Source organism: Amphibalanus amphitrite, unplaced genomic scaffold (genome assembly GCF_019059575.1).
Source record: "Amphibalanus amphitrite isolate SeventyFive unplaced genomic scaffold, NRLGWU_Aamphi_draft 001303F_arrow, whole genome shotgun sequence".
Classification (NCBI taxonomy): Eukaryota; Metazoa; Arthropoda; class Thecostraca; order Balanomorpha; family Balanidae; genus Amphibalanus; species Amphibalanus amphitrite.
The window spans coordinates 3,347-147,525 of NW_024882796.1; the positions used below are offsets into that span (position 1 = coordinate 3,347).

Below are 144,179 nucleotides of genomic sequence, written 5' to 3' on the forward strand. Positions count from 1 at the left end.
GCAGTCCCTAGTCTCGCCGTCTCTTGGCGTAAGTTTATCCTCTCCGACCGCCCTGATATCAACGACGCGCAGGCCTCACAGCGTCCCATTTAGGCTTCGGGGCTTGAATAGACGGGAGTGCTTCATAACAAACTTGACATAATTAATCAGTGGAGACAGAAATCGCCGACTAGAAACAGACGCAGCGGCCAACTGGTCCACGCTGATAATAGGATTACTTCAGAGCAGTAGGCATTATGACGATGTCATCTCCAACAACAACTATACAGCTTAACTCCCCTGTCAACTCATCAGCACCCTACTCCCTAGTATGAGTACAATATTAAATATTTGTCGTGAACTATGGTTGAGCGTAAGCAAATTGCAAGTTTAAGCGTATTGCGTGTCAGTGTGGAGTCCCGATTTAATTGTATTTCCAAGCTAAGTAAATGCGCATCACAACCAGGGTTACGGCTTGTGCACAATACAAAATACGTTTATGTAATGAGCGAGTTTACTCGCAAACAGCTTGGTCGATGATGCGCAGTTATTTTGCTCGTGCATCTGCATGGGGCGACAGCCCATTTGCATCACCTCTTCAAATTCCTGGCAAAAATAGGTATATTTGAGCTTATGTACGTAATGAGTCAGCTGAAACGAAGAGTTGAGCTCCATTATAGCTGCGCAACGATTATTCTACATAGTCAATCGGATAAGGTTTGAAGGGTTGAACATCAATAAAAGACGATAACAAGGTCAACCTTACCCGGACCATAAGTACCCGATGGAAACGGGACTGAAATGCCTGAAAGTTCAAAGGGATAGCCGATTGAAAAAGCTGGCTATTCCAGGGTACCACCTGGAATAGTTGAACGCCAGGTCGGCGGCAGCGCCCCAGCAAGGGCATCCCCGAGTCAATTGGACGGTAAGAGTCTCCGTCACCGAGCCGGAGACGGTCGTGCCGGGCTGCGTGAGCTGACTTAGAGGCCACTCACACCACCAGGGAAATACCGGCGGCACCCCAACTATACCTGGGGTGACCACAAACTGCGGCTAAAATCATACCACCGAGGGCAAGTGAACTGCTGAAACGTAACTCAGATAGCATGCTTTGCGGTTAATGAGTCAGCGTGCTGAACTGCGACCTGGAGAACAAGTTGTCATTGCAGCAGACGCTGACATGGGTTGACAGAATCAGCCTGCATCCTTTAGCAGGCAATAAACCGGAGCTGACGAGAAGCATTGTTTAATTTTTACAATGGAAAATCGTTGCATGGCACTCGAGTCATTCACGGTTTAAATCCAGTCAGACATCCTGAAAAATGGAATGTCGTTTTTTTGCGTTTTTAGGCGGAAGAAATTTGTTCTGATTTGATGGCTTGTTGGATACCTTTATAGGAATTCGGTCATTGTAGACAATAACCTGGGAAATCGGTGAAAATACAACACAATAAATAGACAATTTTCATTTAAACGTAGTTGAAGTTAGGTACCACGTGCAGATATATTGGGCAGGTATGTAGTAAAATGTGGTACCATGCAATGCACGTGGTACCTTTACTAGGTACCACGTGCATTGCACAGCGCACAACAGCATTGCTTTCATTGGCATTAGGACCTCTATTTTTCATAAATGCTGAAATAAATCGATTTAGAACAATGACGAACGGCAGTGTGATCTATTGCCCGGCCTTTGACCTATTGACTCAAACACCACAATGAGACGTGGAAAATGTCGCATGCTGAAACACCTCTAATTCAATTGATTCCATCATACTTCGCAAAACCCTACCACGGGGATGATAGAGAACGTTCCGCTCTGCGCAGTGCACGTTGCATGTCAAACAGACCACCAAACTAAATCAAACTGTCTTCTCCGTGTGGAATAGCGTGACGCCGACTATAGACTGTATTGATTCCAATACCGTTCCGTGAATCGTCTGAAGCGGAAAGATCCGGTCACAGAGTGGCATGTCGGACACAAACATTCCAGAACATGTCAGTGGGGCAGTGGTGACATTTTTGGCAGTGGGCGAGCTCGATGCGCTTCAGAGTGCCGTATATTTATCTGCACATAAATATGTAAGTAAGTGAAGGAGCCATTCTCCGAATCGGATCAGGGGAAACACTTTAGGGGGATACAACCGCCCTGAAAACAAACATCAGGGGAAACAAAACATTGTGGGCTTTGATCCTCTTCATAAGAACAGCCAACAGCGGTCACATTGAACAGATTGGAAGTCATTCATGCACTTTGGCTGTAAGAGGGTCTAAGTTCTACAAAGCAAAACTTATACATGGCAAGGCGTGAGGCACCCTCGCCGTTTCTCTTCTGTCTTTATGCATTCCGAACACCCGCGGACCACAGAGCCCGGCACTGACGAAGAGCCAGGCTGATAACGCCGAGCACGAGCCTCCGCCGTCAGTGGCAGCGGTACAGCGCGCGCGTGTTTGGAATACCTACCTCCAGCCGCCGACCGGCAGGCCTTGGGACTGTCAAGAGTTATTACCCGTCTTCCTATTATCGTCGCTGCCAGGCTGCTCACGCATTAAGTTCAAAGTTCAAAGCCGCTGTGGGCCTGCGACGGCTTCAGTTCTCTAAGACAGCGTCCTGCGTGAGTGTGACGTCATCGACAAAGATGAACCAAGCTGCCCCCAATGAATAAAATGTGCAGACTATACGTCAAAAGGTGAAAGCCATCGACGCGTTATCGTGATATGTCAGGACGGTCCAGAATGAGCCCAGGCACAGGACGAAGCGCAGTAGCTTAGTCACCGATTAGGACTTACGCGGATTTTGCAGACGTCAGCATGCAAACTTGTCGAAGCTATCATAAACAGGCACAGTAAATAACTGTTGAACGCTGATTCATATTCCGAGGAGATTGCAATATCTTTCACATGGACACAACTATCTGAGCAAATCTGATGGGTTACAGGGAATTTCACGAAGTGTAGTTCTATACCAATACCTACGTTTCTTTATCATCGATCGGTGTTTGACTGACGCTGTGACTGCCTTTGCTCGGTTTGCAAACGGCAGTTGTCGTGTTTGGTGACAGATAAGGGCTGTTCACCACGCAATCCGGGTACATACAAACACGAAAAGGTCACGATAAGGGGCCCAGTCGAAGCGGAACAACAGCTGATTGCTATTGTTGCACCATCATGCTTGCCGGAACGGTGGCCTATCTCAATTCAGGGCAGGGGCGGATCCAGAAAATCTCCAAGGGAGGGGCCATTAGAAACCAGGAGGCCCCCCCCCCCATAATCCCACCTGTTGGAGGCCCCATCTTCCCACTTGTTGGGGCCCCCCCAAAAAAACTGCGTCTATTGAGCTTATCTAGCTGTTCAGGCAACATCTCAACATCTGTGCAGGCTTGGAGGCCCTCTGTGCAGGTTAGGAGGCCCTGTAAAAGTGGTCATCTCTGTGAGTATAAGAAACCTCCAAGTTATGAAAAGCTTTACCAATCTTCTAACAAAGAAGTCTTCTCAGCTAGTCTTCTAAGAAATAACTAAGTGGGTAGGTTAAAAAAAAACTCATCGGATTTCGGCCACTTTATTTTCAGGAGGCCCCCTTTTCAGCTTTTTAACTTTTTAACTTTTTATTTTATTTTTGAAAAAAATCGGCCAAGGGGGGGGGGCCATGGCCCCCATGGCCCCCCCCTTGTATCCGCGCCTGATTCAGGGTACCTTGAACAGCGTACGAACTGAATTTGGGAGGCATAATAGCTCCCCCTCATTATCAAGAGGCTGTCTTATTGACGTTTCGTGCGCTGGCATTACGTGCAAAGAAACCAGTCCTCACTGAAATCTGCTATCCCTATCGCTGATAACAGCTTCCAACATTCAGACTGAACTTCGGATCCAACATGGCAAGGAAACAGGCAAAATGTAGAATTAAGACAAGTGAAGCTGAAACTATATTAGCCGTTTTCACGACGGCCAGCTGGTACACATTTGGTGCACATCTGGTACAGATTAGGTGCAGATTTGGTCAAATCAGGTTCAGTGTGTCTCTTAGCAGCTAACAGCTAGGGTTGCACTAACTGCTTATATGCCTGCTTTGTCATATTATCAGAGAGCATCATCGATTAAAAATTCTGAAATAAATTCATAAAATGAAGATATTTGCTGTAAAAGAAATTAGGTGCAGATTTGGTCAAATCAGGTGCATTCGTCGGATAGCCCGTCGTGAAAACGGCTATTATCTTACATCCCGCTAAAAACGAGGACCAGAAAACGGCCACGCCGCAAAAAAAGCAAAGCGCTAGCCACCGAGAGCCGATGACCGGCAGAGAGAGAGAGGGTCGGGAGGGAGGACAGAGTGCCGAGCGGGCGTCACAAGGCCAGCGGGCCGGGAGATTACCCGTGACTGCAGAGCCCGAGCCGATCACAATCAGCGTCCCCCGGGCCCGGATTTACCTACTGCAGAGGCAGCTATGCGTGTATGATGGTATCGGAAAGACGGCGGCAGCGCAATGCGGCACAGCTGTATGTGCTGCCGTGGGACAGAGTGGGGGAGGGAGAGAGAAGAAGAAAAAGAAGAAGAGACGGATATATTGAAAGACAGGTAAAATAAAGGTACGGGAGAGCAACATTTTTATTATCTATCGTTATCGTTATCTATATTATTATTATCTATCTATCGCTGGCAGAACGATTGCGTAAGTAAAATGTCCGAAAAGTGACTCATTGAAATGAGAATGTATCTCTTTCTTCATCCTCCTTTTTTCGGAGTTCATTCATTTTGAGTGTGTCGTGTGATACATCTCTAGCTTCTACGCAGGCAACTAATATATGCATGTAGGTAGGTAAAGTAACATTGTCCACTGTTGTAAATGAGATAAAATAATAAACATAGCTTTATCAGCAATAAGCATTACAAAATGGCATTGTTTACAGTGAATAGTTACGTACAAAAATAGTAATAACTACTCTACGGTCGCCTTTCATGGAAAACATGAATGGTTTTCCGGAAACCCATCCGTACGTAGGATAAAAAGTACTGTCGCATAAATGTCATGTAAACGGCAGTCACCTCGTCTCTCAATGACAAAGTTCCTATGACAACCAGGTCGGCCAAGAGATGCAGCCAATTGAACGTATTCTCAGACGCCGGGCGGCGAGCAAAGAGTTTTTTTTTCAGCGCAATCACCATGGAACTGCTGAACAAGAATATCCGTTAGCCTATTTACCCGCAGTGTGACAATCGACAAATCCGGGCAGTAACAGAGCAGTGCTGAATGAGATAGCAGATTAGAAGCCAGGAGAGGAGATGAAAACGTTGAAAGAGAGAGAGAGAGGGAGAGAGAGAGAGAGAGAGAGAGAGAGAGAGAGAGAGAGGGAGAGAGAGAGAGAGAGAGAGAGAGAGAGAGAGAGAGAGAGAGAGAGAGAGAGAGAGAGAGAGAGAGAGAGAGAGAGAGAGAGAGAGAGAGAGAGAGAGAGAGAGAGAGAGAGAGAGAGAGAGAGAGAGAGAGAGAGAGAGAGAGAGAGAGAGAGAGAATCACAACGGAACCATTCAAAACCGTGCGAATATTTGAAATTACATGTCAGCATAAAAGCATTCATGATTCAATACGAAATGTGTTTTTTCATCACAATGCGCGTTCCCAGTTGGCCAGAGAAGGAAAGAAGCAGCAATGATCTGAGGACCTCGGTCGACCCGGAGTGCCCGTGTTGATGAGAGCACCATTAGTCTGCCCGCGTTTGCCCCCGGCGGGTCGGCCAGCCAGTCGTGTGTAAACGCGAGCCAACAGACGAAGAGTTGGAGGAGGTCCGGGAGAGCAGCCGGCAGCGACGGGAGGCCGCCCCCAGCCGCCCCCCAGAGAGGGCACGATGACTCCCGTTTGGTTTCCCGGCGTCGGAGTCGGCCGTCGCCGGGCGGGCCCGAAGGCCCACACCCCCCACCACTGGACGGCGGGAGTCTCCAGGGGGCAAAGTGGAGGGTAATGAGCGAGCCGACAGAGTGGCCCGAGAGGCCGCGGAACTACCACAAGACAGCGTGCCTGCAGACATCAGGACAATCACCCGAGCGGTGGCTAGGGCCGCCCGCGACGACACGGTCCGGGCCTGGCCCCCCGGCTGGTTCCGGTCGCTGATGGGGGGCCGATTCCCCCCACCGCACAGTGGGGATTTTTCCGATCTAGCACGTATTTATTCGTAGAGGGCAAACCATAGGTAGAATTGTAGCCAGATTGTGCACATATGTTGGCTGGTGTGTCCTGGTGAGAATTTTACCTGTAAATGTGCATAATCAACATAGTATAGGGGGTTCAATTGGACCCCCCGCTCAGCCGTTTGGCGCCTGATCAAGCTAGAGCTTCGCGGAAAAGTCAAGCGTGCTGCCTATGAAGAAATGAGGCCGAATATATCCAATTTCAAAGTCAAGGTCATAAGCTGACTTTCCAAGTCAGTTTAATGACCCAACTAAAGTTGGGAAATCGAGATCTCTCGAAACTTCGCAAGGTTAGGGTGTTACGGGGTATTTTGGGGTGCTGATCACGAATTTCATGTTCGTTTTGATCACAGGCGATGTCTTTATGCATTTAGGCCAGGTCGGGTCAGGTCAGGTTAGATCAACTAGTAGGCGTCCTGCCGGCCATCCATAGAAGTGTCACCTACTACTGATAGCTTCGTAGCATGGAACGAAGGCACCAGAACTACTTCGTAAATATTCACCAAAAACTACCCTAGAAACAAGTAAAACTCGAAAAAGTGAACCAAGGTCATCAAAAGGTCAATGACCTTGACTTGACCTTCACGTGACCTTGCCACCCACCCATATGCATGGCACCAACATCATTTCACATATTTGAACGTTTAAAACCACAAAAAGACTGGAAACCGCGGATAATGTGAGCTGGCATACGCCGAATCGCGATTCCGGCCAAACATGGTCTCGAGAAATATGCCACAGGTCAAAGGTCAGTTGGGTCAGAGTCATGAATTTCTTAGGTTAGATGTAATATTGATGATCTCGAGGGCACCGAAAGTTTCGGCGCGATCGGCCGCTTTTTGCGCGAGTAATTTGCGGAAAACCATGGGGTTTTATCCGACCCCTTCCCCCTCCCCCTCCCCACAAGTGCGATGGTTAATAAAGTTACGGTATGTATAATTTACGCTTGTCATCCCATTCCTAATGAATGTGTCTCAGAAAATATGCATCATATAAATCACGACGTAAAATTATTCGCCTATGTCCGGAGCATACCTATATCGTACTGTTTGCCCTAGCGCTCCTCGAGTGGGGTGTTAAGATACTCTAATGTGAATATTCCGTGTTCAGGCAAGTTTCGGCAGCCAAACTAGGCGTTGTCTTGTGCAGGAGAAAATGGCGAATTCGATAGGATATATTTCGGAGTGGAAATGTGTGGAGAACATTGTTGATTTCCTACATTTATTTAGAATACCATTCCTTCAATATGGTGTCTGTAAGGGTTTTTTGTAAAGGGCATTTTTGTGACCTTAGTAAGGTTGTGGCATACTTTCTGTTTGCCATTCCATTCCTAATAAAGGTGCCTTTCAGACGATATGCAACTTTAAGACCTCGCAAGATTAAAACCAACAGGACAGGACAATGAAATTGAGCTATACTTTCGGGCCTTGCTGAGCCCATTGAGTAATCACGCATGAGTGTGAACTTTGGGCGCATTTTTCCTAGTTTTGCTGTAGACATACAGATAAAACAATGCCATATATGAAAAATTCAGACATTTCTTAGCCCCACTGACACAAAAAAATAAACAAAAATCCAAAAAATATTTTTTGAATTAATAGGCGCTAGATCGGAAAAATCCCCACTGTGCACCGGTGGCGGGGCTGGACCGGGAGCGCGCGGTGGACGTCCACCAGCTGCGAGCCGGGCACTGGTCGGGCTCCAGGGCCTACCTGCACAGTGCACAGGATCGGGGCCGTTCCCTCTGTGGGATGTGAGGGCTGCCGCGACGAGGGCTGTGTGGCGGCCCGCTGCCCCCTGTGCAATGAGGAGCCTGACACGCCGGCACACGTGCTGCTGAGATGTCCGGCGCTGATGCGACTGAGACATTCAACCCTGGGTCACATCCATCCCAGGCTGGAGGAGTTCCGGGAGACCTCAGTGGTGGCGGCCCTGGCGGCCGCCGCCAGACGCTTCCAGAGCCGCCTGGCTATGCTCCCGTGAGGAGCAGAGGGAGAAACAACAACAACAACAACAGCCAACAGACGGGAACGACGGCGGCGACGGCGGCGACGGCGCGTGCGAAATCCGGCCAAGGACGCGGCGCCACGCGACCAAGCGAGTGGGAACGACGCGGCTGGCGCGGGACGGGCGCCACTAACGCCGCCGCTGCGCCACATACCCCACGCTCTGACGGATGGTGCGCGGCGGCGGAAGATACTACCTGCGTGGGACGGCAGACATCCCAACTGCAGGTACCGACTGTAGGACGGTAGAAGGCACATCGCACGCCGGTGATTCAGAGTCTAGGACACTGCCGTGTGGGTGGTTTGCAAGGCTGATCAGCCCTGATCCGGCGTCGTCTGGGTTCTGGAATGACAGATCAGCTTGTCCGTAAGACCTGTCCGTATAGCGAGCGGCCGTTTCTTAGGAGAAAGTACGCAGAGTGCGGATTTTGGATGGAGGCCGCTACGCTCCGCCGAGGCACGCGCCGCCGACAGATGCCGTTACATGCATGCCAGGCGCTGGCAGACGTTTCCGATGCTACATGCATGTCACACATTTCGGCACCGCACACAGCGCTCGCAAAAGGAGACGGAAACTCCACTTAACGGCGCCTATCGTCTGCACCAGCCCAGCAGTCGCGGTGCATCAGGACTTAGGAGCCTTCAAAAACTGTCAGCTTCAGAACGGGCATGCCCTTAGATCAGCGATTCTGGCCAATGGCCAGTGGCCCTTGCCATAACGATTAGTGACAGACATATAATTCATGAATATGAATGTGTGTATGTCAGTCATTTCAGACGTCGTAAATTGGATAACGAGACGGCGGTTAACGGTTATGTCTTCGGGTCACGATATCACAAAGGCGATCTTTATGAGGACGCCAAGGAGCACCCGTGGAATCACTGCTGGGCCATAACCCGTAAAGGTAATCTCACTTGACACTATCGACGCAGTCAAACAAAATATGATTCACTGCTGCAAATGCGCTGCATGTCGCGGACTGCGGAGGGCTTTAACCCTAGAACGCCTAGGGGGGGGGGTTGTATCAACCCCCCCTGAGGTTTTTTCGAAGTGCACGCTAAACGGCTTGTCGTAGCGGGCTGAAATTTTCAATACCCTCTGGGGCAACCTTTGCGCATCTTTTGCCGAAAAAAAATTGATCGGGTCATGTCAGGTCACGGAGTTATGACGTCATAAGAGGTACAGCCTCCGGCCGACAGTTACCAAACGTGTGCGCCAAATCCCTAGGTTTTCTGCCGGTGGTACCCACATTGTTTGATGGATCATGATGAAACTTCCCATGCATGTTGGGGCAAGCATTGGCTATCGTGTGGTGCAAGAAAATTGACCGGGTCAGGTCAGGTCACGGAGCTATGACGTCACAAGAGGAACAGCGTCTGGTACTATTTTTGAAAAGCGCCCGAACCACTATTTTGCTAATTCTTGTCAGCTCAATGGGAATATGCAGCAATATTAGCTTCTATAGGGAGCAAATGGACCTCCCAAATCCAAAAATACAATCAGATTTCAAAAATTTAAATTTTGATTTTTCGAATTTCTGCCGCCGACTGTGACCTTGCCGACTTCCGGCGCTCCCAACGCGCCATTTTTAGAGCTAGGGAAACGAAATACATACCAAACGATAGAGAATTGATCAAGGAACACGATAGTGAAGGTTTCAAGTCGATATCTTCCACCGTTTTGCCGCAATCGCCGCGGAAAGTTGAAAAAGTTTGATTTTTCGGAAAATTTGACCTTTGATCGGTCATAAGTAGGTCAAATGTTGACCTAGGACCAACAAATATACCACCAATCGCGAGATCTCGTTGAGAGCAATCCGTTGGTTTTTTCCGCTAAGCTCTACGACCTTCCGTTTCGAAACGCCGGGGGGGGTCGTAACAACCCCCCCCCCTGGTCGTTCGTGTTATGAGAAATGGCCTGGTCGTGCGAGGGTTAAGCATGGTTTAGTCAGGCCTCGAGTCTTGGGATCACTGAAGGTCGCTGAAGGTTAGGGAAACACGTAAAGCGAGATTGAGTTGGTGTCATTGAGCCGGCGTAAGTCGCAATAGCACAACTGGGAGTATCTGATCTTTCCAGACACGCCATGGCTAGGTCGTAATGACCACATTAACCATCAAGCCATCGTCTTATTGCCCAGAGCTCTCATCATACGAACACTCCACCCATCGACTAGCTCAGGTGCGTACTGCGTCCCCACACAGCTCCATCCGACCGACTCCTGCCTTTCGACCGGGACCGGGCCGACGGTGGCCACTCACTGGTCAGACCACTTTGAGACGGTCCGAACGATCCCAGTGGACGATCGATGAGCACCTCCGGCCGGAATCAACCCCCGGCCTCAGTCCCGTCCTCCAATCTCCAACTGCCTGTCTGTCCTCTCCCTGTACTCTCGTGCCCTATCCCATTGTCCTCCCGGCGCTCTTCCTTCTCCTCTCCCCAGTCTTCTCCGTCTGGCCTCTCCAACTCCTCCCCCGTCTGTCTTCTAGCCCTCTTCCGTGTGTCCTTTCCCTGTCCGCTCGCTCATCGGTCTCTGTTCCTCCCGAGTCAGACAATGTCCCACCAGGGAGTATCAGCGACTACACGAGTATTTGCCCATCCATCTACCAAACATTCCAAAACTCCCCAGCCGCCGTCACGAGCATTCCGCGGTCGCAGTGTCAAGGACAACTTCAGCAGTACAGCAATCACCAGCTAGCGGTCAACGGCAGTCGAGTCGGCTACAACTGGCTCACCGCGGAGCGGTGATAAGGGAGGAGAAGAAGCGGGACCAGGCGGAACGAGATACAATTAGCTTCGGTGGGTTCAACGGGTGGGTTCCATCGTTCAACGGGTGTAGTACCTAATTACCCGTTGGAAGGGTGAGGAACGCTTGGGGCAACTACTGGATACATAAACGTGCATAAATGGGAGCGAAATGGCAGACAACAAAGAGCGAGCTTTTCTTAGGAGGGCGGGAGGCCCTGGTGGGAAGTTTGGACAATGGGCTCATCGCACGCCGCCGGCATACAGAAGTATCAGCAGCGACCCCAGTGGCATGATTAGGGTGGGGAATCGTCTGGAGGTATCAGCGGCGACCCCAGCGGCACTGCTGGGCGCTCGGTTCCAACGCCGATCACGTCCGTGGCGAGACGTGTCCGAGGCCTTCTGCCACACTGAGACGACATGCATGGAACCACCGGCACCGACAGGCCGCTACCAGAGCACCATTGCTGGCGTCGTCGCCCCCGCAATCACCGCGATCGTCGCGTCGAACAACTCAGCTGGTACTCAGCTGCCGCTCTATTTCGCCACTCAGCTGTTTTGACGCTGATGGTATCAGGATCACCGCCCGGGCGGGTGAACACCTGGTGAAATCAACGACAGGTATCAACGAATTTTTGGTAGGCGCGAGGCCTGTATGTAGGCTTAAGTTTACCTACGTCTTGTTTCAGTAGCACACAATAACAAAACTTTGTCTCAAATGGCTTTTAACAAAGACGTTGGTGAATACAAGGTTACAACTTATCGAGCTAGTGCGTGCTTTGGACCCCCGCTTGGTGGGTGCTTCTGGCTCCGCGTGATCAAATAGACGCGTTTTGTGTAGATAAGTGGGCACTCATCACTTCTTTAGGGTGTGGCAAAAAGTGCCGTCGATTCAAAGCGCCACCGATGCCCCCAGCTATCAGGGCGACGGAACAAAAAACCACTGTACCGACCGGCGCTCCTCCCACCGTAGGCCCGCGACGCGTCCATCGGCACTAGAGCGGATCGGACGATAAGATAGATATCGACAGGCTGATTGCATCAAATCTGAGGCTGGCCACGCCGGGCGGCGGAGGGGTCGCACTCGCACAGGTTCCCCACACACTGGCTGTCGCAGCGAACAACGTGATAAGCATTAGCGGGAAGTCATTGAGGCAGGATGGAAGAAATTGGAGCGGGAATATCGAAAACGAGCGAGTCAATACGAGGTGACGACCACGGCCCAAAGCAGATCAGCCTCTACCGGGTGGAGGCTTGAGTGATGAAGATCCCGATAGATACCTGGAAGTAATATGGGATACGGGAAAGGCAGCCAGGCATGCGGTGCCGATCCAGCGCGATCCATTAGCAATCGCATTGATGTATGGGAGCTGAGCTTTGCGCCTTCCGCCTCAGTTGGAGTCAAAGTTGCGGGGGTGGCATCCAATAGGGCAGTGGTGGCAACGGATGGAAATAAGTGACACGTGAAGGGCAGCACCCACGCTCCTTCGGATAGAAACACGCCAAACAGTCGGCAATTCAGTACCCACCACACTTGGGTTCAAAACGGCCATCAGGGTGAACCATGACAAAATTAAAAGTAAGCACACTGTCGAGCGGCCACTTCCTTCGAACTTCCCCTTAACCACGAGAAACGACATAACTCCGACACCCACTAACTTCCTAACATTGATCGATTACCGTTGGTCCCTGCGCCGCGACACCGTATATGCCATGATGACGTAACGTCGCCGATATGACGTAACGCTGCCACATGACGTAACCCTCACGTGCCGGTGTGCCGGCGGCGCCGCCTTTGCGGCAGGTATGACCGACTGCAACCGTTACACCAAGCAAGACATGAGTCTGCTCCGCCGACCGGTTGGCGCGGCTGGCAGCAGCAGAGGGAGCAGATAGGATCGGTAGTTCCCAATGCTGCGGGCGACAGGGCTGGGAGCAGGTCTGACAGCGGGCAGCGGCGTAGCGCTCCGACCGCAACCTTTCCTGTCACACCCCTTCCCCTCCCTACCCGGGCAATCGCTGGGGAGGGATGCCGGGAGCAGGTATGACCGGCGACATACCTACCGTGACCGGCGACATACCTACCGGCCGCAGCCTTTCCTGTTGGACGCCCCCTCCCCACCCCCGCCCGGACAGTCAGTGGGAATGCGACCGGTCACCGGGCGTTCTCTCACCGACCCAAGCTGCAGAAATCAGTTGTGTTCGACAAATGATTGTCCCATGGGGTGAGCGACAGTGTGACAAATGGCTATGTCATCCAATACGTAACATCTATCCTGACAACGGCTGCCAGATAACGTGCAACTCTCATTCTAATCTATGGACAGCTACCATTTGATACTGGTGTTGTCGCTTCCGTGACATGATAAAACAACTGACTGCTAGCTTCTCTACAGGTCAGTTCGTTGTAGCTATAGGGCAATTTCGGTCAGTCTCCGTTCGGTACGATGAATCACGGAAACCACAGCGCTGACATTTATCATTAGACAGTCAAAAACTGTGGCCAACACGCGAGCTCATGCGGTGGTGGAACAGGCGAAACATCCCTAAAACAGAGAATGTGTCGTCTGAAATAAAATAAACTATCGAGGAAGAACGTCGTCCTCAGCATTCAACGTCACGCGCCAGTCTATCGAAAAAAAGCACAACCGACCGATAGCGATCAGCTAATATGCAACACCGATCAACGACTCAATTTACATTGTCAGTGCACCATGTGTTGTCTGTTCACTCGCATATCTATCAGACGCGATTGTTGTCCGTTGATTACTATAAGATCGCACTTCAGTCGTTCACAACATGGAATACCCCGCGTGTCAACCAGACGGTGCAAAGTCCCGGGTGGGAAAAACAACTCGTTCAATCTGGTATCAGCTGACACCTACGTCGTACACGTCATGCAGATGTTTCCCCGTTTCTTCTGATCTTAGCCCACGAGTGACTAAGGTCCATTGCTGCGCAGAACTCTAAACTCAGCGTGCAGCCACTGCGCACTGCGATGGAAATTCCGAAACTCCGTAAACCGGTAGTCGAAGCTAGTCGAAGGCCGACTTATCTCAGAGTATCGCTCGACGCTCCCAGTCTTACCTGCTGAGACCGAAACTGAACTAGCAACCTTAAAAAATGCATGCGGAAACGGAATGCCTGCCGTGATAAGAATGACCCTTGTCTAGCCAAGCAGCCTAGTTACATCATAGACCATCTTAGCCGAATCCATAAAAACCTACTTGTCTGACCTAGACACGACCTCCACCAAGCTTAAGCCCTGAAGTCCAGGCACCTGCCAGGTCGACTAACATTCAGCATCTCCAGTCCAGCCCCGACCCGGCCGCGGTGTGGAGTCCCCACCAGACATCGCTCGGTGCTCGGCAGCCACGCGCCTCTAAGCCTCCAGCCGGATGTGGTCGCCCCCGTGCACCGCCGCCGCGACTGTGTAGAGCCGCCAACAGGATTGGGGATCAGCGCGGAGCTCTGAGGGACCGGGAGCCGCCTGCCGGGTCGGCCGCGGGAGCCGGGAGTGATTGGGACTCGGGACTCGGGAGTCAGGGCCGGACGGGAACTCGGGAGACGAGAGGCGGGAGTGATCGGGGCTCGGGAGTCACGGCCGGTCGGGAACTCCAGAGAGACGGGAGTCAGTCGGGAACTCAGGGAGATGAGAGCTGGGGCCCGTCGGGAACTCAAAGGGACGAAATTCAGGATCGATCGGAAACTCAGACGGGAGTCAGAGTCGGACTGAAACTCGAGGAGATGGGGCTGTGCTGTCCGCGGTTGAGTGTCAGCATGAAGTCACACGGTATGGAAGTCAGGTCAGTCAGATCTGGTAGCGAGGTCACTAACCTGGTCAATAATTATTTTTGGTGCAAGGCATCGATTGCAGCTAAACGTAACTATCAGAAAAGTGAAAAGCTAAGTCGCAATTGCTAACATGTGGCTCTCTGTCTATCTCGGTTTTTCATTTCGAAGGGAGATGACGGCGTTGTTGAGCATTGCTGATCCGATTAGAACGATCCAGGGGAATCACCCAAGAAAGTCCTTATTTTTCCAAGACTACTGGAAACTGGTTTTAATTCCTCTAGGCGTCAGTAACGCCTGAAAGCATCACTTCGCAGATAAGCCTTTTCCCTTCTACGCTTCCCAAGAAATGCGTTCTAAAGTCACGATTCACAAACACCGACTCACCCACGCGCATGACTCAACAGCTCTCAGCCCTCCACAAATTACAGCTTTGCAAAGCCCCATCCTTCGTCCGGTGGTCAATCTCCCTGCAATGTGCGTCCATAGTCGACCGTTCGACCGCGCCCCAGCAGCCCCACTGCACTGACCGGCGCGGTGACCGAGAGCCATTTCGGGTCGACTGACCCGCCGTCCGAATCGGAAATCGCTGACACGGCCGCCGATAAAGTTCGACTGAGCGAGTTATGACGGCGATAAGAATGCGGTGGCCTAACTCAAAGGACTGACCTCCCGGATAATAACTCGAGGGCCGGCCGCCCCGAATGAGTGATTGCCGTTTCATTGGAGCCGTTTTGGAAAACGCTGACGGCGCATGGTGCGGCCTTTTGACGGTGGCGTGCGGTGGGGGATGGGGGAGGCGATGGGGGGGGGGACGGCGACGGTGACGGCGACGGTGACGACAGTGGTGCCCTTAGTGGTGACGATGGTGTGGTGGTCGGTGACGGTGGTGTTGCGCCCACAAGGTCTGACTCCACATCCATGCACGCCCGGTCCAGTGTCGTCCAGGAGAAAAGACGCCTCCCCACTAGTCTCACCGTCCCCAGTACACGGTACTGGTTGTTCCCGAGTTCCTGGAGCCCGATACTCCCCGCTGCGGCGACTGGGGAGAGCACCACACCACACCGCACCGTGACACGTCCCCCTCTTACCACGGAGATTGTAGCACGATGATAGGGACGGGGTCGGTAGCCTTTCGACACTTCTAATATGTGAAAACTGCAGATTTTTTCGCGAGGTACCAGCAATTATTTGCATGAATTACTATTATGTGAGCCAGAATTGGAATGAATGAAGATGGAATGGAACCTAGCCGACCATCAGCCGCGCGTAGTTAGACACACCGATCAATATCAAATATCAAATATGAACTAGACCGAGCAGCGTGGTAGCGACAGGTTTTTATCCTGTCACAAGTTATCAGCGCAAACTACCAGCGCTGTCGGCGAAGTTTGCCCTCAACCTCGTGCACCGCTGAAGCCCGGGCAAATGTCAGTAGATAAAGTGATAAAACTGTCATTCATCCCGCTCCAGTACACGCCAGGCTGCTGAAGACGCAGCAGAGCCAAGGCAAGGTGCGCGTCCCAACGTCAATTGTTTTTAGACGCCTGAAGTGAACGGTCGTAGCGTCGTAAGTACGATAGACGTTTCGCAATTCGACAAGGTAGTGATAAGTGGGTGGCAAACGGCGAGACACGGTGGAACCACGACCTGCCGCTGATAACACACGCGTGTTTCGCACCCACGGGGCCACCACCTCCCCCCCCCCCCCCCCTCCCCTACCGGCACAGACGTAGCCAGCCATCATCAGTCCCCGTCGTTCGACGATCAACAGATAGAGAGCTGGGACCGACGGGCGGTGTCGGATGACTCAGACAGGTGCAGTGGCGCTGCAAATCGCCGCTCGCCGCCCTATCTCGGCCAAAGTCCGCTCAATGTCGCCGCCCGATAGGAGGTGGCCCACGCGCCACGGCCCGGTACCGTGGCCGCCGCCCCGGCCTTGGGGCTATCGGGCCAATTTCTACCGCAGAGCGAAAGGTAGGCGGACAGCAGGGGTGGGTCACCGCGCTCAGTAATCGGTGTGGAGTTCCAAACGGGAGATTTAGCTCGGGAGTTTCTGCAGCTGCAGCTAATTGATCATGAGCCAAGTTCGTGCCGGTGAGCGCGATAGCGACTCTGCAGCATTCCTTGAACTCTAACCCGCCGGTGCTGGCCGTTTTCCTCCGTGACAATTATGGGACCGAGGCGGCGCGCTATCGGTCGGCGGACATAGCCGGGCGTCACGCGGCGTGAGGCCGCGGAGAGGGACCAGGGGGACGCAAACATTTCTACTGACCGTCTCTGGGCAAAGCACCGGCCAGCGACTGCAGTGTCCCCTTCCCCTGTCCACCCCTCCCCTCCCCGGGAAACTGGCCATGGAAACGTCCCTCCCCCTCCCACCCACCCACAGCTGCTGGAACCTACTTGAAGAGGGCTCGGACTCGCGGCGCGGTCCTGGAGCGTCCTTTAGCCCGGTCCGCCGTCGTGTCACCCACAGCTGGCTCGTCACGTCACGCACAGAGCACTAGTCACGCGGTGTCACACTGGCTCGGCTCGGCGGTCTGACGTGTCACTCCCACCACTCGCGGTCACAGACACACACTGAGGGCCTGTACCGGCGGACACCGGCGCGACGCGAGACTCGGCGGCGACGGCGGGCCTGGCTACCGCCGCCTGGTGGACGGATGGGGAACATTGAGTTCTGAGTCCCGCCGCTAGGATAGCAGCTGAGGGGAGAGTCAGGGAGGAGTTCCCAGGGGACTGAGGAGGTTAGGTTGTTTATAGAGATTGATTCAGAAAGCGTAAATGTGAATAGAACATTCACCCCTTCCCCAAATGTGAACAAAACAGGTTAAAAAAGCTTTAGACGTGAAGGTTTTAGTGGCACCCGGACGGCATTGGGTTACCGTGCTCTTTTTTTCCGTCGGCGCCCACCCGAACTCTCCGTTTCGCCAGTTAGCAGAGCATAGAAGTCTTGCTATCCCAGACTGAAATATAAATAACGCTTTGCAGATTTGGTACTCACGGAAGCCGACGTTTTGTAGCGTTTCGACCTCAGCAGAGACGCGCCGTGTAGCTCCGTTCCGATCGCCCGCCTGTGCGATGCATTGGCTGCTGACGGCTCCGGATCATTGGTGGCCACTGGAGTAGCCGTAAATCACGCCCAGAGGAAAAGGACTTTGTCACTGCAGTTCCAAGGACCGCGCAATTGGTGTTCCTTGGACTAGGTCGTGCTGCAGGAGAAAGGAAAGTGTTGGAAACACATCAGGAAACATGACAAATAAAAACGAAGGTAAACATTCAATCTAAAAGTTGGGCGAGCTAAACCATGCATAGAGCGGGAGAGGGTCGGGAGGGACAAGGTCGATAAAACGGAACATCAAGGTCGATGGCCACCAACAGGTTCAAATGTAAGAAAAGCAGGTCCTAATCCAGGGGGCCTGGGATCTAGGGATCATTCAGACAGGCTCAATTGTGTAGTTGTCGTATGTTGGCTTACTTCAGTGATAAAACAAACCTATACGTAATACTTTCCATGTCTCACTGAATCATCGCCAGCCCGGCTCTATATTCGCGTGCTCAAGCACTCCGCTGAACAGTAAAATCTCGTATGTCTCTCATCGCTCGTCATTTCCTCTCGCTGCCCTGCAGCTGTTGCTACCTGCTAGCACCACTAAACTCATACACCCGCCCAAGTTGTCTACTTGAGAATGACCCGTTATAAACAGGAAGAAAATCAACCGTTCTGCATCACGTGTTTCAGGAAACACGCCAGCTCAGCTGTGTAACCATAACATGCGAAACAGCCGACATGCGAACATGCGACCCTCATCATTTGGTCTCGCAATGCAAATGCTGGTGAGCGAACGTTGACATGAATTTTACGGAACCAAGATGGGTTGCTTTTACAGATGAGTTCAAAAGTTAGGGAGATTCGTTTAACAATAAAATAGCATCATTGAAGTTCAAGCATGATATTATTGCCTAATCGATCATGAAACTGTCTCACGCATTACGCGATCCCAGCTAGTATAGTACAGATAATCGGTAGCTATTTATCGGAAGATTAGCTCTTTCCAGTCGGCATTCAGGAATCATCGAATACCTCTTCGAAAAAGCCGCTGCACCACTACGCATCCAGCACCTAATCGTAGCTGAAAATCAAACTATTCCCGTAATATGTCCTTTCGACAAGCTTCTTTTCTCCTCATTTTCATTTCTTCATTGTTGCCACGAATACTTGATACTACAAAGTATGTCATCAGCCTAGTAACTAAATCAGCTTTGAACCCAATGTAACTGCATCATAGTTGTCAGTGTTACCACGCGAGAAAGGAAACTGTCCATTCTTCTAACACATCACATGTCATATATTTCAGCACAGAAAGCCCTGCTCTATCAAAGTATCCACATAGCACCACTGTTCCTTACCCCGCTGCTGCCGGCCGCTCGGTTAGTTCCGGCGCCGGCCGCCGGGCGGCGCTAGGTGTCACAGTGGTGCAGCCAGCGGGGGAAGGGGACCACGTCCCTGACGTGCTCCAGGCCGGTCAGCAGCAGCAGCAGCCGTTCCAGGCCCAGGCCGTAGCCGGCCGTGGGCGGGCCGCCGTAGCGCCTCAGCTGGACGTACCAGTCCAGCCGCTCCGACAGGCCCAGACGGGCGAGTCGGGAGGACAGGCGGTCGGCACAGTCCTCACGCAGACTGCCGCCGGCCAGCTCCCCGATCCGCGGCACCAGCAGGTCCACCGCGGCCACCTGAGGCAGGGAGGCGGGGCAACAGCGACGTCAGCGTCAGCGCCAATGTTAGCTTCGGCGTCGTGATCTTCAATGTCAATGTCACCTTCAGCTCCGTGAGCATCGTCAGCTTCAATGTCAACGATAGTGTCAGCATCAATGTGATGTTGTCAACGGTAATTTCACCGGCAACACTAACGTCACCTTAACCTAAAATTCAGCTTCGTCATTGTCAACCTTCAACGCCAACACTAAACTTGACAACGTACCAAGGTCTAACTTATATCGAAAGTGAGGTAAAACAACAGCCCAAACGAGCTCGCTGACAATGGCTGAATTCGGAAGGCTAGCTGTTTGTTTAGCGCCACGGAAGGTGACCTAACGGCACTTAGCAAAGACCCACAAACCAGTTACTGGAGGTGATCCAAGTCACTGAACGATGCACTAATTGGCACTGGGATAAAACCCCGACTCCCGGACGTTCGGAATACGAGTCAACAATCGGATATGCCAACCACCCGGAGCGGTGCAACTGGTGAGATCACCAGCTCCGCTCAGAGCTCGCCAGTTCTGTCTTCTACCCTGTCAGCGCGCGGCACTTCCCAAATACTCCGCCCGGACCGGTCGGCTGCGAGGGTTGGACGGATGAAGGTGGGGGGTGGGGACGGGCGGGGTGGGGTGGGGAGGTAGATCCGGGTGCAGGCGATCACCAGTCAGCGGCTAATCCGCGCTCTGCGAGCCACTGCAGACGGCCGGACGCCTCGGTCTCGGCCGCTCAGTAACAGCGCCCCGTCAACACCGGCCTCGGCAGGAGGATGATCTCAGGTAGACGAGCGACGGTCAGCGAGCGCTCAAAGCACAGTGGAGGTTAGATGGAGGATAGTTGTGTAACAACTTCCCGCAGCATGCTGCGTTTACTTTACCACCAGCATTATAGTTTTGCTTCGTTTTTTTTTCGGGATAGCACAACTTTTTGTGGGTCAACCACCAAAAGTACGGATGTTTCCGTGACATTTAAGCTCTACCATAACATGCACAGGAAATCGAACCGCTGCTGAACATGTTCAACATACTCCAATGCCCAATGACATTCACCGTCCACTCGTTTCACTATGTTACGGTTTCCCAAGAAAATGCTTGCGTGATGGGACGATGTACACGCCACCGTGTCATGACATGAGGACTGGATGCAGTTGCACAATGCATTTTACAAGGCAGCGAACGTATAATCCTAGGGATATTTAGTGGACAAAGTGGCCAGCGTCATGCAACGCATAAGGAGCTTGGCTGCCATTTTCCCGAGGCCATCAAAGTAAAAAGACTTGTTCACACTTCTGAAGTTCTGCTTACGTTCCCTGACAAGGCAATGAAATATGATGCTTGAACCTATTACACCTCGCTACACCACACATATCCAGAACAGGGTGTCTAGTTCAGTCACAATTTGGCAACCAACACAAGAAATACAGTTGCCTTGCGAACACTGAGTACTTCTGGACACGTGATCCCTCCCGTAACCAGCATATTCCAAAAATAGAGCCCACGGGGATCACTTTTCGGACAATATTCCTGCTACGCACATAAAAAGTAATGACGAGAATCATCCTCGGAGAAAATATCGTCAAACAACACACCATTCTTTCCCTTCTCCCGTCCCCCACCCGCTCTCTCCCTCTCCCCCTCTGTCTCACCGTGTTCTCTCCGCTGGGCCTCATGTAGAACGGTTTCAGCTCCGCCGGCCAGTCGGTCACGAACACTGGTGTGTTCCCCGTGTGCTCCAGCAGTGCCAGCTCGTGCTCCCGGCTCAGGTCACCGTCGGGTCGCGGCGCGGAGCTCAGGTCACCGCGCCTGCGCAGAAGTTCCACGGCCTCTGCGTGGGTGATCCGCGCGAAGGGAGTCGACTGGAGCCGCTTCAGGAACGTCTGACGGACGGCGGACGGTGGTCAACGGGGAAAATGGCAGAAGGAGGAGGAAGTAAAAAGTGAAAAGCGATAATGTGAACACATATATTGCACAAACCGGTTTCGATATTACTTCATCAGTGTGCAAATATATAAATAAAACACACAAAATAGAAAACGTGTGTTTTATTTATATATTTGCACACTGATGAAGTAATATAGAAACCGGTTTGTGCAATACCTATATGTGTTCACATTATCGCTTTTCACAAACGTCAAACTGTCATACCAAGAAGTAAAAAGGTTTGCGTGCATTGTGAATGATAATGTGCTGTAAATATACGAACGACGTGAAAATATTCATCAATGAAAAGAAACAGCTTTTGTCACTAAGTTATGTGGCGCAATAATATTGAGTACGGATGAGCAGAAAAACGCTTACATCGGCAGGTGTAAGAAATTGAAATCTGGTTTGATACGCAGCGGCGACAAGCATGGCCTCAAACGCAATGATAATTATTGATCAACGATAGCATTGCTAAAACTTAACCCTCGCATGTGTGTGTGTGGGGGGGGGGGGGGTCGGATGGACCCCTCCCCATGGTTTTTCGCGAATAACTTGCGCAAAAAGCGGCCGATCGCGACGAAACTTTCAGTACCCTCGAGTTAATCAATTTTACACCTACTCTGAAAATTTCATGACCCTGATCCAAATGACCTTTGACCTGTGACCTATTTCTCGAGACCATGTTTGGCCGGAATCGCGATTCGGCGTATGTCGGCTCGCATTAGCCGCGCGTTTGCAAGCTTTTCGTGGTTTCAAAGGCTCAAAAATGTGATTCGATGCTGCTCCCATGTATTAGGGTGGATTTCAAGGTCACCTGAAGGTCAGGTCATTGACCTTTGGTGACCTCGGTTCACTTTTTCGAGTTTTACATGTTTCTAAGCTAGTTTTTGGAGCTGAATTCGAATTTAGAAACCATTTGAACGTTTACAAAGCAGTTTTGGTGCCTTCGTAACATATTACGAAGCTGTCAGAGCCGGTTGACACCTACTACGTATACCCGTCACGACCCCTACTGGTTGACCTGACCTGACCTGACCCAAACTGGTCTAAATGCTTAAAGACATCATCTGTGATCAAAACTAACACGATATTCGTGATCAGCACCCCTAAAAAACCCATAGCAGCCACACTTTACGACTTTCTAACAGGTTCCGATTTTCCTGACTTTTGGGTCGTTGACCTGACCTGGAAGGTCAACCAATGACCTAGGACCTTAAAATTGGGTATCATCGACTTCGTCCCGTGACGGGAAACACGCTCGATTTTTTCCGCAAAGCTCTAGCTCGATCAGGGGCCAAACGGCAAGGGTGGGGGTCCAGCCGACCCCCCCCCCCACCCACCCACCCTACACGTTAGAAGCTGGCAAACGCCGCACACATGCGAGGGTTAACTAGGAAAATGACTATTCTCATAATTGATAAACAAGAACGACAGCCAGGTAAATAATACAAATAATGCACAGTGGTTTTTGTGCATTTCAAGTCACTGCCTTAGGTTCACATGAGGTCGAAAACGGATTGTGTAGCAAAGCAAAGTTTACCCATGTTTTCCTACCAAAACAAAATCGAAAACCACTGACAAACAACAACCAGGAAGACAATAGCTATCTATTTTACGTCACGTCTGAATTCACGGACGAAAAATATCCATTGTCCTAAGGGTATAATACACTGTTCCAGTTAATGATATTGACTTCCTAATCCTTACAAATGCCAGTAAACCCCAACTGTTTCACGATGATAGTATATTCATCGTATTATGTAGGGCTTCAATAAGGCCGAAAATAAAATTTAGAAACATGATTATTCCTTTCCGAACGAAGCAGCGGATTAAACGAGTGCACAATGGCTTCACAAAATGCAGTTTGCAACATAGCCTGGTGATTAGTTAATAAAGACAAAAAATTGTTTGCGGTAACCGCATTCAGCCATTTTTACACCGACATGATAAATAATAGTGCAGCAGTGCACTCGTCAGGGGCTGGATAGATCAAAGCAAGGAAAACTCAAGCCTCAGATACGTCAGCAAGCACAGAAAGTCAAATGATTGCTGCCAGTCAAAAACTCAAAAGAAGCAATTTTGAACAAAAATGTGGATAATGAATATGTCTAAATTAATCATATAAAACGGTTCCGCAGCCTTATCCTCGTGTTTTGACAAGAGTAGATCTGCTACCTTTCCTCGCTATGGCAATTTTTATCATTAAAATACACCTATCAGTCGACAGTCACCTCCTCACACAAATATTTTGAAAGCGTGACGAAATACAACCGTCTCGCCACAAATGATGGAAACTCCGCTTAACGTTCACTAACAAGCAACAAATCATATCATAAGAAAAGCCTTCAATAATTCGCTTCAGGCGAGAACGTAATTCAAACTCCCTAACCTGCCAGACATGTATGCTTGTATGCAATATCCATTGCGCATCAGAAAATGATCTGCCCCCTAAAGAAGGAAAGCATTCAGCATTGGAACATATTTCCGCCTTCAATGATTCCACGCACCCACACACTCTTCCCGCCACCAAAGCTCACCAGGTGTTCCCGCCAATCGCCTGGCCGCAGCAGCTCCAGCTCTGGGCCGCAGCTCGCCAGGAAGCTCTCGGTCACCTCCCGGGTGAGCTGCTCCAGGGGCCCCGTGAGCTCGAACAGCTCGGCGGCCGGCGCCAGCTCTGCCTCCAGCATGCGGAACTCGGCCAGGTGGCGGCGCGTGCGGGACCGCTCCGCGCGGAACGCCGGGCTCAGAGTGTATACGTGTGTCACGCCGCTGATGGGGTGGAAGGGGGAGGGGGTCAGACGGCGGGATAATGTCCTAATGAATGACAGCTCATGTGAGCCGTTCATCTACACCCGACATGTTAAATGAGAAATTAAACATAGCTAAAGCCAAGACGTTGATATAGCAGGAAATATAGAAAGCGCATCTGAGCAGGAAGGTCGCAAACGGATCTGAAAGTGGATAACAAGCTTGCCACAAAATCGCTTGAGCGAAGAAGTGATGTAGTAAGCATTCTCGCCTTAAAAAATCAACATTATGCCCAAATCAAGTCAGCTCTTACACCGAACATGAATTTTGTGCCCCTAACGAGACTGTTACTGACGCTCTGCGGTAACTGTTAAAAGCTCAGTTTAAGCGCGTCCTCACCAGGTGACGGCCTCGAGGTGCAGCTGTCCGGACACGGTCAGGTACACGTCCCGCCCGAAGAACGGCCTCTCCCTGTCGTCACTGTCGCTGCTGCCATCGCTGTCGGCACCGTCACCGGCCTCACTGCGCCCGGGAGATGTCTTACAGAGCAGAAGGTGACGGTCAGGTTGAGCAGGAGACATTTCCGTTCGAACTCGAAAGTCACCGTACAATCAGTCAAGCCAGCACGTTGAGATAAACACAATGTGATGTGGCCTAACACCGTGGCCACAACATAGGCTATCCATCTGTCACTAGCCTATCTATCAGCGCAATGCGAACATTACACACATCGTCACTGTCCCCCACTGCCTCCCCCTCGGTGACACATCCGCCCACCTCACCGTGACTGTGAACACGTGCCCAGCTCCCTCGCAGTCATTGGCTGTCAGCACGGGCGTGTCCACCTGCAGGTAACCCTGGCGCTCCATGTGGGCGTGCACCGCGCGGGTGACGGCCGCACGGGCGCGCAGCACGGCCGCGCAGCGCGCCAGCCGAGAGCGCAGGTGTGGGTGCTGCCGGGCCTGGTGCCAGTCGGGACTGGAGCGGGCCGGGAACGGGTACCCCTCCTGTGGACGGCCGCGGAGGCGGTCAGGTCAGGCGGCGAGTGATGTTCCTGAATTCAGATTTGAGATTCGAGTCGACAGAGAAGCATGGTGATAGGACAGCCGAACCAAAAGGGTAGGCCAAGTAGGTATCTCTAGATCTCTCTCCAATTCTCCATTATAAATTATAGGCTTCTTTTACAGATCAAATAGAATGTACTAGGGTTACCCGCGTGCTCCGCAACGCGAAGGGGGGATTTTTTGACCCGTGGGTATTGGGTTGGTCTGTGTCGATTTGGTTGGTAGATATCCATTTCGTTCGATTGCTTTTTGACGGCCAAGCATTTTGTAAGAAACAAAAAGATACATCGCATCGAGGTGCCCGTGTCGTATTATCATGCGTTCTACTTTAGAATGATTCGAAAACTGGCGTGAAGTCTTTTGAGGGCCATCGATGAATTTCGCTAAAAATGACGATGCAATGGTTTGGAAAATTTACGGTTTTAAGAATACTGTTGCTCATCATGCAAAAATGAAGACTTAACCTTGGTCAGAATTGAATGCTCTTTCCAACGGTGCCATTTTTGATTGCCAGATACATCAGATCATGGAGCAAAGCCATTTTGATGAACAAAGTGACACAAAATTGACAAACACCATTTTCTCCCGTGATTTGTACCACCTTGATTTGGATCAATCAGCTTTTCACAATTTTTATATGAGAGGCGGTACCTTTCTCTTGCAAATAGGCGTTGATTCAACTCGCTCCATTTAACGGTCACCTAAAAATAAAATTAATTCCAAAATCCCTCAAAAACCGCAATTTTTCAAATAAAAGTGCCCTCTCCGGTGCACGTGGCGCGTGCTATCCTCTGCATTGCACACCATTCAATAGCCCGTTCAATTCTGTACACTATGCTGTTTTCCCCGTGCTGGTCGGACCCCTGGTCACCAAGATATTGCACCGGGACCGAACCCGTGTCGGGCAAATTTGGCTGTTTTCGCCCGATTTCGCACACCGATTTATACATGTAAAGTCTATGACGCGAATTTGCACTTTTTGAGCACGCGCCACGCGCTCCCTATCAATCCGATCGAGAAAAGACCCCTCAAAGGCACGTCGCGCATCCTTGATCTATAAGTTGTGCAAATTTCACCGTGCTAGGTGCAACGGTCTGGCCTGTAGTCCACGCAAAGCACCACCAAGTTGGGACCTCGGTAACGGACAGACGCACCCTCCTCAAATAGTAATATAGACAAGCGGCTGCGCCACTTGCTTCGCGGCGTAGCCATAAAATGCGGCAGCAGCCAATTTGCTTTCGAACGGTGTTTGATTTAAATTGATCTGTCATCTGGAAGCAGAGATATGGACGGAAACGTGCAGAGGAAAATTTTGAACATAATAACTTAGTTGGATGAAATTTGGGTCATACGGGATCAAGTCAGGTCAAGTTGGTCATCCCCGGTCACACTGAGTCAGGCCAGGTCATCTTCGGTCAGGCCAGGTCGTATAGGTCACCACGTCACATTGGATTGGCCTGTACCACACTTCTACTACTTCTACCCCTACCCCTACCACTACCACCACTCCTACCACTACCTCTACCACTACCCCTACCACTACCACTACTACAACTCCTACCACTACCTCTACCACTACCCCTACCCTACCACTACCCCTATCCCTACCCGTACCACTACCCATACCACTACCCCTACCACTATATCTACCCCTACCACTACCACTACTCCTACCACTACCCCTACCCCTACCCCTAACACTACCCTACCACTACCACTACTACAACTCCTACCACTATCTCTACCACTACCCCTACCCTACCACTACCCCTATCCCTACCCGTACCACTACCCATACCACTACCCCTACCACTACACCTACCCCTACCACTACCACTACCACTACCCCTACCCCTACCACTACCCCTAACACTACCCCTAACACTACCCCTACCCCTACCACTACCCCTACTACTACCCCTACCCCTACCACTACTACTACCCCTACCACTACCCCTACCACTACCCGTACTCCTACCCCTACTACTACCTCTACTACTACCCCTACCACTACCCGTACTACTACCCCTACTACTACCTCTACTACTACCCCTACCACTACCCCTACCACTACCCCTACTACTACCCCTAACACTACCCCTACCACTACCCCTAATACTACCACTACCCCTACATATACTACTACCACTACATCTACCACTACCACTGGGTCATGTGAGGTCACAGACTATCAGATAAACTGATAAACTAAAAAGAGTTCCTTACCCTGTTCCTACTCGTGTCATTCCATTATTCTTAATCGTATTTGATGGAAATGGCGCCATGTGACAAATGTGGCGCATTGCGACAAAAGTGGTGCATTTGTAACTGTCCTTTAGTCATGCATCCTTTCACCGAATTGCACCTTTATCGGACCATATTTGGCAAAGTTGTGCAATTTCCCGCAAAAATGGCGCCTTTCGACAAATGTGGCGCATTACGGCAAACCCGGCGCATTTGTGTTAGCGCAGTGAAAGCTGTCTCTATTTACCGAAAATCAACGCCTTCATTCGCCTCTGTTTATCAAAATAAATAATCTGCCAATCCGGAAATGAGAGGCACCCGCCGCCGATTGTCATGCATTTTAGTTGCAAAGTCCATCAAACCCGGCTGCCGACGCCTTGAAGACTGAGCAAATTTGAGAGGAAATATGCACTTTTCCAGGGCGTGCCACGTGCGAACCATCCACCCCCCGGGACTCGAAACCCGACACTGCACGTGCGCGTGACGTCATCAACACCCTGCGAAAATTTCAGCCCTCTCGACCGCACCGTTTGGCCTGCGCACGGCGTCAAAGCACCCCTCTGCACGGTGCAAACAGACACACAGACAGAGTTTCATTTCACAAATAGTATAGTAGACAAGCGGCTGCGCCACTTGCTTTGCTGCGTGGTAGAAAAAATTGCGGCACCAGTCAATTTGCTTTCGAATGGTGTTTGATTCATGTCGATGTGTGGTCTAGAAGCATAGATATGGACGGAAATGTGAAGAGACTTTAAAAAAAAAGAACTGTTCTGAGGGCGTTGTTGGATGAAATTTGGGTGATACGGGGTCAAGACGGGTCACCCGGTCGCTTTGGGTCAAGCCAGGTCACATGGTCACCTCTCGTCCGCTGGGATCAGCCCGGGCCACTGTTCTGCTTTTGCTTCCACCACTACCCCTACCACTACCCCTACCCCTACCACTACCCCTACCACTACCCCTACCACTACCCCTACCACTACCCCTACCCCTACCCCTACCACTACATCTACCCCTACCCCTACCACTACTACTACCCATACTCCTACCCCTACCACTACCCCTACCACTACCCCTACTACTACCCCTACCACTACCCCTACCCCTACTACTACTCCCACCACTACCCCTACCCCTACCCCTACCACTACACTACCCCTACCCCTACTACTACTCCTACCACTACCCCTACCCCTACTAACACCGCTGGGTCATGTCAGGTCACAGAATAATTCGTGCCATTCCATTGCCCTTACTCGATTTTGTCGGAAATGGCGCTTTGTGGCAAATGTGGCGCATTGTGGCAAATGCGGCGCATCTGTACCTGTTGTTTGAGCATGCACCCTTGCACCAAATTGTACCCTTATCGGGCCATATTTGACAAAACTGTGCGAGTTGCGGCAAAAATGGCGTGTTGTGACCAATGTGACGCCTCGCGGCAAACGCGGTGCATTTGCAAACTCGTATCACAAACTGTTCCCATTGAACGAAAATCCACACATTCTCTCGCCACTTTTTATTCAAATTAATAACTTGCCCATCCTTCAATGCGAGGCACCCGCCGCCGATCGGCATGCATTTAGTCCACAAAGTTTGTCGACCCCGGCTCTCAATGAAGATATAAGAACCAATCAAAATTTCATTGGCGATCTTCCAGCGCGCCCCACGCGCGAACCGTGCACCCCAGCGAGTCGGAACCTAGAAAAGGCGCTGACCCGCTCTTTCACCTATAAGGTGTGCAAATTTCAACCCCCTACGATATACCGTCTGCCCTGTAGGCCGGCTAAATTGAACCCACTACACGGCGTGGCGGACAGACAGACAGACTTACAGACAGATGGATCCTGTTTAAATAGTAATATAGACAAGCGGCTGCGCCACTTGCTTTGCTGCGTGGTAGGAAAATTTGCGGCACCAGCCAATTTGCTTTCGAATGGTGTTCGATTCAAATCGATGTGTCGTCTAGAAGCATAGATATGAACGGAAATGTGAAAAGACTTTAAAAAAGAACTGTTCTGAAGGCTTTGTTGGATGAAATTTGGGTGATACGGGGTCAAGATGGGTCAAAGGGACCAGCCCCGGTCACTTTGGGTCAGGCCAGGTCACATAGATCACCTCTCGTCCGATGAGATCAGTCCGGGCCACTGTTCTACTTTTGCCTCCACCACTACCCCTACCCCTACCACTAACCCTACCCCTACCCCTACCACTACCCCTACCCCTACATCTACCACTACCACTACCCCTACCACTACTACTACCCATACTCCTACCCCTACCACTACCCCTACCACTACCACTACCCCTACTACTACCCCTACTACTACCCCTACTACTACCCCTACCACTACCACTACACCTACCCCTACCACTACTCCTACCACTACCACTACCACTACCCCTACCCCTACTACTACTCCTACCACTACCCCTGCCCTACCCCTACCACTACCCCTACCCCTACCAACACCGCCGGGTCATGTCAGGTCACAGAATAATTGGATCCAATCAGTACTAAAATATCAGACTTAAAGTGTTCCCAGCCCTGCCCCTATTCGTGCCATTCCATTACCCTCAATCGATTTTGTCGGAAATGGTGCTTTGTGACAAATGTGGCGCATTGCGGCAAGCGTGGCGCATTTTCACCCGGAGATTGAGCATGCATCCTTGCACCAAATTGCATCCATATCGGACCATATTTGACAAAACTGTGCGATTTGCGGCAAAAATGACGCCTTGTGACCAATGTGACGCATTGCGGCAAACGCGGTGCATTTTTATACTTGTATCACAAACTGTTCCCATTGAACGAAAATCAACACGTTCTCTCGCCACTTTTCATTCAAATTAATAACTTGCCGATCCGCCAATGCGAGGCACTCGCCGCCGATCGGCATGCATTTAGTCCACAAAGTTTGTCGACCCCGGCTCTCAATGAAGATCTACGAACCAATCAAAATTTCATTGGCGTTCTTCCAGCGCGCCCCACGCGCGAACCGTGCACCCCAGCGAGTCGGAACCTAGAAAAGGCGCTGACCCGTTCTGTCACCTATAAGGTGTGCAAATTTCAACCCCCTACGATATACCGTCTGCCCTGTAGGCCGGCTAAATTGAACCCACTACACGGCGTGGCGGACAGACAAACAAACAAACAGATGGATCCTGTTCAAATAGTTACGAGCGAGCGAGCGCAGCGAGCGAAGTGAGTCTTTTCAATATAACGGAAAAATCTCAGTATGAGCGGCCCGGCCCGGCCCGGCCCGGCCTGTAACGCTTTTGAGAGGCTTATATCTCAGCAACCGCTGGACCGATTGGCCTGCGGTCTTTTTTGTTGGGTAGCCCCGTAGCCCCATCCCTTCTACCCCGTAATTGACTACTTTTGATACATCTCAGTGACCGTCGTGGCACGTGCCACGTGAAAAGTCAAGGCTGTTCAAGCTGTTTTGCAAAAGTAGTGATTTTGAGAGGCTCATATCTCAGCATCCGCTTGGGCGATTGACTTGCGGTAATTTTTGTACAGTAGCAGCATCCCTTCTACCCAAAATAGGATACTCTCGATGCATGTGGGTCACCCCCAGTGCACGTGCAAAATACAACAATAAGAGGTGCCAAATTTGTTCCCATTTCAGTAACTCGGTAATTACTGGGGCGATTTCGCTGAAACTTGGCATACAGGTAGGCACCCACCAGACAACGCATTCCCATGTGTTGCGGTTAGGGTGCTGCTGCACGTGCGCACGTGCAGGGGGCGTTTCCAGATCTCGAGAACGGCTGGGCCGATTGCGCTCAAATTTGGTACACGGTTGGGGACCAGTTAGTAGGGTGCCGTGCAAAAGTCATTTTGGACCCCGTTTGCACGTGCGCACGTGCAGAATGCCGCTTCCAGATCTCAGGAACGGCTGGGCCGATTGCGTTCAAATTTGGCACACCGCTAGCGACCGTTTAGAAGGGTGCTTTGGGCAAGCCCGTTGGAAGCACCCTCTCACCCTTCCGCACGTGCAGGGCTCACTATCTCGCTCGCTCGTTCTTCGCCTAAAAGGCGTTTTACTGGTAATATAGATTTGTCTCTTGCTTGTGTTCACAGCTTTACAGAACAAAAACGTTGCATTTCATAGAATAATAATACAAACACATGGCACGATCTGGTTATCCATCCGTGAGCAATGGCGTATAGCCACAAATCCTTACCGGCGGGCACGTTTTGACTAGGTGGACGTGGTGACATTTCAACTCCGCCGGCTGGGGACGGCTGGGAGTGTGTACGATTTGGCCCGAGACCTGAACAAAACTGTTCACAGATAGACCTGTGAAAGGGCGAAAGGCAGGTGCTTATAGCTGGGGCATTCCACGTCAAATCAAACACCGAAATCCGTCATCCCCTTCGATTTTTCTGAAAATTTGTAGGCAGACTGGGCATGATTCAAAACTGAGTTACGTATAATATTTTCGAAATTTGATAACGTATCGCTGAGATATAGGTCATCGAATATAGCGAAAAATGCCACACATCAATTTTTTAAATGGCTATAACTCTGGTTCCTTTTCTGGTATCAAAATGATATTAACAGGGTCTTATAGGCAATTGATAAGACTTTGATTTTTAATTATAAAATTAAATTGAAGTGACCTTGAAATGCATTTGACCTTGAATTAAAACAGAAAAATTTAAATAGCAAAAAACACGTCACCTTCGATTTGGGTAATTTTTACATATTATGTCCGTCACAATGTTCTTAACCATCTGTGAAAAAATTGGAGTGGGCCATTAATAACTTTCGCGGCAAACGCCGTTTTCATGCATCAACATCACGCAACCGCGCGTGACCTTGAAAGACAGAGTCAAGACATGCTTGCTTGTGTACACTTTCTGAAATGAATGATTGCTGATTAGTGATATCCCAAACTCTGCGAGAATGGAAATGCATAGTCATCGTAGTCAAGCATTCACGTTCCATAGTAAAAGTGTCTCAGGCAAACGGTATTTTGCGGTGAATTTTGAGCCATGTGGAAATGCATCATGAAGTAAATTCAACGAAAACATTATCACGCAACGATATCTTCACGTCTTTTGATCTTCACTATACGAAAGAACATACATTTTTTTAAAGTATGTATGGGGAATTTCTAGTTAATCCAATAATAAATATGTCAGTTAGAGGCCTGCTAAGAGTAACAAGTCGCCGGCTGAGGCGGGCTCGGCCCATGCGGGAAACGCAGCAATCACAATTTTGTGTTTACACGTTCATATTTCAATTGTTTACCAACCGATTTTCAAAATTCTTTCACCATAAGATTGCCTGTACATTTCTTAGTCTTCTCACAAAGTTTGACGCGAATCGAACGTAATCAGCGGTAGGGAGCGCGATGTAAACACGGAACCGTTCCGTTCCGTCCCGGCACAGTCTACAATTCAGGCGGCGCGTAGCGGTCGGCGCCGGCTGCCGAGTCGCCGCGTCGCTGCGGCGACAGGATGTTCACTTTACATCGCTATTACTAGAACAGTTGTGAACCGATTTTCTTATTGCTTGCACGATGAGATGTCCAATTCAATTCTTGACAGGTAGCCATAATTAATTTCGCATTAATCTTATGAGATATTGGCGAAAAACAGGAGGGGTGGGCGAAATTCGCTCTTCCCCCTCCACTGCGCGTGCTAACATACGTTTGCATATGTGCAATTTTCTTCAAAACTTATGAATGGCCCACTCTAATTTTTTCACAGGTTGTTAAGAATATGGTAGGCAATAAAATATATGAAAATGAGCCAAATCGAAGGTGACGTGTTTTTTGCTATTTCAATATTTGTGCTTAAGAACAGAGTTAAGCAAATTTCAAGGTCATATATTTAAGTAGGTGCAATTCTAAACAAATGCTTAAGAAATTACCTAAACAGTAAGGTTTATTTCATTCAAATCAAACAAGTACAACCAAAGTTATGGTCGTTCAAAAATATAAAGATGCAACATTTTGTAAAAATTTGATGCCCTATATTTAGAAGACCTGTGGTCAGAATGTGCAAAAAACATCAATGTAATGTCCGGGGCCACACAGGAACTCGCTCACAAATTTATAATGAAATCGCTGATGGTAAGGTGCAAAACAGCCGATTTTTGTTCGATTTGACGTGGAATGCCCCAGCTGTGATGTGCATTTATACTGCAGCGTAGCTATGTACATTGTACACTGCATGTTACGGTTGCACATGCGGACATGATCCAATACAAATGCCATTTATTCCGACAAATCCCCACAGAAAAGGCTTCAGTTTTTTTTTTTTTTTACACAGAACTACAGTCTCACAAACAACTAGTTATCCTTGTAAAGCGTGCCTTACCTTTTGGGTCTAGGCTGGATGGAATGACTAGCTGCAGAGTCTCTGCACTGAGACCATCATTGATTGAGGCAAACACTCTGCTCTTCTGTGCTCTGACTGAGCGGAGCCAGCCCTGTAGAAACCATACAAAACGTCAGCATCCAACACATCAATAACAAGTCACATGTCTACATTGTATCAAATACCTGCATAAAAGTGGATTAGGTAAATCGAAGTAAATTTTTGAACCATTTTAGTAATATCACTGTTGCTTTTATAGAAGAGCAGACCTATAACTACAGCAAAGAATCAGAGCAACGAATAGCATCTAGTTTGTTACCTGAACAGTGACTTTGGTCTCATCAGGAGAATGCAGCGCTCTTGACACTGATCGCTGCACATAAGTACAGCAAACTCTTGTCAAGCCCACCATTTAGGCAAATGTATCTGAAACAGAGATCACATCAATTGATCAATACTTTTGCAGTGACTTAGCTGCAGACCTCGAGTTTGTTTGCCATTTGTATGTTTATTTGGGTTTAGGGGTGCGTTGAGACACCGAGTTTATCATGCACCCATAACTTCCTGCCAGTTCTAGACACCTCCTGAACTTAAGACGAGGTAAGAACTGCCTCAAAGTTAAAAAGTAACGTATATGTCATACAGATACCCACAGCCCACTTAGCCCAGCAAAAGGATGGGCCACTCACTGAACTCATAGGTAGGGACAGCTTGCCGACAAACAGTTAACACACGGATGCAGTGAGCCATCAACAGTGGGGTGCCTGTTACGCTGGGACGAGTACCGTGCGTTGAAACAAACGAATGATATGTCCTGGGACTGGTGGACTGGGCTAGGACGAGCTGAGTAAAGCACCACAGCTACCCTGGGACTGGCAGGCTGGGGCGGGGCCAGTGATGTGTCCTGGGAGTGGTGAACTGGGATGTGTGCTGTGCCCCAGAATGGCCGGCTGGGCCGGGACACATGTGATTTCCCGGAACTCTCAGAATAATATAAGTGCCTACTCATACTGTTTCCCTCACGCTGAATTGCATCGAGTGACATGTCCTAGGATAGGTGAGTGTAGCTGGGACAAACAAACTCTGTGTCTAGAGAGTAGCAGGCTGACTGGGACAAGTGCTGTGTCCAGGAGGCGGGAACGGCGATTGGCAAGCGATTGGCAGCCCAATTCAGTGTGGGATGATACAGAATTCCGGCCTGGCTGGCACTGGCACAAGTTAATGGAGATTGTTGGAGCAGGCTAGTGGTTCGAGACTGGCGAGCGCCAGCGAGGGCTGGGCAGCGGAGCATCACCTGCTCCGGCACATCAGCCTCTTCTCAGCACACGATGCAGAGCGCCGCGGCGCACCACTTGTCCGGGAACTGCTGACACGCCGCGGAGGGGAGACGGCCGATTCGGTGCACTTACTGGAGCCAGCGGCCCCAGTGGCCCGCCCTGGTGCACCGAAACGGCGTCCTCTCGGTCCTCACCGGGGATGGGGAGCGGCAGCGTGCTCCCGAAGAGTGGCTTGAATAGTGACTCGGACCAGTTGTCGCGCTATTGACGCGAGGCCGCATAATGAACCCCCCGGGTCAGCGAGCGGGCGTAGGCGTGCCCCGCAGCCCGCTGCATCGTGTGCAGAGAGGGCGCCGACACCCCGGAGCATGTATTGCTCAGGTGCCCGTGCCTGGCCGGCGCCCGCCTGCGACTGACGGGCAACATCCATATCCGACCGGAGCAGCTAAAGGACGGCGAACTGGTGGCGGCCTTGGCCGCCGGCTACCTCCGCCACAAGGAGCCCCTCATGGGGCTACAGGCCGACCCCAGCCGGCCCTGAGGGGAACACCAACAACAACAACAACAACAACAGCGGGCGTCGGAGCGCAGGGCGACCGCGTGTTTCGCCAGGTCGTCCGCGCTCTCATTCCCCTCGATCTCGCAGCAGGCAGGAACCCACTGCATGATTACTTTGCAACGCTAGGTAATGTTCAACAAGGTCTTCCATACCTATCTCCGCACCGAGGGTGATGTCCTCACCTGGGCGGCCGTGGCCCGCTCCTGCGCTCAGTAGACTCAAGGTGGCTTGCGAGTCTGAACGCGTGACGACAGGGGTGAGGGACGGCTAGTCTCGAACCCTCTCCAAAGCTGCCCGCAGAACGTATCTGCTGCTAGATTTCCCAGCATGTCAAAAAATTTGGTGACCGCCATTTGTTGAAACATTATGCGGCTGCTGTGCGCAGAAAAATTCAGCGGCCACCATGCTCGGAATTCTACGCAAGAAAGTTATGCCAGACATACGCTGAAATTTTTGCCGCAATATCGCCACTACGCTGGCCATATTCTGCATAACATGCAGTATTTTTCCACTCTGGGTGTCCAGCATAATGAATGGATGTTTTCTAGTCTGGGCCTAGCATGATAGTTGGGCCACAAAAACTACTGATTTGTGCTAGTCTCAGTTTAAGCTACAAAACTACTATTTCAGTTCAAAACTACATCAGTGGGGGAAACTGTGGTCAAATCTTCTATTTTTGGAAGCCTTCCATTTTTGGAAGGACCTTCCATAAATGGGTATGCATTTTCCAAAAATGGAAGGCTTCCAAAATTGGAAGGTCTAATCTCAGTGTTCCCAACTGTGATTCACATTCTTTGATTTAAGTTACGGCCTTTTTAAATGTGTAACATTAATAGTTGATTTTGTCATTTATGATCATTGATATAAGGAGAAGCAGCAGTGCTAGTGTTGGTAATACAGGCATGCTATGTCAATGTACATAGTGATATAATAGCATGGTGTCCTGGCGCACTGCTCTCTTTTTCTACTTCTAGAGGACACATAGAAATTCAGAAGAGAAAACAGCTGGTCAATAACCAACCAGGAGGAACACAGCTATAGCCCTGACAAAAAATGGTTTAAATTAAACTTACTATTCCTCATATAAATTGAAGATTCATGCTCCTTCGATAGAAAGTAACACGAAAAACGGCGCAGCAACGCCTATTTAATTCGTCCCATATTCCGGAAAAAACATTGAAAAATGACGAGACCTCCACCCAAATGTTTGGCAAAAGCCTTAAAAAATTGAAATCAACCACACAATATGCTAATAAATGCAGAAAACGGCAACAAATACAAGTTTTACTCACCACTACACTCCCGAAACCGCCGCACTCTGTCCAGACAATTCCGCACTGTAAATAAAGTCGGCGGTAACGAACGCATATTTACGTCTGGACAACGAGTTGCGTTGGAGAGGCCGGAAATAGTGGCGATTTCAGGACCGCAAGAATGGACCGTCATTGGAATGATTCTTTTTTAAACCGTGCACTGTTTTCGGCCGGAATTTAATAGTTACTACAAAATATTTTGTAATTACGTTTTCACCAAGAACGAATGCCATCAGGGCTAAATTTTTAATACATTTTGTCAAGAAGGATATAGTGCTGTTATATTGCAGTTTTAGCGCGTTTGTTACAAAATATGAAGCGAATAAGCGTCAGTTGTAATTCATCAACAGTGCCAGAAGTGAACTTGAGGGAAAGCTATGCTAATTTGAATTGCTCTTGTCCATCCACTAAAATTTATCAAATATTTTGCTTTGTGTATTCCAAAAGGAGAGGGAACTATTTCATTTGTGCCTTCATGTCAGAATTGAAGGTGGATCATTAAATTTTCAACGCAGTTTACAAACAAGCATTTGGTCTTTCTCGTTTATAAGCAGTGGCTAAGAAAAGGTTGATCAATCCTGAAGTTCATTCATCGTACCTCAACTTGGCAGCAAGATCCCCCAAGGACAAAGGATATATTGTATACATGTCCTGTAAATCAAAACAAACAAGCATTTGGTCTTTCTCGTATATAAGCAGTGGCTAAGAAAAGGTTGATCAATCCTGAAGTTCAGTCATCATACCTCAACTTGGCAGCAAGATCCCCCTAGGACAGAGGATATATTGTAAACCTGTCCTGTTAATCAAAACATTTTGTGCCTTCAAAGGCAATTAAGTTATCTGTGGTGTGTTCGGAGTTAGGCTATATGGCCGTTTTTGTTGTATGTTTATGTGGAGATTGAATATAACTGTGACCCTGTGCTTGTTTGTATACTTACGGTCAAACAGGGAACAGCACATTCACATAACATACTCTACTCACCTAGCACCTAACTCATAGCTGTACCCTGCAGGATCTGTACTTGTTCATGTCTCGAGCATTAACAAAGCACTTAAGTAGCTTAGTAATCATTTCCCACATTTTCTGAGCATCTAACATGGCATACAGCAGTGCAGAGCAGCTTCAGAGAAGAAACACTTTAAATGCACAGACTCACACCAGCCACCCAATGAGCCAGTTCCTCAGTTGACTGTTTCCCTGGGCACAGCTTGGCAATGTGAGCTAACTTTTGGCAAGTTGAAGGTTAGCAGGTAAGATTGAGTTAGGGTGAGTACCTACCTATAACTGGGTGCTACTGCCATGCAGGTCTTGGGTAGGATGCAAATATGTGTGATGATTGAGGTTAGGTCAGCCGTCGGGTTAGTCAGGTTCAGGTATGCTCATTGCTCAGGTCACATTTTTATGGACATTTGGCAAATTAAAAAACTAACAATCTGATCTAAGCTAACCCGACTAAACATACACAACTGTCAACTACTGACTATAGGAACTGAGCACCTACCTACTTGTGCCTACATCTCATACCATGTCAAAGTAGAGTTCCTTGGTGGAAGAAGATTACCCTCAGTACTTTTTATTCCAGCCCTGTGAAGAAACCTAATACTTCTAAGCTCTGAGTCATTGCTGGCCATCCACAGGAAGAAACGCTGAGACTGAGAGCTTTGCCATTGTATATTGGACCAATAATGACTATTACGAATGACTATGAACACATAATATGATCACATCATTGCATGTATTGTCACATTGACAATTTTACTACAATCCTTTTTTAAAGAAATACAGTGATGATGATTAACATCAAAATCAACATAAAGTGGATTTAGTGATCCAAGCTTTCTCCTCCAGTAGCAATGGAATGATTGCATGTTTCATTTGCCAGACACTGAGTACCGATGCACATTACAATCTGCATAGCATCTAAATATAGTAAGCATAGTAAAACTGCCCAAGTCCATTCATTCTAGATTTTAACTTGATAGTTAGCACTAATTTATCTTGCTGCTGTAAGTTACCATTCATTATTCATACCAATACATCAATATGCGCTCATCAGTCAACATTTTCTGGCATGATCCTGCTCAGCGTGCTCTTCAGTATTGCTCCAAGGTCTGCAATATTATAGCTTGTTTTTGGACAATAAGCTCTTTTAATTTTACTTTTTCTTGCTTATATATGAGCCCGATCAACTTGCGTTTATCAACCAAAATTTCACAACTTGTTCAACTTGATATTGATATTGCTCAGTAGTCAGGACCTCTGTCAGCCTCCTGGATACTTCAGATTGTTTTCAGTCAACATGCTTCTTAAATATGATATAAGTCAATCTCAAGGGATTCAAAACATCCAACAAAACGACGTACAAAAACTGGCCTTGGAACAGAGCCAGGTTGTGTGCTCCATTTGTTTGTTTACAACAAGGTTTACAATGATTGTAGTGCTGGTGTATTTTTAGGACTCTGAACGTCGGCTTATAAAAAATGAAACGTTTTTACAAAAGTTGTAAGGCGAGTAATATTTATCTGAAAGAACTAAAATATTCAAAAGCCAAACACTATGAAATACATGAATCGGAACGAAAAAGTAACCCAAAAATCCAGCCTAATCACCGGCTCCTAAAACTGCAACACAATCAGCACTTTTCCCCGCAACTCGTTGTCCAGACGTAAATATGCCGTTTTGTTGGATGTTTTGAATCCCTTAAGATTGAGTTATATCATATTTAAGAAGCATGTGACTGAAAACAATCCGAAGTATCCAGGAGGCTGACAGAGTGAGAGGTCCTGACTCCTGAGCAATATCAATATCAAGTTGAACTTGAAGTTATGAAATTTTGGTTGATAACCGCAAGTTGATCGGGCTCATATATCAGCAAGAAAAGTAAAATTAAAAGAGCTTATTGGCCGAAAACAAGATATAATATTGCAGATCTTTGAGCAATACTGAAGAGCGGGCTGAGCAGGATCATGCCAGAAAATGTTGACTGATGAGCGCATATTGATGTATTGGTATGGATATTGAATGATAACCATAGGCGGTCCCAGGGGGGGGGGGGCCACGGGGGCCATGGCCCCCCCTTTGGTGCTGAAAGGTGGGGCCATACTATCTTTTGGCCCCACCTTTCAGATCGAACAAAAGTCCTAGAAAATCTTTTCGTATGTTTCATTTTCTTTCTTGCACCATCAAAGAACGTAAATTTCACTCATGAGTGGGCTCAGTTTCGCATTCTGTCAATTTGGCGGTCAGCGTCGCTGGCACCGGTTCACGAGTATGGCCGGATCTTACACGGAATATCAGCGTGGATTTACTTGAGGCTCTCGTAGGCCCAGCAATGGCTGGCATGAGACCCTCTTCGGCAGTGGCGGGTGGGCCCTGCTAAAGGAGATTGGCTCTAAGACACTAAAGTAAGACCTCATGGGTTGGTGCTGTGCACCTCAGAAGCCCGGTGGTGACGCCGTATGCCGGCTTGGTTTCGTGGGATTGGCGTGGGACCTCCGGGGCCTGCATAGAGTTTGCGTGAGCTAGTATGTAATCTCAGAGGCATGTGTGTAATGTGTACACAGTGGCGGTCGCGGGGGGGGGGGGGCTAACAGCCAATGGGCCCCCATATAGGTGTATGGGGCCCTGGCAATTATTCGATCGTCACGAGGCTCAAAAAACCCACGCCCAGCTATTAATATAGCTCCCACACCGGTCTTTGAGCGTCTTACACTGACCTCTGAGGGAACTTCAGTGGCGTTCAAGCGCCCACGTTGACCGCTAAGAGCCTACATCAACCTCTGAGGCCCCACATCTGGTCTATGAGGGGCCCTAACCGGCCTCAGGGGCCCCAACCGGCGTCTGAGGGTCTCACACCGGTCTCTGGTCGCCTTATTTCTGTCTCTGGTGTTCCAAGACGAACCTTTAGGTGCCAATGAGGGCCCCGCACTGGCTGCTGAAGACCCGATGCCGGCCTCTAAGGGCCTGCATTGGCCTCTGAGGAGGGCCCATCTTGGCCTTTGAGAGCCCTCTGCTGGCCTCTGGGGTCCAACGACGGCTCATGCCGGTCTTTTAGGGCCCCACGCTGACCTCTGAGGGCCCATGTTGGCCTGTAATGAGTAAGGACCCACATTAGCCTCTGAGAGCCCAACTCGGTCTCTGATGGTCTCAAACTACTGGCCTTTGTAGTTTGCAGGCCCTGTACTGGTCTCTTAGGGCCTAAAACTGGCCTCTACGTGAAAACATACATGGGAGGGTTTCTGAAGATCAGAGGGCTCACGCAGTCTCCGGCACAGCCTTACGTTGGTCCTGATCGAGATTACTTTACGTCCTGATGGTCCCGCGCAGATTCCCTCATATTTCGACGTCGGGACCCCATGAGCCGGTGTGGGTCCTGGGGCTGGCAGAGACTGATGAAGTCCTTAGGGCTCAGGGCCAGTCTTTTTAGCAGTAGGACTAGGCAGGTTGAGTGAGCCCCAATAGAGCCGTTGCGAAGCCCCGCGGAGTCACGCGCGGCCCTCAGATGCCAATTTTGAAAGCTCGGAACCTGTGGGGGTCTCCAGAGGTCGGTGTACCTACGCTCTCCCGCCGCCACACAACTAGGTACCTATATGGGTAAATGTCATAGTCTGAAAATGCTCTCTGGGTTTCACATGCTTGTTCAAAGCAAGAGGTATCTGTACTTTTCGGAATTGTTTTATAGTGGTAAGGTCATGAATCCGCGTGCCTGACCTTCCAGTATACCTAATAGGTATACTGGAATACCTATGCTACACCGATCCGCGTCATGGTGCAGTGGCCCGACCGGTGGAAGCACCGTGGGACGGGAAATGGAACTGGTGATTTTGCCTTAAATTGAGCTTAAATATTTCACGTAAGAATGAGATGGACGAAGCATAAGATAATGCCAACTGCGCGGCGCCTCGTGGACGTAAAAAAATAGCCGATCAGCCCCCCCCCCTCCGGTGACGGATAAATGTTATGTCCCGCGAGTGTGACTTTGGCCCAGGGGCGCGGGAACTACTTTCCGACTGGGGGGGGCACACCATAATAGAGATTAACCTAGGGTACCCCCAAATCTAGTTTTCTCACCGGTTTTAGGCCACTTATTTTTCACCGCTCGGCTTTTTCAACAAAAAAAGAAAACATTTGCAAAAAAAGTGTGGTATTCCGTCTCAAAGCTGTGGGGGCACCGCCCCCACGGCCCCAGAGTTGGGGGGGCAAGCTGCCCCCACTGCCCCCCCGGCTCCCGCGCCTATGCTTTGGCCCCCCCTTTTGCTAGCGGCTGCGACCGCCAGTGATGATAACTTACAACAGCAAGATAAATTAGTGCTAACTATCAAGTTAAAAATCTAGAATGAATGGACTTTGGCAGCTTTACTATGCTTAGATGCTATGCAGATTGTAATGTGCATCACCAGCATCAGGTACTCAGTGTCTGGCAAATGAAACATGCGATCATTCCATTGCTACTGGAGGAGAAAGCTTGGCTCACTAAATCCACTTTATGTTGATTTTGATGTTAATCATTACTGTATTTCTTGAAAAAAGGATTGTTATAAAATTGTCAATGTGACAATCCATGCAACAATGTGATCATATAATGTGTTCATAGTCTTTCGTGATAGTGATTGTTGGTCCAATATACAATGGCAAAGCTGTCAGTCTCAGCATTTCTTCCTGTGGATGGCCAGCAGTGACTCAGAGCTTAAGTTAGAAGTATTAGTTTTCTTCACAAGGCTGGGATAAATAGTACTGAGGGTAATCTTCCACCAAGGAACTCTACTTTGACATGTTATGAGATGTAGGTACAAGTAGGTAGGTGCTTAGTTCCTATAGTCAGCAGTTGTGTAGGTTTAGTCGGGTTAGCTTAGATTAGGTTATGTTAGTTTTTTAATTTGCCAACTATAAAATGTGACCTGAGCAATGAGCATACCTGAATAACCTGACAGCTGACCTAACCTCAATCATCACACATATTTGCAGCCTACCCAAGACCTGCATAAGCAGTAGCACCCAGTTATAACTTATAGGTAGGTACTCACCCTAACTCAATCTTACCTGCTAACCTTCCACTTACCAATAGTTAGCTAACCTTGCCAAGCTGCATCCAGGGAAACAGTCAACTGAGGAACTGGCTCATTGGGTGGCTGGTGTGAGTCTGTGCTGTTTCTTCTCTGAAGCTGCTCTGCACTGCTGTATGTTATGTTAGATGCTCAGAAAATGTGGGAAATGATTACTAAGCTACTTTAGTGCTTTGTTAATGCTCGAGACATGAACAAGTACAGATCCTGCTGCCTGCACTTGCAGGGTACAGCTATGACTTATGAGTTAGGTGCTAGGTGAGTATATATGTGAATGTGCTGTTCCCTGTTTGACCATAGTAAGTATACAAACAAGTACAGGGTCACAGTTATATTCAATCTCCACATAAACATACAACAAAAACGGCCATATCGCCTCACTCCGAACACACCACAAAGAACTTAAGCCTTTGCAGGCACAAAAATGCTTTGATTTACAGGACAGGTATACAATATATCCTCTGTCCTTGGGGATCTTGCTGCCAAGTTGAGGATGACTGAACTTCAGGATTGATCAACTTTTCTTCTTAGCCACTGCTTATGTACGAGATAGACCAAATGCTTGTTTGTAAACTGCCTTGAAAATTTAATGATCCACCTTCAATTCTGACATGAAGCCTGAAGGCACAAATAAAATAGTTCCCTCTCCTTTTGGAATACACAAAGCAAAATATTTAATAACTTCTAGTGGATGGACAAGAAACAGCAAATAGCACAGCTTCCCTCAAGTTAACTTCTGGCACTGATGAATTACACTGACGCTTATTCGCTTCATATTTTGTAACAAACGCGCTAAAACTGCAATATAACAGCACTATATGCTTCCGGACAAAATGCAAAAGTAGTAAAAATTTAGCCCGGTGGCATTCATTCTTGGTGGAAACGTAATTACAAAATATTTTGTAGTAACTATTAAATTCCGGCCGAAAACAGTGCACGGTTTAAGAAAGAATCATCCCAATGACGGTCCATTCTTGCGGTCCTGAAATCGCCACTATTTCCGGCCTCTCCAACGCAACTCGTTGTCCAGACGTAAATATGCAACAAAACGACGTACAAGAGTACGGAAACCACCAGAGGGGTGTTCACGGGCACCGCACACTGCTGCGTGCGCTGTGTGCGGTGCGTCCAGCAGGCGTGGGGGTAGGGGATGGGTAGGCGGTTCTGACGTCACGGCTGCGTGCGGTGGACGGTCCGCTGTGGCCAGTCCCGACCGGCCACAGCGATCGCTGTGTGCGGTGACGGAAGGCTGACGTAGGGACGCAGTGGGCGGAGCTTGGAGGCTGTGTGCGGTCCGACCGCACACAGGGCCCGTGAACAGCCCTCTGATAAACTTAAAAAGCGCCTTGGAACAGAGCCAAGTGGTGCTCCATTTGTTTGTTTATAATGATTGTAGTGCTGATGTATTTTTAGGACTCTGAAGGTCGGCTTATAAAAAAATGAAACGTTTTTACAAAAGTTGTAAGACAAGTAATATATATCTGAAAGAACTAAAATATTCAAAAGCCAAACACTATGAAATACATGAATCGGAACGAAAAAGTAACCCAAAAATCCAGCCTAATCACCGGCTCCTAAAACTGCAACAAAATCAGCACTTTTCCCCGCAACTCGTTGTCCAGACGTAAATATGCTAACGAACAAGCATGGCCCGTCACTAAAGTACTTTTAAGGATATTTACTTTTCGTTTTTGATGCTTTTTGCTTACAAAATGTTTGATAAAGTCTTATAAAACCATCGTTTGTCGGTAAATTTTTGTCAATTTTCCACGACTCATTACTTTGAAAAATTACCTAAAATACATCCACGCTAGGATTTAGGCATCCACGCTAGATTATGGACACTTCACTATGGCGAATAGAAAGCGACCAGGGGCGATAGTCGCATTTGCCTCATGTTCGGCGGAAATCGGTAAGTTCCAACATATGCGCAACATTTTCTATATTTGGGTACGATGACGTCGTCAGCGTACCCATTTTTGGAAGGTGCGTACCCATATATAGAAAATCCTTCCAAAAATGGAAGGCTTTCTAAAAATGGAAGATTTGACCACAGTTTCCCCGACTGACATGGTAACAGTGGCATATTTTTAAGAGATTCTGCCAAATATAAATGAATTACCTACCTAAATTTAATGCTGCCATTTCTAAAATAGTTAATAGGAATACAAAATATCACAATTTCTTTATAGGATTAGGTGATAATACTGATACAGGCAATAGCAACACATATAAAAACCAATTACCTATCCCCCACTAACTCAACCTCTTTCAAAGCATTATGATTTTTGTTGACAGAATAAACGTCTAGGTCCCACGCACAAGGGGGAAAAGCTCAAAAAATTGAGCGCTCAAAAAATTGAGCGGGCCCCATTATGAAGGAATAGGCGAAACGATGGTATTTTACAATGCCGTTAGCGTCACACTACGGCAAATATCGTATCCAAATAAGGTATCAATGGCAAGAGAGAGCAACAAGGTTTCTTCTCGAACACTCGCCGTGATAATTCATATCGGTGTTTTTGGAAAGAAAATGCCCTAAAGACGCTCAACTTTTTGAGCGCCACTTGTCGTTCGGGACCGCGATACTCAATAAATTGAGCGCCGCAACAGACGACAGTCAGCTGGCGCTCAAAAAATTGAGTGCCGGCCAGCATCTACACTCAATTTTTTGAGCGTTCTCCGTGACAGGTGAAGCCGGTACTGGCTGCCATTTTTGATGTTATGTTCGTTGAAATACGTTAAACTGAGTTGAAACAGAAATGCAGTAAGTTGAATGCTACGTGGTACCTAAACTTTTCACAAACCCATGGCATCATGTCACATTTTCCGCTAGTAGTTTTATCGGTCGCCTTTCGGATTCGGCACACCTCAAATAATTACCTATACAGGGCTTGAATAATCCGTGTGAATACTGTATTGATATTCTCTGACTGTACTGGGAGAAGGGGATACGTGAATACAGAAAGATATCCACCCACACTTGAATATTGGAGAATTATAGCAGGACAAACTGTATTGCCACGGTTACAACTTACAAGGCTATCGGCCGCAAACAAACAAAAATACTATACAATGTGGGTTAGATTCACAAACATCATCAAGTGTGGAACACAGAGACGAGCAAAACAACATCACATTATCGCATGCCAGCCCGACCACATTGGAACCGGGTGACCTGCGACCGGAACCTGCGTCTTTCCAGCATACATCACAAAAGCAGGAGGCAGTGTCGTACTGCTTTGATCCAAAATATGCCATATAACAAATGATATAAACGACCTAAGCTCGGACTAAGCTAATCATTATCAAATCCTTAACATGTAAAGGACGAATGGAAACATCGAGTCTCAGACCAGCAGTAGCAACCATCACAGTAGCAACATCACAAAGAACACGCGGCATTTTCAGACAGCCGTTTTATTATCGGGCTACAGGCGGCAACGGCGTGGTTGCAGACCAGCTGCGAGGTAGCGGCGTGCGGGCAAAAGGCGCGGGCACACCTCCATGTGGCCGTGCGGACAGTGCGCGGTCGGCGTCGCATAGTGGGCGGCATCGGGCTGTCCCGGGGCCGTCGAAGCCGCACAGGTTGTCGGCGCATGTGGGCGCGCGCGGTCACCACGGCCAGCTGCTCACCGCCAGCACAGACTGCGCAGCGTCGCCGCTCCGCCGGCCAGAACACGCAGACAACCCTTCTTGCAGTCGCACAACACGTCGCCAAACTCATTCACCTGCTCCACCATGTTGTTGATGTCACCTAGTCGTTCAAGTTGTGGCTCGTGCCGTCGAGCATGACCTGCCCGATCGGACACGGGTCAGCGGCTTCTGCTCCAGCGAAGTCTTCATCTTGGTGACGTCTTGCTGATCTCCACAAAGGCTGAGCAGATGACCTTACCCACAGGGACGGCCGACGTCCTCGCCAGCGACCGCTTGGTTGTGCAGACCTGCCAGAAAAAGAAAAGCTGTTTGGTGATCTCAAACGATTTTTTTCTTTATGCAGTGGAACAAAATGAAAAATATGTCATACAACAGGAACTAATAAAAGATGCAGCCTAGGTCGTCTAAGAAATGGGTGCAACATTGATAAAATTATTCATTGAATGAATTCTGCAAATACTTTTGATAAAATGTGTGGTGATTATGAGGAGACCACTTTACTATAAAATTGCTCAGGATTCCCTATCTGGACCTGTCAAAAAATCCTGACTGCACACCAACAATGAGCATAAAATCCGAAACCTCTACCAGGTACCTAGAGATAATTAAATTTTGATTCAGGAAAATATTTCACATCATACAAATAAAAAACCTTTACTATATTGAAACTGAAAATGTGATGCCGATCCAGTGACCTAAGGGTCTCAAAGTATAATAATGAATTAATCTATTATAAATTTGGTGGTGACTGCCGACCGGCGTCTGGCGGCCTAGACCTTCAGGCTTAAAAGTGGCCTTCCTTTTCCGTTGACTTCAATCCTCCAGATGGAAATGATATAAAGGATCATTTTTATCTTATTTAATATGAGCCAGTCAGCAAAGTGGCTATCCTGTTTCAGCATTCACACACACAATAGTTGACTGTCAGTCTGTCATGCTGTCAGTGTTGTGAAGTAACGAAGGAGTTGAGTTTTGTTGATTATAAATTGTGATGTTATGTAAAGGACTGGAAAATGAATGTGAAAACTATGGAAACATATTGGCAGAGTATTGTCACTTACTATCAGGACATATGGATAGAGAATACAATCAAATTAATAAGAAATGCCAAATATCAAGGTATTCAATCACTGATAGCAGTGGACTATCACATGTTTTAATGTCAATTATATGAAAGTTAAGACTGAAACTACCTTTTACCTCATCATACCTAATGAAAAATTGTGTGAAGAAAACATTCACAGCCTCTTTGAAGCACTTAGACCACTATAAAACAAAAATTTTCACGTAAATATGTTGTGTCTCCTTCCTTCAAAACATCATATCGGATGGCGCCACTTTCGTCGACAGTTACTTATATGCACGCAAATCGAGGAAAACGTGAATTGATTGACGTTTACGTGTTTCCAAATTTAAAATCACAGCATATTCAAACTTTTCAGTGTACCTTTTAACATCTAAGTATAACTAAAACGATAAAAACTTACCTTCAACACAAGGACGACGACAACCACGCGACCGGAGACGTCGCGACGAAATAAACAAACGGCGCCGCCAAATGAAAAATATTCTCCGATATGGGTAATGTGAAATTGAGTCGCAATCATTTAGGGTAGTATGAAAAATGCTCTTTCCAACAGAACCCTAGTAAAAAACGTGAATGGACAAAAAATAACTTTTATTTCGACATAAATATTGGCCTGTTTTTAGGTCATCCTGGTATGCCGTAAGATTTCGACCTATAAATTGGTGTTCCCCCAATCGTTGAAGCTTGAGCAGTGAAAAATATGAAAGCCTAATCTGTTTTGCATCATTAGTGATTCTCCTAGGGTGTTGCCATTTCTCCCTAGGTGTTGCGAGTTGCTTTTGCAAAACGTGTTCCTGAAACGGCTCAATTTTTTGAGCCCTCAGCATTACGCCTATGGGAGCCTCTGACGTCACACACTCAATATTTTGAGCGCTCAATAATTTGAGCTTTTCCCCCTTGTGCGTGGGACTGACTATCACGCCGTACATGTAACAAAAGTGGTAGCAAATTTGGTAGCTCATTACTGCAAGTTTTTATTACTTGCCAAAGACTTCATCTTGAAAGACTTCAACGGAATATTTACATCTGATTTCAAATTAAACTTATTTAAAACTTATAATTGAGCAAGATACCGTTTTTACAATATTTAAAACTGAAATAAATGCTTATTCAGAAAACAAGAAAACTAGGCGGAAACGGCGCACTTCGAAGGTATCCTACACCTATCCTCACTGAACTCTATAATGTGGAATGCGCATCGGCCGCCAGATGGTGTCCAACGGTGCCGCCATGTTGCGCAGACCAGAAAGCGGCCGCCGCCTGTGTTGGGGAATAGGGAATTCGGGACCTCGATTTACGTTTGCGGTCGCTGCATCCGTTACGTTCAAGCTATGTGGCCACGGAACCCGGCATCTTACGCAGAATTGAGTGGAGAATAAGATGAAATCCTAAAAACTTCTCAGATACAAGGAACTAATACGTTAAGCCTTTATAAGTCAATGGGGAAATATGAAAATTGCTATTTTGGTGCCGAGAATGATCTGAAACTATCTCAAGCATATAAAGTCATGATTTAATGCACTCTTTGCAAGGTTCTATGCTTCATATTTGCATTGTTGCCCTTGCGTGACGTCATTTGTGACGTCACAAGGGTCACAGTTTTTCTTCAATAACTCCCGATCAAATTGAGCTAGCGAGTCGGGAAAGCCACCAATGGACTCGGGAAGACCTGCCGAATCGAATGATATGCGACATGACCTCTTTCGACCATCTTCGTGACCTGGCGGTGCTGACCTGACCTTGACCTGAGGTCAACACCCTAAGTTGACCTGACCCGAACAAAAAGTATATCACTCGATGCGCCTGAGCTAGCTGAACACGATGATGCCAAAAGTGCGGCTCTACGACCATTTTTGGCGAAGTTATTTACCAAAAACCGAACCCGTGCCTTAGATCACTTGACCTGACCTCAGAGGTCACCGGTTGACCCCGGGACCTTTACAGTGGGTTCCTACCAGTCACTCTGCATTATCCTTTGTCGCAAACGACCAATTTACCGCTTAATTCTAGTTAAATTAGCGGCGCATTAGCGAGGTGGGTTCAATCAACCCCCTCGGCCGGGGCAAATGTAGGTCCGGCGAGTGAATTCGAGGAATTCTGAAGATACGATCGTGTTCCCCACTCAATTCTGCGTAAGATGCCGGGTTCCGTATCTACGTAACTTGAACGTAACGGATGCGGCGGCCGCAAACGTAAATCGAGGTCCCGAATTCCCTATTCCTCAACACAGGCGGCAGCCGTTTCTTGGTCTGCGCAATATGGCCGCCACCGTTAGACACTACGGCCAATAGGGTTCAAGCGGCATTGCTCCCCTGTGCCTATCCTATAAAGCAAGGAAAGGGTGTTAATGATGACGTCTAATTAAAATTTGCAAATTTTTTTATCCAGAAACGTTCTTTTTAAGAAAAAAATAGCCCATGTTTGATTTTTGTATACCAATTAAATATAATATATCCTATATTTTGCCCAACGAAATAGAAAAAAACAAAAAAATATAAATATTACGTCATTAAAATTGGATATATTTACGTTTTCTTCCTAACCGATGTGCGTGAACGCCCATGTCCCCATCGCGTGGTCTCCGGCTCCGCGCTTCCTCCCTTTCGTTCTCCGAGTCCGCCCAGCAAGCACCCCTGCCGGCGCTCTGCAGCTTGAATTAAGCGGTTCAACACAAAAAGTCCAAAAATGTCGAACACCGAGCGTACCTTCATCATGATCAAGCCTGATGGCGTTCAGCGTGGACTCGTTGGAGAAATCATTAAGCGCTTCGAACAGAAAGGATTCAAGCTGGTGGCCATGAAATTCATGCAGGTTGGTGATAAGCTTTGCATGTCAATACATTGTTCTCAAAGCTCTCACTTTATAGTATTTTATTAAACCTGATATTTAAGCTCTAATGCTGCTGTCAGAGCTGGGCATTGGGTGAATGTATGTGATGTGACCTAGTGTTTGTGATGTAGTGTAGGTATCTTTCAAATGCTACTGAATGCTAGAAGTCATCATCTGGAATACTTTCCAAATATTCCACCTCAAAATATGCATACAAACCCACAAAAAATACTTATGAGACAGACTCACATGACTGTCTCGTAACAGTATTAATACCAGTATAATGCCTTTTGGGGCGACAAACAGAGCGAGCGAGAGGGTGGGCCTTGCACGTGCGAAATTACGAGGGGTACCTCCAGCTGACTTGTGCACGGCACCCTACTAACCGGTCTCTAGCGATGTGGCAAATTTGGGCACAATCGGATTCGGCCCAGCCGTTCTCGAGATCTGGAAGCGGCACCCTGCACGTGCGCACATGCAAAATGAGTCCCAACTGACTTGTGCACGGCACCCTACTAACCGGTCTCTAACTGTGTACCAAATTTGAGCGCAATTAGTCCAGCCGTTCTCGAGATCTGGAAACGACCCCTGCACGTGCGCACGTGCAGCGGCACCCCAACTCTGGCACATGGACATGTAGTGCCTAGTGGATGCCTGCTGCCTACCTACATGCCAACTTTCAGCGCAGTCGGCCAAGTAGTTACCGAGATATTGCAACAAGTACAAAACTGACACCTCTTCGTTTTGTACGTGGCACGTGCATAAGGGGTCACCCATATGCATCAGGAATAGTCCAATACTTGGTAGAAGGAATGAAGCTACCCTACAGAAATTACCGCATGTAAATCGGTCAAGCGGTTGCTGAGATATAAGCCTCGCAAAAGCGTCCGCACGGCCGGCCGGCCGCTCATGCTCAGATATTTTTGTTAATCTAAGGAAAGACTCCGCTCGCTTCGCTCGCTCCGTAACCAGATTTGCTTCTGATTAATTTCTGGTGTTCCCTTTCCCATATACCACGATTATTTTCATGTTTTGTTATTTTGACGTCACTTTCATTGCATACGTTGCGCAAGTATTTTATCGGACATGGTAGCAAATATTTTCAAAGTATTAAAGTATGGCAGCACCTGTATTATTCTCAGGTGCTGCCACCTTTTTGCGAAAAGTCCCTAGACTCGTCAGTTCTTCAAGTTAATTCGAGCCATTCTGTAAACTGACAGTAAACACCTCACTAATGATACCCAATGCCCATCCAGTACATATTAATCCCCAACTTTTCAGACATTTCTATACTGGAATCTCACTGTGCACCCTCACTCCCCAGGCGTCTGTGGACCACCTGAAGGTGCACTACGAGGACCTGTCCAGCAAGCCCTTCTTCAACGGCCTGGTGCAGTACATGGCCAGCGGCCCCGTGGTGCCCATGGTCTGGGAGGGCCTGGACGCCGTCAAGACGGGCCGCGTCATGCTGGGCGAGACCAAGCCTCAGGACTCGAAGCCGGGCACCATCCGCGGCGATTTCGCCGTCCAGGTCGGCCGGTGAGTGATGAGCAGACGGAGCAGCGCTGGATCGGTCACGGGTGGCGGGGGCTACGCATTGCGCCAGTCATCTCATTGTTTGGAGGTGATAAGTGTCGGTGGCGAATACAGTTTGTCCCCCTCCCATCTGTAATTCGAATTATAAAAACAAGGTCACTGCAATGCGATGTATAATTTATCGTGAAAATAACAAATCAAGGTACAATCAATTTCATGTTCATGTATCTTCGCCGATAAGTTTCATCCTGTAACAAATAGTGCACAAAGGTCACAAAGGCTTCACACTTCTAAATGACATAGATGAAAGGACGAAAATAATACTTAAACAGATAATAAGATAAATTACAAACTTACTTCATTGCAGCCATAAACTAAAAGTCAAAAAATAATCAAAATTAGCCGGTCGATCCAAAACCAATCATATACAGAAAATTGTTTTGTTCATCAGCTGTGGCTCGAGACTTGCAAATTCCTGGTGCCTCAATTCAAATGTTCGGCCGTGGTCGAGTGGTCCTCATACACTCCCCCCGCCGGTAGCGACGACTTCAGCGCCGGTAGGATCTTCAGCTTCGAGGATGAGAACCAAGCGGTGTACTGATCGTGTGATTATTGTGTCAGCTTGCCCTGTGTATTCGCTCTTGTCGCGCGACTGACATTTGTATCTTAGTATGACGTTTCTAACTTTCCCATCTTGACCCACCAATGCCTCCTTTACTTCCGCTAGTTTCCATTGCCCTCGAAGTGCGTTGTTGTCTTGGACCAGGACAATGTCACCAGCTTTCATATCCCGTTTCTCTACATGCCATTTCTGTCGTACGAGTAAAGTTGAGAAATAGTCCCGTTGCCATTTTTTTCCAAAACGATGTCACGACTCGCTGAATGGCTTGCTGTCTGTGACAAAGTTTTGCTGTCGTAGCCAAGGGCCCTTGTGGGACCGCAATGCCCGTTCGTCCCAAAATCAGATCATTTGGGCACAGATAAGAGCCAAGCTCTGGGTCGGCCCCTGGTCTGTGACCTATCGGCCTTTCATTCAACAAGTTAGCGACTTCGAAGAGCACAGTTTGCAGTTCTCCCACCGTGAGCACGCTATCTCCTATAGCGATCAACAGGGCTCTCTTCACGAGACGGATCAATGACTCGCTGCAGCCGTTCTGCCACGGTGCATCAGCTGATTTGTTGAATGTCCATGTCAGCCCTTGCAATGCACCAGACCGACAAATTTCAGACCAGTCTAAGTTTTCTGACATATTCCGGAGCTCTTTGTTGGCTGCAACTAATTGTGACCCCATATCCGAATGAATGGATGCGGGATATCCTCGAATTGTCACGAAACGGCGAAAGGTTACCAAGAAATCTTTGGCAGCATAGCCATCAACTATATCGAGGTATACCGCCCTGGTAGCCATGCAGGTGAAAATGACCCCATAGGCTTTCGTTCTTGTTCGTTTCTTCACCGTATCCCTTATCAGAAACGGTCCAAAAAGGTCCAGAGAGGTATGATAGAATGCCGGAGATGGTTGGAGTCTTTCAAGTGTAAGTTCTCCCATGACCTGACTCTGTAGCTTCTTGTCGATCCGTCGGCAGGTAACACAATCATTCTTGATTTGTTTGATGATTTTGCGTGCTCTTGGAACCCAAAATTTCTTTTGCACTTTGGCCAATGTCACTTCAACACCAGCATGATCACAATCATGTACATGTTTGATAAACAATGTGGTGAATCTGTGGTCTGCTGGAAGAAGGACAAATGCGTCTTGGTTCCAATTGTCTTTAAGCCACTTCGTTATCCTTTGTCCAACAACTATGACGCCATCACTGTTAATGCTCGGTCCCAGACGTCGGAATCGAATTTTCCAATCGGTTTTCAACAGCGCTTTTTGAACATGTTCGATCCACATTGCTTCTGCCTGTTGCAGATGCTCAGCAGTTGGTGACTTGCTGATGGATTTCAATGTCTTGTCCGTTTTCAGCTGTATAAATCGTCCTGTAACTCCTAGCAGCTTGTTGTAACTGTTGAACTTGTCCACGTTTACAATTTCTCCTATACCCACTTTTTCCTCTTGATTTTCAATATTCATCACGTGTACTCCGATGCGGTCTGGAAGCTCTTGGTCTGGTACTGCTTGACTTATCGGCCACTGTTCCACTGGTAATTGTAAAAAATCTGGCCCTTGTTGCCAGATAGACTTGGGTCCGATTTGATTGGGACTAGTGGGCCTTGTCACCAAATCGGCGGGATTGTCCCGAGTGGCTATCCACCACCATTCTCCCGGATCAGATTTATTTTGAATTTCAGCTATCTTCGTCGCGACAAACGTACCGAACCCGTAGGATTCCTTTTGAACTTGTGCTCGGACAATTGCAGAGTCGACAAGATGAAATATTGATTTGAAGGAGTACTCCATTTCTCGCTCAATTGTCTCTCGCAATCTGCATCCCAGTACAGCTGCACAAAGCTCTAATCGGGGAATCGTTAGCTGTCTCGCTGGTGCTATCCTGTGTTTTGCTGCAATTAGCCTTGCTTCATATTTTCCAGTACTAAGTTCCCATTGCACATATGCACACGCTCCATAAGCTTGGATACTGGCGTCAGAGAAGACGATTAAAACTGGATCGTCGATGGCTTCTTTTGGCTTCAAACATCTTGCAATGGTCACATTCTCTAATTCGTATAAATCCTTGAAAAACAACTTCCAGTCGTTTCTGCTTTCCTCAGGTATTGGGTCATCCCATACAGATGATGTCGAAGTTTCTTGTTCATTGGCCTTTCTGGATATCAATGTTCTGAGTAGAATTTTGGAAGTTATCGTAACTGGCGCAATAAACCCTAGAGGGTCATAAATACGCGCTGCCTGGCCCAAAACCATTCTTCTGGTTAATACCCTTGGAAACACAGCATCGATGTTCGTTTTCGTTACGTCAGGTCCAGTCGGTACCCTTTTCTGCCGTTGCGAAAAGTTGATTTTGACTTGAAACATGAAATGATCCTGCTTAGGCAACCAACGCATGCCGAGCACCTTTTCTTCATCAACATTCAAAAGTGTAACGTCAGATTTTGCTGCGGAAACGCTGTCATCGCCAGATATAATCCAGTGCTTTACATTAAAACCGCCCTTTTGCAACATACCTTGCACCTCTTCTGCTAGGGAATGCGCGTCTTCATACCGTGGCCCTGACTGGATCAGGTCATCAACGTAGCTGTTTTTCAATATCATTTCCGTGGCCCTTTCACATATGCTTCGATTCATTTCGGCTATCAAATTTAACGCTACCATCGAGATTGTTCCGCTTGGTCGGTCTCCGAATGTCACTGCTAGCATCATGTAATGCGTGGGTTCCTGGCTTATATTCAAGTTCCGCCACAAGAAACGGTGCACGTGCTGGTCCCTCTCAGCCAATTCAATGGAATGGTACATCTTGCTGATGTCCCCCACCAGTCCAATTGATTCTTCTCTGAATCGAAGTAATACTCCGAAAAGGTTGTTAATAAAATCTGGACCTTTCGCCCAGTAATCATTCAATACATGTCCCATGAATGACGCTGACGCGTTAAAGACAATCCGCAGGGGTGTTGATACTGAATCGGGCTTTACAACTTCATGGTGACATAAATAGTGTATCGGCCCTTCAAAGTGTAGCATTTCTTCTCTGGATAATTTTCTAGCTACTCCTCTTGCTACCATATCTCGTATTTGCGCGTCGTAGGCTTTTGCATGATCATTTCCCATCTTGAGCAACCTTCTTTCCGTGGCTCTCATTCTTGCTTCGGCGATGGTTACGTTGTTAGGGAGTTCATTTGGGTCTCTAATCCAAGGATAATGCGCAGTGAATTTTCCCCGCTTGTGATCGTACACTAGCCCGTCCTTTATCAGTCGCAATTCCCGTTCTTCTTGTAGGCTGTAGCAACCGGTACCTGTAGCGCATTTGCCACACTTGCAACCACCGCATCGAGGAGTGCAACATGTCCCAAGATTTTCAACCGTGAAATATTCGTCTAATTTTCTTTTCAAACTGGTCAATGGTTCAACGTAAATATTGTTTACATCACAAATATTGGAACCACGGATGATCTGAACTTGTCTGGAAGAAGCCACTTCTCCAGTGAGACAACCGCGAATGCAATATCCAAATTGATTCTTTAATAGTTGAAGATTGCCAATCGTTTCAGTAACAATTGGCATGATCGCACAGCAATCAATGCCAATTAACATATCAACGTTGCCGTGAGGTCGTTCAATGTCTTTAGGCTGGATATTTTGGAATAAAGGTGCCACTGCAGATACGTCGAATTTATCTAATGCGGATGTAATTTCTTCAATGCCGTACGCGTGAACCTCCCATTGCTTTCCGTTGGCATCAATCAACGGAACAACATAGCGTTTGCTGTTGTAATCTTGCGTTTCGTTTCCAACTTTCGTTATCGTCAATGTCGTATCGTGACCTGTGAGATTCAATGTCGATGCCGCTTTATGGGTTATCAATGACACATTGGCGCCGGAATCCCACATGGCTATTAAATTCCTGTCATTGCACCGAAGGTAACTCACAGCAAGTAAATTTTGTTGTCTTTTGTTGCTCGATATATGAATAGAATTTTGTGGAGGCATATCCCTTGTAGGAAGTTGGTCAAGATGAAGATATGGATGATGTCTTTTTCCACATGTTTGTCGTAAATGATTCAACCTATCGCATTGGTTTACTGTTGTACATGAAGCCGCAATGTGACCTTGCTTTTAACAATTAAAGCAGGCTCCGTTCTGACGCAGCAGGCGTAGCTTCTCTTCGTGATTTGAATTTAAAAACACGTTGCATTCGTTGATTGGATGAGAGTCAGTTTTATGGATCCAGCAAGCCCGGCGTTCAATATGTTTCATTTGTGTGACACCGGTGCCCCGTTTTCCGGCATTGTTGCTTCCTGTATTGCCTTTAAATATATCTTCCATTCGTTCCGCCATATTTTGAATTTGATTGTAAATTTTCTTCATATCATTCTCAGTCGCGTCATTCGTAGTCGTTTGATCACTAGAATTCGCTTCCGCAGAATTTATCGTTTGATTTACCTGGCGTCTGCTTACATTGGAGGTCTGTCTCACGTCATTCTCCATATATTCCATTACTCTCTTTTCTTGGAGTAGATACGAAAGAAGAGCTTGGAACGTTGAATCTCCGATTTTGCTAGTATTTCCTTGATTATCCATTTTTGTCACCCATTCCCTTTGTTGCGTTCTTGGAAGTAATTTCTCTATCATTGTTACCATCGTCGTATTGTTCATTTCTTGTTGCATACCCAGTCGCTGAAGCTCGAGCCAATTTCGTTCTATTACATCAACCATGTTGATGAATTTTCTGCTGTCGCCTTCGGGTACTGGTTTTAGTTTTTGAATATCGAACACAATTGCGTCTATTAATTTTCTTGGTTCTCCATATTTTGCATCAAGGCGTTTAAACATTTCTGAATAATTGTCTTCAATCCCTTTAATAGTGTCCAACGCTTCTCCAGATAAACATTGCCGCAGAGCATAGGGGTCTTGTCCATATTGCTTCGTCATGAGTCTATTGAAATCCTGCTTAAAACTGGCATATTGGCGTATATTTCCGGAAAAATGCGGTGAATTTAACGGTTTTACATGAATTTCCGACAGTTTTACATTTTCGTCTCTTGTTCTAGCCGCAAATGTTGTCCTAACTTTGTCCATACTTGTCTCAATCTCCATCATATAATCGTCGCACTCGTCCAACATCTTATCGATTAAATGGTGCGGGCCAGTTTCGTTGATTGCCGTCGTGACAAAATCGTTACAGCATTCTACCTGACGGAATGCGTCGATAACATCTTCAAATTTTGCCTTGATTGCCATGAATAAACTTTTGCTCTCAACCATATCTTGAAAACCAATTATTTTCCTGTTAAATTTTCTCTTCGCATTTGCCCGGTCTTGTTTAGTTTTCCTAATGTCCTTTGATGAGTCGATGTCTTCCTGTTTCTTCGTTCCGTCCATGATAGAGTTTTAAAGAAAATCAAATAGAATTACCTACTTCAAGTTACTTTAATTCTAGTTTTAGTCTTATTGAAGTTCAAGTTCAAATTCTAAAGCAAAGTGTTGGCTAGAAGATGAAATGTAATTCGAATTATAAAAACAAGGTCACTGCAATGCGATGTATAATTTATCGTGAAAATAACAAATCAAGGTACAATCAATTTCATGTTCATGTATCTTCGCCGATAAGTTTCATCCTGTAACAAATAGTGCACAAAGGTCACAAAGGCTTCACACTTCTAAATGACATAGATGAAAGGACGAAAATAATACTTAAACAGATAATAAGATAAATTACAAACTTACTTCAATGCAGCCATAAACTAAAAGTCAAAAAATAATCAAAATTAGCCGGTCGATCCAAAACCAATCATATACAGAAAATTGTTTTGTTCATCAGCTGTGGCTCGAGACTTGCAAATTCCTGGTGCCTCAATTCAAATGTTCGGCCGTGGTCGAGTGGTCCTCATACACCATCCCCCCCCCCCCAAAAAAACTTAATGGGTATGTTGGAGATGAAAGGCATCAGGCTGTCCAGGCTGTTTTTAAAATTATTGAAGTTCTGTGCCGTGTGAGATAGTTCCTTCGTCAGTTTGGTGTTTCTGTTCGAGGAAGTCACTGGAATGCTTGTGTCGATGTCGCTTATAGAAACCGGTCGATGTGGTGACCCTGTGGACATCTTTGTCCGTTAATTCGGCTTAAAAAAGAACAATAACTGAAATAGGCGCAACGAACGCCCCAACGGCGAGCCAGGTTCTCGCCCCGTTCAGCCGGTGCGCTGTGGGCCGAATGGCATTCTGACTGGTATTCGATAGTTCCAATGGCGTCACGCAATGTTCCCACTATCGAGTTAGCGAGAACGGATGTCACTGAAATTGGTCTATCCTGCCCGGGGCTGCTGGATTGATTGGTCACGTGATGACATCGGCTATTCACCGGCTGATATGCTGCGTCTGTCTCACCGCCTGGCAATGGGCATCTCATTTAAAGGAAATAGTTCACATTTTAACCACAGTGTATATAAATACAGTGTCGGCAAATGAGCCTGGTCACGTGACCGGCGGACTCGCTGTTTTTCGAGGGATCCGCACGTGCGGTTGTGGCGGGGGCACCTCCCGGTAACTGGTGCCGACTCGCTCTCGGCCCCCATAGGGATACAATGGGACCTACTTTTTGATTAGCTCTCCTGACTAAACTAGGACGAATTTTTCAAAGATACAACTAGCACCACATGCAGTCGTGTGTAAGCTTTCTAACGGTACCAAAAATATATTTTTATCGGCAAAATTGAATAAGTACAGGCCCATTTTAGGTTCGATTCGCGCTTATGACGGAAGAGAAGCCACCACTAATTATAAATACAACGAACAAGTGTTGAAAACCGGAGTATAAATGCAGTTTTGAATTACATTAAAGCCATTTTCAGTCACTGCAACCGATGAGTGGAAGTGATCGGTGTATTAGGTCACCCGTTACCGTTAGGTATTACTTTTTAACTACCTACCAACAACACCCATAGGTATTGTTCTGATCTATTCCAGACAACAAACTAAGGTTTTGTGTTGAACTGTGCCAGAAAGAGCAGTTAGATCAAATATGGATACGAAGGTAAATAGGACTATACGAGCATCCATGTTGATACGTTTATGCTGGAGCTAGTAGTTGATAGGTGTTCCGTTCTATTGATGCGGGCAAACAACGAATCGGGGTTGTCATGGGCGAATCTATAGGTATAATTGTGTCTTGTATGAAACATGCACGGTATCTGCAAATACTAGAATGCTGCTGCTAAGCTGAAAGAAGGCTCAGCCGGACTTTTATACTATGAACCGGCCATGTTTAGTTTATGCCGGGCTCGAGGGTGCAGTGTTCGTCACGGGCCAGCCAACCCACAGAACACAGCCCATCCCAAGCGGGGCCCATGGGCGCCGAACCCAGCCCAGCTCAGGCCCATTGAATTTCACACGCTTTTGAGGCTTTTATGGCGGTCGCCGGAATAGGCAAATGGTAGATCAACTCTTCAAAAATTGTTTCAATATCTACTTCGCTGGGAGGAAATGAGCTTTGATTGTCAAAAAATGCAAAACTTTGCATTTGTTACAGGCACAACATCCGAAATGCAACATGTGCTTACAGTTGTACGCCCGTCCTTAACATGGTTGTCATGAAAGTTGGGGGAGGGGGGAGGCGGCCGCACGTTGAGGGGTCACAGTCCGGTATTTTGACGCCCCCCCCCCCCCTTTACCGCCTGAACGGGAACCTTCACTCCATCCCGTCCTCTGTATTAACCGCCTTTAAGCCCGCCCGATGACCCTGCCGTTTTCAAAGCCAACCTGAGCTGAGCAAGATAATTCGGTGTAAACGTCGACAACTGCAGTGAGTTGTGTGCAGTCCTGGTGTTCCGCTACAACATTATTGCACCTCTCGTTTTCGCCATCATCGACGCCGTGCACTTCCGAAACATGGATGCTCCGGGACAGTTTGAAACAAGTAGATGTCCTACACGGACGCTTTGCACATCCAGTGTCTATACATATTTCCATATTTCAAACAAATCGAGCAGAAAATATTATAACGAAACAGCGGCGTACAGCGTACAGCGTGCAGCGGGGATATCTGAACAATGCACCATACATGACGAAGAGCCAGCAGACCCTGGTGCAGCTCAAGACGGCGGTCGTTGATACCACTCTTGTGCCTGCGCCCAATGCGCGCCAACGTTGGCGGGGGGGGGGGGGGGGGAGCAGTGAGTCATTCAATACGTTGAGCTACTTTGAACATGTTCCATAGCGGCCTGACAGTAGCAAATGTGTGTTGGCTAGCTGCGCAACTGAGTAAATTTTCACACAATTTTACTTCCTTTGATTTGCAAATCCTTTTATCTGGTAAACATGCTTTAATTAAGTAGAATGATAATGAAGTGATTCAGTTTTTGGAAACGTTTCAGAACAAAACATATTAAAACAATGTCTCATACGTATTATCAGAATAACAACAAAGACCGCCGGCCATCGGTCATGAACACCGTTCACCTGTCACTATCAATGCCAGTGGAAACGCACACACACACGCGCGCACACGGACACACACGTCAGCCGCAGTCAGTTACAGGTAAGTTCCCAGAGGCCTCTCCGACGGCGGCCGGCCGGCTCCCAGAGGCTGCTCCGACAGCGGCTGGCCGTGGCTCCCAGGGACTGCTCCGACGGCGCGGCGGCTGTCGCTACCAGGGGCTGCTCCGACGGCGCCTGGCGCGCCGCTCGCAGATCCTCCTTGGAGTTCTAGCGCGCTGATGGTGGCTGTGTGATCCGCTTTCCCTTTCTGAGCTTGGTGTAGCACAGGCGACCTGCAACCACATCACAAAAACTGAGTTTGTGAATTTGAATCAACTTTGAACTGAACCACAACTATTATGTTTTTTATGAAGATTTACCAAACCAACAATTTCAACTTCCACACTGCGCTGACAGGTATACACATAATACACAAATAAAGGCTAAAACCGTTTTTCCACTTCTTCCACTTGTCATCAATACATTTTGCCCAAGATATGAGTGTGCAACAAGTAATACATATGACTAGCCTGCTGCATTGCTTTGATGGCTTCGTGCAAAATGTAAACCTAAAAATTTCGCTCTTTCTGATTTATGGCACATCACTTTTATGCCAATTTATTAACTTTTTGGAAGGTGGCATTGTCCCTTTAACACAGGCAAGCCCTTGCCGAGCCCGGCATATGCCCGGCCTCCTCGAGCTTAGGCCCGGCAAAAGTCCGGCGGGTCCGATTTTAAGCCCGACACCGGAGCCCTGTTTCACCGGTGATAGCAGCACGATGCTTTTACACGTGTCAAATTGGGTTTCCATGGAGACATGAACAGGCCCATTGCTCCAACACTACCACAAGTGTGACGTCAGCTCGCGCAATTTGATAGCAGCGTGGTAGCAGCGTCCCGTGAAACACCGCCCGGGCCCGTAGGCTCAAGACTTGCATCATTACTATGCATATACTGGTATGGTAAGCAACCTGGCATATGAGTTGGACTCAAACAATGAAGTTAAGTGGCTAGTGCTTACCGGAAATGAGCAATCTGGTACCCGATGTCCCGTTGTACTGGAAGAGTGTTGGGATGCAGCTGCCCTCCTCAAAATGACAGGAACAGAGCTGGGAAGTGCTCCTGGGAACTGCATCTGCACGTCTGTAAATGACAGATGCAACAAATGTAACAACTGGCATACTGTTCTTGCACGTGGACTTTTACATACAAAATGCCTTGTGTTTAGAGGTAAGATATTGACTCAGACAGCACAGCCACAGCTTCTAAACAAGATGGTATCACTGACACTGTATCATGTTATTTTGGCTCCAGAATCCAGAATCAGAAGGTTGACATCCTCACCTAGCAATCAAAATGTAGTTAATTGGCTTTATATCAATGTGAGGTGCTAAGAGTGAACAATTATGATTATTTACAATGCTTCAGAACATGGTCAAACCTTAACTAACCCAACCTACAGTGGTTCGCTAGCAACATTCGTAGCACGTCTTTTTTGTACATAGTAACTGGAATATATGCTAGGTAAGAGTACCTACATCTTTTCTTTTCTTTTTGTTAAAGAGGTATGCATTTGGCCTGTAGCCTATAACACACCTCTTCAACCAAAAATATTTTCCTTACCCATCCCAACACATCCCTTAGAGCTGCCTGCGGCATTACACTCAACGGATTACCAGGTCAAAGCATTACCTTCATTAGGTAACTTGTGGTAAACATGATAAGCTTTTAATGGATTTCATGTTCTCTTTCCTGTAATTAGTTTTATGCAATGGATTTGATTTGTTATGCTCATTATGATCAGCACAAAAATAAAACCTTTATATAAACAATATTTTCTGTATTTTAATAAAAGAAGAACTATATTTGGTAGTAGTAAAGCAGGCGTCACACTTCTTTTTGCAACCAAGGAGAGGTGCTGTAGGTTAGGTTGTAGGTTCTAAGTTGTAGGTACCTAGGTTGTAGAGTTTAGGTTGTAGGTATGGCTAGGTCAGGTTTAGTTAGGTTTGTTTTGGCTTGGTTCAATTAGAAAGCATCTCTGGGTATAGCACCTCTCCTTCATTGCAAAAAGTAGTGTGACGCCTGCTTTACAACTACCCAATATTCTATAGAAAATATTGTTTGACGCGGAAGCTTGCATTGATTACCTAATCATGTTGTAAAATTCAAACCCATTGGCTGTTAGCAGCATGCCAATGCTGATTAGCTGACGATGACATGGCTGCATTCCTCAGCAAATTCCTCAAGAAGGCACTTTTCAGGACGAGAAATGGAATCTTTGCCTATGGTGATCATTGGGCTGTAAAAGCTCCTGGTTTGTGCTTGTCATTACATAACATTTATTACATTTATCATTACTACATAATGTATTGCATTTATCAATACAGCTAACAAGGACACATCTGGATCTTACCTGACAGCCCTCACCCAAGCGACCCTCATCTTCTCCTCTCTTGGAAACCTCCTAAATGTACCTACATCTTGCAGCAACACAAAACTGAATCAGAGTAAGAGCTCTGCAATCTGCAATAAAATACTAGGCAGGTCACAGCAAAATACAAGAGAAAAGATTGAAAATCTGATACAAGCTTAAAATTGTATAAGATTTGGAGCAAGCAGTTTGTTGACGCCATCAAATGTATCAACCGCGCAGTATTTGTCATCAAATTTTGGTGCCGAGTCAAGGTCAAATGTCACGTGACATTTGGCCGACAGTCGATTTTAACATGGGTTTTGAACTGGAATAGCAGTTCCGTAGCTTGGGCTGAGACGAGCATAAATCAGGAGCTTTTACAGCCCAACGATCACCCTAGGCAAAGATATTCTATTTCTCGTCCCGAAAAATGTGTCTTGCGTTGAGGATGTGTGCCTTGCATATATTCGCATCCAGTATGAAACGAGCATGGGTCCCGAAAATTCTTCAGAAACTAGAGAAATTATCTACGAGAACTCTAGAGAAATTCGCTCCAGTGAGGCGCTCCAGTAACAAAAGCACGAGCAGATCGCCCAAATGCCGGTGGCCGCGATAATTTCTCTAGTTTCTGAAGAATTTTCGGGACCCATGCTCTTTTCACACTGGATCGCGTGTGCCTTACAGAAACTGAAAAGTTCTTCCTATATCAAAAATAGAGAAAATAATCTTTTGTTGTAAAAAGGTTTTATTTTCTTTGCTGATCATTTTGAACATAAAAAAATCACAAATCTATTGCAAAAAAAAATAATTTCGTGAAAGTGAACTATTTCCTTTAACATCTTAGGGCGTTTTCAGTCATGGTGTCAGTCGATTGTGCTCTTTATCGGTCAAGGTTCGTGAGTTTATCGGCTATGGTGGATTATGGTGATAAACCTTCAAGTGGAACTCCTGTCGACAACCAGTTGTATATTATCGCTCCGATTGTGAGCATCGGGGCTGAGTTAGGACATTGGCTTGGTCTTCCTTTGAACATCATCAGCCGTTGGGGCTTTCTAGGATTCTCATCTTGCTGGTTTCTTCTCGATAGCGTTGCGTCGGTATGCTGGTCTACCCACGGGTGGGGACTGAGAGAAGAATATCCCCGTCCGCCCAGTGGCGGGTGTCCAAGACGGTCGGCTTCCTCGGTTGGCTGGCGAGGTCGGTCGGTCCCTCCGGCCGCCCTCCGCCCATTCGTGTGTCCTCACCCGTGCTGTTCCTGGACCCCCGCCGGGCGCCGCTGATGGGCCCCGTATTGATCTCCCCTGGTCATTGATAACCGATCTGTTTGCTCCCCTCCTCTGCCGTCGTCGGGCACATCGTCACTGTCCCGGGCCCATCCGCCCGGTCACGTGATCTGCCCGCAGACACGCAAACGTTTAGTGGACGTGTCGTCTTATCGACAGGGGTCGCATGATGGGCTTTTTATTCGGAAAAGGAGATTCTCTGTGCGTTAAGTTGTCTATTGCTTTATGGATCTGGTCATCATGCGGCTTATTTTGTACGATGCACAAGATCATAGCGTTTGCGTTGATTTTTAACGTTATGTTACTATCGACGCTTATTTAACCGATTTTCCGTTTCACAGTATATCTAACATACATTTTTACTGATTCGCCTGGAATCAAGTATGACTCTGTTCAGCATGTATTGCCGCACGCGGTCAAACGATCGGGTCTCTTGTCATGGAACTGTTCTTTCTGGTCCAGTGTCACGTGATCTGATGGCGGGACGGTCGCTCTTCGAAAGGCCCGTTAGCTCTGTGGGATCGGCGAGCGTCACAGGTGCTCAGTATGACGCTCCCTCATCACCCATTCGCGAGCCGCTCATCTGACCGTTACAGGAATAAGATCAAGTCGTTTTTTGTCCGTGATAGGACTAGTCCAGAGCATTGACGAAGTCGATTACTGATTAGCATTCACTGCCATGTGTGATGTGATTTGGATTTCATGGCGATCCAGGCTTGGCCCCTTGGCCGGTGGCTTGAACCTTTTTTCACATGAGACCCGTTGGCCGACATTTTGTCTGGAGGATCGCCAGTAAAAAGTGGAGCAAAAAGCGGTCGGTGGGATGGGTGCAGGCTACAGCGGGGTTCTGTTTGCTGTATAGGTGTCACTGCGGAACTAACTCGTGAGAGGTCACGAGACGGGCCGGTCCCACACCGACGCACACTGGTCGGAAACGCTCCAGCGAGAGGCCAGCGGCCTTTCCGCAAAAGTTTTTTGCTTGTTATTCCACAACTAGTGAAGCAAACTTCATAAAACTTTGCATACCTTCTCTGTCATATGTAAGCTATCATTTGGATGTCAAGCACTAAATATATGACATGAATCTGTTAAGTTATGACGTCATAATTGAGTATAATACAGGATCTAGCACCACTTTAAGTCAACAAGGGAAATTGGGAGCTGCTATTCGGGCACCGGGAATGGTTTCATGCACTCCTTGCAAGGTCCAGTGCTTGACTTTAGCATTGTTGACTTTGCGTGACGTCATTTATGACGTCACTAAGGCCATGTAAGTTTTTCGTCAATAACTCCTGATCAGATGGAGCTAGAGAGTCGGGAAAGCCACCATTGGACTCAGGAAGACCTGCCGAATCGAATGATATGCGATATAACCTCCTTCGACCATTTTCGTGACCTGAGGAGCTCCGACCTGACCTTGACCCGAGGTTAACACCTTAACCCTCGCCGGCACAGGGGGGGGGGGGGTGATGCAACTCCCCTAAGGTTTTTCGCGAATAACTCGCGTAAAAAGCGGCCGATCGCGACGAAACTTTCAGTACCCTCGCATTGATCAATTTTACACGTTCCCTGAAAATTTCATGACCCTGACCCCAATGGCCTTTGACCTGTGACCTCTTTTCCGTGACCATGTTTGGCCGAAATCGCGATTCGGCGTATGTCGGCTCGCATTAGCCGCGCGTTTGCAAGCTTTTCGTGGTTTCAAACGTTCGAACATGTGATTTGATGTTGCTCCCATACATTAGGGTGGGTGTCAAGGTCACCTGAAGGTCAGGTCAGGTCATTGACCTTTGGTGACCTCGGGTGACCTCGGTTCACTTTTTCGAGTTTTACATGTTTCTAGGCTAGTTTTTGGAGCGGAATTCGAATTTAGCAACCATTTGAACATTTACGAAGTAGTTTTGGTGCCTTCGTAACATGTTACGAAGCTGTCAGAGGCGGTTGACACGTATTACGAATACCCGTCACAACCCCTACCGGTTCACCTGACCTGACCTGACCCGACCTGGTCTAAATGCTTAAAAACATCATCTCTGATCAAAACTAACACGATATTCGTGATCAGCACCCCGGAAAACCACATAGCAGCCACACTTTACGACTTTCTTACAGGTCCCGATTTTCCCGGTGTTCGGGTCATTGACCTGACCTGGAAGGTCAACCGATGACCTAGGACCTTAAAATTGGGTATCATCGGCTTCGTCTCGTGACGGGCAACACGCTCGTTTTTTTCCGCGAAGCTCTAGCTCGATCAGGGGCCAAACGCGAAGGGGGGGGGGTCGTACCCCCCTTGTGCCGTCGAAGGACGCAAAATGGCCTGTGCCGACGAGGGTTAAGTTGACTTCACCCGAACACCAAGTATAGCATTCAACGCGCCTGAGCTAGACAAACACGATTATGCCAAAATCGCGGCAGTGCGACCATTTTTGGCAAAGTAATTAACCTAAAACCGAGCCCGTGCCTTGTGGCACTTACCTGACCTAAGAGGTCACTGGCTGACCTAAGACCTTAAAATCGGGTAGTACCTAATTTTTGCGTCTTATAACGGCACACAAGCTTGTTTTTTTCCGCGAGGCTCTAGCTCAATTAGAGGCGAAACGGCGAGGGAGTTGTACCAACCCTCCCCGGTCAATGTAGAAAACCAATCGGTCCGGCCAGGGTTAAATACCGGAATTGTGATCTAATGTAAAAAGACGGCCCAAGGTAACCCGACGTCAGTGACAGGTGTCTGACAATTTCCACGTCAGTGACAATTTCCACTTTCTTCAGCCGAGTGATGGTTGTCAATAGCAAGGCTCTCTAAATGCAAGCCGTAATCGCCACGCAATATGTGGAAGGCTTTTGATGTCAATACAAACATAAGTGCATACATAAAACGCGCTTTTCACAAAATTCATAAGCTCAAGCGCATCTGTTTTTAATGACCAGTCAACTACGCATGGATGCGTGCAGGCCACACAGGTCAGCGACAGCGTAAGCCGGGCGCGGCGGCCGAGCCGAAACTGGGGCGGGGCGGGCGGTAGTTGGGTAGGAAAAGTGGCTCCTGCAAATTTTGCGCAAATATGCGCAATTAGCTTTTATGTTGCCCTGGTGTAAATTTAAATCCTACTTCATCTCACAAAAAATCAGAGTGGAACTAGATGGGACTACCTGTTGTTTCCTTACCTAAACTTTGCAGTTATATTCCAGAATCACTGTAGGAGAGCCTTCATAAAAAGCTATAGTACATCTTAGTTAGGGAAAAAGTATGCCAAAAAATTTGCACTGACCAGTCGGCAACTTCATAACGAACATTTTGATGCATAATATGTGGGATTTCAATTTGGTGTCTATCAGCAATAAGACTCTGAATATCCGGCTCAAGAAACCTCTTGCTCCGCGTCAGTTTCCGAGTTCTGGGATACCCCATCTTCGGGGGCTGATTGCAGCTATTTCTGGTCACCCGGATTAGTTTTTTTGGCCTAAGTATAATAATTTGATCAATTTCAAATCGATCTATATAAAAAATAATCCGAAACTCCGGAATCGCCCGTGGCCTCTCGTGAGGGCGTTTCCGACCAGTGTGCGACGGGCCGTTAGCAACGGTAGTCTGGCCAATGCTGGCCGAGGCTGGCGCCGTGCCACCTCGCACCAGACGAGCCGGAGCGTCTGCCCACTTGGTTACCAACCAAGAGGGGACTGACCGCGTTTCACTCTCGCTACTGGGCGGCCTGGACAGTCACCGTGGTGCGTGTTTTCGTCCGCAGGCTAGCCTAGATAGTTGGCCAACTGAGCTATTCCTGAACACATGCGTTTTGGGACTCCTGGGCTGGCACTTAAAGCCGGCGATTTGGCTCATGCCCTGGTACATGGTTTGGAGTTCACAGGGCTGTCATCGCCCGGCGGTTGCTGAAACCATGTATTTCTTGCGGTCGGGGAGGTTCGCGGAAAGCTTGTGGATGAGATTTCCTGGAACTGGGCCCGTTAGTTGTCGCACGTTAAGCTTTCGGTCTCCAACGAATGGTTTTGGTGAGCTGACGATTCTCGGAACTTGGAATAGGAGATTTACGAGTTTCCCGAGCTGGTCTTCCTTACGGAGTGATTCGATGTGCGGGGAAAGGTAGAAGAAAGTTCGATCTTTCTCTTGGAAAATGTGGGCTGAATCTTCCTTTCCAAGGCGATATTGCCGCGCATTTACTCGTATGTTTTACCTTTTTTCGAAATGTTGACTACGATGAAATATGCGCGCTCTAGAACAGACACTAGGCAGCACTCTACCTCAAATCCATAATGATGCCGCTATTTGCGTAGTCCCGCGTTTAGTTGTTGCTTTTTCTGACCGTCTCCCGCAAATGAGTAATTTGTCAGCCCTTTGGTCCATGCCGTGCTGCCCGTCCAATACGCGTTGTTTAGTGTAGCCTTGTAGCAGCTGCAGTGCTCATCGGCTCCTCATCTGACCGTGTGCGTCTCCCTGTTTCTCGCCAGTAACATCACCCACGGCTCCGACTCTGTCAAGTCCGCCGAGAAGGAGATCGCCCTCTGGTTCAAGCCCGAGGAGCTCACCAGCTGGAAGTCGGCCATGCACACCTGGGTCTACGAGAACTAGACAGCCACCGACCGACCGGAGCGTCCTCTGCGCCGGCGGAGCCGTCAATGGCGCCGCCGTGCGGATAAACTGAGAACTCCGACTAATGAATTAGCCGACAGGTGGCGCGGGGATCGCATTTTAGACTATGTGGTTTCTGTTTAGACATCTTTATGTGGACAGCATTACCCTGCACGCTTGTAGGGACCAATACACGAAGTCGGAATGAAATGCTGTCTTTGTGGGGTTTGCGATCGAGGACATTGAGCATGAGTGCGGACAGCTGGTCAGTGGCTGAGCCTGAGCCTGGGCCTTCTGATTAGAGGTGGCAAAAGATGAAAATTTTGGGAACCAGACTCGAACCAGACCCGGCTGGACATTTCTGGAACCAGTCGGACCCGGTCTTAGTTGGAATCGGAACCAGTTGGACCCGTTTCCCAAAAGTCAATTAATACAAACTACTTGTAGGTATCATTAGTTGCATGATGTAAAACAGCCTATTTCCCACTGGGAATACTCATGAGCTACTGTGTGCAAAGAAACATCACTTCATTCACTTCATATTTTGCAATAATGTGTAGTGTGCAAGATGTATAGTTTATGGTAGGACCCGGTTGGACCCATCAGAAAATTTCCAGGAACCGGTCTGGACCCAGATGGGTCCAGACTGGTTCTTTGGACCGGGTCCTCGGGTCCACATTTTGCCACCTCTACTTCTGATGCACGACGAAAACGTGACTGAAAACGCAAGGAAGGGGCAAGGAATTGTGGATACCAGCTGTAGCTCGAACACTTTGAGCCAGGACCAGCTCGTTAGCCGTTTTATCTCCACGCTGTAGCTTCTGCCATAAACTGCCTGTATTCTACCTGGCCCCCATCTCGCTGTGTGCGGCCGTCCTCGCTCTGTTCAACGAAAGGCAACGGACTACGGAGAGCCAGCAAATAACCCGTGTGCTGATAAAAACCAGCTTCTCGTTTCGACAAGAAAGATCAGATTCTAGTCAGCTCTAGCCTCCGTCGTGGCTGCGAAATTTGTTTATGTCGCGCCCCCTGATGGGTTATGGCAAAACACTAAACAGTTCATATTTCTGTGTATTATTTGCTCAGTTTTATGTTGAAATGCTTATTTAGTCGCTTACTTATGCTGAGCGAGACGGCTCAAAGCGACTGAGAAGGTGTCTAAAAGCAAGACAGATCCTCATAATCTTTTTAACCCTCGCACGACCAGGCCATTTCTCATAACACGAACGACCAGGGGGGGGGGGGGGTTGTTACGACCCCCCCCCCTGGCGTTTCGAAACGGAAGGTCGTAGAGCTTAGCGGAAAAAACCAACGGATTGCTCTCAACGAGATCTCGCGATTGGTGGTATATTTTTTTGGTCCTAGGTCAACATTTGACCTACTTATGACCGGTCAAAGGTCAAATTTTCGGAAAATCTAACTTTTTCAGATTTCCGCGCCGATTGCGGCAAAACGGTAAGAGATATCGACTTGAAACCTTCACTAACGTGATCCTTGATCAATTCTCTATCGTTTGGTGCGTATTTCGATGTCATAACTTTAAAAATGATGCGTTGGGAGCATCGGAAGTCTGCAAGGTCATTTGTCCATTGGGTCACGTCAGGCGTGTGACGTCACTGACCTGACCCTGACCCAAAATGAACTACAAGAAACAACCGACGATGCCTGAAATGGATAGCAAATTCGAATTCAGGGCATCAAAATACCCCGAAATGGCATACAAGTGCAAGAAGTCATTACAGGTCAACCGAGGTCAATGACCTTACCTTGACCTTTAGTGACCTTCAAAATGTCAACGGACATTGTGCCAATGTCAAATCAGCCAGTTGTGATTCTATAAAACAATCCATCAGTGCGTCAGGTCAGTCGGCATTTATAGGTACCAATGTGAAGCAATCTCCAATTTAGCGTAAATCTGGCCGGAGGTTGTTCCCTTTATGACGTCATAACTCCGTGACCTGACATGACCTTGACAAAAAAAATTACCAAAAGTTGCGCAAAGGATGCCCCAAAGGGTACTGAAAATTTGAGCAGGCTATCTGAAACGGTTCGGCGTGTAGCTAAGAAAAACCTCGGGGGGGGGGGGGTTGATACACCCCCCCCCCTAGGCGTTCTAGGGTTAAGACTTGCCTTCGTCAATTGATGGAATACCTGCTAGTGGAGCCGACTATAGTGTAAACGATGCACGGACGATTAGGTATACACTTACATGCTTCTGTGGTATAGCTGCAGAAGGGTGCGTCGCATTCGATGCTCGATAGGCAGTGCTTATTGCAGGATAATTTTCAGCTAACCAAATCATCGCTTATCCGAAGGCATCGGGGCTTGATCTGTAAAGGGATCCATGCATCATCATACGCTGATGCTAACGTAGATCCTACAAAACCTGTGAATTAGCGTTCCAGACTGAAATGGACGGCGGCTATCGTAAATCTGATCCTATCCTACGTGAATCGTTCAGCCAGACACATGGACTGGAGGTGTGGCTCCTCGCGCCGCAGTCATTTTTCAAACTGCTCCACGGACCTCCTAAGAGTAACTGAGCGCCGTTTCCTCAGGGTTTTAAAGTTTTCTTTTTTGCAGTTTTATGTGGGCATTATTGGATAGTATTGGGTTATGACTTAGGACCACATTTTTCGTGCATTGTAACCAAAAACGACTCCCAAAGTCCCGAAGCATCAGGTAATTCATAGGTATACATGAAACTCCTAAACATAAATTATCATTTACGTCTATGTCGTCAGCGCGATGTCATAAAGGGAAGGAGTGCATCTGATGCTCGCTACTTTTTCAGAAATTGGCGACATTAAAGCACTGTATGTCCATCGTCCAATGCCCAGCTATCGGAACAGTAACCAGGAGGCCCTGAAGCCCAATGAGCGATGCGATCGGGTTAATACTCGTAAAACAGACTGCGATGGTGCCCGCCGTCTCCCAAAATACTGCCGCACCGTTCAGTGTTCGACGAGGGTAATAGATTCGATCCATCCCTCCATCCCTAACGCCGCTGTGGCCCCATCTGCTGTACCCCACCATAAAACACACGTGTGTGTGCGCGCGGCACTCTGCCTGAGAGGACCCTCTTCATACGAGACCAATCCGCGTCCCCATAACCCGGGGCCCTGCCGGCGCCAGCGGAGCTCAGAGAGGCCAGTGTCTGAGACTCCCCGGCGGCACACTTATGGCTCATACCGCCCTGTTTATGGCATCCCTGGCGACACGACGGTCATAAACGGCTGGCCGCCTCCCGGCCGGCGTCTGTGCGTGCCCTCGGCCCCGCACCCTCCCCGTGGGTACCCCTCCCCCCCCCCGACGGTGGCGCTGACTGGCCTGCTCCGTGTCATGATCGTTGGCGGCGGCTGTAAAATCGCAGTCGACTGGCGGTGCTTTTTGTGCGCGCCGCTGCGCCGAATTTAGTCGCCGGCTCGTCTCGGAAGTACCCGCCGCCGCGTCGAAGGCGACGCGCGTCGTAAACTGGCGTCGGCCCGCCCCGACGGATACGGATGACGGCGCCGGGCAGTTGTGCGTTCGGAGAATCGGGGTTTGCATTAGAAAATGGTGAGGTTTGATTCGAGGAAACATTCGTGATACAGCGCTTGTCTCATTTAGCCCTTACCCGTTTGTGAACCAGCCAAACGTCCTGTGCATTTTGGCCGCGGAGAATGGGCCCAAATCAAGTCTCGTTATCGTATTCACTACTCAGTGAATACCTGTCCACTGTGATAGCGGGAACAGGATATGCCTCGTATCCGTGACTTCATGAGTCGGAGAACCGACTGCCGCTGGCCGCTGCACGCTGACAGTGACGTGAGTGTTGACCGTTTCCACAGAGTGTGATGAGACCGCCGCGCTGGCGCAGCCTCCCCGGTCCGTGGGAGGGGGGGGGGGGGGGGCAGTTGCGGGAAGCGGGTTATCTCAGCCGGCTGTTGGACGCCGGTGCTTTGTCGTCTCGGCCGCTGGCCGTGACCGTTAGTGGCCGAATGGCGTCATCCTCTGGACGGCAGCTCGTCGCGGCGACGATGGTCCGTAGTCTGGTACTTTTGGCAGTGGTCGCTGACTGGTCTGGCTCACTTGGCTGTGGTCACAACAGTTGTGGTCCGATTGGTTTACCTGTGGTATGAATGGTCCGGTTGTGGTCTCGTCTCGATACTATCGATCGTCTCGCCTAAAGGTTTCACTGACAAAAAAAAAATGGCGTAATCATGTGAGAGCCGAAATGCTTTCTTCATCTCTCATTTTTCTATTCGTACGAGATAAAAATCACTATGTTCGTCACGCACTGTAGTCTGGATACTGCCCGCACCATGTATCACCGGAGCTTTATCTCGAAACGTGGTCAGCTCATGTCACGAGGGACATGCTCTCACGACATGCTCATGAGGGACGCTTAGCTGTGGGCTCTAGTGACGCTATGCTACATTTTTAGACGTTTTTACACTTCGTTTGCTTACTCAGTTAGCCGCTGTGGTTAGCCTACCGGCTCTGTGTGTGGTCTACCCCGCCCATCCCACGGTTATGACCATCCTCTCATCACTACACCACCGTCAGCGCCCTCACAACTCATTCAGAGCTCTCCGCCCGTCGGCGGCGCGGCTGTAGTGTTTACAAATCCGTGTGTCGCCGGGCCAGAGGCACGTCCGCGCCCATAGTCATAGTCATAGTCATAGTCAGGTTTATTAAGAGCTCCATAAAACATGGCTTTTCTGCCCTCTCGTCTCGAGACCATGACCGGCCGCGGCCCGTGCAGTGTTTACCGGTCTAATCAGCGCCCTATCACAAACGAGCCCTCCTCTGGGCTGGCCGTCCAGTTCCATCGGGAAAATAGCGTAACCCGAGCTGCTGTCTGTATGGGCGAATTCATCAGGAGGTTCGCTATCGGGAATGGCAGGAAAACAGTCGAGTGAGATCTCTCTGATCAAACGGCAGCAGATATCACACGGAATTGGCGATGATGGCACGCATGTATGTATTACTGAAAACGAGACCAAGGTGACTTCACACCAGCATACACACTCCATCGAACATACCAGCGCTGCGTGCACGACTCAAAGCGCTTCGCGACGGCCCATCCACGCTCGACACAGAGAGAGAGCGTATCTCTGGATTATTAGCGCCCCTAATTGGCTGAGGCGCGGTCTCGCTCTCGGTGGGTGAGCCTCGTCACCCGCCCGGGGCCCGGGACGCGCACACACCACTGCACTGCGCCCGGCGGTCAGCAGAGTATAAATACAGCGTGCAATGCTGACGGGTTGTACCAGTCATCGGCCGCGTATAAACACGGTCACTCTGTGACCACAGCGCGCTACAGAGTTCGCCGGCACGCCCAGTGCAAACTCATCGGGTCCTCATTAAACCAATGGCAGTCACCTGCAGTCCGCGAATAATGCACAGAGAATGGCTCGGTGCGGCCACGCGCTACGCACTTCCTGGCTACCTACAGCAGATACAAAACAAACATAAATAATCTCGCGAAGTGCGGGCAGGCGGGACACTCTAGCGACCTCCCCGTAGCTCAGTAATCAGACCATAAATCAGGTTTCATACCAGACCAGACCAGGCCACGGTCGGCTCATATACGGGCCACGCGGGACCTCACGTTGTATAATAGAGAGGGAGGGTGAGAGTAGAGTTTGAGCGGCGTCCCGGGCGCGTCCGGTGGCTGATGGCCACCTGACGGCAGCGTAAACCACCAGAGGACACGTCAGCGCTGTTCTCAGTGCCTCGGGCGGGAACACGGTCCAGCCCGGCCCTCGACCTCAGCGGAGGCAGCTCGTACACGCAGCGGACGAGTGTAAAAACATGTGTCGCGCACTCACTGGAACGCTCTTTCGACAGGATTAGATACAAACGGCGATACTGGACTGTGTTACATCAGGCTGTGCAAACGACACTGTGAACTGTCGGTGTCAGCGACAACGTTTGCCACTGCGACAAAGCCGTCCTTTTACGTCCACAGACCCGATCTCATTCGCGTATCAACCACATCTCAAACACTCACGCGCATCAACGCACCCAGCGCTGGCACTAATAACACTGCACCGATAACCCCCAACACTATCAATGCCCGCGCCGCGTCGCATTCATTCCTATCACATGGGATGACTGTGCTGCAGCCTCAGATGATACGGCGGCCCGCTGGACCCCCTCTGCACCGTCACCACACCGGGGGAGCGCTCACAGTCCGCGGCGCGCTGATGATTTGCAGACACACCGTCCCTCTCCCCTGGAGTCCAAAGGTGCGCTGGTTCAGAGCGTCCCGACCGGACTCTGGTGGACCGCCACCCCTTCAGTTCGGCCCCAGCCACTACCAGACGCGTCCGTCATCATCGGTTTGCGGTCGGAAGTCTGCAGAGGTTTCCGGTCCCGGCGTCTGGTCTGCGGTTGTGTGCGCGGTGATCACAGACGAATGGCCAGCACAACCGCCGTCTGGTAACCGTCTATGGACCGTCTGGCAACGTCTCACCACATAATAGCCACCTGCACACACCCCAGCATGAGTTCCGGTCACTATTGAGTAGGCTCGACCTCGCACAGTGACTCAAATCGCTCACATCTTGGTGGCACGGTAGAAGTTATCGTCGTTTGGCGACATGCCGGCGATGTAGTGACCCGACCCGAAGTCACATCGCTCTGAGGCGAATGACGGCGGGTAGGGCAGCACCTCCTCGAAGTTGCTTAGCTTGTTGAGGTTGTAGATGGGCGGCATGTCCACCGACTCGTGTTTGACAAACAACTGACGCTCGTTGTCGGTCGTCGTGGAGACGGAGGCGTTCCCAACCGAGTCGGCCAGGGACGCTGGAAAGAGAGACGGGCGAGGGTTAATAACGGCCAGAGTGAACAGGTCACCGGGTCAGAGTGAACAGGTTACCGGGTCAGAGTGAACAGGTTACCGGGGCTGAAAGAGGTCACCAGGGATCGAAAAGGTCACCGGGACTGCGAGAGGTCACCGGAGTCGCGAGAGGTCATCAGGGCTACAAGAGGTCATCGTACCAGCGAGCGGCAGGAAATGCCAGCCCAGCCCATCCATACTTCGTTCCAGTTATGGTCCTCCTCCAAGTGAATGTAAATATAAACACATGACAATGCGGTTGGTGCTCCCTGAGCAGTATGTCTATCGGTGTAACTGCACCCCACTTCAACATTCCAATTTTTCCCCTAGAGTAGGAAGGTATTGTAATATGTAGGCACGGAACGGTGGCATTTTACACATTAAACACAACATCACTGTCAGAGACTGAAATTGATACTGCAAAAAAAAAAAAAACGATACTGACGATATAAACAGCGCCACAAAACGTAGAAGCACGTGCTCGATCGGAGCAAGTGGTACCCATCCACTTTTTATTTCCAGATCGGCTAGCCCACCATTGCGATCATAAACACTTTCAACATCAGCTCGCTACTGCACTGCCAGCTAGTGAGGTCCATCCGTCCCTTTTGATCGACGAGTCCGTAAACAAGGCACATTGAGGGTGGCTGGGTCCGCTATTTCCACACCGAAAAACGTATACGATCAGAGAGCAAAGGGCGTGCATCGAACGAAAATGACTCACAAAGTGCCGCAATGTCCGCCATATTTCGGTCCTATTGTGCCACTTCTGAGCAATAAGTGATCCACCTTCGGCACCTCCCACCTTTACGTACGGGTCGACCGAATTAGAAAGCACCAACCACAAGTGCCCGGTATCGACATCGGGTCCCTATCGACGGCATGTCTAGGTGAAAGACGCCGGCTGTTATCACCGTATCTGTCTGAAGCTCTCTGACTGAGAGACTGACTGACTGACTGACTGACTGACTGACTGACTGATCAAATGACTGGCTGACTGAACCGGTCACAGGCCGGCCAGTAGGTAACCGTTCAGCGCTGGAAAATATGACGAGTCGCCAGTCCTATAAGTTTCCAGCTCATCAGCCAGTCTCACTGTTCTACTGATCCCAAGGTAACAGACAATTTGAGCGGTTATCAATGCCGTTTATTTACTTTAACCCTATTAGTGGCAGGCTCCTGGTTACCCCTATTAGTGGCAGGGGGGCTGTTTACAACCCCCCCTTGATATCTCGAGATCTAACGGGCCGATTTTCAAAATTCAAACGGCATTCGATTTCGCTCAACGTGATCTACATTTTTAAAAAATAAAAATTAAAAAATGTCAATAGGGGGGGGGGGGGTAGAGGGGGCAAAAATGGGCAAATTGCAGATACATTTTAGACTGTTTATCACGGCCAGGTTTCTGAACCAATCTTAGCGCAACTTTTGCCGATCGATAGAGAATGAACCAGGAATTCACATGGATCCTAAAAATATGCATTTTCAAAAATCATAGGCGGATACAGATGATTGAGATTGGGGGTACACAAAAAGTATGGTAAATAAGGTTTTTGTTGGTACTGTTTCTAAAAAGGGTGGTAATGGTCTTGTTGTGTTACAATTTTCTTATGAGAGAACGACTAAAATTGTATTGGTCATGCATAGGCGGTGTCAGGGCACCTATGTTGGGAGGTAAAACATAACCCCTCTTTTTGGACGCCTGGATCCGCCTATCATAGCAAAAACGTGTCAAAAGAGGATGCACAATAACTTTGTATATGTTATCACATGATATCTTTCATTCGCTGTTCGTAAAACTGGTACAGCATCGTGATCTTCGCCCAAATGACACGCTTCACGAATAGGACCCCCAATTCCAAGTGCTCTGGAGCCGCCCCTGGTAAAGTTATGAACTTGAAATTTTCAGGGAATGTGCCCAATTTAGTTTTAGGAAAAGTCAGAAAATTTCAGCATCGTAGCTTCAGCGGTTTCGGAGATATTCCCGAAAAACCTGAGGGGTGGATAAAAACAACCCCCCCCCCCCTGCCACTAATAGGGTTAACCCTCGCACGACCAGGCCATTTCTCATAACACGAACGACCAGGGGGGGGGGGTTGTTACGACCCCCCCCTGGCGTTTCGAAACGGAAGGTCGTAGAGCTTAGCGGAAAAAACCAACGGATTGCTCTCAACGAGATCTCGCGATTGGTGGTATATTTTTTGGTCCTAGGTCAACATTTGACCTACTTTTGACCGGTCAAAGGTCAAATTTTCGGAAAAATAGACTTTTTTCAACTTTCGGCGGCGATTGCGGCAAACCGGTGGGAGATATCGACTTGAAACCTTCACTATCGTGTTCCTTGATCAATTCTCTATCGTTTGGTATGTATTTCGTTTCCCTAGCTCTAAAAATGGCGCGTTGGGAGCGCCGGAAGTCGGCAAGGTCACAGTCGGCGGCAGAAATTCGAAAAATCAAAATTTAAATTTTTGAAATCTGATTGTATTTTTGGATTTGGGAGGTCCATTTGCTCCCTATAGAAGCTAATATTGCTGCATATTCCCATTGAGGTGACAAGAATTAGCAAAATAGTGGTTCGGGCGCTTTTCAAAAATAGTACCGGACGCTGTTCCTCTTGTGACGTCATAGCTCCGTGACCTGACCTGACCCGGTCAAATTTCTTATACCATATGATAGCCAATACTTGCCCCAACATGCATGGGAAGTTTCATCACGATCCATCAACCGATGTCCGTACCACCGGCAGGAAACCTCGGGCGTTGGCACTCAGTTTGTGAAAATCCGGCCGGAGGCTGTACCTCTTATGACGTCATAACTCCGTGACCTGACATGACCCGATCAATTTTTTTTCGGCAAAAGATGCGCAAAGGTTGCCCCAGAGGGTGTTGAAAATTTCAGCCCGCTACAACAAGCCGTTTAGCGTGCACTTCGAAAAAACCTCAGGGGGGGGGTTGATACAACCCCCCCCCCTAGGCGTTCTAGGGTTAAGGCTTAATAATTTACGTTTTGGGTGTGCATACGATGATCTTCATCAGTTGGCCATAGCTGCTTATCGGTTTGCCCCGATTATGGACAGACTAAGATATTTTAATAAGCTGAGTTAATACAAGTGAACTGTCAAAATAAACTCAGTCAAGCTTATGTTTAATGTGCACCATTGAATTCAAACTAATTACTTTCATGTCACATCATCTCCACTTCATACGAATACGATACATGCATGCGTATTACCTTAGATACCATATATTCGAGACACTACCGTTTCCGCCGTTCGTCGATCTCCACAGGTCGTGTGTCAGCAACCGCTGTAAAAACACAGCGGCAATCACACCCGATTGACTGTAGCCCCTAGCAGGGTTGTATACGACTCAATCAATAGCAATCAATTCAATCACGACAAATTTGGGAAACCAATCAAATCAATCAAGTCAGAGCAGTTTTCGGGAATTGATTCAATCGACTCAAACGTGACAATGAAAGGAATCAATCAACTCAATCAAACGACTCAAACCAAGACATACATTAGGTTTTTTGCCCCACCAACTTGGAAAAGTGTCCATAGCAGTCTGGTGTACCTACCTACCTACCTACCTACCTACCTACAGAAGAAACATAAAAATTTTGTCATTTAAAATTATAAATTGCCATGCCATTCAAACTTTCTATGTAATAAGGAAGGATATCTAGTGATGGACAGGTGGATCATGATATTGAGGTTCAATGGGTAGAATTGGAGCAGAAGTGTCATTTATTGGGTGCAAAATGACCCAGTAGTTAGTTGACTCGCCCCTTAACCCAAATCACCACCTTTCACCTAAAAGTTGTCAATTTAATTTTGGCCATATTACAACTCCATTTACACTAAATATCAGATATTGCAGTTGAAAGTTGGCTGCTCGGATTTTGGCAGTGTTCGTGATTTGGCCATTTACCCTACACCATGTCTATTTTAATGGATAATATGCATCAATAACATATTAACCATAGGGAAATAGAAATAAATATCTTACCTGCATCATGCCTGTGACGGTTTCGGTTAGACAGAGACTGACGGGCAGCCTGAAAAATCATTCCACACAATGTGCATTTGAGACATGGGATGTTGTCGGATTGGGAAGGAAGAGATTTGAAGTATTTAGCGGTCCACGATTCTGGACGTGGCATGTCAATGTTAGGTACCTACAGGGTGTCCCATAAGTTCCTTCTCACCTAAATTTTTCTTTAAGAGGCTCTCTTATTTAAAGCCACGCTTAATTTATTTTGTAACTAAGCTTTTGGGGTTGCCATGGCAACTGTGAATGTGCTCCACGGTAACTAATTCGTCTAGACAAAATATTTTTTGCCAGAGAGTTTACTTCCTGTGGAGACGGCTTACGCCGCAACATAGAGGTCTCCGATACGGGAACGTCTCGGTATTTAGTCCGCACTGGGCCATTCATGACGGTTGAGGGTGATTGAGGCCATCCAGTATGTAGCCAATGTCTGTCGCTAACTGGACGCACAGTCAACAAGTGACGCCGATGATTTGCCGGGAGTCAATTGCTGCAAGTTTATGCTATTTTTTGTCAGCTTTTACGAGTGAGCCATGTGGCCAAAACTGTGTGGCGCCAAAATGGCCTTCAAAAAGGTCTTAGCGTTAGAAAGTTGGTAATCAGGCTTTTCAGGATGCATTACCAGCTGTCTAAGAGTATCATTTCGGGGTACCTAACTCAAGGTGACTTAAGCTCTACTTACCGGAGGGCTCAAAACAGTCAAAAACGTCTTAAAATGGCCAAACATGTGTTTCGTTATGCCTGAGGCTAAAAAAACTGGAGGGTTGATGACATCAATGTGGTCATCTGGACTACCTAGTCCGTGCTCGAGATAAAACACCGGTCCAAACCCCAAAACGGTCCCACATGGGCGACGGAAAAGGCTTTTATGTCATCCCGCTTTATTCCCGTATGCAAAAGGCCAGGGTCACGGTAATGTGGGGTAATATGCGTCCAGACAAGATCACGTTGCGATTGATACTCCAGAAACAGTCTTGGGACGCAGAATGCTTCTCCAAGAAGATCTAGTAGGAGTTTCAGCTTTCTAGCTTAACTCGAACCGCAAGTATGACCACATTTTTTAGGAGAAAATGGCATCCGGGAGGTCGTAGGCCCATCTTCAAGCAAGACAGTGCATCAGTGCACAGGTCAAGCAAAGCTTAGAAGCAGTGCCAGGAGACTGTGATAGGCGTATGTGGTAAGATCACATCCCAGCCAACTCATCGGATCCAAATTTCATAAAAGTGTGTTGGGAATATTGAAATCGAGGCTCGTCGAAGCGAAGCGGTGTTCCAGCATTGAGGAGCTCACGGCGCATGCCAAGTCAGTCTGGGCTAACTTCAAGCCTGCTATGCTGCCAAACATGCCGGTTGGCATGTCGCACATGTATTCATGTGTTTGCCTATGAAATGGGGAGCACATTGAGGGGTTATAAACATATCAAAACGCAATGTACTCTGTTTTACATGCAAATATAAGGTGAGAACGAACTTATGGGACACCCTGTATGTATGTGAAGAATTCAAAACATTTTATTGCAATACAATTTGAGACTGTTAGGACTGGGGGATAGGGATGAGGATTAAAAATATAATTAAAAGGAAATGGAGAGGACAGGGACTCTGGCGACTCTGGGAAAACGGCATGGCGCGACTGCAAAACAACGAAAACGTTTGGTTTTGCCAATAAGTATGCTAAGCTTTTATAAATCCTTATTCTACTTCTTTTGACTTTGCGGTAAGATGACGTCATTGATTATCATGTAGTGTGGTAGATCATCATAAAATAAATCGATTGTACAGCACTAATTTCGTTTTAATTATTATTTCATTTGAAATAAAAACACTTAATAATATTCGGTAAAATATTTTAAGGAAAATGAAATATATTAAATATGTTATGCTAAGGCTCTCAGGAGAAAAGGATCAGACATGTGCATGGATCCGAGTGATGGATCTATGATCTCAGTGGATCTCGAGGCAAATTGTGGGTTCGAATCTATGATCCCACCGAATCCGGCGTGAAAAATTTATCCTGGATCTATGATCTCACAGGATCTGACTATAAACCAAAAGCATGGATCTATGATCTGAGTGGATCCCACCATGAACAGCATTTGAAACCAGGTGTCCAAGTGTTTCTATGTTAATAAGTGCCATAAAATTATGGGTTATGACGTGTTATCACATAAAAGCACTTAATAAGAACGTTTGTGAGTTGCAACGAGTGATCATTTGGGATTTCTGTGTTGATCAAAAATAAATGAGGATCTATGATCCCACTGGATCTCAAGCAAAAATATTAGACTCGGATCTATGATCCCTACGGATCTCTCGATAAATTAAAGAGCTGGATCTATGATCCCGACGGATCCGAGATCAGGATCCGTGGGATCAGATCCCAGATCCATTTTCTCGGATCCATGCACATGTCTGAAAAGGATCAACAAACGTTCTGCTGCAAATTAAACAATGCAGCAAAGTAGCTATCAATTGTACGTAAACGTAATCAGCGAGACGAAAACGGCGCTTTTGTTTCAGTTATTTTTGTGGGGGTTTCATATATTTATAGAGTTCAGTGGGTTGTTTCTGAGGAGATGTGGAGATGTGAATTATTAATTAATCACACTTTATTAGTATATAGGGCCTTGCATGCTTTATCATCTGGATTAAAAAAAAAAAAAAACGTTTCCTGCTGAGTGCAGAAAGGAAGCTAGGTGCATCGCCAGGTTCTATCACCAGGATTGGAGCAGTTATTGCAGTCGAAAGTCAACGTTGGCTGTTCATGTTGTTTAGGCCCTGTTCTTTATTTGGCCATCTACCCCATATTGGAGTTGTGATGACAAGCAGTTTTCAGTGTAGTTTTGTGATCTTTGGTGTCAGCAATTGGTGTCATTATTTTTCGTCAACTAAAACTTATTTGAACTTTCCATTCAATCGACTCAATCATACGAGTCAGTCTAATTTTTGGGAATCAAATCAGTCAACCAGTCGCTAAAGTCAAACGAGTCAGTCAACCAGTCATCTCGAAAAGTCAATCGACTCAATCCAATCAACTCAAAATACGCGTTGAAACAAATCAATCAATTCAATCGACTTGATTGGTATACAACCCTGGCCCCTAGGCATCATGGCCTACAGCGAAGGATCATAGCAGCCCACGTTAAGAGCGCTCGCCTTTGCAGTATCCCCCCACCCACTCCCGCCCATCTCTCGTCCTTTGTCGGAGCTCCTCTACCCTGTCTACAGTGCACTGCAGTGGCTCGGTCGGCTGCTACGTGCAGCTCCTCGGCACCCTGCCCCGGTAGAGCCGCGCGGTCCGCGTACCATCCCGGTCATCTGGGCAGTGTCAGCCGGCGCCCGACAAATACAGAGCGGTGTGAGTGCGGCCGAGCGCAGCCACGACCGGTGTTAGCTGCTGCGGGTGTCGCCGGTCTGTCAGCAGTGGCCGCGGGTGGGGCGGGCGGCCCGGGGGACAGGTGGGGGCCCGGGGGACCAGAGAGAAGTAGGCTGCAGAGGTGGGGTAAAGGAGTGGAGATAACGGGTCAGGTGTGAGGAGAGGCAGAACAGAGTGGAAAGCAAGCGAAAAATGGTGCATCGAGTGTTAAAGATAAGATAATAAAACAGGCCTGATATTAAAACTATATGTAGAGGAAGAGCGTCGAGGATGAGAGACAATGATATGATGGAGACGGTGAAACGGTTATAGACGATTATAGAGAACTGCAAAGAGAGAGGTAGGAAAAGAGAGAGAGAGAGATAGAGAGAGAGAGAGAGAGAGAGAGAGAGAGAGAGAGAGAGAGAGAGAGAGAGAGAGAGAGAGAGAGAGAGAGAGAGAGAGAGAGAGAGAGAGAGAGAGAGAGAGAGAGAGAGAGAGAGAGAGAGACCGAAGTCCCGGGTCCGGCGGCTGCAGCGGCCGCCGCGAGGTTGACTGGCTCCGAACTGCACCACAAACAGTCCGTCTCGGCTGAATCATCACCTCCGCCACTGAGTGTTCACTCCAGCGAGAACCGGCCGGCTGCTATTCTCAGAAAACTGGGCGCAGACGATGAGCAGACAACAGGCGGCGCCGAGAGCGGGTGGGGCATCCGGTGGGTCTCGGCGCCGAGCGCGGGTGGGGCTCACGCGGCCTGCCTCGGCGAGCCCCAGCGCGGGTGGCGAGCCCCGGAACAGGCGGAACCGGCCGCCACCGAACCCCTCTGCACTCTGAACAGAGAGCGTCAGGTGATCCAACTTCTGATGTTGGCTGAATGTGTGATGGTGCGGACTTGGCGCGCTAGCTGGTGAATAATAGATAAAAGGTTTCAAGGAAATTAGCGGAAAACTTTGAAGGTGGAGTAAGTTGGTGGGCGGTCAGCCGATAATGCGTTTGCGTTAGTTATTTAAAACGTTGGCTGGTCTCTTCCTGCTTCCTCAAATGAACTTAGTACTCTCGGATAGCTGAAACAAATATGACCATTGAATAGAGCATGAGTTAATATGAACTTTTGGAAAACATTTTAGCCACAACCGTTCAAGATTAGCCGCAATTTGGTTTTTCAAGCTAAGCAAAAGGCCTCTAAAAAGCTTGTCGTCCAAGAATAACAAGAAAGACCTACCCACTAACCAATGATCTGCCAATGCGTTTGCAACATGTCAGATCACCTGAGCCGGTACGGCATAGGCACGGCACGACGTTCACGCGCTGAGTGTCGGTGCGACCTCTGTGTCGGCGCTGACAGCCTATTTGTGCACTGTTCACACCTGACAGACCAGGTGACGGCATCCGTAACGACACTGTCGCACTTCCCCTCCGACAAAAACGCGCATTAACATGGTGACTGGACAAACAGCGAGGCGTGATTGGGTCATCAGTCATTCGACTCGAGTAGAGTGAAAGCAACGTTTGCATCGTCTGGCACAATATGTGGCGAGCGGATATGCAGTTCAGGGTGAGAATACCACCATATAGATGGTTTGTTACTCTTCGGTCCTCTGCTGCTCATCACGGATTATACCTAGACCTTATGATTAGGTACAGGGACCCGCAGTTGCTTCTGTACACACTAGTATTTCAGCGTATTCTTTGCCTGTGACACCGATGGAGGCGAATTGGGAAATGATTGTGTGCTTATTAAAACCACCATCTGAAGGGCTTTAAACTGATGTGCTGCTCTCCTAATTCAGTGAACTTTTTATGGCTATATCAGCAAAACATTGTTTTCAGCGCTTTTTCCTGCCCCATTCCTTCTGAAACCTGGAACCGCTTATTCCATTTACTCCTGCCATCTGACGATGGTCGTGCTGACTACTAGTTCCGGCGCTAGTTACTGCTCCAGTTTTGCACCCGGCACAAACTCAGGCGGCACCGGGCCGTGGCTCGACCATGGGGAGGGTCGGACCGAGCCGACTGCCTGGGGCGCGGTTAGATCGGACGCCCTGCTGGGGAAGGGGACGGGAGTGAGGGGAGTGGAGGAGGTGGTCACGTGGTCCGTCCAAGCTCGCACCTGACGTGTCCTGCGCCCAGCCATGTTCCGTGATCCAAAATGGCACGAGAGCTGTGGAATGTCTGGAGGAGACGCTTCGAAAGCGAACTTCAGCAGCACTAATTTACCGTATTCTGTGGAGATAAATTAATATTATCTTAACCCATTAGAGCCGAAAACTTTTTTTGTCGACTTTCACTGCGATTTTAAAATATGTTTGTCAGGCACCCTTTAGGAGAATACATGTGCATTTTTAGCCAGAACACGAAACCGGAAGTGTACGTTTCCGGTCTGGCAGCTTTTGCTGCCAAGCGTATCTTACATAGTCAAAAATGGAGTGGTTTGTCACATTTCAAAGCACAAACATATCAAAACTGCGAGGAAATGATCTTTCGATACCAACAACCTTTGCCACAGAGTGTCTCCTGTTGGCGCATGTACAATTTTCACGAACTATTTTATTTACGTACCAGATATGATCTTGAATATGTGTAATTGTTCGGATTTCCATTCGACCGTAGCCTGCAAATAACGACCGTAGCCAATAATTCTCAAGAATAATGAACTCAAAATCCAGACCTCAGCTAACAGTTCAGCTCGTTCTGAGAGATCATGTTCTTTCTCTCATTATTTCAGCTCACACGCGCTTCCCCTCCCCACAAAATCTTATATATGATGCGACGAAGGTTTGGATGACTTCCGTCGACCGTTTATTCAAAGCAACTTGGCGTGTTTCCAATGTGCTCCCAAATATCGCGTTCCTTTCAACGAATTGTGTCCCTGAGTCTTTCTCTGAAGCGGAGAATATCTGAAAAGCTGACCTTTACCAATGGGGGTCACTGGCATGGGCCTAATTGTTTAACCATTGAACGGCGCATTTACTGAACGTCTAAGCATGAAGGTTTAGCTTTACAGTTTAGAGGTTCGTAGTTGCGCTGTTGGCATGCTCCAAGCTGGCAAGTGGCAACACATGGAAGGACGCTGCCTCACACTTCTAAGCCCCCGTTTTCACCAACAAGCGCTGGTGGAAGAAGTTTAGGGACAAGTAGTGTCACGCATAAGCCCCAATCAGCATGGTCCTCCTGCGTCTCAAGTTCAACCGTCGCCAAGATCGTCATGAAGAAAGCACCTGGGAAGTCTGACCATTCTGCGGAGAATCTGAAGTCTTATTCATAATGATCACTCGGATAATGTTGTCCATTGATAAGGGAGGAACGCCCTTGGACTGAAGGCGCTTGACTATTGGTGCGGCCAAAATAACGAAAATCAGCAAGCCCAGAGCCCTCAGATTTGCACGAAACGGAGAATCTGGCCGGTAGAAGAGTGGAAACGGAGTAGGTATGTAGATGGGGGTCTAGTTCGGCGACGAGTCTCCGTTTCAATGGTTTCACCACACGGACCCCCAAAACGAGCATGGGCTGAAAACGCGGCCCAAGTTCCGACAGACTTCTGCGAAAAATTCTCGCCGCAATGGTATGTCGAACGATCACGTTGTCCTAGCAGGGCCTGAGCTGAACCAGCTGGACGTGATCTAGCAAAAGACGAAGTCGATCCCGACTACCACCTAGAAAACATACTGAAAAAGCGTGCATTTGGCATTAACAGACCACTACCCCGTGCTCCAACGGCGCATGGTGTCCCGCAGGTCGGACAGCATTTTCATGCTGGGCGGTACTCCATCTCATCGATCTTCCGGAACTAGGCGGTGCCAGGACCATCTGTCCGATATCTGGGGGAAGGACACTTGGCTAGGGAACAGTCATGGCCTAAATCCAATCGAATTATTTTGGAGGATAGTGCAGCAGGAGCTGGACATATACAAACTTTCCGGCGACCTCGGACAGTTCGGAAGGGCGCTCAAGTCCCAGGCGCCCCTTTTTCACATGGAGGACGTCCCTTTAAGCTTTATAGGCACCCCTCTTTCCCATGTAAGCGCCCATTTGGTCATCAAAGGCGCCCCTATAGGTCACAGAGGCGCCCCTCTTTCTTGTGCAATGCGCATCTTTTTCATATGCAATGCGCCCCTCTTTCGCATAAAGGTGCCCTATGGACATTACATGCACCCCTATAGACTTTACAGGTGTCCCTCTTTCTCGTAGAGGCACCCCATTGGGCCTTCGGCATGCAGGCGCCTCTCTTTCGTGCAGATGCGCCATTATGGCCATGACCTTCGTAGGCGCCCCTCTTTTGCATGGGGGGCGGGGGGCGGGGGCGACCCCATAGTTAGGCCTCAAAGGCGCCCCAACAGGCCTAGCAGGCGCCCCTCTTTCCGTTTATCTATAGAGCCACGGCACCACCTTCCCTTAGGCGACGGCGCGCCCCTTGAGGGATGGCGCCTCTGATGACAGTTTGTCCGCACCACTCCGTTCAACGTCCCTGCTTCAGCAATGGCGGAATACATTACACGCCTGGTAGTGTGTTGGTGTGCAATGCTCTGCAGACAAAAATAAATAGCAGAAACCCCGGTAATGACCATTTTTGGAAAGGCAAAGAACTGGGGCATTACACTATGAGCCATAAAGCCAGACATTATTGCTCACTTACGAATAACATAGCAAAAAGGACGTAACTGCTCCATTTTTGACTACGTAAGATACGGTTGGCAGCTTTTGCTGCCACTTAAATAAAACGCACGATTGGCGATACTTAGAGAAATTCATGTCGCACCTAAGCTCTTCCCATTGATCATCACACATTTCTTTACAATAATCAATAATAAAAAGGTAACATTTATTCACACGACCTTCGCAACTGACTTCTTTGGTGTCCGCCGCACGGCCGCCATCGCGCGCCCCTTGCACCCCCGCGATAAATTGTTTATTTCTCAGCACATTCGCTTTCTCGATCAATAATTCGGAGCGCACATGACGTGCATTGTTTTGGTCTTCCGTTCGGGTGAGAACTTTGAAAGTTCACCGCAACGTTTAGGAATGCGGCGCTATTTTGTCCTGTGGCAGCAAAAACTGCCAAGCGTATCTAATGCAGAAAAAATTGTATGCCCATGTATAAGCTGTATCTTTTAAAAAGTTCTAAATAGAATTATTTTAGGGACTTATAGTTTTCGTATACACAGTGAATTGTGTTACAATAAGCCGTTTCGCTGGTATGGTTACTAACTGAAGAGTTATCCTTTTTTCTCACAGGGAATGACAATACAATAACAATATAACAATACGAATAAAACCAGACGTTTCGCACAAAAAAGTGCCTCCGTCAGTGGCAAGAAATGAGTAATTAGGCATACATGTTTTCTTTCGATGACATCGATGAAGTAGTTATCTTTATTTTTAAAGATATATTTTCAGCAGTTTTTTAAGCACATCATGGAAGCTTATAAACATTTGTGTATTTTATCGGCAACCCGGCTGGCCAGACCGAGACGGTGTCGCATTTAGTTCTCATCGATGTTAAACCTATACACTTATTTTTCTCCACTGACGAAGACACGTTGTTGTCCGAAACGTTTGGTTTTATTCGCATTGTTTTTATATTGTCATTGTCCGTGAGAAAAACATACTCATATGGACTGGTCTCAGTTCATATAGAAATTGTTGCACATTCATCAACACAGATAAAATGAATATTAGCCCTCACCACACATATAAGTAGAGGTAAGTAGACCGCGCCCGCTGTTTTACACCAATAAATCGCGGCAAAGCGAAGGATTGCGACGATTCCTTGGTGCCCTGGAGTTAATCAATTTTACAACTTCCCGGAAAATTAAATAGCCCTTATCATTTTTGCATCTTGTCTGAGACTTTTAAATCCCTGAACCAAATTACCTTTAACCTGTGATTATTTTTCTCAAGATCATGTCAGGCCAGAATAGCAATTGAAAGTCAGCGCACATCTTCTGTGTGTTTCCATAGTCGTTTCGTGATTAGCAACGTGACAACATGTGAAATATACTATCTAATGTTTGTCTCATTAATTGTTGTGGGTGCCAAGGTCACGTGAAACTCAGGTTAAGGTCATTTACTTGAAATGATCTCGGTTAACTTCCTTAAACTTACACCTTTTTACTGTGGTTTTTAGGAAGTGTTGGTTTGAAATTTAGCACCCATTTTAGCATTTGAAAACTAGGCATACTTAGGTATCAGTTATAGTGCCTATGCAATATGTTGCAAAGCTGTAAGTGCTGGTTAACATTCTATATAGCCGGCAGAACGCCTAATGGGTGATCTGGCGTGACCCGTCCTACACCAAATGCTTTGATACATCATCTTTGATCAAAGCAAGTGCAAATTCGGAGTCAGAAGCAAGCCAAGTCCCAGCAAATTTCACTTGTAGAAATTCTAGCAGGACCCAATTTTCCGTGCTTTTGGGTTATTAACCTGATCTGGGAGGTCAACTAGTGACCTAGGATCTCAGCATTGACCAGGACATACCAATAATTGGCTTTTTCTCGTCAGCGATGACCAGGACCCTCAAATCATCGGATTTCGCTCGTCACGAGCAGCACGCTCTTTTTTATTTTTCAGCGAAGCTCTGGCTCTTTTTATCAAGGGCCGAATGGCTGAGGGTTTCTACGCCCCTCCGCTACATGTAAGACGCTGAAAAGAAATACCTAAATAGGTGAGGGTTAAATATCGATTGCTTTTTAAGTGCCGAAGCCCGAAACACTTTAATTTACTTCGATAGCAGTTTTTAAGACCAACGAGCTCGAATAATATAACTTCTTGAACAATGTAAGCAACACATAAAATGAATCGTGAGAGAAGCGGCTCAAGATTAAGGAACTATGAGACACTTAATAAAAAAACGGCATAGATTAGAAACTGCACCTAACTTGCACTGGTTTTTAAACCTTTTCGTTGCAGACTGGTAGATTAAATTTTAGGATTGATTTCAGCTGATGCTCAAATGGAGCTATTCATTCGTTCATTCATGCGACCATCCAATTCCATTCATAAAAGAAGCCAGTGACAAAATTGTTCATTTTAGATAAGTGTGAAATACAAACATAATAAAAGTTTAATGATACGGCAAATTTGACAGCTTTTATAATGAACAGACAAATAACTTTAACGAATCAAGGTTGCGAGCCCCAAATAGGGGAGAGTGAGGTATAGATGAGCCAAGGGGCAAGTTTATTCACCCCATGTTTCTCAGCTCCTATGGCGCTGATTGACTTGAGCTTCCATGTGCCGTTCGCTTACGATGCTGCAGTCTTTCACGTGAGACGGCAACGCTCTCACGCTCAGCACCCGGTAACATGTGGTATCGCCCCTGATAACTAAGACATGTTTTGCCTTTAAAATGAGATGGTTGTTATCTGCGGTGCATGGTTATTTTCCTTAGCTGGTGTCATTAATCGAAAATGGCCACGGGTGGGGCAAGATGAGCCATTTTCACCTGGGGGAAGATGAGCCGGATAAGCCATTGTTGTCTCCGCTGTCGAAAACCAAACTGCGCTGCGCTTGTATCTGCTTAATAAAAATGGTAGGAAATTGTTTTTCTTTGTTGATTACACAAGTTGTAAGTGATTTGCAGATTATCTGAAGGATAAAATGATTTCTTTCGTGATAGAAAACTTGACGAGTTATTGGAAGGCTTAAAACAGTCACTTTTTGATGGAGGAAAAAAAACTTTGCCATAAGTATGTATGCCATGGAGTAAATAAAAGAGCCCACTCTTCGCCGCGCCCGGGAAAAGAAGAGGTTCGCTTTTTCCATCAATGCTCAACTTTCCCCACGACGTGTCTCAACTTACCCCGCCCATGGGGTAAGATGAGCAACGTGCAAGATGATTTTTGACGTAGCCTTTCAGTACAAAAATAAGCGGTATGAAACATTTCTGGCCACCATTGCATGCGCAATGACCACCCTGTCCGTCCAACTCGTAAACGCAGAAAAAATGATCAGTAAGTTAGCCTGTAGCTTACGAAAAACAAAAGCGGCTCAACTTACCTCATTCTTCCCTACGTTACACAATTGAAGGCATTTTTTAGGCCATCACAGTATTTGTCAACAATGGTTGTTTGGGGGCTGGGAAGGGTGGTTACTGGCTCATAAACTGCCCCCCCCCCCAAATAAAAGAAAACGAAACCGATCATCCGCGAAAAGAACTATTAAGCTCGAACCAAGGTGACGAATCGATTTATAGGTATGCAGGATGACTAACGATGCCACTTTTTTACTTCTTGTGTCAAATAAATTCCATCATCTGGATAGCACGTCAACATTCTATTTGACATTTTACAACAAACGTATACTATTTGGCGCGACTAGCCTCATAAATGTTCTGAAACTAAAACCGTTTCTTCGCAATTAACTTGGGACCACGTCATCCCAGCTTATGCACGACAAAAATAAAATAATGCTTCAGGATCGCTGGCCTGAATTCGAATGCTTAAAGTTTACTCAAAACCGGTGTGGCTGAGGCACTCTTCGCTACATCTCGTGACGGCCACCATTGTGTTGCATTTTTCGGTAAGCTATAAGTTAATAAGGAAAGGATTGGTGAGTGGTTTGAAAATAGCCCCCCCCCCTCCACCCCCCCCCCTTCTTCTGGAAACATTAGTAATCGAAAGATCTGGCGATGGTTTATCCACCTCCTCTGCCGCCGCGCTGCGAGGCCTCGATTCGTTCGGTATGTGGCTTCCTGAGCGGTCCTCCCCGGAGGCAAGGTGAAAGGTCATGGCCTGTATCAGAAATTTATACGTTGCTGAATATGTCTTATAGTTCTTCCAAGGCCTTGCACACCGTTTTATTATATCGGATAAACATTGCACTTTCTTGTCAATCAATACATTTAAAGAAAACTTGATCATAATCTTATACTGCGGCAATTGTAGTTCTGCTTACGGATGCCTCTTTATGATACGGGCCACCACCACCTCCACTGCGCTGGAGCTCAGGCGTTCTACCCCTCCCCGCTACGGACCGGCCCTCGGGCTAGGTGTGTTAGTACTGAGCGCAAACCTGTAGTAGTCACGTGACTTTCATTCACGTAGCGGGAACGGAAGCTATAGGCGATACCAAGGACGGGCTCTGGGGAGGCAACCGGCGCGGAAAAATGCACGATTGTAGTTTTGGAAGAATATCTGTTGCAGTAAGAGAAATTATACAAAACATACGTGCTAGGAGCAAACATGTGTTATTCCTCCATACTTTGCGCTACATTTCCTTTCTCCAATGGCCAGCACTTAGCAAATAGTAGCGCAATTCTAAATTGGTAATATATGTGTACAGTAGCAACTGCGGGTCCCTGTACCCATTTTAGTTTCAGTTTCTGACGCTAGATGGCAGGACAAGAACGCCTGTATATAGGCTGTGCCGCACGACCTAGCTGGCTCCTCTACTAACCATACCTTTAGGACAGGTAATGCCTACCGCATTGCAAGCCGTGAGAAAATTGGACCCATCCAACAAACCTGTGGAATGTGGATGTCTTCGTTGGTTAGGGCACCTATTGGCGAGCTACCCATCTATCTTGTGGCGGAAGGTGTTGGTTACCCACCTCTGTTGTGGCGGGGGGTGTTGTTACCCACCTCTGTTGTGGCGGAAGGCGTTGTTACCCACCTCTGTTGTGGCGAAAGGTGTTGTTACCCGCCTCTGTTGTGGCGGAAGGTGCTGTTACCCACCTCTGTTGTGGAGGAGGGTGTTGTTACCCACCTCTGTTGTGGCGGAAGGTGAATGTTACCCACCTCTGTTGTGGCGGAAGGTATTGCGGAAGGTGCTGTTACCCACCTCTGTTGTGGCGGAAGGTGTTGTTACCCACCTCTGTTGTGGCGGAAGGTATTGCGGAAGGTGTTGCTACCCACCTCTGTTGTGGCGGAAGGTGCTGTTACCCACCTCTGTTGTGGCGGAAGGTGCGCGGCAGGCTGGGCGCGCTGCGCTGCGACACCGATGCCACCTCCATCACCTCCTGGATGTGCAGCATGTCCTCGAGCTGCTCGCGGCGGCTGTCGCGGCCCGCCTCCCTGAAGTCGCGCCTCCCCAGCGAGGCTGTCGAGCAGCTGTACATGTTGGCCACCCCGCTGGACGTGGACGCGTACATCCGGTCTGCCGGCACGGGGAGAGGGGTGTGGTTAGACTCTCTATTCCCTCTTTTTCTCTCTCCCTCTCAAACCCTCACTTTCTTTCTCACTCTCTTCTCACTCATTCACTTTCCCTCCTTCTCTCTCTCCTCTTTGTCCTTCCTTCCTCTATCCCCCTTCCCTATAGAAATGCAAAAATAATCATGACAATTTAAGTGGTCGATTACGGGGTATAAAGCCAAGAGGCGGTACCGGTGTGGCCTCGTGGTTTATTTGTCAGTTCGTTACTCGATACGTCGAGTGCGGACTGCGGTATAGTCACTGGAACCGGTTTATCTTCAGCACTGGAGTATTTGCTTTCGAAAAACATCCTGCTCAAGAGACCTTGCATCGTCTATGCTTCACTTCCACAATTACGTCAGTATGTAGAGCATGCGGAAGACATTTATCAGATGTCAATAACTGTGCGAACTGCGATCAGTGGATTTTGTGAACCCGGGATGTGCAGCTTATTACAGCTCTGGTGATTGCTATTCTTGAGAGCGTGGATCTTATACGTCTGCCGCACATTTAAGTCCCCCTTGTAAAGACGGAAATAGAAGCGGCTCCGAGCGACCCTGACTCACTGACCTCTCTTGGCCTCGCTGCGCTTCTTGTAGCCGGCACAGCAGCTGCAGTAGAAGCAAGAGATGATGATGACCAAGACGAGGGTGATGAGGGCTCCCGCTGCCACACCCAGCACCAGAGGCAGGCTGCGGAACACAGACAGATAAAATTGTCATTTGTAGTGACGGCTAGACGCTAATGGTCCTAAATACTTACGCAGGCAAATAATTATTTACTTTGGCTTGAATTATAAATCACGCGGGCGATATTTGGCCAACACAAGGACTTTTCTAAAGTCAAATCGCGTTCACATGTCGCGCAGGTTTTCACCTCTCTAAACCCATCTCTGACGTCAGCAATGTGAGACGAAACCGACGCAGACACCGACCGCGCCACGCCAATAACAACAGTCGGCACGCCGCACGCGCTCTATTCCTCGCTCAGTGATTGCCGCAGAAAAACTCCCGACAGTTGGGTAATCGTATCAATCAGAACGGTCCGCGCGTGGTGTACCGCTGCAGAGTTTGGTGTGCCGGGGATGCTGGGCGGTCGCTAGGGTTGTTCTGGGTTGGAGGGCGGGGGCAAGGAGGATGACGCATGAGGTTGGGGCAGACGATGGTGATCTATCGGGTGCCAACCCAGGCGCCGGTCAGCCTAATAGAGGCCAGTGGTCGAAGAGAGGCCACACTGGTGCCATTGCACGTTGGCACGGGGGGATGAGCTTCGGTGGACTAAATGACGTGGCTACAATCATTACACTGATCAAAAGGTCGGCGTTTCACATTACTGTTTTACATCATTTTGGGTAGCTAAAAAAGACAGTACGTATGTCGCGTGCATGTTTCAAATCAATAGTGTATACCAACAAAATCCAGAAGCGCTTTGTAAAACATCCAGCAATTAGCAGGCCCAATTACGCCGTTTAATGTCCTGACCGTTGTCGAATGATTGAAGCAGATAGCGATGTTAACAAGGCTTTATCCTGTCCCGTCAGGCTTAGTGTGCGGATAACATCGAGCTTTGTTTGCAGTGGCTTTGATCTCATTAGCATTACCGCGTTGTTGCTTTAGCGGGCGAAATTACTCGTACACATAAGATGTTTTATATTTGTGGCATTACTTACATAGTTTTGTGGTGAGAAACACATCGTACATCATCTGTTGTTAAAACTGGATCTTACTTGGCAATACCTTAATAAACATGTTGGTTTAGCACTAATGGAGATTTCAGTTTTTGCCAGCTACTATGTCCTGATAAGGATATAAAACAATATCAGTGATTCCTGACGCGTCGATTGCAAGGTCATTAGTAGATTCAAGAATGTATTTTATTTGGGCATGCGTTTAGTCGATGTGGAAGGATGTGAATATTTATCTTAACATATTAATTAGGAAGGTTACTACTATACGACTGCTTGGTGGTAACACAGACATGGAAAAGATGATCTAATTAAAAAATATAAGAGATGAAATGTATGCAATACCACGAAATGCCAACGCCGAACACCAATCTGTAGCCAATGCCGTAATAATGATATATTCGCCGGTGTTTTAACACATTTTCTGAATTGACTCATTTCAAAATCGATCGGGATCGGGCCCATTTTTGCCTGCAGCACGTCAGGGGTTGACAGCGTTCAGTGCAGTAGCCCGCCATTAGCCCATATCTCGACATCTGTCACCGCTGAAATTTTCCGCCGCGGCGGCACAGCTGTCCGGTTAGTGTCGCCATGACAACCAACATGCCACCTGGCCCTGTCGGCGTGACACGGGGCGCGGCTGTCGTCAGGTCACGTGCCGCCGCCCGCCGGCCCAGCCAGGGCTGCGGAGTCGGAGTCGGAGTCGGAGTCGGAGTCGATCGGAGTCGACAGTTGTGACCGGAGTCGGAGTCGGAGTCGGAGTCGATTTTAGAAACCCGAGCCGGAGTCGGAGTCGGAGTCACCGAAAATCTGTCGACTCCGCAGCCCTGCTAGGTCTGCGGAGTCGGAGTCGGGAGTTGGAGTCGGTCGGAGTCGACAATTCTGCCCGGAGTCGGAGTCGGAGTCGGAGCTGGTTTTTGAAAGCCGGAGTCGGAGTCGGAGTCGGAGTCGCCGAAAATCCATCGACTCCGCAGCCCTGGGCCCAGCAGTGCGTCACGTGACTGTGGGTCGGCCACCCCTCCGTGGGGCCTCTGCGGTGTGAGGACACGGGCGTCTGACAGCCCGGCTGGCACCGGCCGCTGTAAGTTGCCACTCTGTCTGCTGGAGCTGACAGCCGAACCCCGGTCCCCCCCCTACCTCCCCTCCCCCTGTACCAGTGGGGAGTGGGTGGCAGTGACAACACCGTGTCCCACGCGACAACGAGTTTTAGATAGATTCGATTCGAACATGTGTTAGAAGCACTGTCCCTTGTCAGATAAATACTTCGCCAGCACGGTTTACGTGTAACACATTTCAGTGCTACATCAAAGAGAGTTGAATATACGCTCGAGATAACATTTCAACAAGAAACCATTGTACGATCATGTTCATTTGTCTGCAGACCACGTAAGCAGTATCACGCCACTTTGCACTTAAAGAAGCCGGAACAGCGTCATAAATCGTTCTGTCATCACGTTGTCATAACTACTATGGGTTCCGCGGCCCACTCAGCAGCCTGCCGGACTCTGGGAGCCGCCCTGGGAGTCCTCTACACGCATAAACAGACTGTCATCTGTCGGGCCGCCGTCAGTTCAGCGGCAGACACCACACATGGCAGCCGCTGTGGCCGTCACTGCTGAGCACATCCACACAGCACGGCCTCATTAGCCTGACCTGTTTTCGGTAATGGGACATGAGTCCTAACGGACGCGATTGTAAGACGTGTGCTAAACGCAGCGCTCACAATACGAGCTGAAATGTTCCAAACGAGCGATCATGAGACGACCAGCGAGTGTGCGGCCAGTGACCCACTGGTGGGTGTGTTTCGCCGCGTCAGGAGGTTCAGTCGTCTCCTCTGGCCCGCTCAGCCGACAACAGGCGCGCGATCTGCTTTTTATCAGCTGCCAGCCGCCTTCTGTCATGCTGGCCCAGATGTATTGCATTACCTGGGTGTTTTGTCCCAAACGAGCTGCAGTTGTTTGTTCGAGCTGTAATCGAAACCGTCCCTAAGGACTCCACCAAGGACGAGCAACGCGAGCATCCAATTTGTGCATTGATAAACATTCAGGGTGTGCCAGTTAGTGGATTCATAAACACCCGGGGTGTGTCGTTCCGCGCGCGGTGTAATGCCTACTGCGGACACGGCAGCACACGGGGCGGGGAGTCGTGCCCTGATGACCGCTCATTAGCTCAAAGACATGGGAGCCGGGCACGTGACGCTCTCTGCGCCACTTTGATCACGTCATCAGCAGAGAAGGCCCGCTTAATTAACAGAAACGGATGGGCCGAGTTCCATCTGCCGGCCTGAGATATTAGATGCAGCAGAAGTGCGTCCTGTCGACGAATACGGCTATACGCTGAAACACTGTTGAGCATAGCACAGATTGTACAGTCCTCAGCAGACTGCGTGGTAGGTATTCTTTTTCCGACAAAACCGATGATAACTCAAAGGATATGTTATCAGTCGGTCGGAACTCACTGCAAATAGATGCGCCATGCTCCACTCGTTCGACTGGGTCTATCACTAATCAATGTATAGGTACGCCTTGTGTGGCAACAAAATGCAAAAGTTTGTTTTGGGGGCAAATATAAACTTTTGGGTTTTGTTGCCAAACTGGATGGGAAAGGAATACGATGATAATGTCAATCTAGGGTGCGGAGTCTCGCGCGTCTTGCTGTTACGATTTCTGAGTGACCGATAGCATAGTATTCGCGTTATTTTTGTTTTTGTCGAAAAAAGAATGCCTACCACGCAGTTTGCAGAGGGCTGTACAGCAACGACGTCTTTGCGCTGTAATAAAAGCTATACACAGTAAATGATCATGGTTGGATGTAAAATGTGAGATTAAAATTAATTTCTGATCGTAAAAATTTGCAATTAAGCCTTGCAAGTGGTTCAAAATACATATTGCTGCGAACTGCTTGCAGCTTAGTTCAAACATGTGAATTTAACATGCTGCGTGACCTTCAGATTTCCCATCCATCTTCCAAACTCAGCTATGCAGGCATCCCACCACTTTCATTTCGAAATTCATAAGATGGTAAGCCGCAGACGGCAAAAGTTGTCCAACAGTGACCTTGATCGGCGCTGATCAATATACACAAATACATTCCAGACGTCTTCTAAAGTGAAAACACCTCCGGGTATTTGACCAGACAGAGTTTGATTTATCAGCTCAGCAGTCAATCCGGGGCGACATACTGCCCAAACTCGGCCGACTGTATACCTCAGCTGGCCGATCAGGGCCGGGACTGCACCGCGCTGGCGGTCCCTTATCAGTCCTCCCTGACATACACACGGCGCGGGCTGGAGCAGCATCGGACCTCTCTGGTGATCCTGTGTAAACACCGCACCAGAGCTGTCCACGGGCCGCCCGACCAGGCAGCTTCGGGTACGGACGCAGGCGACCGAACAGGGCAGCCAGGCGACCAGACAGGACAGGCGGGCGACCAGACAGGACAGCCGGGCGACCACACAGAACAGACACGGATCGCCATCATAGCACGCGGCAAAACAGTCCGATCAAACCTGCCACGTCCCCCACAAATTGATCGTGCATGCTACAAAAACGGAAAGTACAGGGACTAAAACGATGACTGAAACGTCGTTGACCCAGCTCTCGCTACTGGAGTGGACAAAATGACGGGAGGGTCTGTCAATATGGATCCTAATTCGTAGCATGTATAACTATAAGGTATTATTATTTATTTCTTATGTAAACCGTAATGAGATGCGAACAGAGCGAACAAACAAAGGGTTTTGAAGCACGCACAGGAAACTGCAGATAATAAACCTAATAAAGTACGGCCCTATTATAATTCGTAGCACGATCACATGTGAAAAAACGACAATTCGACATATTTAGATAACTATTTGGCAGCCCTATAAATTACCACCCCCCCCCCTGCCGGCTGTCCCACCCGACTCACTTTTCGCTGAGGAAGTCGGCGGCGGCTCGGTCCGAATCGCCGTCGTAGTCGGAGCCGACGCGGCCGCTGCAGCAGTACCGGTAGGTGGTCGTCCCGCAGCAAAACACCTCCTCGTCGTCAATCCGCGGGCACGGGAAGCCGTTGTTCCATTTGCCGAAGCTGTCCACGTAGCCCGAACAGAAGGCGTTTCGGCTCAGCACTGCAATCGTAACGGTTCGGAGTCAGTCATTGTTATCTCCATGTCGTTTTGAGAAGAAAAGGCAAGAAATATTTCAGGCTTGAAGAGTTCGATATTCAGTATGAAGCTGAGATCAAACACAATTTTTGAAATAACACAAACGTTCATAGCCTGCGGTACCTTTAAACAGGCACTTAAGCTTCGGAATCGTTTTGAATGAGCCCATCTATGGTTCCGGTCACGCGGAATCACGACATAACCGAGAGATACTCCAAATGTTTTTTTCGGAAGTTCCCAGGTGAGACTTCAATGCCTCCATCCGGTTTTAGATTCGACTCCAAGATTGGAGTCAAATCCATAAGGCCACGCGTCTGAAAATCTTAGGCTTTATTATTTACAGCATGAGTATTTCCACATAGTTTTAGCCGCTAAAGCATTATCACACAATCACCTTACATCATACAGAAGTTGTGATGGCCCTGGTTTATACCACAAGCTGCCAAACTCGTAAAAATTATTAAAGAAAGACAAGATTCCTCAAACCTTCATAGAAAGAGCGGAAAGTTTGACCCGAAAAAAGGCTGTGACAGTTAACGACATCTATGAGAAAAGTTAAAACTAGCAGTACCAGCCGATGCCAGCGCCACCTTTATGACATCCGTTTAAAGGTAGTGTGCCACCTTTGAAAGATTTCCCATTTTATTTTTCCTAGGATAAGAAGCTTCTGTTTTTACCTAATATCGCAAAAAAAATCAAAAATGGGCCTGGAATAGTGCCTTTTTCGCCTAAAAGTTTATCGGTTTTTAGATATGTATAACAACTGTAGTGGGCTCACCTGCAAACAGGCGTCGGGCAACAATCGCGAATGCGCCGCACTTGTGACAATAAGCAAAGGTCATTATAGTGTTACGACCATACGACGTACGGGAATGAGTTATCAGCTGTCTACTCGTAGACAACACAATGTCGAGCCTTAAACTGTAAGCCCGTATTGGTATTGTTTCTTTTATTTGGCTGTCGAACATTATTTATGGTTTGAAATATGATTTTATGTAAAATAAATGATATGAAAAAGCCGTCTTATAAGTTATGACCCCATTTCACCACACGCAAGTGGCAGAAATGACAATGATCAGCTGACGCATTTTTCTTGGCCGAAGTCCGCGCGGCCCGACGCACCACGCGTATTTGGAAATTCCGACCTCGACGAGCATCAGAAGCCAACTAACAGGCGTGTTCGAAACCGCAGGAGCTGATGATGAACGGGTTTATCGAAACTTGATTGGATGAGCATATCGGTAATAGCGATTTCAGTGTGTGCATTTATTGTTCATAGTGGTGTGAAATGTGGTTGGGGTACGACCGACAACCCGTCGGGGCGAATTTCGCACTGGGGTACTCAAAATTTGAAGAATTTAAGACGTTTCCATGAGTTTTGAAGGTATGGATAAGTTCTAAAAATCCGGTTCTCCTTATCTGGGCCATTAACTCCATACGGTCCAAGAAAGCTGGCACACTACCTTTAAGGGAGTCATAGAGGAGTCCGAAACTTTACTTAGGAGGTATACTTTTTCCGTTTAGACGGTTAAACATTCCCGTGATGAGGCGTGACACTTTAGTTAGAAAGGCGTATATTTTCAGCGATGTATTAAGTAGCAGATCTTCAAAAGAAAGCCGTATCATCAAAAGGTAATTTTCAAAAGGGAGTCGTAGGTCATTGGGGATCATTCGACAGGGAGTCGTACACCAAAAGGAGACCTTGAAAAGGAATTCATACATTTGAACTAAGGCGTCCTGTATTAATTAAGACGAAACGTACTTTTTTAAAGGGATTCGCACATTTCCAATAGGGAATCGAACATCTTTAAAAGGGAATTGCACATTTTTAAAGAGACTCGCGCACATGTTCAAAAGGGAGTCGCTCATTTTCAATAGATTCCCACAGTTTCAAAAGAGAGTCACTTATTTTCAAAGGAAAGTCATATATTTTTAAAAGAGAGTCATCTTTCTTTGATCATGAGTCGAACATTTTGACAAGAGAGTAAAACACCGTTTCTGGGAGTCAAATGTGTAAAAGGAGTCTCGACTCCATGTTAAATGAGTGTAGAATGTGGAGTCGAGACACCTCATTTCCAACGTGACTCTCATAAAAAGGTTTCTTACTCCCTTGCCAAAATGCACGACTCCTTTTTTGAGATAGACACTCCCCAACAAAGGCGTCAAGTATCCCTCTTTTGGTGTCGAACACCCTCGCCGAACTCACTGATCCGATTTAAGGGTATCATGACCCTCTCAGGAGGACACCATATTTTGACGTCGTCGGAAACTGACGCCAAAAGATGGGGCGATGACCATACATTTTGGAGTCGGGCACCAAAATTTAAGCACTCAGACTCCGAAATATGGAGTCGTCGTGGAGGTGGGGTGTCAAAATTTTTATCAGTGCGTCCACAACGCGACCTGGCAGCCCGGGAGATGATCCTTGACATCACCCATTCCCTCCAGGTCACATTTCCCGGCCACAAACGGCGCCGTTCGAGCCACTCCGATCATCATTCATGATGACTAATCTGCAGCGGGACGCCATTAGCGGGCCACAGCTGTGCATACCTGACGGCAGCCGTCGCGGCGCCCGTGCAGCCCTCCCTCCCTCCCTGCCGCCGCGACAATGTGACATTACCGTCCGACTCGTCACGGTCTGCTGCGGCCCGGCCGTTTCTGACGCCCCGCCGCCGTCGTCGCCGTTTTAGCGCCAGTTTGTCACTCAGAAGGGCCGTCGTTTTCCGTCGAGCCACATGTGCAACATGTGAAACGTCCCGCCACCGGCATGGGACGGCCATCTCCGGCACGAATTAAATCACAGGCTGACTTCGAGGCACCTTCGTAGCGCTCGTAACTCCGAATCGTAATTCAGAAACTCCGAATACCGGGAGCGCCCGGAGTCCCTCCCTTCCCCCAACTCCTGGCTCCTTCATTCCTGCTCACATGACCACCGACACGACGACCAATGCCGCCACATCCCTAAACTTTCCCCGCGGCGCTGCGGCAGCTGTCGCTGGGTTAATCATCGCCTCCGGCAGTTAGTTGCTGAGACCGGAGACAGTCCTTAGCCCCCCTCCCGAGCCAACTCTCCCGTGACTGCTCCGTGTCCCACACACGGCACGGTCGAGCAGCTGGCGCGCGAGGCGCCTCCGATTCCGGAGATTGTATCGCGACCGCCTCAGGCGATTTATGACTACCGGCTGGCGCGTCGGGACCGATGGGCTGGCGCGTCGGGACCGATGGGCTCACTGGGTAGATTCTGAGGGCAGACCGGCTCCCTGGGCAGATTCCGAGGGCGGCCCCGGCTCTCTGGGTAGATTCTGAGAGACGTTGGGGCAGACCGGCTTTCTGGGGAGCTTGGGAAGACATCGAAGCAGACTGACTCGCTGGGGAGATCTTTGGAGACATCGATATATTTTGGAAACAAAATTGGGAGATCGAACGAATCATGGTGAGCAGAATCTGGCAGATATAAGGAAGATGCAGATACAGATCACAAATTTGTTCCGTAGACATATGCGCACAATACGAATCACTGTATGGGCATTGGACGGTAGCAATTATTTAATAATAGGAAAAACTCAGTAAATAAGTTGGCTTCCAACCAGGCATACTCTGTCAGTTGCCGAGGCTCGTGAGAATTATTTGAGAGGCGCTGTCTGGCGACTGGCGTGGCTCGGCCGATGCTGAGCGCGCCGGCATTGTTGCGTTGCGTGAGGAGGCGCCATCACCTCTGAAGTCTGTTGCCCACTGAAGAGCGACGCCATTATCGGGGAAGACAGACGAGGGCGCATTGTTCGGCTCGCCGTGAAGTACGCGGCAGACGGAGACGCGCTCCCTTCTCGCCGGCACGGGCGGGCGGGCGGGCGGAGAGCGGGTCTCCACTCTCCGGGCTGGGAGGATATGCGGGCATATCAATAACCCCCGTGGGCAGAGTGGAAATAAGTGCGGACGGCCATGAAAGGCGGAGTTCATTGGAGGGAGTTCGTCATCGATCGCAGCAATATGCACACATGTTACATGCGTTTTATTGCCTACCTACAATTGCTGTCGGTGTCTATGTTTCCGCATAGCCCTCTATCCATGTTCCAGCGCCCATTATGCATGCTATCTGCATGACAGCTGTAGTAAACTACACTGAAATAGCATTACAGGATTTGGTGGTAGTATCACTTTCCATTTAATTACGCTGTGGCCGGAACTATAGCCACGCTGAGGCAATTACACTTAAATCCCGATGCTGCAGGGCAATTCAAAGGGATCACAGAGTCCATGGGGACCATACAGTTGCTGTTCACGGGCATAATTATCGTGAATCGCAGGAGACCTTCAATCCCAGAAGAGGAATATTGAACGTTTAAAAACTCGCGAATATGGATGTTTTCGTGTAGACCTTTCCTATATCATGCATGGTACAAAACTGATGAGGGACGACCATTCATTTGGTGTCACAATTATCAGCCGGCACATTAAAAGAAGTACGAGGTGGTTCACAAAGAACTGGGAGACGATAATCATCGTGATCATTACGATATCGTGATCATACGATCATTACGACCCGCAATGTGCTAAAATTCATCGACACATTTTTGCGTAACCACACGTTCAGTTCAGTTTCTCGACAAAAGAATAGACATGCAATAGATGAGGCCGGACCTGCTGTCCCCCAGATAATTTTCCATACCCGTGATCAATTAGCCACCTTTGACCGGAAAAGTAGCTGACGTACCGCAGCATGGTAAATGAAAATAAACTGTGGTTGGTGAGGGGGGCAGAGCACTGGGGCGGCAAGGACAGAGAGCAGGGAGCTGTAGACGTAGGACAGAAGTGGTCAGCTGATGATCAGCAAGGTCACGCTGTGCTCGTATGTTCGTTGTGACTCGAGCACAATAACCTGCTTCGGGAGCATTGGAAAAAATTACTTCAGGCTCATACTGAGCGATTGTATGACATGCATGTTGGAGGTATTTTAACTGTATTGTATGATACTTTTTAACTAAACCTACATTACGATGGGCCAAGTGTATCCACTTGCCCTATCCGTGTGCAGTGCGGTGGGTCAGTGACCTATCGTCTAACCAGCCCACTTTATCTGACATGCACCCTCCCCTCCGTCACAGCACCGATCGCGGCTCCTACCTGTGTTTTAGCGCCTCAATTTGACCCGGCTAATGCGAAACAGCACTCACCTGCGTGCCAACGTGTTATGAAAACATATGACACATTTCTTTGCGTCAGGACTGCACGGCTGTCTCACTCATCAGCCCCGAGGCGGCCTGCGAGGCAGTCCCTCAACTGAACAGTGATAAAGGGCCGCCTTCACTCTGGGCTGGAGCGTGCGCAGGGAAGGTGCGAACGATGACCCCTCACAGAGCTGCATCACACGCGGCGCGCCTCACAAAGCGCGGCGCGTGCGGCACATCAAAAGTGGAACAGCGGTGCCGAGCACTGGCGCGGCGGTGGCGAACAGTAGCGCAGTAGCGGCGCAGCAGGAGTGCAGAGCTGGGGCCCAGCCTCAGCCCCACCGCCAGCGCCGCACTAAGTGCCGGCTGCGTTTTTGCAGCCGTCCCCCACCGCCCGTGAGCGCCTAGGTGCGCCTCAAGTGGGCTCGTAATTCGCCGCAACAGCTGCTCACTGGCATCGACACGACCTGCATAAAGCATACGATTTCAGAAGCTGCCGACCGACACGGGAGCGAGCGCTGCACTTCGCACTTGGTCCGCCCACAGGACCGTTAGCGCTCGTCTCTACGCCTCGCGCTCAATTGGTTCAGCCACGACACTGTCGTTACGGCTATAGCAGCGGTGGTGGGTCGTTGGGGTCGTCTCTGATCCGGGCTGAAAGTGTCCCAGCTGGGGCCGCTGTCTGATCCGCCGCCGCACGCGCAATAAGCGCCGCCCAGCTGGGGGTCTGTCGGCGCGGCGGATACCGCCGCTGGACCGCGCCGATAACGATGATTTAGCGGCGGTCAGCGGCCGCCGGTGCGCCAATATTGTCACCGAGTCGCCGTCGGCGCGGCGGCGCGTCAGATTTGTCGCAGATGGGCCGACGTTTCCATCAGCGGTCGGTCGTCGGTCGGGGATGTCCCCTGGGGCGTGACAATGCTACCGATTGATGACTTATTACAAGAGAAAAAGAGAGTAACATAGAAGGTGACACAAGAAAGATGAAGTTTGAATTTAGACCTTTCAGCGTATTAAAGGAAGGGTGCCACCTTCCGAAATTTTTGTTCTATGAATCTATTTTACTTATTTGAATTTTTAGACGTGGTTAGCGCGTCCACAATATACAAAAAACCGAAACATTGCATTTAATACATTGGCCAAAAAAAAAAGATCGTTGTTTATATCACCACTACAACTCAAGGTCGTTTGATGTGGCAGCTAGGACGGCTGGCATATCCTGTTGTCATGGCAACATATCATTCTGCCATTTGCATTGATGGCGCAACTGAGACAAAAAGATGAACAAATAAAAAGAAAGAAGATAACATGATTTGAACTAAAGGTTTCATCAAAAGAACATCAGAAAGAACATCAGAAAAGAACATCAAATAAGTCGAGTAAAGGTTTTTCCTTTACAATGCTTAAGAGATCTATGGAACCCTTCACCCTTCATGCAACTTACTAGAAAAACTTCCCAATTAAAATTTTAAAACTTAAGTGTATACCATAAAGAAAAAATATACCCTTTCAAAATGATAAAACATGCTTCAAAAGTATAACTTTTATACATACCTTTGCTGATTTCATGTTTTATAAAATACCCTTAACACGACGAGGAAATAGTGCTGAAGATTTTTGCCTGCCCAAATGCTGGCAGCAAAACTGGCAAATGATAACTTCACGTGCGGATTCAATGCTGACCGTCTCGAGCATAGGTAAGTGAAGCCGGTTTTTAGGTTCATGTGAGGCTAATCTTGTAAAAACTGCGTTGTGTCCAAAAGGTGGCACCCTTCCTTTAAGGTTTTAACGATCTAAGAATATTAGGTGTTGGGCAGTAAGTTAGAGTTGCATTCGTAATTCAAATAATTTTTATACACGGGAAGCACTTTTTATTTCCAATATTTTTCTTGACTACTTAATTAAAATAATGCAAAACTTTAATTGATGACTAATCAAAGGAGACGGCGAACGAGTCTGGGTCTGTCCTGTTCAACATAAAATGACCTCACGCTGTCCAAAGCTGGTGGTCCTACCATCAGCTTGACATTCTGCTCCCAGTCCAGAATTTCGCCAGAAATGGCACATTCTCAGCATACTCTCCTTCGCGGAAAATTGCAGCGAGCCAGCCAGAAAGCGCCGACCGCAACCCCACCAGACCAAGTTCCGTAGGCACGTTAAGAACAGCCGACAGCGGAAAAAATCCACATCAAGCCGCTGCGTGCGACTGAAAATGATGACGCCACAATTCGTCAGCCGAGCCAACCGTGAGAATGCAGTAATTAAAAAGAGCTTCACAAAAGACGCGGCCGCATTGGGGCTGAGCTCGGCTGGCGGCTCCCCACTTCTCCACAAATAAAGGGCCGCCGCTGGCAGTTTCTCTCAGACGGGCTGAATTTGTCTGAGCGCAGGAAGGCGGCCTCCGCAGCCGTCGTTATCTGTTTGCCAGGTCAGCGGCGGCGCGGCGCTGGTCGGCTGAGGACGCGGCCGCTCGGAGCCACGCCTCATTACCCCCGGCGCCGCCGTGACGTCGCCGATCGCTGTGTGTGACGTCACGTGATCCCGGGCGGACCGGGGTCACGGGTTCAGGTGTGACATCACCAGGGTCGGGGAGGCAGCGGCGGCTGCCAGCGGGTGATGAAACTGTTGTCACTGCTGCCCACTTGAACTGTGTTTCGAGGGTGGTCCAGCCAAGAGATGAGGGGACCAGAGTGTGGCATCGCGCCCATACGGACCGTCAACACATATAGAACATGGCGCGTGATGCGCCCAAATAGCCTCGGCGGATATGTGACCCCGCCACGTGGCTACATTATTTTGTGAATAAGAGCCAGAGACGGGCATCCAAGCTTAGTGCCTTGTTCAGACGTGGGTTTTCCTCATTAAGGATTCTTTTTTTTAAGGATGTTTTGCGAAAACATTCCGATCGTAAGTACTCCGCAGTGCCAGTCCGCATCTTTCCATTCCCATCACGACCTTCCTACGGCTGCAACCCCTTTGCAAGGCCCCGATTGTTCATTTCGTTTCCGAAGAGCGCCTAATCCTCCTGCCGGCGATGCCTTCCCCATTAATTAACGCCATCACGAGGTTGGGAGGTGGGTCATGTCCCACTCGGCTCCCCAGGGGCGCCGTTTAGCGCGGGAGGACACCGCCCAGAGACCTGTGCCGGTGCCAGTGCGGCGCTCACAGTCGGCAGGATAAATAATCCAGCGGCGCCGCTGCCAGCCTTCACAGCGGGACGCCGGTCCAGCCACTCAGCGATCAAGGCTGTTCAGTCGCTTATGTCTTCACCACAGAGGGCATGGTGTGATGACTGATCAGGTCATTGCAGGTAAAACGTCACCGGTCAGGTGTGGCCGGATGAGACGCAACAAGCGACTGCAGGTAAGGAGCCATCCGATTCAACTTCCTACGGGGGAAACCGATGTTTACATCGCATTCAACCTAATTTAAATGCTTTGTACTACAGAAGGTCGATCACTAGCTTCATAGACTGTTTTATTTTCCAGCATTGCGCTACTCGACTGACTGGTTTCATCACCGTGGTACCCATATCCAAATGCTGCGGCGCTTCGACAGCGGGTGATACATCATTCACGACCCACACGCGACGTTTTAACCCTGTCCCTTGCCTCAAAAAGAAGTATCTTCCACCCACCACACCCCATAAAACACTTTTGTCAGTTGTAAACGATACGCCCGATTAGTGAAAAGTTGTGTGAAGATGCCCAGTTCAACTACTCCGTTGAGTATCCAAAATTAGCTGGTATGGCCAGGCCAGCCGCGGCCATAGATCACAAAAGCCATAAACCTATCGTCTGTGCGAGAGGCTGCTCTGCGAGGGAGAGTAATGAATATCGGTGTGCGGACCCTCGTGGAGCACGGCTCCATCCTGGGAGCCAAAAACGGGTGCCACACGCGACGGAGAGAGACGGAGCGAGTCGCACTCCGCAGGCGTCACCGGTGGGACCCCGCCCGAGCAGTGAACCACCTTACCATGGGAGGCATGGGTCGGTAAAGTAATCCTACTATTATACCTTTTCGGAGGACAAATGGTTTGGGAAGGGGTGATTGGATCGTCACAACGTGATAATGGGAGCATTTCACGTTTTAAAACCTTTTCCTAGTTTCAAAAGCTGACTAATGAAATGGAATTTGTCGTCTACCGGGTGTCCCAAAAGTAAGGTCATCATTTGTTTTGGCCACACTGCCAAAAATACGCGATGGATAGATATAAATAGGACATCATATGAAACAGCATTTTATAAAAAATTTATTCTGACATACATATGAGTCAATACATTGGCTCGTAGCCCCACATTTGCTGTTTTTCTACATGGCTACCATTTCGGGCCGCGTGCATGAATAGACTACGTTTGACTTCCTCCACTATTCTGGAGCGATTCTCTGGTGAGATGCCGCCTATGTTTGCTCGAAGGGGTCATTATTTAGTTCTTCCCGGCTCGTTGGGTTGTCCTGAAAGACAATCTTTCTGTTGTGTATCCAGAGAATAAAAATATGAAGGTGTAACGTCAGGTGACCGCGGAGGCCATTCAATGGCGTTGCCCTGACTGAAAATTACGGGATCTCACATCCACTCTCGGAGACAATGCATGATCTTCAGGACGGTGCAAGCATAGTCTCCATCCTGCTGAAACCACTGCTGGCTGATGGTGTCGGCACAGCTGCGTTGCGACGAGCGGAAGAACCACTGGGAGGACTCTCGGGCCTCCGCCACCTCTCTTGATTTATTGTCACCCGATTCCCGCTGTCGTCCTCAGGACCTCGAAGCACAGGTGGCTAAGTATACATGCCCTGTGCGTACATTATACCTTTTTTCTGACGTTTTACCGGTTGAGGCGAAACTATGCATGAGTTCAGAGATAGGGCGAGCTGATAGGGTCTGCTTAGGGCCGAAAACTGGGCGATATTGACCCTTTGTTTTAATGACGGACCCTCTCTAAGAGTTGAATTTCGACCTTCTCAGTTTTATGCCTACTGCTCGGTGTAGTTATGATCAAAAATGGTTTAAGCATGCAAGAAAATAATTTTATGGATGTACCTTGCACGTGTTAACATTGGAAGTGATTCGGACTCTTACTTCTCGAGATATTTAAGTTTTAAATCATGACCTTACTTTTGGGACACCCGGGCTAAATAATAAGGAAAAGGGCATTAAGGTCGTTCTCCACGGTACATGTTTTGCGCGTTTTTAATGACGTTTTCACGCTTTTTTGATGTTTTGCGAGTTTTTCATGATCCGGCGTTGATCTGTACCATTAAATTACACGGTGCCATCTCCACGGCGGAAGATTTGTCAAAAATCGAAAAACGCGTGGCTTCATAAAATCAAAAAACTGCAAAACTCGTAAAACGCGTCAGTTGTGTCATGCTGGTGTCATGCAAAACTCGTAAAACCTTTAAAAAACGCAAAACTCTCATTTGTAAAAACGCGCGATTTTATCCAAACATTTGGATCGAATGAAAGTTTTCCGGTTTTTGACAAGGCTAAAAAGGTAATCCTTCTGCTATTAACCCGCGCACCGACGGGGGTCTGCGCCAACTTAGTACCGACGGGGGGGGGGGGGGGCGGATGACCGCCCCCCCCCCTGAGATCTCGAGAACGAAGCAAGATAGCGACAAGCGGTAAACGGCATCGGATACGCACGGTCAAGATCTACAATTTTTACTAAGGTCATTTTCAGGTCAGGTCAAAGATGACGTCACAGGGGTCGAAAAAGTCAAAATGGCGGCGCTAAATATGGAGAGAGTTTTTCTCGAATAACTTTCGAATTAGTCAAGATAGGAACAAACTAAGGGCATCATCGTGATCCTCTCGTCAATCCGCATCGAATGATATATATGTTGACCTCGAAAGGTCAAGGTCAAAGGTTGACCTCAGGTCACGTGACCTCGAGGTCATCATGTATATCATTCGATGCGTCTTGACGAGCTGAACACAATGAGACCATCCACGCGTCTGTATCTTGTTCCTGTACGGAGTTATTGGCCAAAAACCTTTGGTGACCTTTGATGACGTCACATGACCTCACAGCTGCCCAACAGCAAAACAGACCTCAAGGTAGTGAAGGTTGATCGTATATGAAGTCATGTATGGTATATGGGGCCATTCCGACCCGTTTTAGTGGTAAAAACAGGGAGTTGATTTTTCCCCCATTGACTTATAATGGGGAGGTCGCGAAATTGACCTGACCTTAGGTCACCGATATCAAAATTCCGAGATATACAAATTGTAGCTACTAATGACCTAATAACATCCTGCGACTTTCAAAGGCCTCCGACATCTACTGTAGCTCTGGCACGGTGACAAAGTTGCAAAAAAGTGACTTGAGGTTGGGTCATTCAAAGTGACCTGGTGACCTGACCTTGAAAGATAGGAGGTTCAAAATTGCACACCATGTGTAAAATTGATAAGGGAATAGTCATACAAAATTTCGCGGCGCTACGCGCCGCGGTTTTCCCGCTATTCGCGAAAAACCTCAGGGGGGGGGCGGATATCCGCCCCCCCCCCCGTCGGTGCGCGGGTTAATACCATTTTACGGTGAAGTGGATGCAATGGAAAGTGTGAAAAGCGATGAAACGCAATTTGATTAAGCCAATGATCATGGCAAGTACTCAGACAACCATACCAATAACTTATGTTGCTATTCCAACGATGTGGATGTCAAATAATTACATAGTGAGTCAATGGATAACAGATATAACGATATCAGATCATTTCAGATAATTGATAATTAACTGATGTCATAGCGGTGATAACAATAGGGTAACGTGATGATACTCATATAACTATCTTTACAGCGAAAATCGAAGGGTTAATAGAAGCCGTGCGCCAGATACCTGCCCTGTGGGACAAGAGGGCCACGGCATACAGCGCACGAAGGGCGGAGAAAGATGTTCTTTCTCTGAAATTGTAATTGTTCTGAAAGGCTGACAAACTAAAATCGTAAAAAGCGAAAAACTCGCAAAACTCGCAAAAGCGTCTGTTAAAAAGCGAAAAAAAGCGCAAACTCTCGTTTGCTAAAACGCGTAAAAACCGAAAATGTTTACACGTGGAGACAGTACTTTAGTCTCACACCTTCGGTCAAATGTTTGCAAACAAAATTTCCAAATAGATGCAGATCACCGTGTAAATACACACCCGTCACTCCGGGTGGTGGCTAATCCAGCCTCCCCACCCCTGTGCCACAAACACGCCCTGCCCGGGGCGCGGGTCCGGTGCATCTGCAGCCGTCCCCTCCCATACCGCCACAACAGTAGCCCGGTGGGTGAGTCGTGTTTGCGTCCGCCGGTCACCAGAATAGCGGCGTGCAATGCCGCGCGGAAGGTGTGTTTACACCGCACGCTTTTAGCACCGGCGCCGGCCGCGGCAGGCCGTCAACAAACGCTGACTAACGCGCTCGATGACAGAGCTGCCGACGGGGCTGACGGGTGACGGGCTGACGCTTCCTACCCGGTGTCCTCGCGCCGCCGGGCCTGACGCTTCCTCCCGGCGCGGCGTCCCGGGCCGTCCTGCACTGACGCTTCTCAGAAAGGAAGGCGATGCCGTGTCGGGAGAGCTTGGAAATGACTGCATACAGCATATTAATGTTACAATGAAGGCATGAATACATAAATCTTGTCATCTGAGGATGTGTCATCTGAGGGCAAAGCTGAATGAAAAATTGCAATGATCACAAATTATGTCCCTAAGACAGCATTTGCTTTTGTCTGTCTGTAAACGAGCTAGAGAGGCGACCGCCTTGTCCCTTTCCCCTGAGCTCCTCTCCTCTTATCACACGGTGCAGAGGAGGGTTCCGCTGGAGATGCGCTCGTCTTCAGTCACGTGTTTCCTGTCAAACTCACGGGCCCCTTCCGCTGATGGTTGGCTCTTCAGCCCGTCGCCACCAGCATTATTTCGGTCACACGCAGGCCAAAACAGGGGAGGGGTGCAAGGTCTGGCGACTGGAGAGGACGGGTTAGGGAGAGCATGGAAGAACTCGCTTACACTTATGGCTGTTGAAAAGAGTCGTATGCATCTGCTCTTTCTGCACTTCACAAATGTGAAATGGTCCATGCACCGGAATACGTTTATCCCAACCGAGAAGGGGATGTGAAAAGCGTGCACTAGAGTTAGCATCGCCAGAACCAGATGTAGAAGTGCACGCTTTATTAGAGCAGTCTGCAAGGTCTGAGGAAAAATGCTTACGAACTCATCACGTCATATCAAAACCATCAGTGATATCGCATAAACGGATAAACACGTGAAGCTCTTCCGAGTATGATGCAAGAGTATGTTTTTCGTTTTGTTCAACGAAGAAATGAACGTCTACCTAAGGTAAATGTGATGTAAAATCTAAGTGATTGCATGTCATGGCACATTTATACTATTTGGTGTAGGCATGTCAGTTACGAAAAATAAATAGACGAACTGGAAAATATTCTTTGTTGCAAAGACAGAGTCCCTCCACTGCGACTGTTTTATATTCATATTAAACTGTTCTGTAGTTACAGCGTTTGACTAAAATATGTTACTTAATTTCCTGGGAACCTGAGCTCGCTCATCGTGCATTATCTAAATATAGGTCAGCTCTTTAGATCACACTAAGCAGAAGAATAAACAGCACACCTATTCCCGGGTAATGCATGACGCTATAGCCAAAAGAAAAATCCTTCGCTTACCATTCACACGCTAACAACTCCTCACTCTCGTATCTCACTTGTCTGGGCTGGGACCTGGCGACGAAATCCCCGGGGGCCTTAGGCGGACCGGTCAGAGGATATAAAATATAACAAACGTGCCATTACGGCGCCATGATGTCGTCAGAACTCGTGACAAACACCGCCTGTATGTCACACCAGACAAACATCTACTTCACGACCTCGTTATCAACGGCCGACAAATCCAACCATCCGCCAAAAGTCACATCGCTTCTTCGTCGTGGGCCAAAATCGGCCTCACATCACCACAAATTTCACTGCGAGGAACTGCTGCCCTGTGACGTCACTAGCCCACCTGCTGCGTCCGGCAGTGGTCAGGGTGATCTCCGGGCGATCAGCTCCCCCCCCCTCGTCACAGGGCGCGGCTGTTTGTTAGTTTTTGTGAGGCTAATGATCTCATTGTGACAAGCGGATAAACAGACGCGCTGGTAGGAATAGGCAGGAGCGCCGGCGCGGCCTTTACGAGCCCAGAATGGCCCCTACGCGCGCCGCTAGATAGACCTCGTGTGTATACAAGTCTGGATCGCGGCATCTTGATGGCGATGATCTCGATGGCCGAATGTAATCAAACGGAGTGGTTCTGCCGCCTGACCACCTTACAGCCGGCACGTAGCCCGGCAGAAGTCACGGATAAAATGAGCCAAACGTCTACGAGGGTTCTCTGAGAGTGCTCCCAACGTATTCCGGATTCTTAGAACTAGGCTACATCAAGGATGCGACGCGGGCTTTTTAGCATGCCACTCACGCATCTGGGACGCATACCTGAATTTATTTCGTCCCGGTGAATCCGCCTGTGATCTGCCGCACGGCATGCGTGAGAGCTCCGCTCGGCGCCTGCGTCGGTAGGCTGTACCGGTGGGCGGTGTGTGCTGCGGCACAGCCTACCTGGCGCCGCCGCGGTGAGCGGAGCGGCCGGTGCCGCGCGCGATGACGCTATCTCGGCAGGCCCCGATACGTCAGCGTCAGCGAACATTTTCCCGAGCCGTAAAAAGGCACGCAAGATCGAGCGCGCGTCGCCGCGCCGCATTGTGCCGGCGCTCAGTATTCTCCGCGGCCGCGGCCGGTTTTAACCTGGTTGCGATCTGCCGCACCAGAAACACATCTGGCTGCCCACCGGCCGGCGAATTGAGATTCACCCGGCATCCGGCCGCTGTTCATGGTTTTTGTATCGCGCTTTGATCTGTGACGGGTCAGTGCGACTCCCATCCGCGGACTTCTGCGTCACGGGCGGATCTCCTCGATCCCCAGAGAGAGAAAATTGGCCGCCGGATTTGGCCACGATCGGCCCCGATTTAGCCGCAGATCAATCACCCGTGAAACCTGACCTCTGAGTCGGGGTGAGCGTCCGTCACCTGCGCCTCCCTCCCCGTTATCTCCCCCAGTTCCGGCAATTACAGTCCCGGCTACAAAACAGCCGCCGAGATACCAAACACCGCCGGGAAGGACAGGCGCGTGCGGCGTTGACGCTCGAGACGGCACGCGTGCGGCGCGGGACGCCCGAAGACGCTCTCTCCCCGCGTGGCGCGTGCGGTGGGGATGTCGCAAACAGGCCGCGTCTCCACCTCGCTTCATTAGCGCCGCGTGCGTCGCCGTTCGAGTGAGATCCCCGCCGACGGGGTTGGGGTAGAGCGAGGGAGTTCACCCTCTCCTCTGGTGGGCGGGGCGGAGAGAGGAACCCCGACAGAGCGGAGAGGTGGACACGGGACGGACACCGGCAGCTGGTCGGAACACCGCCGGCCCGGCCCGGATCCGGAAACGATCAGAGCCGGCGGCCGCCTTGTTAACACGCGCCGCGCGCCAGGTGGGCAGTTGTGCGTGTCTGAGACGCCCCAGACAGCTGCATGATGGCAGGCGGTTTGACAGCTCCGCCGCCTCCTCTGCCGCTCGTGCTGAGCGCCTGTCAAAAACCTCATACCTCGTGCTGCAGTGACATGGACGCGCGTGTCAAACGCGCCTGTCATACGCGGCGCGCACGTCAGCTGCGGCCACTGACTGGTCTTTGAAGGCGGGCCGACGTGAAATGGACCTTTCCCACGACACGGCGGCTCTCCATCTCGGTCCGATGGAGCCCGATGTCGTCGACAGGCGGACAAACGTCTTGGCGGCGCTATCAGCAGGAGGCGTCCGTCGGCTGACCAGCCAACATCCCGGCAGCCGGGGTCGTCCAAACTACACGGTAAAATGGCCTGTAGCAAAGACTGGCCGCAGGGGAACTAGCTGGGCTGTCGCATGACTAGCGATTTTAGTGTCTAATCGGTAGACAAAAAAAAAATGTCAAGTGAGATCAAAGGGGAAATGTACTTATCGTCGATAAACAACTAACGATCTGTTTCCTTTTACCATTAGTTAAGATTCGCTTCAAATGCTCGAAATATTCTAGCATCAATGAGTCTCTCGAGTCGTCGAAGAGCCAATGCAAACTTCTGACCTCATTCCGCAAGTTTCTCAAACGGTTAAAAATATACCAACATAACTTTCAAATTCCCAGAGATTCTGCCGGCAGTCCACAAATTCCTGAGTGCTGTGTCCTCCTCAAGTAGGTATTTAGGGGTTTTAACTTCAAAGATACCCCAACCCAGAGGTTGTGCGCTGTCCCAATTTTTTAATTAGACTTCCCTCAGAACTCTCACAGCCTACCCCTCCCTCGGGAGTTTCCGCACCGAGATACACCAAACCGCCCTTACCACGATAACATTGACGGTCTGAGGAGAGATCCAGATCTCCGCAGTCAAAAGGGGAAGATCCCGATCTCCCGGTCGTCGGCCCTAAAGGACGACCTCCTGCCGTGATTCGGAGCAGATAGCTGGTCGCGTGTCGCGCCGATCCGTCTCCAATCTGACGCCCGCCGATCCATATGCAAGTGGTGCGGACCCGGATTCAAGTGAGCGGGGAGGGGGGGGGGGGTCTGCGTGACGGCGGCGCGGGAACGGTAGGGGAGGGGGGGCGATAGGGCACGCGGCTTTCGGGGAGCTATGGGGGACAGTTCCAGGCAGCCCGTCCATAAATCAAGTGAACCGGATGAATCACACGGGGGTCGACGCTGTGACTCACAAAAGATCTCGGCGATAAACTTGGCCCTGGTGGTCGCCCCTTTCCCGTTACTAATAAGCCTGAATGGCCGGCGGAACAGCGGAAGCTTCAAAGATTAGCACACGACCAAAAACCGCACCTCGTTTGGGATAGTAAACATGCAGCGCGTCAGAGAGGCAACCCATCGAAACCGATGACTGATGACCGGCTAATAGAGCGACGGTGAGCCAATGACGTCATTATAAGCTGTCCGGGAGGAGCAGGTGATTGATATTAAGCATAGTAGCCTGATTAGATCAATAATCCGAACTAAGGCCGGGCTGGCGCGCCCGTATGACCCCAGATGATAAACATGGGACCAAAAGGCGGAGTGACATTGTCCCTAGAAGTTTTGAAATCATCGAAAACTACTAGGGATTGTCCCTAGAAGTTTTTGGAGTTCCCTCTACTGGGGACACGCAAAGAACCCGGGACATGATAACGGCGCAACTTGCTCAGCTCTCCGAACACATTTGTTTTGCCTTGGGAACGGTCGCGTCAACATCGCCACGGTAAATAAAAAGGCCCGCGAGCGATGTGCCTCCCTTATACAGATATGACGGTGCCCTCCAGCCTCCAGGCACGTGCGTGTGGTCGCCGTAAAGCTGGGTACGGCAGGCCGGCACTCGTCCGAGAAATTGGTCGAGTTTGTTTCCCAGTCACCCGAGGAGACACCCGAGCCGATTCTGGAGGTGCCCAGCATGATTGCTGAAACGAACTCGGCTGGTTACATACTGGTCCAGCTTATAAACCCGACCGAAGACGATATGCAGCTGCCCGCCGGTTACGAGCTGGGGCAGACTCAGGTGTATGAGGGGCTGGTCACCACAGTGTGCGTGGACCCGGCGGGAGGTCAGGATCAGGGCAGTACTGGGCCGCCGCTCTGGGCCGGCCGCTGGTCAAGCTAACATTTCCTAGATCAATTTCCTCTGGAACATCGGAATGGGGATCGGAGACGGCGGATAGAGGGGGGAGGCATCAGGGCCATGCCCCCGCCCCAGTGAAAATCAGGGGTCATCATATAATTTGCCCCCCCCCCCAAAAACAAGCGATGGGGCCCCGGCCCTTATTCGATTGTCACGAGGCTCAAGAAACCCACGCCAGCTATTAACAGCTCCATACCGGTCTTCGAGAGTCCTACACTGACCTCTGAGGGCCCTTCCGTGGTGGTCAAGCGCCCGCATTGACCGTGGAGGGCCCGCATTGACCTCTGAGGGCCCTCCGCTGGCCTTAAAGAGCTCCTAAACCGGCCTCAGGGGCCCATCCGGCGTCTGAGGGCCTCACATCGGCCTCTGGTGGCATTTATGTCTCTGGGGTACCAAGACTAACCTATACGTGTCCCTGAGGGCCCTGTACTTGATTTTGAAGACCCGATGCCGGCCTCTAAGGGCCTGCATCGGCCTCTGAGGCCTATTTTGGCCTTTGGGGCCCTCTGCTGGTCTGTGAAATCTAACACTGGCTCATGCCGGTCTTTTAGGACCCAACACTGACCTCAGATGCCCCAATGCTGGCCTGTAAGGCCCATATTAGCCTCTGAGGGCCCCGCACTGGATTCTGAAGACCCGATGACCGCCTCTAAGGGCCCGCATCGGCCTCTGGGCTCTGAGGGCCAAGCTTGGCTTTTGAGCGCACTCTGCTGGTCTCTGGGGTCCAACGCTGGCCCATGCCGGTCTTTTAGGACCCCACACTGACCTATGAGGCCCCATGCTGGCATGTAAGGGCCAATATTAGCCTCGGAGGGTCCCGCACTGGATTCGGAAGATCCGATAACGGCCCTTTTTATGGCCTGCATTGGCCTCTGGGGGGGGGGGGTTATCTTGGGTTCTGAGGGCCCTCTGCTGGCCTCTGGGGTCCAACGCCAGCCCATGCCGGTCTTTTAGGGCCCTACACTGACCCCTGAGTGTTCCATGCCTGCCTGTAAGGACCCACATTAGCCTCTGAGAGCCCAAGTCGGCCTCTTATGGTCTCAAACTGCCATTAGGCCCTTTACTGGTCTCTGAGGCCGTTAAACTGGTCTCTGAGGGCCCAAACCGACCTCTAAACACACCGACCTCTGATGGCCCAGTTTCTGCCCTGGAGACCCAAGACTGGCCCTTATGTGCCTCTGAGGGCCCGTACTGGCTTCTGAAGGATCGATGCCGGTCTCTGAGGACCCATACCAGTCTTTAAAAGCCCCACACTGACACCTGAGGCCCCACGCTAGCCTCTGCGGGTCCCAAACTGGTCTCTATGGGCCCCAACCAGCCTATGAGGTCACTAAACCGGCCACTGATGGCCGTATTTTGTTCTCTGGGGCCCAAGACTTACCTTTGGGCGTCACGCACTGGCCTCTGAGGGCCCACACCGGCCTCTGGGGCCCCATAGCCCCATAGCGGCCATCAGACATGGGCACGGATCCCAGACGACCAAACACGAAAATCAATATGACCACTAGATTAGTGGTCTTTAAGCGTGGAATTATGGTGGAAAACATGGCTTATAGATGCCTCTCAACGAACCAACCATTTTGCATTCCCTCAGAGTTTACAGTTTTGAGAAAATCCCTCAAGATCCATCTCGGATCCATGATCACGAATCATGATTCGTGATCATGATTCGTGATCATGGATTCGAGATGGATCTTGAGGGAGTTTCTCAAAACTGTAAACTTTGAAGGAGTGCAAAACAGTTGGTTCATTGAGAGGCTTTTATTAGCCATGTTTTCCACCATGATTTCATGCTTGAAGACCGTTTATCTAATGGCCATCTCGATTTCCGTGAATGGTTGTCTGGGATCCGTGCCCATGTCTGGCGGCCATCAAATTACCATAGCGGCCCCATATTACCATACCGGCCTCAAAGGCCGGTATGTTAATAATGGGGGCCCTGCAATAATGGGGCTCGGGAGGCACTGGGCCTCCCGAGGGTCGACAGGGCCTCTTTGCCAAGTTGCCCTCCCCCTCAAACGCCAAGTCTGCGACCGTCCCTGCATGCATAGGCAGAAGGATGTGGGCATGCGTTTCATGATCGAAGAACATGCCTACTACCGCGTAACTTCTTCGTTTTTTCCAACTAAATATTAATTATTCTCCCTCGTTTTTAAATTAGAGTGGCCGAAATCCAACGAGGTACGCAGATTTGGGGGTAGGTGGGTATTGCCGACCAGACTCAAGCAAAGGTTTGTGGCGACGCCCTGGAAAAGTGTCCCTAGAAGTTCTGAAACCGTGGTGACGCCACTGGATGTGGCATATACTGAGTTGATGCAGAGTAAACATTGAAATGATGAGCATGAATCGCTAATTAGGAAATTTTGAGCAAGTGCGAATAATCACGGTGTAGCGATTCAGTTGACGAATTTTATAGTCATTTGTAGTTTGGACATTACTTCCCCATTTCCTCAGATTCCTTTCTTTGTCTGGTCTTTGAGTTTCATAACAAAACGCCTTTATGTTGAATTAATTAGTTAAAACACATAATTCTAAGTATAAATTTAAATTTACAAAACATTCATTAACTTCATCATCTGCTTATAAGCGTCTACTATGCTTGCAAAGTAATTACGGGCCAATATAATGTAGGTAGGATGCACTGCAGTGACCGATCTTGCTATATCATGATATAAAATTACCACGAGAATACAAAGTCGCATTTGGAAAGGGTATCGTCTGCGTTTTCATTAAAAATAGACATTCCAAGCCCAAATCAGTTTCAAACAGTACAAGCAACATTAGGCAAGTTCAATACGGATGAAGAGAACGACAATATATCAATCTTTATTGCAGCGGCGCATTAAAAACTCCTTCCATGAAGCAGTACAGGAAACAATAAATTCTTCTGAACATATCACACGCCATTAGCAGAAAATAATGCATCGAATCCATTCAGTTTACTTTATTGCCTGTTAACAGCAACCGACTTCAGCCCGATATACTTCATACACGGATAAAAGTTGCCTCGAGCCCTATCACAATTGCCAATCACCCACCTTCGTGATTTTCTCCGAGTGTCCGTCTGTTGGACATGGCTCCGGCCTCTCTCCTCTGGACGTGTGCAGCTCTCCCTCCCTCTCTCCTCGGTACGGTACCGCAGCGCCCACCGCCACGCCGCCGCTGCTCCGCCCGCCACACAACACACCACACACTCGCGACGCTCCGTCCCGTACTGACGCCTCCCCGCGGCTCGACCCGTCCGACCAACAACCCCGCCCCTCGCCCTCCCCCGCGCAGGCGCACTGACAAGCGCCGGCTACCCGCCAGCGGCAAGGCGCCGCGGGCGCCGCCGCGGGCGCCGTAGACCACAGCTGAGGGAGCCACAGACACACTGGGGAGCATGGCCAACGCCTTGACCAACGCGACGCCCACGCGCCCGCCTCAGAAGCGCGTGGACTTGAACAGAGAGGATGACCTTGACCGATTGTGTCGGAGGACATCCATCTCAGCGGAGGTAACGAAGGAGCTCTCTCGGAAGTCGAGCTCGGGTTTTGAGATGCTCCCGGGAGGGGACAGGGACAGTGTGCGCGGGGTTTCGCTCCTGAACGAGTAGGCTGGAGGAGGCTGACGGACGCTGGCGTACAGCTGCTCCATGGTGCTGTCGGATGCCGAGGAGCTCGTGGTGCTCTCGGAAGAACCAGACAGCAGCGCTGGGAAAGAGAGGTGGTATGGTTAATGCGACGCTAATACGACGCCCGTTTCTTGCAGTCGCGACGCTTTGAAGTTGTTTATGCTGTAAGTTATTGAAGTGGTGCGGCAATGGCATGGTAAACAGCCACGATTTACCGTGGTGTCTGCGAAACGGTCATGGATGGCAGAAAACATAAACATAACGAGCGTTTTTATTGGAGATGAAATATTTCCGGACTGTGTAGGTCAGATAAATCGTGTGACTAACCCATTGTCGTAACTGTTTTACAATATTTCCCACACTGAGACACATCACTAGATTTTTTCCGTGTTCTGATTAAAAAACTAAACTGGTAGAATAACTGTGTCGAACTAACCTATCCTTCCTGTCGATAATAAAAGTCGAGGATTGGTGCAAGCAAAAAGCGCAGCCGTTTTTAATTTGCATTCTTTTTTAATTCAGCATGACGCGCCAAAATTAGTCTGGTTGAATAAGGACAGGTGTTATCATGTTTCACTGCAATGCTCTTATAGCCTTGGTTACTGCAATCTCCTGTCTAGATAAATTTAACTTTCGTTCAGATCGCAATTATGTACATTCGTGACACTTATACAAGAAACAAGTACACCAATTCGGTACTTTGGTGTATTTGTGTATTTGGGAATTTGGGAATGTATTTCTTTGGTGTATTTGGGAATTGGTGTACTTCTTTCTTTTATAGTGTCACGAATATACATAATTGCGATCTGAACGACTGAATATCTGCGAAATTTAACTCTGACTCGCCTCTGTGTCCGAAGTCGGCCGTGAAGCTGGTCGTTGCCGGCCGGCTGACGGGACTGGCGAACCGGTAGGGTTGTCTGACGGCCACCTCGTCCACTGTGCGCAGGACGTCATCACCCAGCTGAGGACTGCCCAGCCGGCTGGTCTCCCGACTGAAGGTGCCCGTGTACAGGCTGGGCGTGCCTCCGCCGGCCACGCAGAATAACTGGCCTGCAACGGACGGGTCACTTTGCAGAACAGCAGTAAGATGTAAGATGTTCGATTGAGATAACATTTATTACCTTTATTCAATTTCTAATGAATAAAGTTTGGACGCCATTTAATTGCGTCCCAGAAAAGCTATTTCTGGCACCTAAAAGCTGACTCGCCCCAAAATTGGTCCTCAGCACCTATTTGGTGGATACCAGCACCAATCATGGAAAATGACCTTAATTAGCTGTTTCTGGCACCTATTCATCGGTACGCCTTACTCTTTTTTCTGAATCTGGCACCTAAATGCTGAGCGTAGCACCAATCTAGTAGAAAAATGAACTACTGGCTGGTAGAATCATGTTGTTCTGGTATAATGACCCCTGGAGTCTAGCCTAAAGGTTGCCAGTGCAGCTACACTCTAAGACAGCCCCGTAGTGATCTCAGCATTGTATTGTATATGACGTTTAAGTAAGCAAATAATATTGATTTGTTTGAAAAAACAATGTCATTTAAATATTTAAAAGCATTTATTTGTAATGCTTAAAGGGAAACATTTTTGTGAGTAATTGTCTCGATTTTGACCATTAAAACGGGTATTGTATTTTTTGACGTCATCAAATAGCTCCAAAAAAGAAATGTAATGTTTTCATTCCGTTCAAGGCCGCTGAAGAAACGCGGGATCTTGCGTGGGACATTGTCCGTTGTTTGCCGCGCAGAGTTGTGCCGTGGTTGTGCCTTTTTCATCCGTTTCTTATTTATGTCATATGTGTGCATGAAGCTTTGATTTTGTTTTTGGTTATTGTGTGGCCGGTCAGTCAAACGCCCCTGTAGAAACCGGATGCTGCGTTTGATCGAGATGGAGTCAGACGATGATTGCAGAAAGCTAATAATATTGAAAAGAGGGCCGGTTGCGTGGCATGTCTGTTCAGAGTTTACATTTTGCTTTACTCCAGTTTATGACCTGAGAGCCTGGCTGGAAGTGACGGATCCAAACTTTTCACGTTAAAATGGCTGAGGGTGCAATAATCTCTAGTCTCTACATAGCGGGCTGGTATAGGAGCGTCTTGCTATGCTGCACCATAGCTGGCTAGTGATTCTCTTTTGGCTAGAAATGGCATTAATCATAATCTCCACTGGCGAAAATGGCACTTGACATCACCGAATGCAACGTTCATGTTTGTTAGGATACATAAAATCAGGAAGATTACGCGAATTAGGTAGGCAAACGTGGAATAAAATAGGTGCTGGATGTTTTGGTTTTGGTGCTGAATCAGCAAACAGCAAATACGGAGTTCAACTAGACGATCTGGCAACTTTAGGCTGTGTGGAAGCAATTAGGTGCCAGATTCAGATATTAGGGTCGAATAAGCATTTTGGGGCTGATCAGCAATTAGGTGCCAGAAACAGCTTTTTAGGGACCAGAAACAAATATTCCCCATAAAGTTTACAACATTCTACACCCATCGCTTTATATTTCTCTATCTTCCGTTACAAAAATTAATTTTGCTAAATCACCTGATATTCAGCTATTTTTGATGCATGGCGAAAGCAAAGCCACATCCGTTTCACCATCCTGACCTATGTCGATTTCAGCTCACCTCCGGTTCTGGGCCGTTTCTTGTGCGCGCGCCACGTGCGCCAGCCAAAGAACAGAGCTGTGACGACCAGGACAGTGGAGACGAGGACGCCGAACACGATCCCCAGAATCAGCGGCAGACTGCTGCGGGATAAACGGCGACGATGAGAGGTTACAGCCGGTGCGGGTGGGCGGTGGCAAAACTAATGATTATGCAATAGGCATTTTTGAATCAATTCCGTTGGCTCTGTTGTTTATCACAGACAAGACTCCCTGAAAAATAATAAACAGGGATGCAATGAGTAAACATGAGTCCGTGAGGTAGTGCTTGTGACGTAAAAAGGCAGCTTTAAATCAATCCGGTACATTGCCAATCACACAAGCCCACCTGAAACAATAAACAGGGATGCAATGAGAAAACAGGAGTTCATGACGCATTGCTGTTGTCAGGTACGAATGTTCAGCCGCCAAGTATCACGTTTGAATGACAATAGTATGTCGTCATGTTTCAGTTATGAATAGTTTTGTGTATATAGACCTGTCATGAGAAGCGCCGTCAAATGTTTCATCGACGGGCGGTTAACCCGCGCCGTGCTGGGGGGGGGGCGTTTTTACGCCCCCCCTCAGGTTTTTCGCAAATATCTCAAAAACGGCGGCGCGCAGCGCCGCCGTTTTTGGTACACGTGTTCCTACATCATTTCCGCACATGTTGTGAAAATTTCAGACCTAGGCCGTTCAAGGTCAGGTCACCAGGTCACGTCAAGTGACCTTACCTCAGAAAAAGTTCAAAGGCTCGCTATAGCTACACCGACTGAACGATCACTTTGAAACTTTCAGCGATTGATATGAGTAACAGTATGTATAAAATGTATATCTCGTATTTTTTATATCTGTGACCTAAGGTCAGGTCAATTTTGCGACCTCTCCATTATAAGTCAATGGGAGAAAATTGAAATGCGCCTCTTTTGGACGAATATCGTTCAAAACGCTCTCAAACATCGGTTCATAGGTAAACATGACACACTGAATAGGAAAAATGCACCTGTGACCCCTCTGTGTGCCCCTGAGGTCATCTCAGGTCATGAACGGTCGCCAGCAGTTTTTTGGCTATAACTTTTGATAGAGACGTGCTAGAGCGGTGAAAACACGTCAGATGTGTTCAGCTCGACGATACGGATCGACTGATATGCAACATGACCCTTTTCGGTCAGGTCATGACCTTGACCTGAGGTCAAATTTTCAAAATGACCTTTCAAGGTCAACGAATAGTTCATTCGACGCGTCTCGACGAGAGAAACACGATGCTGGCAAAAGTAATGTCATGGCGCTTATGAGTCAAAAGTTATTGACGAAAAAACGTTTTTCGTAAAAACGGCTATTTTTGGAGTTTTTGCCCTCTGGAGGCTAAACCGTTGACCTGAGGTCAAATCTGAGGACATTACCCAGAAAGGTCTGTAAAAGGGCTATCGAATGCGCTTTTCCGCGGCGCTGTAGCTCTATCGGTTCCCGAGATAGCCGTTGGCAGTTTCCAAAATGTTGAAATAGTCAACATTTTACCTTTGGTGACCTCTGGTGACCTGACCTTTGACCTGACCCAAAAAATGACCGAAGTGTTTTCGTCCTTATTTTTGACGCTCTTTCGATTGCCGCTTACCGCGTGTCGCTACGTGGCCCAGGAGCCGAGTTAGACGGGGGGGCGTGAAAACGCCCCCCCCCCCCCAGCACTCGGCGGAAAGTTCAGGCCACCAGCACGGCGCGGGTTAAGCATCAGCTGCCAATGTGTTACCTGTCATCGACGACCGATGACAGATACAGATGACTGTCACTTTTCAAACCGTGGTCAGCGATCGAGAGCATTGCATATACGCTCCCCGCTGATCGTATGGGAGCGATCGATGTAGTGCCGATCTGAAGCTGGTTTGGGTGGGCTTCTGGGCCAGCTGGAAGCCTCGACACCGGGTCTGACATGACAGGACGGGGAGACCCGCGTCTGGGGCCGGCGCGGCGCTGTTCGCCGTGACAGGGGACACCTCTAGCGCTACCTTTAGAGTAACGTGACAGACTCCGGCCAGTACCACGGCACACCCGGTATTTTATCGGCGCACAATCTCGACGGGCACACGATCTCAGGAGGCACACCTGGCCAGTGGGCACCAGGCAGACTCGGCAAATTGGGACGAGAAGTGTCAACTACCATGTATTTTGCGCACACGACACGTTAAACGACACAAATCCTGCAGGCTAGAAGTCATGTTGAAATGAATGTGCATACAGTCTCTGTGATCAGATGTTAGATTAATAAATTATAAAACAAGCATGACATCCCGTATCAAATAAGGTGTATCAATGCTTTGAGCAGAGCTCACTGAAGCCTGCTGAGCAAATCTACTTGATCATTGTATGAACAGTAATATAAGAGATGCAACTTGGCCGGCCCATCCAAGTACCCTTTGATTAATAACTTATGACTCATACATCGTTCAATACACCATGTCTATTGGTACTGGGTACTGGGTAGCCTTGTATTACCTTTCCGGGTCGGTCACCCCGTTTTGGAATTCGATAATTCGATCGATAGCGGATCGCTCTAGAACGGCGTGTGACCGTAAGGTCATGGACCACCCATGTGTCCATGGCCCGTTTCGACCAAGATTCCTGTTTCGACCACGACGCGTGCTTAGCGTTCCCAAGCTACCTACCTTTGGTTCAGGCATCCGGTGCGACCGCAGGACCGTTTGGATCGAGAGCGGTCCGAGATGCTGGTGGTCTATGACCTTTGAGGAACGTCTGGTGAGTGGGGCAGTCGGTCGGGTTTCCTTGTTCATGATAGCACCTGATGGTATTCACCAACCTACCAATTACATACAATAAACTATTGACTTTCTTTCCCATTCTGGTTATAATATCGCAAGGAGTTAGTTATTTTCCTTCTCTCTCATCAGTCCTAATGATGTCGCAGTTTGCAAAGAGCAGTGCCTATCGAACACGAATCCCTCTTGCGCACATCTCCAGCCCCAAGGATTGATGGATCCCGGGGCAGACAGCACCCACACAAAAAGACGCATCACTTTCATCGAGGGTCAGGGGTCAGCGCAAAAAAAAAACAACGGTCCGCTGCGTCAGCTTGATTGGGTCCGAACGATTGCACCCAATGACCCGGACAGTTCTCAAGGAGGGCATAAGAGGCCACTGAAAGGAGGTATCATCCTCTCGCTGTATGTCTAGGCAACAGCCTACATAATGGAGATAAGGGGAGGTAGCGCTTAGTGACAGGCTGACACATCGAGGATTTTCAAAATAGGACGGTAAATGCACCACCAAACGAATATCTGCCAGACATCACCGCTCCCTATGAGTGCAGCACAAGGTAAGGCGAGACACAAATGGTGCAGATTTCACCATTAGTTGCGTGGCTAGCTGAGTGGTTGTAAGATGCGATATGCAGGAGAACACGGAAGGCACTTTGTGGTTTCATGTAGGCGGTGGCTGGTGAGAGGACGTCAATTTGATAACACGAAGATAGCTCAGGTTGTACTGAGCCACGTGCACCCGTAATACGATGGGTGGGGGGTGAGGACTCAGAGAGGGTAAAATGACAATGTATCCACAATTCTGTTGACGAGATTTCTCATTTGTAGGCGCTCTTTCCTTGCTTGGTTATCAGGTATCTTTAGTTGAAAACAATCCTATAATTTTGCAGCTATCCATCAAAGCTATGCAATTTATTATCAATAAATGTTACTGTGATGACATGTCACTAGCTTCACTAACAACCTGAACCCCGTATCCCTATTCCCCCGCTCGATCTCCAGCCTAGGTATTGCTGTCGGTCCGCTGACCTGGAGTTGGCTGGGATCGGCGCGGCGCCCCGCTCCGTCCCTCCCTCGACTGAGGCCGGACAGCAGTAGCGGTAGGTGGCCGTCCCACAGCAGTACAGAGGCTCAGCCTCGCCCGGCGGACACGCAAAGCCGTTGTTCCAGTTGCCGATGCTGTCAACGTAGCCGGGACAGAACGGGTCCCACAGGAGCACTGAAACAGAGAGAATGGAGGGAGAGAGAGGGAGGGTGTCACTCGGTGACCTGCCACCAGCCGACATAAGGGCCCCGACACAGGTCCCACAGGACCACTGACACATGGGGAGGGGGAGGGGGAGGGGCGGTGACCTCCCCGGCCCGGTGACCGACGCGACACGGGCTCACGTGAGGCTGGACCGGCATGGCCACACGTGACTGTACCGATACAGGTCCCATGTGACCCGAGTACTGACGCCGATACGAGTCCCACGGGGCTGGGGCCGACACGTGCTAGAGAGGGGTGGGAAGTTAAACCAGAAGAAAAATTGTTACTGGTGCTCGGAAGGGAGCGAAAAGGAGGGAGTATGACTTTTTGCTGTCCGAGTCATTCAGCTTATGTGCACAGGCCATGCACAATAAACGTTTGAAGCTGGTAGAGTTGAAAAACGCATAATGCATTTATAGTAGTATGTACCTGCATGGTGTCTAAGATCTAATTGTTCTTAGTCAAGAGAAGATCAAATAAAATTCAATTGGTATTTGGTGCTGTCACATCAAATCATCCGCAGCAAGTAGCATTTCGTCTTGGATAGTCTATTCAATTTCACCCAAATCCCGGAGACATCCCGCAGCAAGCTTGATTGACAGCTTAGATGGATTGCAACTTATTCCATAAAACAATGTAAGTGCAGCTTAATCTTCATTGACATGAATAATGCAACCATTCGTACACAACGACGCACCAAACACGGTTGATAATCTTCGGAACACATCTATTCGAAAACCGGAAGTAATTCCTTTGTCGGCGCTACAAACATAATCAAACTGCGTCATAATCGTCGTCACGCCGTATCGCGCCGTTCGGCGGCGGCTGCCCCATTTGGTCGACAGCTATTGGCTGAAGATTTGCATGTAAAGTGTCGCTCGCTAGGATCGCTGACTGGATCGCATCTCCCCTGTTCTGGTGCGGCTGTTCGCACCCCCGTTATAGTCGGAACAGAACTGTTGGTGGGTCCCGTACGCTGAGTGCGAGTGCCTGTTGGTAACTGCCTCGCGTACTCTTTCGATTGCGAGAGGAGGTTTGCTGAATTCAGGTCATAAGAGTGTCGGTGCCTGTTATACAATCCGAGCATGTTCGTTCAATGTTAGTGTTGCTTATCCTTTACTTGTTCAACAAAAAGTACAATTTGTCATTTTTCTAAGAATTTGCTCTGATAACCTTTCGATCTCTTGTGTTTTCCTCCGTCATGTTTTATTGCCGGGGGAGTTTGATATTCATCTACATCCTCTGAGTTATCGTTTGTTTCACGAGTGTGATAAGCAGAAGATGCCGCGAAGCACAGGCGGCGATTATGACATCATATTCACCGACTCGTGTCCTGGATTGTCTCCAGATGCGACAGACGCGCGCACAGCCGCCCTAAGAGGCACAAAAACGACGGAGACAGATCGGTTGGCGGTCGGAGACCCGGCGCCATGATGGCTGTCCCTGCGTGAAAAGGAGGAACGACGGCGGGATAATACAGACCGGCTCTGCCAGTCCAGAAAGGCTCCTCAGAGATGAATAAAGAGACGATAAAAATAAATTGTGTGAATAAATTATCACGACCGCCAAGCCGCTCGTGAATTACGAAGTTGTCATGAAAACTGCATTTGCGATTCAACAGGGTCGTTTGAGTGACGGATAGAGGAAAGCTCTCGTTTTATTATGTTCACGGTGTTAGATAGGATTTAATAGAAGAGGAAGGGGAGGTAGGGGAGAGGTTGAAGCCCCTTAAAGCTTCGATGCTTGATTGCGTACATTTCCTATGGCCATTTTGCTTTTTAAAACTAAGTTATTTTAATGCCTGGTACGGTAATTATTAACCATTTCCTTCCTATAAGCGGAGCAAATTAATTAACTACGATGGTCAAAATCGACGACGATTAAAATCGCTTTCATAAAAAACACAATCTTGTACATTTGTATGTGACTACTAACGTCTTAGCACCATGGTCGGTTGCGAATTTTGGTGCCTCAGGTCACGCCTGCTCGACCTTCGTGACCCGATTATTATCCAGCAGAGCTCCCATACAGTCTCAACTGCCCGCATTGACCGGCGGCCATTCAACCATTGAACTCGCCTGAACAATGCGCTTCGATACCAGGGCGACGGGAGACGTGCCCCTCTCAATAGTTTGCCATTTTTGACATTACGCCTTAGGCGCTGTTAAGAAGGAATTGACTTCAAGTGTTCCCCTGCCATAGCGTCAGGCCCTGAAAGCGATTAATTTCACGAGGCCGAGTGCCGGGTGCGGTCGTGCGGGTCGAGCCAGCCTGCCAATCAGGCCGATGGCTTTCACGGCGCGGTCACAGTACACTTATGATCGGACTTGAGAGTTATGGTGGCAGCGTAGTCATTATGGTGGCGCACAGTCGGGCATTCGAACCGATTGGCTACACTGAAAACAAGTTGAAAGAACGTAATGCAAAAGCATCTTAAAATATTCCACACTTAGGTTTTTTGGGTATTAGGGTAAACTGGCTTAGAGGCGAAGCAGAACGTCTGGTTCATGAAGAACACACACAGTGTTTCACATAGACCGAAGACACGTGCTGCTTCTTCGCGTGCAGTCTTAGCGGCCCCAGGGGACTTCAACTCGACCAACACCGGTTCTTCTTCGTTCTTCCTAGTCACGTGATATTACGTCACACAAAGCGCGCGAAAGATAAACCCTTTGAAGGTTTTGCACGAACTAGCATCGGGTTTAAGAAGAAGGGGTTGTGGTTTGATCAGTGTAATGGCTTTCATCAAGACCACGCCCGCGGTACCACGTTCTAGCGTCCACCGGAAGCGATCGCCATTTTTCGATCGCGTTGGATCACGCTTTGTGCAGTGACGAGCGGCTGGTGCAAGATTGGGTGAATGGCAAGTAATCGAATATTGAAGAACTGAAATAAGGTTAATTTTTGGTTTGTCAAGTGTTGTGTATTATCTATATTACTTGTGATTGACAATGATAAGCAATATCACAACGCTCTTCAAATGCATGGATGAATGCATTGGATGAAGAAAATTCATATGCAAGACCAATCAATGCAGTAAGTATTTACATGTTGTATAAATGCCCCATAGCTTAAATTATGCATGTGGTATTGACAAATCTTCCAAATGAAGATAACTCAAGAAAAGAATCAGCTTGCTTTTTTGGGGTCAACTGATTTATGTATAAATTTGGCTGATTTTAATAAACATATGTTCTTGATGATTAGTGCAATATTTTATCTAGCTGCACTTTATATGTTAAGTGCATTATTTTATTTTTGGAGTAGGCTCATGGTCTCTGAAGTCAATCTAAGTTTCTTTACTCCCTGCCTGTTGAATAACGCATCCGCCCGACTCTTCATTCTAGGGGACGCGGCCATCTCCGCTCTGATTGAGGCCCTGGAGTCTGAGGAGAGCGTCCTGGCGCGCGGAGACGTCGACATCGTCGAAAACGCTGGCTTGAAGCTGGTGGTGGAAGGAGAAACTGTATGTGATTTGGGAGAATGCGATATCGCCACCCGGCTGCTGACATGGGCGATAGCGCATACTGTGTTTGGGAAAACATCCACTTGCTAAAGCTAAAAATGTGTTCATATTTGTACAGAAAGCAACCCTGAGCGTGAAGGAATCAACCTGAATAATTAAGCATGCCCGAAAGGCTCTGGAGTTCTTTGGCTTGGATGTGTAAGGCAAGTGACACGGCCGGAGGGGAAAGCGTTCCTGCAGGCTGATTGCGGGCTGATCGCAGGCTGAATGCGGGCTGGTTTCGGGCTGATCGCATGGGCTGGTTGCGGGCTGGTTGTTCCTGTCTGGAGACTTGCAGGCTGATTGCTCAGAGTAAAGAGGAAGGTAATACATTTTAAGGTGTGTCAAATACTGTGTTTGCGCAGCAGATGTGACGGCGCAGGTCGATAGCCATGCATGGGAGGTTCAATAGGCGAATGAACGGGGATTTTGCGGTATTGCAATAGAACTGAAAGGGTTCTACAACCAATATTCAGAACACAGGGTGGTTTCCCTATAAACCTCAGGGACCTCTTCACAGACCCTTTGGGGTTCTTATCTAGGTGCTAAGAACGCTCTTATTATAAACCCTAAACCTCATAAGAGTCTTTGGAAGAATCGTGTGGATTCTTTTGATGAGAATGCAAAGCAGTCTACGTGAAGAACCATGGGGGTTCTGAAAAACGGTGGCATAACATTTTACCCCACAGGGGTCTAAATACCCCTGTACGTTCTTAACGTTCTTCCGAAGTGTTTTCAGTGTAGGTATCCGATGGACATTTCAAGGTCCCAAAATCCAACTACATACAAACAAATTCAGCGAATCTATAAGCAACTGCCTAGCTCGTAAATCTATCCATCTCAAATGGGCTGTCAAATGAGCTTATCATGTAAACACCACCTTACTGCAATGGCTAACCACTGCGCTCCGTATCAACCCACATCGGCCGATGTTCCGATATACTCTCCCTCTCCAGCTGAAACAATGGTTTCGGCGGCCTGTTTATGTCCCGTCGTCGGTGGCCGGTGACTGGCCGCGGCCGCAGCCCTGCCAGTGTCCCGTGGGTGGACTGCCAGTCGTCCCCCAGTGATGTCCGACCACACAGATCGTCCTTTTGTCCGACAAAAGTGGCTGGCGCAGCGCCGTCCGCTGCATCACTGAACAACACAGAGTGGGCGGACGGCCGGCTGAGGTGCGCGCTCCAAATGACCCCGCGGTCCCGCCGCGCGACCTCCCCAGTAGCTGGGTCAGCCCTGGAGCCCCTCTGCCGACATGTCCTGCAGTGGACGCTCTGACCGTTACCGGGGGATGTGACCTGCTCGGGCCGAGCGAACATTAGGTCTGGGAGCCCAGCCAGCGGCCGCAGCCCTTTCTGCCTCTGTAGCTAATGCCGGCGTATAATCGGCATGGATCGCGGCCAGCGGAGCTCGGGTCGGCGACGAAGCCAGGGGGAGGGGGATGGATTTGGGGTGACTCGACATGCACCGCCCACATGGTATGGTTATCGGTCCAACTGATCGGGAAAATATCGGTCATGGGAGATTGACCAAATCGGTAAAAAGATTACTAAGGTCGGCGAGAAATCGCTTGATTGTGACAAAAGAGATAGCTCCAATCTACCTATCAGTGAACTATTGTCTATAGTGGTCATTGTTCACTAAACAGCGAACATTTATCAGAAAGGGAAAGCATTCCCGGTGCAGACCTTCAGTTGAACCTGAATAAGGAATAGGTAGCGTAAGACACGAAAGCTATCACGATTTTCGATCAAGATCTATCAGGTCACCCACTTGACCTTTGTCGGATGCCTTGGAAACGTGAGTTTGCACTGAAAATGGTGCTGGTATCTCGTGTATCACTCTGGTTCTCCAGAAGTACCGATATGGTAATAGCTTGCAAATGAAAAGCGATTACCTTTCCGCCACATTGTATACAGCTGGTGAGAGTGGTTGGAATCTCCGCCCGTCAGTCAGTCCACCGACCTCTCAGTGTCGAGCGCGTGCTCTCGTTGAAGCGCCATGGCCCGTGCCACGTTATGAGCCGTGCCATTACGAGCGCAGCGTCGCGGCGGCATTGTTGTCCACTGTGGCCCCGTCATTCTGAGTGTCGGCCGGTGGGCACGGAACGGCCCGGCCGTGACCGTCCATCCCGGCGAGGGCTGCTGGTGTCGCTGGTGTTTTTAGTGTCGCTGGTGTCACCATGGTGCAGTCTCATGCCGCCCCACAGCAGGACCTCTCTCGGGGAGGAAATGGCCCCCGTATCTTTCCGCCCACTGCCGATGCGCTATTGATTGTTGTCACGAGGCCGACACCCTCACACATGGTATCAACGAGAGACACGTGACCGAGTTTCACGTGACCGAGAGCGCTGGGGTTTGCTATTCGGAAATGGAGGCGTCACAAGGAACGCTTGTTCTACGTCTGGATTACGAAACCGTTCATGAATGCAGGCATGGTTAAAAGTGAAAACGTGGATATTCACTTATTCATCGCCGACCAAGTTTCAAAGTGTAAATAAGCAGCAACCAACCACAATTTTTACGGAAAGCTTTCTGGAACGAGCATTGCGCCAGTCAAGGTGTCCGCTGCGTCACAGAAGTCGCCGTCTCGAGCTGGCGTCATCGGCTGTTAACGAACGACCCCTCGGTGACGCTGCATCTCCACACTCCCTTGCAAGACCTCGCGATCCGTCCATCGCTAAATCAAACGGCCTCGAGCCCGTGCAAAAAGAAAATTATCGCTTCGAACTGGCGGCCCTTATCTGCTTTCCTAGCAAAACAGTCGCGCAAAAAGCGTTCCTGACATATGCCAGGTGCTGAGCCGGGAGGTACGCGGGACAAGACAAAGAGCAGCGGTCGGGGACGGCGGCTGTTGCAGCTTCAGATTGCATACTGCAACGCATGCAGCGATGACGATAAGACGTCAGGGACGCGTCCGACGCTCTCATGGACATCGTGTCTGTCTGTTTTACTGGCCGCGACACGCGCGGCTGGCTTGCCATGCCATGCACGAGCTGTTTTCGCCGGCACGGGGCCGGTGCAGGGCCACCCGCGGCGTTGCCTGGCCCAAGACCGGCCACCGCCGCTCAGATGATGTAACGATGGCCTATTGGCGTTGTAGCTTTTAAGCGTAGGTGCGGGGCCTGCGTGAGTTCTTTCGAGCATGCATCTGTTTATAAGTGAAATGTGATATATAGGATGAGACATCTTTAATCTTAGCATTATGTCTATTGCTGGTCTATTAAACTTCCGTTGCAGAATATCGTATGATGCGTCACTCTTTGGTAGCTGCGCTCAGTGAGCATGAAAAGCTCAAGGCAGTACCTAACTGAATTTGTATTTACAGCTGTTTATTCTAATTTGCTTGTTTTCACAACCTGCGAGTTTTGTCTCATACTCCTGATAATCGCGATTGAACTGAACGTGCAAACACTGACATAAGTGTGAGCAAAAACACAAATATTCAGTACATACGTTACTAAGAATGGTTACATAATCCAGCGTTGACCACTTCCAAATATGTTATCTATAGATCAGTGGTTTATGTTTGCTTGTTACATAATCGACCCCGTTCTTCTCCGGTCACGTATGGCCTATAAGCCGCCGTCGCCATGTGTGAGCTCCATGCGTCTAAAGTGGCCAGTCGCCAGTCGAGCCACGGCCACCTCGTTAGCTTCTGACATAGTCGCGCAGTCCTATTTGTATCTAATTAGCATGCCGACCGGAGATTACGGAACCAGACGGAGAAACGCCGGGCGATGGCGGGTCCGCTGCGGAAGCAGGAACGGAAAGCGGAGAACTGCGGAGTTGGACCGGTCAGGATAACAAACATTGCAGGAAAATTGGGGAGCCCTGAAACAACGCAGCTAGGAACAGGAAAAGTGCGGAGAGACGATGAAGTGCTTAGACGGCTGCCGTGATGCAATTTTCGGTATTTCTTTCATGTCTTCAGTTTTACGCACTCGCAATGCCTGTTGGCTGTATGAAACTTATTGAATGTATTGCGGTACAATGGCTGTGTTTACGCCCCGTTATCGCTGAATTAGGACCAAATCTGGCTAAAGGGGTCAGCGGGTGGTCCGGTGCTCTCATTTCACGCGGCGGCTCGGTGTATTTAAGGGGCAATTTCCCGTCGGGCCAAAATATAGCGGCGGTTTGTCACGATTGGTGCGGTCAAAACAGGCTCGGCGGAGCGGGGAGGGGTGGCCGTTTAGACGACACTCTCCACGCAGCCTGATGAAGGGTGGTGCCCGCCAACACTGATACGATCAGTAACGCGCAAGTCATCGTGGTTTACATATGGTGATGAGCAGTTGGTTATCTGGATTAGAAATAATTGATATCACTTTATATCAAATACATAATCCTTGAATAAGCAAAACTCTCGTACTGTAAGTTTGCTTATAGTTTACGCTGAAAAATTTGTAAAACTCACAAAACCTTGCACAATTTATTACGTTCACCGATTTGTTTGGAAATTCTTGTTGTATGTAACAATTATGAAGCTATTTCACGTTTTCTCTAAAGTTATACTGCATATTGTATTTCAGTTGAGACAAGTATAATAACACGGAACAAAAATGATAGACGAACGCGTTTCGGCTAAATCACCGTCATCAGCGTCTAAAAGGAGAACAAGCATTTGTTCTCCTTTTAGACGCTGATGACGGTGATTTAGCCGAAACGCGTTCGTCTATCATTTTTGTTCCGTGTTATTATTATACTGCATATCATAGGATAGCGCAGAAGCAGTAGCAGTAGATACTGCACAACCAGAAACTTCTCGTGGCAGCATGCTTTGACATATAACATATGACATATATGTAGTTTTGCCTTATTCCAGTTTTTGTTTTACGAGCGTAAGCCGACTGTTGCAAAACAGCTAAGTCTAGTTCACAGCAAAGCACGTCAGTCGTGCCTATTTTCAACAATAGCATTGAGCAATGCTCAATGCTATTGTGAGCATGGACCACCTACGTACTTTCTCTTCAAGTTTGAGAAGATTTGAATTTAATCGTGCGATGTTTTTCTTTGCACACACCGCAATCCATTAACCCTTTTCCAGCCCACGATATGGAACGACATGTTGGCTGCATAACATTTGCCTTCGATATCTAGTGCACTTAAATTCCGTTCAACCTCCAGGCACATCCACCGACACACTTTCATCTCAACACTCAAACTTCTGATGCCGTTTGGGGCCTAATTTGTTTGATGCCTTCTTCGAACCCGTCTTTGACTCTCTTCCCCACTGAGTTGTGATCGCGTCTCCGTTCTCCGTGCGATGTGCACAGTTGCAATCGGTTTGCAGTGCGTGCTGCGTCTGCCCCACATCCGACGCCGCCTTTCATGTCGGACGAGAAACAAATGAACAGAGCGACCGCCGTGGGAAGCCGGGTAGAGCGGACCGGAACCGAGTAAACGCCCGGAGAGACCCGAGCTGGCCAGTGGTGACGTGGCACGGTGCAGAGTCGCCGGAGGGTGCAGAGATGTGGGGGAGGGGAACTACAAACAACGGCGGTGTCACGCGCTATCCGATGCATTAGCGGCTAGTAAAGGAATGTGATATGATGAGGCGTTTTTGCAAACACGCCGTCAATAGCCGTTTTCACGACGGGTTATCTGGAGAAGGCATCTAATTTGACCAAATATGCACCACATCTCTTTTACAATAAATGTATTCATACCGTGAATTTATTTCAGTGTTTTAATCAGAAATGATGTCTGATAATTTGAAAAATGAGGTATATAAGCATCTGTGCAAACCATAGTGATAACTTTAAGAAACACACTATCCAATTCTGCGCCAAATCTGCACCTAATCTACACCAAATGTGTACCGTGAAAACGGCTATAGCATTTGAAATTATGAAGCATTCGACACTAGTTCAATGACCCAAAATTCAAATCGACTCTGGTAATCACTAATCATATTCGTTCAATCGCTGCACGATGTGCCCTAAATGTGTCTTTTGCCTTTAAGATAAGTAACTAGCATGTTATGACTGAGAGTCAATACGACACAGCTTCAGAGAGCTAACTGTGTAGCCATCTTCTACACACGATTTCGGATTTGCAGAGTCCCGTCAAAGACAGCACACCGGCCACCTGCATGCTTCGGCCTGACTTTGATGTGGTGGAGTGCAGGAGAACCACATTACTCACCTCAATGATCAAGCATTAATGAATCTAACGTAGGTACTGGTCATTTGCAAGCTGATTTGAACATCCGAAAAGATAGTTATTCAACAGAATAAGTTATCGAGATGTGATTGGCTGAACGAAATGTTGTGGTTGATGCACAATTATATGAGTGGCATACAGTGCGTAAAAATATTTTATACGTACAACAAAGAGGGTTTCAGTTCTTCCCTCTGCTTGGTATCTCCCAGTCCGCGGGTCTGCTGCATCGCCACTTGAAATTGACGGCACGGGACACGTGGAACGTGGGTTGATTGAACCGTTCTCCGGCTGCGGACGGACGGGCCGTCTCGTGGCCTCGGCAGCTGCCTTACCCCTCTCGTGCACGTCACGTGCACTTCAGCCTCGTGTCGAAAACGACGCCCGACGTGGCAGGGCAGCGGAGAGAAGCGTCAAACTGCGGCGCAGAGAAGTCAGTGAATAAAGCGAGCCGAGCGGACATTATAATCGGTCAGAGGGCGACGGCCCATCGAGACCGCGACGGGTGAATTGAGATAGCAGCGGTCGGATCTATACAGCAGTGCGCTGTGCAATAGCGGGATTTCAATGGGTCTCTGAGACTGCACTGAAACGCGCAGTGACCCCAGACGAGCGGTGGCCGCTCCACGAAATCTATGGCGTTTGATAAAGCACCTCTCGCCCCGAGCCTCGACTATCTCTGGGCTACCGTCGCCCCTGACATGTGCTCGGCACACCCTCGGTAGATAACCAGAGTAGCGCTCTCAGCAGAAACTGGCCGGTGCAGGGAAACCACATCCTCACAGATGTGTCGGTGAAGTGGAGATGCGCTGTCCCCTGCTTCACACTCGGGTTAGGGTTCAAAAAGGTCTAATATAAAATGCTCCCGTGCCATCAATTTATGTGAAACAAGCCTCGCAGATTCCCAGGCTCTTTCTTCACAGATATAACACATACTCCATCATTTTATGGAGAATGAACACGCCTCAGATACACCATTCCTGATCAACTTCCCCTTTCATTCGACTCCCTCTTCCCCGCCGTTCAGCCTTCCTCACAGCTCGTCCGTCCCCATTGCCCAGCCTTCCTCACAGCTCGCCTGTCCCCGCTGCTCAGCCTTCCTCACAGCTCGCCTGTCCCCGCTGCTCGATCGCCGTCTGACAGACGCCTACCGAGGCCATCTGCTGACAGCCCGTTCGAGCGCAGCCCATTGTGTCTCGGAGCGTGACCTGTCACTGTTCTCTGCACCACAGCGAGACCGCGATCTCTGCTCGCCGGGCGCCGCCAACGGCCACGATCCGGCGCCGCGCTGCGAGCGGTAGCAGCGGTCCAAACCTCACCACAGTGTGAGCAGCAGCCGTCACCTCACCACCTCTACCACCGCACCGCCACCGCGCGCGTATTTACAAATTGCAACCGAGCTCCGCCGTAGGGTATTTTTTTCCGCCGTAGTGCATTTCACTTGGGGGATTTTCTACCATACATCTGCCTGAGCTTAGGGTAATTACAATTTGTCCGCGACGTTCAAAAATGATGCACCTTTTTTCGCAGTATAGGATATCGCATGTGCATATTTCTGCCTATTTGGGTGCGCTTTATCGGTTTTTCGTGAGTAACTCGCGTAAAAACCGTCCGATCGCGACGAAACTTTCAATACTCCCGATTTTATCAATTTTACACCTACCCTGAAAATTTCATGACCCTGACCCAAATGACCTTTGACCTGTGACCTATTTCTCGAGACCATGTTTGGCCCGAATCGCGATTCGGCGTATGTCGGCTCGCATTAGCCGCGCGGTTGCAGTCTTCACGTGGTTTCAAGCCTTGAAACATGTGATATGGTGCTGGTCCCATGCATTAGGTTGGGTGTCAAGGTCACCTGAAGGTCAGGTCAGCTCAATGACCTTTGATGACCACGGTTCACTTTTTCGAGTTTTACATGTTTCTAGGCTAGTTTTTGGAGCTGATTTCGAATTTAGCAACCATTTGAACATCACAGGGGGTGTAACGAAATTATCCGGACACCTTTCTTCCCGCTGTAAAAGCAAAACAATCTGGCACTTTTTCTTTTAACTGAGCTTGTAGCCACCTTTCATAAAAAACACAGTTTACTCACCTCGTTGGTTTCTGCATATCTTTGGAGTGGTTTCAAAGGACAGTCAGAGAGGAAGTGAGGAACCCACACAGTGGCGAATGTTCCGGAGCATTTCAGCCAATGGATTCTCCAGCACACTGGCTTTGATGCGGACCAACGCCGTCTAAACCTGTGCCTGCGGTTGAGCAGTGCTTATGGCGGGTGGCTTTTCATATAGCTCCTGCTAAACAAGAGCCCACAGGTTTTCGATTGAAATGGGATCGCGACTTTTTCCAAGTAATAAGCGTTAGCCCAGAATGATTGAAGGTTCTATCGGCATCACTTCCCGTTCTTTTAGGGACTTTTAAGTAGCGCGCCGCCACGCATGAAGACAGCGTGGCTTGAATCAGGCATCAGTGCGCGTTCAGAAACCGTGCCCTCCTATGCCGTCTGGTGGAGCGCCTCCAATCATGCTCCACCACCTTCCCTGGAAAAGCTCCACCCTTGCCTATGGGGCAAAATATAAGGGACAAAAACACAAAACAGATAAGAACAAAGCAAAATTAACTCATTACCTAATGAAATTCAGGCTGGAGCAAAAACATAGGTAATAGGTATCTATGTCAAATTAGAATGAAAGATTAAAATCAACCTGACCAGGCCTTACGGTCTGACCGGGTCATAACCACCTTACTTCGCCTAACTTGACCCAATTCAAACTAGGCCTACCACAACACCTGCAGAGGTTCCTTCCTGGAAAAATGACGCCCAGGGAGATGGCTGTCCAACTTATTGGAATACTACCATGATTGCTGGTCAAAATGTGTGTCATCAATTATCATGCTCTTGTTTGACAGGTGATGTATAATAAATGTGATATTTAATAATTATCTCCTGACTGTTGACTGTTGAGTGATCAAAATATTCAAATAATCAGGGTACAATCCTGTGCATAGTGCACACTAATCATGTTGTTTTTGTGTAGGCCCTCTGCACATTGTTGTGTGCACTGCTATGTGCACTATAAAAAAGTGACTGGTGGTACATGACAAAAGGTTGAGCAACTGTGAAGTTCATGCCCTTGGTCTTGCTGGTGCCAAATGCCTATAGCTATAGCAGGATCAGTGAGGGTTGTAGACATGCTACATTGCTACATACATTGTACATTGAAGATATTGGCACAAAATTCATCCGTAATTACTATGCTTAACATCTAATGTAAGAAGCGACATAAATGCCCAGATGATTAAGCTCTCTGGTCAACATCACATAAATTTATTGACATACTTTGCAGGTACATATTTACATTCATGGCAAACACTTTCGATTTGATTCAGAAACTAGTTGCTAGTAAGCTTGCATTTTTGTAGGTACAACAACGACCATATATTAAATCATAAAAACCTTCTCATGGCATTCATCACATACCTTTTTACCGAACAAGTACCTTATACCTAGCTACCATGCAATAATTCTAAAATTTGTACGCAATCCATCTATATCTCAACTGACACAATGAATTTCAAATACCCTAACAAAACCTATAACTGTACATAAGAAGAATGCAATACTACAAGAATTATGAATTTCTGAAGTTATTCTCACATGCTGGAATGTTGAAACTCTACTTTTGTTGTCCATTTCCATGTTTGATTGAGCCATCATATAGAACTGTTTTCGTTCTTCAGTCACAAGCTTTCCCACAAATCTTGAATTTTTACACATCATCTTGAACCATGCTCCAGTCTTTCCAACAAGGTACTATGTAACATCAAAGCAATTTTGATTTGTTACAACAGCTTCAGATCATGATAGGCTTGAGGTTTGTTACACCATTTGCCAGACAAATCTCTATAAAATGTGTATCAATTCCCAAACTAAGTAATTGATCATATCAGTATTTGCAGTTTCCACACAATGTTTCATAATACTATTCTATGTTTATATAAAGAAACTCAAATAATCCACAAATTGTTATTGAAACACTCCCACTTCAAGAATTCACAGCAATAACAGTACAAGTTCAGAAGCAAACAAACATTGCGCCACATTTCGTATGAAACGCGCCATCGTCCTGAAGTTTCTACCACAGACGGTAGTTCAACCGCAGCCGTAGTGTGAAAACCCCTGCCCGCCTTACCCCACGGCGGAGCTCGGTTGCAATTTGTAAATACGCCCACCGCGCCTCCAATCCAATCAACCAGTTAGTGCCCGCGCACGCAAACCACCCCCGGCACCGCCGGGTTCTTATAGAAGCCGCGAAAAGCCGCCACGCATCGAAGGTGCGTCTCTCTGCTTCTGGGGCATTCCACGTCAAATCGAACAAAAATCGGCTGTTTTGCACCTTACCATCAGCGATTTCATTATAAATTTGTGAGCGAGTTCCTGTGTGGCCCCGGACATTACATTGATGTTTTTTGCACATTCTGACCACAGGTCTTCTAAATATAGGGCATCAAATTTTTACAAAATGTTGCATCTTTATATTTTTGAACGACCATAACTTTGGTTGTACTTGTTTGATTTGAATGAAATAAACCTTACTGTTTAGGTAATTTCTTAAGCATTTGTTTAGAATTGCACCTACTTAAATATATGACCTTGAAATTTGCTTAACTCTGTTCTTAAGTGTTATAGTTTGCCGCCCTTGCGCGCTGTCCCGCCACCCTGCGGTTGTGTGTCTGGCGCCGCCACTGTGCTGTGCACCGTCCGCGCTCACCGCCGCGGTGCACCTGGCGCCGCCGCTGTCCACTGTGCACTGTCACGTGACCGCCTGCGGCGGTAGGGTGAATTCCGTGGTGTCTGAGACGAATACAGCCAGTTGGAACCGAGGCACGTCGACTATTACATTGGCGACGAGACGTCCCGGACAGCGAGTATGGCGGGGCGTGTGCCGGACTTCGACGGGACCGTGGAGGATTTTAGTGCGTACGCGAGGCGGCTGCAGCAATATTTTGTGTCGAATGACGTGAGTGATAGCATTAAAAAACGTGCGGTGTTTTTGTGTGCGATCGGTGCAAAGACATTCGGCCTTCTGGAGGACTTGATCGCACCGGCGTCAGTGGAAGAGAGGTCTTATGAGGAGCTAGTGGCCGTGCTTAAGCAGCATTTTGAGCCTGGCACCTCGACGATCGTAGCACGTTTCCGTTTTCATACGTGCGTGCGCGAAGAAACCGAGTCCGTGAGTGGTTTCCTGGCGCGACTTCGGAAACTGGCGAAGCCTTGTCGGTTTCCTTCGGAGCTTCTAGACGAGCTACTTCGAGATCGTCTCGTCTGTGGAATTCGTTACGAGCAGCTGCAGTCCCGGCTGTTGAGCGAACCGCAGCTGACTCTGCAGTCGGCGGTGGGGCTAGCGATGGCTCAGGAGTCTGCTGCTGCCAGTGCGGCGGAGCTGAGCTCTACTCTGGCGGCAGAGTCCGCCGGTGAGTCAGCTGTTCATCGTGTTGGCGGATCGGAGCTGCCGGCCCAGACACTGCAGGCGCGGCGGCGGCAGGCTGCCGGCCGGGACGGTGGTGGTGGCGGTGGCCGGGGCCGGGCCGCTGGATCCTGCGGCCGCTGTCTGCGCCGCCACCGTCCGGAGTCGTGTCCCTTCCGCACAAAGCAGTGCTTTCGATGCGGTCAGTTGGGACACATCCGGGCGGTCTGTGCCAGATGGAGTCAGCCGCAGCATCTACGTCAGCTAGAAGAGGGCGACAGCGGTGCGGTGGCGACCACTGAGGCCCGGTCCGGTGGCGAGGACCCGCCGGGTGAGTCCGTCGCTCTGGTGGACAGCGAGGTGTATGCCCTGTTCAACCTACGTCCGGAGGCGGTGAAGCGGCGCCCGCCGCTGCTGGTGGACCTCGCGCTGGACGGACGACCGGTGAAGATGGAGGTGGACACGGGGGCAGCTGTCTCCGTCTGTTCTGCTGCCGGCTTCAGACGTCTGTGGCCCGACCACGGGCCCGAGCTGCTGCCCTGCTCTGTACACCTGAAGACCTACAGCGAGGAGGCACTCTCCGTGCTGGGCCAGGTGTTGGTGGACGTGGACTACGCTGGTCGGGTGGTCCGTCTACCTCTCGTCGTGGTCGACGGAGCCGGACCGCTCCTGCTCGGACGGAACTGGCTGGACCACATCCGGCTGGACTGGCCGGCCATCTGCCGGGTCCGGGAGCAGGCTCGGGTGGATGGCATCCTGGAGGAGTTCCCGGAAGTTTTCCAAGATGGGCTGGGGTGCTACACCGGAGGAGAGGTCAACATCGAGGTCGACCCTGACGTCCAGCCGCGCTTTTTTAAGCCGCGCACCGTTCCACTGGCCTACCGGGAAGAGGTCGACGCCCAGCTGGAGCAGGGGATCAGAGACGGTCTCTGGGAACCTGTTCGACACAGTAAGTGGGCGGCACCTCTAGTAGTAGTGCCCAAGGATGGGGGGAAATCTGTGCGGATTTGTGGCGATTATCGTCTCACAATAAACAAAGCAGCTAAAGTTGAGCAGTACCCCTTGCCCCGAATTGAGGAGCTGTGTTCTAAGATGGCAGGCTGTACAGTTTTCTCTAAGATAGACTTGAAAAGCGCATATAACCAGCTAGTGCTCGACCAGCGCTCACGTGAATATCTCACGGTGAACACCACAAAGGGCTTGCTGCGGCCTTGTCGGCTGGGTTTTGGGTATGCTAGCGCTGTGTCTTTGTT

The 144,179-nt window shown here is 48.7% G+C and overlaps 4 protein-coding genes and 1 long non-coding RNA gene across 9 annotated transcripts; 1 reads left to right on the forward strand and 4 right to left on the reverse strand.

Moving 5' to 3' along the window:
* Positions 1 to 19,021: 19,021 nt before the first annotated feature.
* On the reverse strand, positions 19,022 to 45,222 carry LOC122371981 (probable asparagine--tRNA ligase, mitochondrial). Of its 2 annotated transcripts, XM_043348793.1 has the most exons (10): positions 45,102 to 45,222; positions 36,892 to 36,936; positions 34,083 to 34,189; positions 33,764 to 33,875; positions 31,618 to 31,733; positions 24,907 to 25,131; positions 24,524 to 24,663; positions 23,914 to 24,145; positions 21,100 to 21,330; positions 19,022 to 19,429 (listed from the first exon to the last, which is right to left on the reverse strand). In XM_043348793.1, the coding sequence occupies exons 3-10, from the start codon at positions 34,173 to 34,175 to the stop codon at positions 19,160 to 19,162; spliced, it is 1,419 nt and encodes a 472-aa protein (XP_043204728.1). In that variant the 5' UTR covers positions 34,176 to 34,189; positions 36,892 to 36,936; positions 45,102 to 45,222; the 3' UTR covers positions 19,022 to 19,159. The 2 variants fall into 2 exon arrangements, with proteins under 2 accessions (XP_043204728.1, XP_043204729.1); XM_043348794.1 differs by lacking the exon at positions 36,892 to 36,936 and having other exon boundaries at positions 45,106 to 45,213.
* A 5,052-nt stretch (positions 45,223 to 50,274) lies between these two features.
* Positions 50,275 to 69,666, forward strand: LOC122371983 (nucleoside diphosphate kinase B-like). Its single transcript, XM_043348799.1, has 3 exons — positions 50,275 to 50,530; positions 51,873 to 52,087; positions 69,336 to 69,666. Exons 1-3 carry the CDS (start codon positions 50,405 to 50,407, stop codon positions 69,454 to 69,456), a joined length of 462 nt encoding a protein of 153 aa, XP_043204734.1. The 5' UTR covers positions 50,275 to 50,404; the 3' UTR covers positions 69,457 to 69,666.
* LOC122371982 lies at positions 52,085 to 58,605 on the reverse strand. 4 transcript variants are annotated; one of them, XR_006254798.1, is made up of 3 exons: positions 58,432 to 58,605; positions 52,442 to 58,322; positions 52,085 to 52,332 (listed from the first exon to the last, which is right to left on the reverse strand). XR_006254798.1 is itself a non-coding variant. In XM_043348796.1 (2 exons), exon 2 carries the CDS (start codon positions 56,692 to 56,694, stop codon positions 52,858 to 52,860), a length of 3,837 nt encoding a protein of 1,278 aa, XP_043204731.1. In that variant the 5' UTR covers positions 56,695 to 58,322; positions 58,432 to 58,605; the 3' UTR covers positions 52,085 to 52,857. The 4 variants fall into 4 exon arrangements, 3 of the variants coding, with proteins under 3 accessions (XP_043204731.1, XP_043204732.1, XP_043204733.1); XM_043348796.1 differs by having other exon boundaries at positions 52,085 to 58,322; XM_043348797.1 differs by having other exon boundaries at positions 52,085 to 58,364.
* On the reverse strand, positions 60,620 to 63,803 carry LOC122371984. Its single transcript, XR_006254799.1, has 3 exons — positions 63,589 to 63,803; positions 62,197 to 62,318; positions 60,620 to 61,468 (listed from the first exon to the last, which is right to left on the reverse strand). It is a non-coding gene; the product is annotated as an uncharacterized LOC122371984 (long non-coding RNA).
* A 4,742-nt stretch (positions 69,667 to 74,408) lies between the features above and the next one.
* LOC122371985 lies at positions 74,409 to 120,938 on the reverse strand. Its single transcript, XM_043348800.1, has 5 exons — positions 120,551 to 120,938; positions 99,415 to 99,613; positions 94,392 to 94,513; positions 93,577 to 93,786; positions 74,409 to 76,251 (listed from the first exon to the last, which is right to left on the reverse strand). Exons 1-5 carry the CDS (start codon positions 120,894 to 120,896, stop codon positions 76,004 to 76,006), a joined length of 1,125 nt encoding a protein of 374 aa, XP_043204735.1. The 5' UTR covers positions 120,897 to 120,938; the 3' UTR covers positions 74,409 to 76,003.
* Between the last annotated feature and the right edge of the window lie 23,241 nt (positions 120,939 to 144,179).

What these genes read in the sequence shown, in the direction of transcription:
- LOC122371981 (XM_043348793.1), bottom strand. Translation starts at nt 34,175, where the DNA reads ATGGTGGGCTTGACAAGAGTTTGCTGTACTTATGTGCAGCGATCAGTG. An exon ending in GCGATTGGCGGGAACACCTG is followed by an intron (nt 21,331 to 23,913) that starts GTGAGCTTTGGT and finishes GCCGTCCGTCAG; the next exon opens with ACGTTCCTGAAGCGGCTCCA. An exon ending in GGCCCAGCGGAGAGAACACG is followed by an intron (nt 19,430 to 21,099) that starts GTGAGACAGAGG and finishes TCCCTGCCTCAG; the next exon opens with GTGGCCGCGGTGGACCTGCT.
- LOC122371983 (XM_043348799.1), top strand. Translation starts at nt 50,405, where the DNA reads ATGTCGAACACCGAGCGTACCTTCATCATGATCAAGCCTGATGGCGTT. An exon ending in TGGCCATGAAATTCATGCAG is followed by an intron (nt 50,531 to 51,872) that starts GTTGGTGATAAG and finishes CTCACTCCCCAG; the next exon opens with GCGTCTGTGGACCACCTGAA. An exon ending in TTCGCCGTCCAGGTCGGCCG is followed by an intron (nt 52,088 to 69,335) that starts GTGAGTGATGAG and finishes GTTTCTCGCCAG; the next exon opens with TAACATCACCCACGGCTCCG.
- LOC122371982 (XM_043348796.1), bottom strand. Translation starts at nt 56,694, where the DNA reads ATGCCTCCACAAAATTCTATTCATATATCGAGCAACAAAAGACAACAA.
- LOC122371985 (XM_043348800.1), bottom strand. Translation starts at nt 120,896, where the DNA reads ATGCTCCCCAGTGTGTCTGTGGCTCCCTCAGCTGTGGTCTACGGCGCC. An exon ending in GCCGACTTCCTCAGCGAAAA is followed by an intron (nt 94,514 to 99,414) that starts GTGAGTCGGGTG and finishes TGTGTTCCGCAG; the next exon opens with CCTGCCTCTGGTGCTGGGTG. An exon ending in GCGCAGCGAGGCCAAGAGAG is followed by an intron (nt 93,787 to 94,391) that starts GTCAGTGAGTCA and finishes CCGTGCCGGCAG; the next exon opens with ACCGGATGTACGCGTCCACG.